The following is a 144,179-nucleotide window of genomic DNA, read 5'->3' as shown; positions in this document are numbered from 1 at the left end:
GCGAGGTGGATATTTGATTTCTATCATACAGTTAAGCTTTAGTTGCAAATAATGCCTAAGAAAACCTTTTCAAACCTCTTGAGCAAGGAAAAATCGAAATTTGAAGCTACGGTGGCAAAATTTCGAAGCCTGAATCTGTTCAAGAGGTTTCAAATGATAGTTTCGATGTGTTAGAGTTAGGGATTTGTAATAATAAATCCAGCACCAGCAGAGTAAGTGGAATAGGTTTGAGGATTTTTGTAATAGCGATAACGAAACCAATAGTAGTTTGGCTAAATGAGCCTTAGTCGCCTGCCCCACACCACACCTGCACCCATCATTAACACGCACACACTAAAACACTCACCACATCACTCCATGGAAAAAGGGTCCGCTTTCACACAAATCAGTTTCGATTCGATCGTCTTGGTCTCTACGTCGCTTGTCCGCCACCGCTACGCAACAATTTAGTATTCGCATCCTAAGTGAATTTAATTCAGCATTATATAAGAGTATTCGCATACTAAGTGCATTTCATGTAACATTATAAAAAGTGTTCGCATCCTAAGTGAATTTAATTCAACATTATATAAGCGTATTCACATACTAAGTGCATTTCATGTAACATTATAAAAAGTTGAAGTTATATTGTAAACAGAAAAGGAAACCCCCACTAATCGAGTGGTTCACTCTTATTGTGAAATTGAATATACCAGCAAGTGGCGCACAACGAAAGGTTTTTTTTTTTTTTTATTTCGAACACATAAAGCGGTAAGTAAAGCGGGCAGTGAACCTAACATTGGTCCTTCGAGCCGCAAAAAACGGCACTATTGAAAAAGAAAAACAAAGAAAATCAACTTCTGTGACATAAAACGTATTAAAAACTTGCAAATTTTGTGCACAAGTGGAAGGCGACATATATACACATATACAGTACTTGTCCAATAAATTACGAACGAGAGCAAAAAAACAAAAATATATATATATATAAGGCGACTAAATATAAATATAATAATTTAAGTTTAATGTATATAGCATATAAAAAATAATTTTTTTCTAAAATTAGCCAAATATTTATGTTTTTATTAATGATTAAAGTTAGAACTATTTTTCACTTCGTTCGTAATTTATTGGACAAATACTGTACAAATATACAAAAATTAAGTGCAATATACATATGTATATACAAAGTGTTTATTGCAAGTGAAATTAAAAAGAAGTGACAAACACATACATACATCCAAAAAAAAAAGAAGTTGAAAACGGAAAACACAAAACGGTTTCCTACCGTTACAAAAAAAATTAAAAAATTTTTAATCAAAATCAAAAAAAAAAAAAATAAAAATTTTATGCTAATACGAAAAATTTTAAAACGCGTTTGAGACATATAAATACATATTAATTTCCTACATACAACATTGTGCTGAACAACTAAACAAAAAAAGCCGGGCGCGTAAATTAATTTATTCTAAACGGGCGCGAAGTTTACAAACAAACAAGAAAGAAAAACAATAAACCCAAAGTGCAATAAATTTCAAACAAAAATAATAAATAATAAAATTACTACTGGTGGAAATAAAATACATCTGTACATACCAAACAACCACAGGAAGAGCTCAAAAGAAGAGGGATACAGCGACCAACCCTAACAACATCAACATCAGCAGCAACAGGAAACAAATAGGATACAACTGGGACAGCGACAAATGCAAACAACCCAAAACCCTCAAATACCGCATACTAAAGCCCTCAAATACCCTTGAAGCGGCTCAAAGTGAGTGTATCGACTCCATTTATTCATATAAAATTTTTATATAGTGGCATATATGTATGGTGAAAGTTACAGTTCATTTTTCTAACAACTGTATACTTTAATAAAACGGTTGCTACCAAACTGTTTGAACTTACGGTTTATTTCCGGGAAACCGAAAATAGTTTGGTACATTACATATGTACATACAATATATGTATGAACAGTATATAGTATAATATATAATTATATATATAACGGGTGATTTTTTTGAGGTTAGGATTTTCATGCATTAGTATTTGACAGATCACGTGGGATTTCAGACATGGTGTCAAAGAGAAAGATGCTCAGTATGCTTTGACATTTCATCATGAATAGACTTACTAACGAGCAACGCTTGCAAATCATTGAATTTTATTACCAAAATCAGTGTTCGGTTCGAAATGTGTTTCGCGCGCGTGTTTTGTTCAGCGATGAGGCTCATTTCTGGTTGAATGGCTACGTAAATAAGCAAAATTGCCGCATTTGGGGTGAAGAGCAACCAGAAGCCGTTCAAGAACTGCCCATGCATCCCGAAAAATGCACTGTTTGGTGTGGTTTGTACGCTGGTGGAATCATTGGACCGTATTTTTTCAAAGATGCTGTTGGACGCAACGTTACGGTGAATGGCGATCGCTATCGTTCGATGCTAACAAACTTTTTGTTGCCAAAAATGGAAGAACTGAACTTGGTTGACATGTGGTTTCAACAAGATGGCGCTACATGCCACACAGCTCGCGATTCTATGGCCATTTTGAGGGAAAACTTCGGACAACAATTCATCTCAAGAAATGGACCCGTAAGTTGGCCACCAAGATCATGCGATTTAACGCCTTTAGACAATTTTTTGTGGGGCTACGTCAAGTCTAAAGTCTACAGAAATAAGCCAGCAACTATTCCAGCTTTGGAAGACAACATTTCCGAAGAAATTCGGGCTATTCCGGCCGAAATGCTCGAAAAAGTTGCCCAAAATTGGACTTTCCGAATGGACCACCTAAGACGCAGCCGCGGTCAACATTTAAATGAAATTATCTTCAAAAAGTAAATGTCATGAACCAATCTAACGTTTCAAATAAAGAACCGATGAGATTTTGCAAATTTTATGCGTTTTTTTTTTAAAAAAAGTTATCAAGCTCTTAAAAAATCACCCTTTACTAGCATATACATATCTGTTAAAAGCCTAGTTATGCTTACACTTGTGTTCACAAGCACATAAAAAAAAAAAAACATTTTCAAGTATTCACTTGACAACATTTTCCGGCAATACCCCGTATACTCAAAACAGTATAAGCAGGATTGCGCTAAGTAAGCTAAGGCAATTTCGAAAATTAAAATAAAAGGAATAATATCAACCATACATATATGCACAATATTAGCAACGTATATACATATACATTGTATATATTACCACAATTGGCAACAAGATAAATTAGCATACACACATATGCTAGTAACAACAAAGTAAAAGTTATAACTTCCACAAATTTGCATTTGCGCTAAAAGAGCATACCTGCACTTTGCCATTTTCTCTTCCCGCGTTATTCGTACCGCAAAATAATATACACGCATACAATTTGCTTATGCCGATATAGATATATAACGTATGTACATAGGGTACATAATTAAATAAAATCTTAATTTACAATTTAAATATTTCGAAAAAAAATAAAAAAATTCGGTGCGGTAAATGCAACCGTTTAATAAGGATAAATTACATTCTGTCAATTAAAACAAAAAAAAAAATTTTTACAAATATATACGGCATATTAACATTTCATTTTATATTATAGTAGCTGACCCGGCAAACTTCGCCCCGCCCAATTTTTATTTTTTTTTTTTTTTGAAGTCATAGACTCGTATAACTTTACCACAAATAATATAAACTTCAAACAACGCATTTTCATTTAATGTTTTTAATGTTTGTAGCGCCATCTACTGTAACATACCGCACTCAATACCGCTGTTAGCGCCACCAACTGGTGGATAGCTCTTTGCTAATAATAAACAAATAATTTGCAATAAATAAATAATGCGACTATAAGGAGAGTTATAAACTATCCTATCTTTCAAGTTGGACCAAACTGCACACAGTGTTGAAAATTTCATTAAAATCGGTTCAGTAGTTTAGGAGTCCATCGCAAACAAACAACGTGACACGTGATTTTTATATATTAAGATATCCAAAGGCCAAATCGGCATATTTCAAGCAATACCTCTTGTTCCTGCTAAAGCACAAGCAAGCAGGATTGCAAACGGAAAAAATCTTTTATATACAAAGGTCATTAACCCTTTTCTCTTTCCTTATTATCGCCCGTATACGCAATTATAAACGAACGAGTGCGAAGCAATAAATAAAATCGAAAAAAATGAACAAACTAATAGCACAACTATTAGAAATACAAAGCAATAAATAAAATAGAAAGAAGACAAAACAAACTAATAGCACAACTATTAGGGATAACGAAAACGAAACACTCGCTCGTTAGTTCGGCCATTGCGTATACGGATACAACAAAAATACAATTTTATAATAAGGAAAACGAAACACTCGTTCGTTGGTTCCTACCTTGCGGATACAACAAAAATACAATTTTATAATAAGGAAAACGAAACACTCGTTCGTTGGTTCCTACCATGCGGATACAACAAAAATACAATTTTATAATAAGGAAAACGAAATACGCGTTCGTTATTAGATACTTGTGTATACAACAACCATACAAACCGCGTATCTTAAAGATTCAAACGTATTTATTACCACCATAAATACACTGAGAGAAGTTTTTTCTGTCTCATATTTTCAATTTTTACCTATTATCTAAATGAACGGAGATTCTAAGGAATCTAAATCGAAGCAAGGTGCTACAAAGCAAAAAAAAATTAAAGACATTTCATATACTAAGTTTATCGCTGAGAGTGACAGTTTAATTCGATACTGCACTCGATTTTCATCTTCACCGATTCAGGACAATTCTGAATCGGTACTAGAAATCAAAAAAGAAAATCTAGGCAATTTCTGGACACGTCTCCAAGCTACGTATGACGCAATTCTAGAATCTGACGAATCAGATCTTCCGGAAAATTTTAAATCCTCGGCTTGCTCCAAATACGAAAACTGTTTAGACCAGTACGAGGAAACGAGAGCTATGATCGCTGATCAATTGAGATAAATAAAAGCAACTGCACCTACTCCACAACCGAGAGTAGAGCTGCCTCCAATTCAAAGCCAAGAGGCGAGTTCCGGCATTCACCTTAAAGTGCCAGCATGCGATACAGAAATATTTCATGGAGGTTATGAACAATGGCCATCCTTCCGGGACATGTTTACGGCCGTGTACATAAACCATCCTAAATTATCTCAAGCGCAAAAATTGTATCACCTCCGATACAAAACAAAAGGCCAAGCAGGAGCAATAGTAAAACAGTTCGCTCTTAATGACGAAAATTTCAATTTAGCTTTGGAAGCTTTAAGACAAAGATACGAAAATGAAAGAATATTAGTTGACAAGCAAGTGACGATACTTATGAACTTGCCTAAAATTCAAAGAGAAACCAGTGAAGAGTTCATGAAACTAGAATCCACTGTTTCAAATTGTTTACCGGTGCTATCGACACAAAATATTCCCACACACAATTTCGATCCTATTCTGGTAAACATATGTACCGCCGCATTACCAGAAAAATCTTTGCTTCTGTGGGAGCAATCGCTCTCATCACGAAGAAAATGCCCAACGTGGCAACAAATGAAAGATTTCTTAACTACCCAATATGAAAATGCGGAAAGGGTAGATAAAAAAAAACGGTCAAAACAAAAAACGTTCAACACGACCTAAATCGAAGTTTTGTTAAACCCCAAGCTAGTAACCACCACAATTTAAACAGAAGCTTCTTTAAAAATCAATCGTTCACATCCAAACAATATAAACAAACGTCATGCGAACCGTGTAAAAGAGGGCACAAGCTGATAGCTTGCGAAAAGTTTAAAAAACTTAATATCAATGAAAGGAACAACTTTGTCAGAGCAAAAAGACTCTGTATAAACTGCTTGTCCCACTCACATAATCTCAATAATTGCGAAAGCAAATTCAATTGCGTATATTGCCACAAGAGGCATCATTCAATGTTGCATTTCAATAACTTTCCTAGCACACCCCAAAGTAGCGCTTTCTCCAAAAGAGCCACGGGTTTAGTTGCAACCGCAACTCCCGAAACACAAAATCCCGAAATTTGCCAACAGACACCATGCTGCTCAAAGGCTTTAAAAACACAAACGGTTCACAGCGAGAATCAAAGTAGGGTACTACTACCCACAGCAGTTATCTCCATCGAACACCGAGGAGAACTTTTCAAATTGAGAGCCCTAATAGACCAAGGATCACGACGATCATTCATAGCGTCTTGGGCACAAAATAGACTAAAACTACCAACAAAACATGCCAATTATAAAATTCCGGGAATGGGCGGAAGAGTAGTACAAAACTCAAATAAAATCTGTCCCATTACCCTAATTTCCCCCCAAGCGGATAAGCGCATTCAAGCAGAAGCTATAGTCTTACCGCAACTTTCGAACATGCTTCCAAGCTATCATATAAATAGCAAGCATTGGCAAAAGGTTACACACCTAAAGCTAGCAAAGCCACAACTACTAGATCAGGAAATGTTCGGTATTTCGTACGACTACCATTTAAACAACAATTTCCAGACCCACTCGCCATAGGTCACTCTCGCACCTCTGCAATACAGCAGTTTCTAAGTATGGAAAAAACCTACTTAGAAAAGGTGAGCTCAAACAACATTACGATGGTGTCTTAGAAGAATACCTCCATTTAGATCATATGGAGGAAGTAAGCCCATGCGAAAAAATTATAAAAGGCAAATATCACTCATTCTACTTGCCACACCATGCAGTAGTAAAGCCTGACAAAAAAACAACAAAAGTTAAAGTTGTCTTTAATGCCTCCAGATGCACTAGTTCGGGGAATTCCCTCAATGATATTCTATTCACGGGCCCCACACTCCAATCAGATTTAATGCTCCTCATATTAAATTGGCGTATATACAAATACATTTTCAATGGGGATGTTGAAAAAATGTATCGACAAATAGTCGTACATAAAGATGATCAAGATTTTCAACGAATTATTTTCCGAAAATCTCCCAATAGTCCATTACGCGACTTTAAATTAAAAACAGTTACCTTTGGCGTAAACTGTGCCCCATACCTCGCCATTCGTACACTCCACGAACTGGCAGAAGACACAAAGTCAGAGTTTCCTCTGGCAACACAAGTCTTAAAAACACATACGTATGTAGACGACATCCTGTCTGGGAGCCACAGCCTCTCACAAGCATACGAGTCCTTATTACAAGTGATAAAGGCCCTCAACACCGCAGGGTTTCCCCTAAAAAAGATCACAGCTAATCACCCAAGTATCTTAAAAAATATACCAAACGATAACAAATTGGATTCTAATTTCCTTATATTTGAAAAGGAAAGTATAACAAAAACACTGGGCATCCAATGGAATGCGATATCGGACCAGTTCTCATACACGACAGAGTCCATAACCGCATTATCCGCCGTAACAAAGAGGCAAATTTTATCCTCAATGGCAAAACTTTTTGACCCCGCAGGATGGCTTGCGCCAATTATGATACAAGCGAAAATCCTGATTCAAGAATTATGGCTAGACGGAACAGACTGGGACGAACAAGTGAAACCTCTTCGCTTAGAGAAGTGGTCCCGGTTTGCTAATAATCCAAAAGACATCTCGCAGATACAAATTCCACGGTGGGTAAATTATTCTCCCGAATAGAAAGTGGAACTACACGGCTTCTGCGATGCCTCTGAAAAGGCATATTGTGCCACGATCTATGTGCGCGCACAAAGCGACACCGCAACCACAAGCCACCTACTAGTGGCAAAAGCAAAAGTTGCGCCTCTAAAAACGATAAGTCTACCACGACTTGAACTCTGTGGCGCTCTGCTACTAGCCAAGCTGGTTTCCATAGTGCAGACCCACATGAACATGACCAAATGCAAATTATATCTATGGTCCGATTCCGAAATCGTTCTAGCCTGGTTAGAAAAGCCACCACACTCGTGGAAAACATATATTTCTAATCGAACGTCTCAAATTCTTGACCTAGTAGGAGCAGCCACATGGCGACACGTAGCCAGTGCCGACAATCCTGCTGATCTAGGTACAAGAGGGTGCAAACCCCTGGATCTTGCCACCAACACGCTCTGGTGGAATGGCCCCCGATGGTTAACTGAATCCACAGATTCTTGGCCACAATCGACAATGCGCAACATAATCGCCCCAGAAAGTCGAAAAATCGACACCTATCATACAGTAGTGGACGATAATGAAATCCTTGAACGATTTTCATCGTTCCCCCGAGCCCTCAGAGTTGTCGCATATATGCTCAAATTCATAGAGCAACTTAAACTTAAAGTTAAAGGAGTAACTTACACCCATTGCGATACATTGACGCACCAGGACTTACAAAAAGCAAAGGTCGCGCTTATCGCCTCAACGCAAACGCGCTACTTCAGTCGCGACATATCGTTACTAAGAGAATCGAAGCCAATTGACAAAAAGAGCTCACTCTTAGTACTAAACCCATTTCTTGACACGAAAGGTCTGCTTCGTGCCAATGGTCGGCTCGCTAATTCAAGCCTGACTTACAACGAACGCCACCCCATCATAATACTTGAGAAGTCTCCTTTTGCCACATTACTCCTGAATTACATCCATATATTAATGTTGCACGCAGAGCAGCGCCTCATGCAACATATGGTACGCCAAGAGTATTATATTCCCCGTCTTAAGCCCCAGATCAAGAAATGCATTTTCATGTGCAAGATCTGCACTATGCATAAGCAAAAAATGCGAACTCAGATTATGGCAGCACTTCCACCTGAACGCTGCAATTTCGCTCCGCCTTTCACGACCACCGGTGTCGATTTTGCTGGGCCTTTTCAAATAAAGGCGTCCATGCTAAGATCTCCCACTCTCATGAAAGGCTATGTGGCTGTCTTTGTATGTTTCACGACAAAGGCAGTACACCTTGAGCTGTGTACTAATCTGACGACGGAGGCTTTTCTAGCGGCATTTGCTCGTTTCGTCGCTCGACGTGGCGTCCCTCCAAAATCATGAGCGATAATGGCAAAACATTCATATTAGCCCAACGAGCCACAGAAAAACAGTTTGTGGATTTCTTAAAACAAGTGTCCTGATATCGTACAAAAGTACGCCCCTCAAGGTATCAAAGCCGTTCTCAACTCACGGCCGCTCACAGAATTATCGCAAGATCCCTCCGACTTCACAGCCCTAACTCCAGGGCATTTCTTAAAAGGAGCACCCATTCTGGCCACACCTGAGCCAGGCGTGGAGTCGCTTTCCTTATTAAATAGATGGGAAAGAATTAAAATTCTCCATCATAATTTCAGTACCCGATGGAAAGAAGACTATATAAAGGACCTCCACAAGAGGTACCGGTGGAAAAATACAGAAAATGCGCCAAAAGTTGGAGATTGTGTCCTGATTCACGACGATTGCCTGCTACCTACCGAATGGCGGCTGGGCCGCATAGAGAAGCTTTATCCAGGCTCCGACGGTCATATTCGCGTAGTCGATCTCCGTACGCAATCCGGAAAGCTAACAAGACCGCTCGTCAAACTATGCTTCTTACCGATCGCCAATAACCGCGAAACAAAAACCGATAAACCGCTTAAATAAACCGAATATAAAAACAAATAAAATAAAAATTTATATAAATACGTATACATATATGTATACTTAAAATACCACACAAATGTAGTCGATTAATCTAACGACCCACTCATGCCGCATAACGTGGCAGCCATGCTCATATGTCTTATATGCAACCAAATCCTAATTGAAATTACACTCTTTCAAACAGGTCAATATGGATGCAGACATGCCAGCAGCCCCGACACCAATCACTCGTTCGGCTGTCAATGTGCCACGCCAAGTGGCTGCCCCAGTTGCGGCTGCCCCAGTTGCAGCGCCCCGAACAACCACCCCAACGGCGCCTCGGAATGGAAGGGTGGCATTGCCGCCAACACCCGCGCTTGTCGTCGACCCACAACGCCGTAGATGTCCTCTATGTCGTCGACCCCACCGGCTGCCACAACGCGTCATCTTTAAGGGATTGCCACCTCCACAACGCCAGTTGGTCGTGCAGGCGCACGGCCATTGTCTGAATTGCCTGACTCCTGTCCACCAAACGCACGAGTGTACGTCGGGCAATCTGTGCCAAATTTGTATGCGGCCGCATCACACCATGTTGCACCGACTCACTCGGAATGACACCCGTCAACAACCTTCCGGCCGCAACCGCGGCGCGATACGACGACCTCCAGTAAGCCGGGATGCGCGGCCCCGTCGAACAAGTGGGCCATCATCATCCCGTGCCCGACGGCCACACAATGGGGCATCAACACGACGCCAGCAACCACGACCGCGTCCACGCCGCGCCTCAGGCCTTAGCAGCGTCGTAGCCACACTCCAGCAGCTTCAAAGCATTCTAGGCTGAAATATTCGCCTAGGGGGGCCGGGATGGCTAAATGAGCCTTAGTCGCCTGCCCCGTCACCTACACCCATCATTAACACGCACACTCACCTCGACATCACCACACTTCACATCAACACCACCCACACGCGCGAGCGCAGGATCCACACACTAAAACACACACCACATCACTCCATGGAAAAAGGGTCCGCTTTCACACAAATCAGTTTCGATTCGATCGTCTTGGTCTCTACGTCGCTTGTCCGCCACCGCTACGCAACAATTTAGTATTCGCATCCTAAGTGAATTTAATTCAGCATTATATAAGAGTATTCGCATACTAAGTGCATTTCATGTAACATTATAAAAAGTGTTCGCATCCTAAGTGAATTTAATTCAACATTATATAAGCGTATTCACATACTAAGTGCATTTCATGTAACATTATAAAAAGTTGAAGTTATATTGTAAACAGAAAAGGAAACCCCCACTAATCGAGTGGTTCACTCTTATTGTGAAATTGAATATACCAGCAAGTGGCGCACAACGAAAGGTTGTTTTTTTTTTTTTATTTCGAACACATAAAGCGCACATAAAGCGGTAAGTAAAGCGGGCAGTGAACCTAACATAGTTATTTGTTTGAAGAAGATTTTCAATGGCAATTAGAAATAATATTTCTCAAAATGCTCTCACTGACCTGCTTCAAACTTTAGATTAATTTGGTGTTAATGGCTTGCCATCATCATCGAAACCCTCCTCGGAACAATGCGAGAAAAAGTTTGCGTTGAAACCATACCAGGAGGAGAGTTTTTGTATTTTGGAAGAGAAGAAAACTTAAATTCTCAAGAATTTGAATTCTTAGAAAATTGCGAAAAAGTGGATATTGACGTTGTAATAGACGGACGGCAATTAACAAAGTCGTAAAAAAAATTGTCTCTCCTGTCATGGGTTCAATAGCCATTTATCCTCACGTTAGTCCGTTTTTAATTGCCTGCTTCTAAGGAAAAAGCAAACCAAATAACCCCTGAGAGATTTTTGAAATGAGGTAGGTCTTCTTAGAGCATATGGACTGAAATTAGATAGAAATCTGGTAATAAAACAGTTCGATATTAGGTTTTTTACCTGTGATTCACCCGCTCGCGCCTTTGTGACTGGAGTTATCTCTCATAACGGGAAAAATTGTTGTCCAAAATGTGTATGCTCAAATCGTTATCTGAAAGGGAGAGTTAGTTTTTCAACTAATGTGGGATCAGCGCGTACTAGTGAAAGTTTTAGAATTAGGAGAGATGGGGAACATCATAGATTAGAGTATAGGGAGATAGAAATTATATTAATATTTGCAAATTTTAATATTGTTTCACAGTTTCTTTTGGAAGCAATGCATTTAGTAGACTTAGGTGATTTATTTGGCATATGTGCCGTTCGAATTTTGTCGAATAGTGCGTGACTTTAATGAAATAAGCAATTGGAAATCAATTCCGATATTTTTTGTTAGATTTTTAAAAAAATAAGGATTTTTGTTATTCAGAGAAAACAGGGCCTATAAAACTCATTGGCGAAAAAATAGAGGGCGATGTTTTTATAGGCCTTCTTTTTTCTGAGACTTACGATTATTTTTAAGAGCTAGTTGCTTCTGCAGATTTAGGTATACTTGTAGGTAAAGTTTCAGAAAATGAGGTAATTTTAAGTAGGTTAGATATTAAATATAAGTAATTTTCCATACCTATAGATGATAAAATTCTTTTAGTTCCACTCATTTTTTATGATTTTTCAGAGAATGAATATCGATGACCTCGTGGAAGAAATGGATTTCGAAGTGGAATGCTCACAACCGTTGAGCCCCCATAGACGTTGTATTGAACATAAATATTTTGCATTTTTTAATAATATTTTTTTTTATAGATAAAGTATTTAAAAAAATATCTTGCAATCTCGTTTGCGTTCCTCCAGTAGAACCATCAAAAATTGTGATACCGTCACCATCGTCTGGCGGCCATGCAGGTATAATGTATTAAGCCATAATCGTTTTAAACAAATAAAAACATAAACTTAAGGCTGAATTTACATAAGTTTTCTTATTATTACTTATATATGTATATGTTTCAAGTTGTAAGTATTAGTTTTACGTTGTAAATATTAGTTTTAAGTTTTTTAAATTAGTTATATTATATATTGCACATATTAGTTTTAAGTTGAACTTAACTTTACTGCGAATTTTAGAAATATAATTTTTATACTGAAATAAAATTAATCCTGTGGTATTTTTCCCCGAATGTAATAATAATAAGCAAATTATTAGTTTAAGTAAATAAGTATGGGAATAAGGGATGGGCACATTTTTAGCCCGCAAAGTTAGCAAAGTGCGCACGGGGGCTAGATGAGGGGAATATAAGTTTACGGAGAGAAGGGCATAACAAGTTGAGAAAAATTGCGAAAAAAATGAATTACATTCCTCCGTAACTTGATGTTCATCGCAGAGTGGTTGCGGCAATACTGACATTGTACACAAATTTAAGGGTGGAAGTTTACTTCATATCGGAATTGTACAGTTGTGTGAACAAAAAGGGGTAAACATAATTTGCAGAGTTTACAGTTTTGCATTCAAATTTGTTTTTATTTACCTTTGCATGGTGGGAAATTTTAATCACTGTTAGGAAAAAATATATATATGTTATGTTATGTATCTAAAAACAATTTTATTTAATAAGATAACAGCATATTTTAAAACTTCACAACACCTTATGGTTGTTTCTATTTTGTTCACACCACTGTACATGTGATAGATCAGTCAATGGTGGTGGAAAATACGTTGCTCTCATTTGTAAATATGGAGTGGTAAAACGTTGCTCTCATTTCCCTCTTCATGTTTGCCCGCGATGATCCCCTCACCTAGCCCTCAAAATGTGCACTCGTGCCCGCACGGGCTAAATGCCACTGAGGGCTAATGTGCCCATCCCTGACTTAAACTATCTTAGAGCTCTTTCGTAGAAACATTTTTGGTTTTGCCATGAGTTGTTGTGTAGATAAAGAGAACTGAAGGCTTGCCAACACGTTGAACGGGGAATCACAGGCAATGTCTGATGAAAATCACCAGCCAACAGAATCAAAGCGCCACCAAATATCTGTTGATCATTACTACGCAAGCCTTACAATGTCCTGTCTAACGCTTCCACTGATTTCTTATGGGTCATTGTACATTCATCCCACACTATTAATTTGCATTGTTGCAGGACTTTGCCCATTCCCGATTTTTTGGAAACATTACAGGTGGGATTTTCATTTACATTCATATTCAGTGGTAATTTAAGTGCAAAATGGTCTGTCCGACCACCATCTAATAACGTCGCTGCTATTCCAGACGATGCAAGTGCCAATGCTATGTTACTCTGTGATCTTATAGTCGCTAATAGCAAGGAAATCAGAAATGTTTTGCCAGTTCCTCCTGGAGCGTCTAAAAAACATTCCTCCAGTTTCGTTTCGTACTGATTCCATTATGGTATCACATGCGTGTCTCTGTTCTGGATTCAATTTACGCAAATTCAAGTTTATAAATGTGGTCAACTCATTCAAATCATATTGTTTTTCAGGATTTATTTCTTGATTGGATGCATCATGCATTGGTCGATTTGGAGCTGCCAAACCCAATTGTGTCAATGCTTTATTTGCAATTACCAAACAAATATCTTCAATGATAATCAATGCCTCATTTAACATTTCAAGTGTAATAATTAAATAATTCTTTCCTGCAATTCGGCGCATTTGATGCAAAATGTCTTCGGACATAAAATCCTTAAAATTTTCCCATAATTGCAGTGGATCAGATGGAAAACATGTTGCAATAATAATAGCAAATAATGTTCGTATTTGATGAGGAGAACCTGTTGCTGATGCATCCCTTAGTGTCGCATCCCAGTGATCATCATCTTCCAGTAAATGCAATTCCTGACATGCTTGACGAAAAGTATGACACCGTTACCTCTTTTCAAACTCAAAAAAGATGTAGGCCCACGAACATGAATCAATAATAGACGCAAATAAAAACATTCAGCATGACTGGGATGCACTGATAAAGACGTCCAATGACATCACTTTCAAAAATGCCAGCATAACCTTGAACTGGTCTTCCTTGCTTCCATTTCTTTCCAGATGCGTTCCAAGTGTAATATGTTGGTACTTGTGAAAAAAGCAATGTTTTAGCAAATTGATCATTTTGACACAATTCGAAATAATTGATGGTGGTCGCTCTACAATTTGCTGTGCAGTATCAACTGTGAAATATACACGTTGTCCCTTTTGCAAATGTACTGACAAATGAATAACTGTCGGATTTCGATCATGAATTGGGAACGATAATATTCTCCAAACTGCCTCATTGCTACTGATATACCTTTCCATATCATATTGTGTTATTTCATCATTTCTCTGCAACACCAAACACAGCCATGTCGCTGCCTTCATTTACATACTTGCAGATATATTAAATCGATTTAGCAGAATTGTAATATTCTACATTGATATGAGATTTGAATGCTTTTGATAGTATTGGCGAAAAGGGGACAACCCACCTATTATGAACTGTAATATCTTGATTATTGACTCGTAGATTTATTGATTTGCCATTATCATCTGTTGAGCGTCGGCGCTACCATGGGTAACCATTTTTTCCATTAATTGTCTAGGAAATCAAATCTCTGGGATACCGGCCAATTAATATTTAGAACACCACATGGTCTATGAATCATACTTTTTGTATCAAATCGATTTCCTGATCAGCAATTTCTGCTGAGATGATGTCATCTATTTGATCGCTTGTTATTTTGTTGACTAACCATACCAAAATATGGGCATGTGGTAATCCTCTTTTGCCATTCCACCGAATACATCCAACATCGAATTCGCCGAAAACTTGATGTTTAACAATAAAATCCATCAATGACTTCAGCTTCTGTCAAATACTCGTCCAGTTATGTCATGACGGTCTGTAGAAGATTGCCCTTCATATAAATATTGCTTGATTTCGTCCCATTGTGGATTACGTGTATGTAAATGTAATAAACAAATCTGGTCGACCATACAAACGAACATAGCAAATGGCATCATGTGCATATTCATGCATGTGCCTTGGACTGCCTGTGTAACTTGCTGGTAAAATAACAACTTGTCCAACATCGTCAACATTTCCATCATTATTGATTGCATCGGGGAGATGTATATACTCTTCTGATCGCAACTTCCGTTGATTGAATTGAGTAAAGTTCAAACGCTCTGTTATCTTTGCATACATGTCTACGACATATTGATGAAAGAGTCTCCGACATTTCAAAATATGATTTTCCTGATTTTGTCGCATCATAATTTTAGGTGCATAACCACAAACTTATGCAAACTGTAATCAATTGCGTGATTATATCTAAATCCAGCACCAACAACAACAAACAACATTAACGTAGATTTGTGCGGCACGCCTTTGAACATTTTGATTAATACTTGTCGGCCTATGATCTGAACCCGATCTTGCAACACGTTCCCTTGTATTTGCAATCTCTAGTTCTTGTGATTGATTTTCCCTTTCGTTTGATCTAGTTTGCGTTTTACGCGACCGACGTCCAATGTCAGCTCTTGCTCTACGTGGCATTTTTAGAAGAAACTAAACTATGTATGTAAAGATAATAAGGAACTTCAGTAATAATGATGAAATCCAGCAAATTCTGGACTCGAAAAGCTGAAAATGTGTCAAATTTCAATTAAAAATTGGCCAAAAAATCGAAATAATTTTTGTCTTACCGTTTGGAAGCGAAAATGAAACGTTCGAGATCGTCTGCACTCGAAAAGCACCGAAAAGTGACGAAAAGACACGAAAATCTGCTGAAAATGTGACAAAATTCGATTAAAAATTGGCCAAAAAATCCAAGTAATTTTTAGCTCACTGATCGGACATTAACCCTTTCGCCCCTACTGGGACAATATGTCCCAGCAAACTTCAAACATGTGTAAACAGTGAAATCCATTATTTTTTATTAAAAGTTGATATTTCATTTTTTGTTCCTTTTGGTATTATTGGGACTTATGCGTCCCACCTATAAACGTTATTGGGATAATGTATCCCAGGATAACCGTAAGGATATCCGATTTTTCAGGTTTGCTGTCGTAACCCGCCTGATTTCGAAAAAAAACTCAGGGGTGAAAGGGTTAAACAAAAAAAATTCACTACATTTTTTAATTTTTTTCACAAAATATCAAATTTGTGATTATGTCACTTGTAACAATCAGAACACTTGTTTAGCAAAATAATCGATTTTTATCTCAGTAATCATTGTTTTTGTTTTAATTTTGTTTAACAAAATATTCAAATTAAGCGATGATTATAACGAAAATTAATTTATTTTTATCAAAATACTCACCAAAAAATGCGAAGAAATTAATATTTTCAAAAATCGATTATGATAAGATCAATCACCAATGACGTTCTAAGAGAAAAGAGAAATGATAACAAATTGCTATTTGCATCACTCCGTGCAATGGTCTCCAATACACAAACGACCAAAATGTATTCAATACTAATGAATGCTGTATGCGGTACAAAAAAAGTCTGCGGCAAAAACACACTCACTTCACATACGCATAGCAAGGAAATCAGAAATGTTTTGCCAGTTCCTCCTGGAGCGTCTAAAAAACATTCCTCCAGTTTCGTTTCGTACTGATTCCATTATGGTATCATATGCGTCTCTGTTCTGGATTCAATTTATGCAAATTAAAGTTTATAAATGTGGTCAACTCATTCAAATCATATTGTTTTTCGCGATTTATTTCTTGATTGAATGCATCATGCATTGGTAGATTTGGAGCTGGCAAATCCAGTTATGTCAATGCTTTATTTGCAATTAGCAAACAAATATCTTCAATGATAAGCAATGCCTAATTAAACATTTCAAGTGTAATCATTAAATCGTTATTTCTTGCAATTCACAATAGACACAAATAAGTACATTCAGCATGACTGGGATGCATTGCGTAGAGACGTCCAATGGCATCACTTTCAAAAATGCCAGCATAACCATTTTCCAAATGTACTGACAAAATGAATAACTGCCGGATTTCGATCATGAATTGGGAACGATAATATTCTCCAAACTGCCTCATTGCTACTGATATACTCGTACCTTCCCATTTGATATTGTGTTATTTCATCATTTCGGTTCTCTGCAACACCAAACACAGTCATGTCGCTGCCTTTTTTACATACTTGCAGATATGTTTAATCGATTTAACGTAATTGCAATATTCTACATTAATATGAGCTTTGAATGGTTTTGATAGTATTGGCGAATAGGGGACAACCCACCTATTATCAACTGTAATATCTTGATTATTGACTCGTAGATTGATTGATTGATTTGCCATTATCATCTGTTGAGCGTCGGCGATACAATGGGTAACTATCATTTCCATTAATTGTCTCGGAAATCAAATCTCTGGGATACCGCTTCGTGTATTTCCCATCTTTCATACATGGCGTATTAATATTTAGAACACCACATGGTCCATGAATCATCCTTTTTGTAACAACATCAAATAAACCTGGATCGATTTCCTGATCAGGAATTTCTGCTGAGATGATGTCATTTATTTGATCGCTTGTTATTTCGTTGACTAACCATACCAAAATATGGTGGTGGTGGTAATCCTCTCTTTTGCCATTCCACCGAATACATCCAACATCTAACTTCACCGAAAACTTGATGTTTAACAATAAAATCCATCAATGACTTCAGCTTCTGTCTAAATACTCGTGCTGTTATGTCGTGACGGTCTGTAGAAGATTGCCCTTCATATAAATATTGCTTGATTTCGTCCCATTGTGGATTACGTGTGTGTAAATGTAATAAACAAATCTGGTCGACCATACAAACGAACATAGCAAATAGCACCTTGTGTATATTCATGCATCCGCCTTGGACTGGAACAAAATTAGAAGAGTATATTAAACACAACAAACATTCACTTGGGTTTGCGGGATCTACCATTTTTAAATTAATAGAGTATACATCTTCACTCCGACAAAACAAAATTGGGTACTGTAGGGCATCGTAAGAGCGATGTGTTTCACAAACACGTTGTAATTGATTAGTTCTTTTACGCAATACAGCAACTTCATTATTTATAGGTGCATTAAATCTTCGTTCGTGTTCTCCGATTGGTGTTCTATCAGCACGAATCACGATTTTATGATCATCAGACGGAATCTGATCAAGTGCTGTCCGAAAAGTTTTAATCAAATCATGAAACAATGCTTGGCATTCACGTATTATTATTCTTCTGGCACCGCACACACATGCGTTATCGGATTTCAACCAAAATTCATATAAACCATATATGGACCACTGCCTACGTATTATGTAAGTTTGGCTGAAATCGCACGACGTGTTTATGATTAGTTCGGCGACGTACATATACGGACTTATTTATATATACAGTACCTGTCCAATAAATTACGAACGAGAGCAAAAAAACAAAAATATATATATATATATATGGCGACAAAATATTGAATATGATTCAATACAAAAATATAATAATTTAAGTTTAATGTATATAGCATATAAAAAATAATTTTTTTCTAAAATTAGCCAAATATTTATGTTTTTATTAATGATTAAAGTTAGAACTATTTTTTACTTCGTTCGTAATTTATTGGACAAGTACTGTATATATAGATAAAGCGAAATAATAAAAAAATGAATTTTATTTAAAAGAATTGAATTTGCTAGAAGTAACAAATGGGTAACAGATATGCTTATTCCTGCTAGCATGTTTATATCAGAGATAAACAGATGTCCAACTCGTCTTTCACTGGAAGTGAGAGAACAATTGCTAAACGTCAAAACCACTTAAACTTTGACATTTGACTGGATTGAGGAGGTTTTGACGTTTATGAATTGGAAACGAGCGATGGCCAGATTGAAATCTTACCAAAAAAATATGAAAACGGAGGGATTTGTAAAAAAGTTAAACAATGAAAATTAAATAAATTTATTAAATTTAACGTTTTGTAATGTGATGCATCATAGTATTATTTTCAACGGAAATTTATTAAAACCATTTATTGATTAAGAACTAAAAAGCTTAAATCCTTTTACCTTTTATTGGGTATTGAAAGTTCAAAAGTCCATTGTTCTAATATACTTTAAAAAGATTTAAATAGTTTCTCCATATAATAAATAACCACTATATAGTAATTTTTATTCGTACTAAATGTTGGGTGTTTTAATTTAAAATGCCCAAAAATTTTTATTTTGTTCGATCTGGCCATATCGAAAATGTTATCGAAAACGCTTATTTTGAGGCGCTCTCACACTGGAAAAAGTTGGGTATCCCATTATCCCTGATTTATATGATAAAGATAACAAACCGATAACAAAAATAATAACACTAACTGATATTCAGTTAACAAATACTTTTTGTTCTCCATAACACATAGGTAAACTTTGCTCTAACAAAATAATTTGTTACTCGTAACATACTGTTAAAAGATTTGCTAACAAATGTATGTATGTATTCTGTTAGAACAAGGCAGCATGCGATATTTGCCATTGGTTAGTGCGAGTTAACCATTGAACATTAAATAGCTATGTGTTACTTTTTTCCACTCTCTGAACAAAAGTAACAAATATTTTAACGAATGCAAAAGTGAACAATAACAAGTCGCTTACACTTTTGGGGTGGGCTTTAGTATACCGTCCCACGATTTCGGGCATTGTATAACCCTACAATGATTTCGAGAATATAGTGGGTATGGTCGGATAGGGGAGATTCTCCGGATAAAGAATATATATAGTTGTTTAAATGAGTTAAGCATCCACCCCCTCTAACCGGTAAAACTGGCGCATCTTAATACACCTGAGCAATTCACCACAGCTGATACCACTCAGCACAACTCAACACCCCTCCACATCAATCAACGTACATAACAAAAAGGGTGGAAAAAAGGATAGGGGACACATTCGTTTCTGATCCATATACGCATATACACACTGCGCCGCGTCGACACCTTTCGCCAGCACCGACAATCGACAACATTCGTTTCGATACACCTTCGAGTTGCAGGATCCATCCCTCGCGCAGCATCAGCGTCCGATTCTATACTGCGCCGCATCTACCTTTGATCTGATCGGCATCGTTCCCCCCGCGCCGCCATGTAGCATGGCGAAATATTGGACTGTCGTATCAATGCAATTTTATAATATACATATGTATATAATAATGACATGATTATAAGTATATTGTGCTTTTTATAAATACACTGGTTTTTCTTTTTGAACACTCGCGCGAATGTGAGTGTAAGTGGAATAATTTAAATTGAGTGGTTGGTATTTCCAAAGAAATTAATAAATTATTACATAATTGTTCATGGTCCTTCGAGCCTTAACGAAAGCACCTATAATAGACAAATGAAAAACATTAACAATCAACATAATAAAATTAATAATAAATAAATTTGGTGGCAATCGAAGTGCGAAAGTGAAATACTCGTACATAAGTGCCGTGGAGAAAACCAATACAAACCAATACCAAGTGCAGTGACTCAAACAGAACAAAAAAAAAATAAAAGAAAATAAAATAAACAAAAAAAGAAACCAAAGAAAGTGGAATGCAGTACTTTTAAAAAATATAAAAGGTGAACTGACAAGCACAAAAATAAATTACAAGGAAAATTAAAATATAAATAACAGCTCCAACAAAAAAACAAGAAAAAACAAGAGAGAGAATATTAGGCGCGAAACATAAATCGGGCACGAAATCTAAAAACACAATAAAACAATAAAATTCAACAAAAATCCACAAAAACGGAACAAACGGGCGGGAACAATTAAAATAAATATACAAATACCTACCAAAAAGTATCGAAAATTCTTCATTCGCCACCCCCCCTCTCAACTCCCGCTTACCTGGAATGTACCAACAAACAAAAGAACAGCGCAGTGTGGTAGCTGGAGCACAAAGAGGGACAAACGCAGAAGGCAGCACAAAGCCATACAAACAAAAACCCCTGCAGGAACTAAGTGAGCGTATTCAATACAATTTTCTATAATTTTTAATATGCATATATGTAAACAAAAAAAAAAACTACTGATTTACATACTATTAAAAATCGGTAATCAAAATCCGTTTTAATATCACTATTAAATGGTTGCCAAATTTATAAGGTCCAAGTTCAATCTACGGGAAAACCTATAAAAGTTTGATATAAAAATACATTTATCTAAATATTTACAAACTTAAATAAACAAATTTTCAATTGCCTATATGTTAAGCTTACCTTGGTGTTCAAACACAACCACTTAACAAAAACAAAACGCAGCCAATATTCAAGCATTCACATGCGAAAAATTTCCGGCAGCCCCTTATGCTTGATAAAGCAATAAGCACAAAAAGCAAAGGCTGAAATATTTGAAAACATAAAATAGAAGACAAAACCACAAACAAAACTAAAATAACTACATTTACCTACATATATGCATATACGAGGGCTGTCCGATAAATAACCGACCTCAACGTGAAGCTAGCGGCAAATCTGAAAAAAAAAGTTTTTACTTCAAATTGTGCATATTATAATAGCTACTCGCCAAAATTTCAGAAATTTATCTTGCGCAATTATCTGTTGACAGTCGTTTCTGTGTGTCTATTTCGGTGATTTCCCCAAAATGGAAAAAATTGAATATCGAACTGTAATTAAGTTTTTATTTTTGAAAGGCAATACGCCTTCACAAATCAAAGATGAGTTGGACTCTGTGTATGGTGACTCTGCACCATCGTTTACCACCGTAAAATTTTGGGCAGCTTAATTTACACGTGGTCGCAGGAGCTTGGAAGATGATGAACGTCCTGGGCGTCCAAAAACTGTAACCACTAACGATAACATCGCTAAAGTTCATCAATTGGTACTAGACGACCGCCGGATTAAAGTTAGGGAAATAGCTGAGATTATGAAGATGTCAAAAGAAACTGTTTGTCACATATTAAACCAAGATTCGGGCATGAGAAAGCTGTCCGCACGTTGGGTGCCGCGTTTCCTTACGCTAGACCACAAACGTGCGCGCATGAACATTTCCAGCGCTCTGTTGGCTCAGTTTAGAGGCAATAAGACCGAGTTTTGGCGCCGATTGATAACTGCAGACGAAACTTGGATTCATCATTATACGCCCGAAACAAAAAACCAATCTAAACAGTGGATTGAAAAGGGGGAACCAGCCCCAAAAAATTCTAAAGCTGTGTATTCGGCTGGGAAAGTGATGGCGAGTGTTTTTTGGGACAGCCATTGAATTATTTTTATCGACTATCTTGAAAAAGGAAAAACTATAACAGGAGCATACTACGCATCATTATTGGACAAGCTAAAGGAAGAAATTTCGAAAAATCGGCCACATTAGCAAAAAAAGAAAGTCTTGTTCCACCAAGACAACGCACCATCTCACACCTCAACAGTCGCCATGGCGAAAATCCACGAATTGCGTTTCGAACTGCTTGACCATCCACCTTATTCACCGGATCTAGCACCAAGCGACTTTTTTTTGTTTCCCGAACTCAAAACTGCGCTCGGCGGCCAGAGATTTTCGTCAAATGAGGAGGCAATCTCTTTCGTGAACTCGTATTTTGCAGACAAAGATGCCAAGTACATACTATTTGGAAGGGTTGCAGAGATAGGAGCATCGCTGGGAGAAATGTGTGGAGTTACAAGGAGACTATGTAGAAAAATAAAAAAAAAATTTGAAAAAGTCGCGTGCTTCATGGTTAGGTCGGTTATTTATCGGACAGCCCTCGTATAACTATTTAGTGGAAACAGATATTCATTATATTATTCAATATATATATATGTCATATATATGTTTATATAATTGCCAAGCGCAAAATCTATATATCTTAATATATAAAAATCACGTGTCACATTGTTTGTTTGCGATGGACTCTTAAACTACTGAACCGATTTTAATGAAATTTTTAACACTGTGTGCAGTTTGGTCCAACTTGAAAGATAGGATAGTTTATAACTCTCCTTATAGTCGCATTATTTATTTATTGCAAATTATTTGTTTATTATTAGCAAAGAGCTATCCACCAGTTGGTGGCGCTAAGAGCGGTATTGAGTGCGGTATGTTACAGTAGATGGCGCTACAAACATTAAAAACATTAAATGAAAATGCGTTGTTTGAAGTTTATATTATTTGTGGTAAAGTTATACGAGTCTATGACTTCCAAAAAAAAAATAAAAATTGGGCGGGGCGAAGTTCGCCGGGTCAGCTAGTATACATATATATTTACATACATATATCTAGACGACGATTCTAATAGACACTACGTAAAAGTGCATATTTACTTGCATATGAACATCTATGTACATACATAATTACATACGGGAAAATTACTTTTAATACCGTGTTCAGTCTCTCTCTCTCAAAAATAAATATTATAACATTTATTTACAAATATACATAAGAATCTACAAAGAATCTGCCTGTGACACTAAGTAAAGTCTAAAATATTACATATTAACACATATGTATATACAAAACAGATAAAAATTTTTTCAATTCCGTCTCCGCGCTCTCTCCTCAGAGTGAACATACATATATAAATATATTTGTACATACTTATAAATCATACGGCAAAACCTGCCTGTGACGCAAAACACAAAATCTCCAAGAAAACCAAAAAGTTCAAAGTCCACATTTGCAATTATCCAGCAATACCTCTTGTTCTTTGGCAAACAAAAACAAGCAGGATTGTGGACAAAAAGCTAATTGATCTCTCTAACGAGCTCTCAATTGCTTACGAACAAAGCATAACAAACAATTCGTGCATACTTAGGCACAAAGCGAATTGATCTCTATAACGAGCTCTCAATTGCTTAAGAACAGAAACATTATTATAAATACATAAAAACAAATTGTGCATACTTATGTAAATAGCGCATTGATCTCTTCAACGAGCTCTCAATCGCACAAAACATAAGTACCTTAATAAGCACATATATACATACATACAAGTCCGAGTATTAGGGTGTACCTAAATACAAAATTTCGGACATCAAATATTTTAATTAATAAAAAGCGCGGTTTTTTAATACAAATTCACAATTCAAATATATTTTCGAACTAAAATATAAATAGATAATATTATTTTGCAAAAATGGTTAACAACAAAAATAATCAAAATACACCTGCAGGAGCTACACGCCCAAAACAGGTTGCTAAATTTATTTCAGAAAGTGACAGTTTAACAAGATACTGCACTAGATTTGCCTCTTCACCGATTCAAGAAAACTCTGAATCGTTATTAGAAATAAAAAGCCAAAATCTTAAAAATTTCTGGTCTCGTCTCCAAGCGGCTCATGACGCCATAGTAGAATCTGACGATTCAAACGTACCACAAAATTTGAAACAATCGGCTTACGCAATATATGAAAACTGCTTAGACCAATATGAAGAAACAAAAGCTATGATCTCCGATCAATTAAAGCTAATAAAAGCAATTGCACCTACTCTACATCCGAGAGTAGAGCTGCCACAAATGCAACAATATCAAGAGGCAAGTTCAGGCATCCAACTCGAGTTGCCCGCTTGTGACACAGAAACCTTTTACGGAGGTTATGAAGAATGGCCGTCCTTCCGGGACATGTTCACGGCCGTGTACATAAACCATCCTCAATTATCACAACCGCAAAAATTGTATCACCTCAGATACAAAACAAAAGGTCAAGCAGGCGAAATAGTTAAACAGTTCGCATTAAATGACGACAATTTCAATTTGGCTTGGGGAGCTCTAAAAGCTAGATTTGAAAACGAAAGAATACTGGTCTACAAGCAAGTAACGACACTAATGAACTTGCCAAAAATTAAAAAAGAAACAAGTGTAGAATTCAGCAAACTAGAATCCACTGTTTCTAATTGTTTGTCGGTTCTATCGACACTTAATATTCCCACAGACAGCTGGGACCCAATTCTGGTAAGCATTTGCACCGCCGCATTACCAGAAAAGTCGTAACTTCTATGGGAGCAATCGCTCTCATCACGGAAAAAGTGCCCAACGTGGCAACAAATGAAAGATTTTCTCACCACCCAATATGAAATTGCGGAAAGGTTAGAAGAAAAAATAATAAAAAATAAGAACATTAAACACGACCTCAATGTAAGCTTTAATAGACCCCAAGCTAGAAGCAAAAGCAAATCAAATATAATTTTTAACAAAACACAAACGTTCACATCCGAACAGAGAAAACATACGTCGTGCGAACTATGTAAAAGAGGGCATAAATTTAAAACTTACGAGAAGTTTAAAAAATTAAACATTAACGAAAGGAACAACTTTGTCAGATCAAAAAGACTCTGTACAAACTGCTTGTCCCATACACATAATCTTAAAAATTGCAAAAGCAAATTTAACTGCCTATATTGTCATAAAAGACATCATACAATGCTGCATTACAGCACATATCCCTCACCTCAAAGGAGCGCATATACAAAAAGAAACACGGGTTTAATTACAAAAGCAAATACCGAAAGCCAAAATACTAAAAATTGCCAAGAGACACCATGCTGTTCAAAGGCACAAAAATCTCAAACGCTGCACAGCGAAACACAAAATGGACTAGTCACAGAACTAGTCACCACCATACCAACTCAAGTTGAGTATAATAAAAACAATTACCTTAATTCACAATTAAGTGAACTGCAAACGTTAAGACAAAATAAAACTATAAAAGATCAGTATTGTGAGCACTTCTCTAAAGCCACAACAACTCGATCAAATAATGGCCGGTACGTCGTACGACTACCACTAGAGCCACAATATTCCAACACTCCACAAAGTGGTATAAAAAATAAAGTTAGAGTTACCTCTGACAGTCCCTATATTAAAAGGACATACAAATTTTCGGCCCCGCAGGATGGCTTTCGCCAATAATGAAAAAAAAAAAAACATTTCTGAACAGATCCTAGAGCGGTGGCAGGCGAGTAAACGCCAAATTAGTGCATACATAAACACAGAAAATATAACACAGTTGTATCAAAAAGTCGCAAAATCGACATTTTTCGTAAATGTTCAAAATAAATAAAATCTTAAACAAACTTAAGTTTCAACGAGCACCAAATGCCCAACGCGATAGTGTGACGCACCTAGACTTACATAAGCGCTCCTCATAAGGGTAGTGGATGGGAATCTGTTATCAAATTTTGACATTCTACTTCAAAAAAGTAGCTAGAAATTACCACAATACATTTCGAAATGAAGCCGTTCGCAATTCACGGCCATTCTCTCGCAAGATCCCTCTATTGGCACAGCCCTAACTCCAGGGCTAGGGAGTACCCATTCTGGCCACATCTGAGCCAGGCGTGGAGTTACTATCCTTCATAAGCCAAGAATAAATTAAATGCAAACAATTTCCGATAAAACAGAAAAGGCAAATACTAAGCAATCGGCATACCAAAACGATAAAATAATAAATTGTAAATAACCGCTAGTAAAATAAATAAAATCAAAACAATTTTACAAATTTACGATAATAATAAGTCGTCAAAACACGCAAAAGGAAATTACTACCTCAACTGACATAAAATACAATTTTCTATTAAAACCAAATCGCTTCATACAGCTAATATTCTGCGCCCTCGGCTACTCCACCAACAGTAAGCCGAATTACCGGTCTCAGATTATATATATAAAACTAGGCAAAATATTCGCCTAGGGGGCCCAGGATGTTTAAATGAGTTAAGCATCCACCCCCTCTAACCGGTAAAACTGGCGCATCTTAATACACCTGAGCAATTCACCACAGCTGATACCACTCAGCACAACTCAACACCCCTCCACATCAATCAACGTACATAACAAAAAGGGTAGAAAAAAGGATAGGGGACACATTCGTTTCTGATCCATATACGCATATACACACTGCGCCGCGTCGACACCTTTCGCCAGCACCGACAATCGACAACATTCGTTTCGATACACCTTCGAGTTGCAGGATCCATCCCTCGCGCAGCATCAGCGTCCGATTCCATACTGCGCTGCATCTACCTTTGATCTGATCGGCATCGTTCCCCCCGCGCCGCCATGTAGCATGGCGAAATATTGGACTGTCGTATCAATGCAATTTTATAATATACATATGTATTAAAGGGCTGCATGAATACGCAAAAAACAAACTTTGAGTCACTGTCCAAAAATTTCAACTCGCACTCACTCATACAACGTAAAAATGAATTCTCATGTTTGGGTAAAATAAGGACCGAGTCTCATTAGTGAGAACAACAACGAGTTCGCTCAACTCATAGCACTCTCACAAGTAACGATCCACTCTCTGTAGAATTGGTCTACCAAAGCATTTCATTCTGTTGGTGTGAATTAATTCTGTGCAAGAAGGATGTTGGATGAGTGAATGATGTTCGTGTGAATTAACAACTGTTAACTCGAGTTATTGTAGTTGCACGACTAGAAAGAAGTATGTAAATACGCATATATAATTACATACGAATGTGAATAAAAAAATGTTTCCAATAATAAATTTTATTGCAATTTTCGTGAAGTTTATTTAGGCATTAATAGATTTAACAAAGTATTATAAAAAATAAAAATATTTTAGAACTAAAACCTTTCCTTTGGAACAATTGAAAAAAAAAACTCTTTTTAAATCACAAAATACATACAACTTTTAGTTCCAAAGTATCACATTTTTATTAGTTACATTCGCATTAATTTCCAGTCCAATTAACTCATGTGTAAATATACCTATGTATTATGCTGATAAACTGTCGATAAATCGTAAAAAAAACATTAGGGAAAACCAAAAAACATACGTAAACAGAGACACAGGTGTAAATTGTATTACTACATGGCAAATATTAGCAAACAATTCCACTGAATTTCGCGGTCAATTACTTAAGTACATCCATTATTTTTGATGAAAAATACGAAATATTAAAATAAAAATCTGACAAAACTATTTTACCCCCTTTTATCTCCCTATACACAAAACAAATGACGAATTTAAATATTTAATAAACTGTCTCGGTTAAGCGTCTACGATCAGTACAATGCAGGCAAACATGTTGTGTGGAAAACCCTTCCGTTTATCTTCTCTATTTGCTTGCTTAGTTTATGGTTTGTTTATGAGATGAATGAGCTGAGTCTACCTGCTAGCGATAAACAGCAACTCACAATGTCTTCTCTGTATCTGCATTCACATAATTCCAACTCAGCGTCGGCGCTTAACTCGAGTTATGAGATGAATTCATAAATTCTCTGTTGCATTCATAGCGTGAATTAATTCTTGCAACCCTTTAATATGTATATAATAATGACATAATTATAAATATACAGTAGAACTCCAATTATCCGAACTCCGACTATCCGAATCGCCGATTATCCGAATCACAAAAAATTGTCCAAAAAAAGTCTGAGTGCGCTATTATTCTGAATGCTGAAGATGAAGAATTGGTTTTGACAAATCATAGCAAAATAAATTTAAAGGACTTTTTACATGGTAGCGGAAGCTTGAAGTTTGGTTACGCCAGTGACGTTAAGACGTGCGTGGAATAAACTGAAAGGCCTACCGTCTGAGAAGAACAAAAAAAAAAGAATCTGAAGAAAATGAGAAACAAGAATATGGAGAGGATGATGATGATGAAGATGCGTTGTCACTAGAGGAAATAAGAAAAATGATTGTAAAAATTCCTGGTTGTACAGAAGTAAGTGCTGAAAATGTAGGAGAGTGGATGGCTTGTGACATGTCTGACCCTGGTTTTCAAATTCTCAATGACGATGAAATTGTTGTAAGTGTGAGAGAAGATGTTGAAGTGGAAGTGGAAGAAAAACTTTCTGCTGATGTTGAAGTAGACGCTGGACCATCAGCTAGTGAAGCATTTGCCGGCCTCGAGACTGCTTTGAAGTGGATGGAGCGTCAGCCCGAGTGTGACCACTTGCAACTGCTCACTGTCAAGCGAATGCGTGACCTGGCTGCCCGAAAACGGTTGAAGACCGCAAAACAGCTTACATTGAAGGAGATGTTTAAAAAACAATGATTTTTATTTCTAAACTTGTACATAAGTACATTTTATTCATATTTAAAACATGTGAAAACATGTTTCTTTCATTTAATTCAATAAAAAAATAGTGCAATATCAAAACGTAGCTCTTATTCTCTCCAATGGGTATTTAAAAAAAAAAATCCGATTATCCGAATATTTGATTATCCGAATGGGTCCCAGTCCCCATTAATTCGGATAATTGGAGTTCTACTGTATTGTGCTTTTTATAAATACACTGGTTTTTCTTTTTGAACACTCGCGCGAATGTGAGTGTAAGTGGAATAATTTAAATTGAGTGGTTGGTATTTCCAAAGAAATTAATAAATTATTACATAATTGTTCAAGAGTTACAGCCGCAGGAAGCTTATAACTTTCGAGATATTCGCGTTTAAAGTTGAAAATTACCACTATTTGAATGTGTATGTAAAAGAAGGCATAAATTTAAAACTTACGAGAAGTTTAAAAAATTAAACATTAACGAAAGGAACAACTTTGTCAGATCAAAAAGACTCTGTACAAACTGCTTGTCCCATACACATAATCTTAAAAATTGCAAAAGCAAATTTAACTGCCTATATTGTCATAAAAGACATCATACAATGCTGCATTACAGCACATATCCCTCACCTCAAAGGAGCGCATATACAAAAAGAAACACGGGTTTAATTACAAAAGCAAATACCGAAAGCCAAAATACTAAAAATTGCCAAGAGACACCATGCTGTTCAAAGGCACAAAAATCTCAAACGCTGCACAGCGAAACACAAAATGGACTAGTCACAGAACTAGTCACCACCATACCAACTCAAGTTGAGTATAATAAAAACAAATACCTTAATTCACAATTAAGTGAACTGCAAACGTTAAGAAAAAATAAAACTATAAAAGATCAGTATTGTGAGCACTTCTCTAAAGCCACAACAACTCGATCAAATAATGGCCGGTACGTCGTACGACTACCACTAGAGCCACAATATTCCAACACTCCACAAAGTGGTATAAAAAATAAAGTTAGAGTTACCTCTGACAGTCCCTATATTAAAAGGACATACAAATTTTCGGCCCCGCAGGATGGCTTTCGCCAATAATGAAAAAAAAAAAAACATTTCTGAACAGATCCTAGAGCGGTGGCAGGCGAGTAAACGCCAAATTAGTGCATACATAAACACAGAAAATATAACACAGTTGTATCAAAAAGTCGCAAAATCGACATTTTTCGTAAATGTTCAAAATAAATAAAATCTTAAACAAACTTAAGTTTCAACGAGCACCAAATGCCCAACGCGATAGTGTGACGCACCTAGACTTACAAAAACCAAAGGTCGTTCTTATCGTTCTTACATAAGCGCTCCTCATAAGGGTAGTGGATGGGAATCTGTTATCAAATTTTGACATTCTACTTCAAAAAAGTAGCTAGAAATTACCACAATACATTTCGAAATGAAGCCGTTCGCAATTCACGGCCATTCTCTCGCAAGATCCCTCTATTGGCACAGCCCTAACTCCAGGGCTAGGGAGTACCCATTCTGGCCACATCTGAGCCAGGCGTGGAGTTACTATCCTTCATAAGCCAAGAATAAATTAAATGCAAACAATTTCCGATAAAACAGAAAAGGCAAATACTAAGCAATCGGCATACCAAAACGATAAAATAATAAATTGTAAATAACCGCTAGTAAAATAAATAAAATCAAAACAATTTTACAAATTTACGATAATAATAAGTCGTCAAAACACGCAAAAGGAAATTACTACCTCAACTGACATAAAATACAATTTTCTATTAAAACCAAATCGCTTCATACAGCTAATATTCTGCGCCCTCGGCTACTCCACCAACAGTAAGCCGAATTACCGGTCTCAGATTATATATATAAAACTAGGCAAAATATTCGCCTAGGGGGCCCAGGATGTTTAAATGAGTTAAGCATCCACCCCCTCTAACCGGTAAAACTGGCGCATCTTAATACACCTGAGCAATTCACCACAGCTGATACCACTCAGCACAACTCAACACCCCTCCACATCAATCAACGTACATAACAAAAAGGGTAGAAAAAAGGATAGGGGACACATTCGTTTCTGATCCATATACGCATATACACACTGCGCCGCGTCGACACCTTTCGCCAGCACCGACAATCGACAACATTCGTTTCGATACACCTTCGAGTTGCAGGATCCATCCCTCGCGCAGCATCAGCGTCCGATTCCATACTGCGCTGCATCTACCTTTGATCTGATCGGCATCGTTCCCCCCGCGCCGCCATGTAGCATGGCGAAATATTGGACTGTCGTATCAATGCAATTTTATAATATACATATGTATTAAAGGGCTGCATGAATACGCAAAAAACAAACTTTGAGTCACTGTCCAAAAATTTCAACTCGCACTCACTCATACAACGTAAAAATGAATTCTCATGTTTGGGTAAAATAAGGACCGAGTCTCATTAGTGAGAACAACAACGAGTTCGCTCAACTCATAGCACTCTCACAAGTAACGATCCACTCTCTGTAGAATTGGTCTACCAAAGCATTTCATTCTGTTGGTGTGAATTAATTCTGTGCAAGAAGGATGTTGGATGAGTGAATGATGTTCGTGTGAATTAACAACTGTTAACTCGAGTTATTGTAGTTGCACGACTAGAAAGAAGTTTGTAAATACGCATATATAATTACATACGAATGTGAATAAAAAAATGTTTCCAATAATAAATTTTATTGCAATTTTCGTGAAGTTTATTTAGGCATTAATAGATTTAACAAAGTATTATAAAAAATAAAAATATTTTAGAACTAAAACCTTTCCTTTGGAACAATTGAAAAAAAAAACTCTTTTTAAATCACAAAATACATACAACTTTTAGTTCCAAAGTATCACATTTTTATTAGTTACATTCGCATTAATTTCCAGTCCAATTAACTCATGTGTAAATATACCTATGTATTATGCTGATAAACTGTCGATAAATCGTAAAAAAAACATTAGGGAAAACCAAAAAACATACGTAAACAGAGACACAGGTGTAAATTGTATTACTACATGGCAAATATTAGCAAACAATTCCACTGAATTTCGCGGTCAATTACTTAAGTACATCCATTATTTTTGATGAAAAATACGAAATATTAAAATAAAAATCTGACAAAACTATTTTACCCCCTTTTATCTCCCTATACACAAAACAAATGACGAATTTAAATATTTAATAAACTGTCTCGGTTAAGCGTCTACGATCAGTACAATGCAGGCAAACATGTTGTGTGGAAAACCCTTCCGTTTATCTTCTCTATTTGCTTGCTTAGCTGAACACTATGGGTGCACACTGTTCTGTTAAAAGAATGAGAGAAACAATGAATTCACATAACAATAAGTGACGATCACACACTATTCCACTACTAAGCGAACGCTAACGCTTTGCATTCACTGCTGGTTGATGATATGAGTGTGAGTTTGGTTTGTTTATGAGATGAATGAGCTGAGTCTACCTGCTAGCGATAAACAGCAACTCACAATGTCTTCTCTGTATCTGCATTCACATAATTCCAACTCAGCGTCGGCGCTTAACTCGAGTTATGAGATGAATTCATAAATTCTCTGTTGCATTCATAGCGTGAATTAATTCTTGCAACCCTTTAATATGTATATAATAATGACATAATTATAAATATACAGTAGAACTCCAATTATCCGAACTCCGACTATCCGAATCGCCGATTATCCGAATCACAAAAAATTGTCCAAAAAAAGTCTGAGTGCGCTATTATTCTGAATGCTGAAGATGAAGAATTGGTTTTGACAAATCATAGCAAAATAAATTTAAAGGACTTTTTACATGGTAGCGGAAGCTTGAAGTTTGGTTACGCCAGTGACGTTAAGACGTGCGTGGAATAAACTGAAAGGCCTACCGTCTGAGAAGAACAAAAAAAAAAGAATCTGAAGAAAATGAGAAACAAGAATATGGAGAGGATGATGATGATGAAGATGCGTTGTCACTAGAGGAAATAAGAAAAATGATTGTAAAAATTCCTGGTTGTACAGAAGTAAGTGCTGAAAATGTAGGAGAGTGGATGGCTTGTGACACGTCTGACCCTGGTTTTCAAATTCTCAATGACGATGAAATTGTTGTAAGTGTGAGAGAAGATGTTGAAGTGGAAGTGGAAGAAAAACTTTCTGCTGATGTTGAAGTAGACGCTGGACCATCAGCTAGTGAAGCATTTGCCGGCCTCGAGACTGCTTTGAAGTGGATGGAGCGTCAGCCCGAGTGTGACCACTTGCAACTGCTCACCGTCAAGCGAATGCGTGACCTGGCTGCCCGAAAACGGTTGAAGACTGCAAAACAGCTTACATTGACGGAGATGTTTAAAAAACAATGATTTTTATTTCTAAACTTGTACATAAGTACATTTTATTCATATTTAAAACATGTGAAAACATGTTTCTTTCATTTAATTCAATAAAAAAATAGTGCAATATCAAAACGTAGCTCTTATTCTCTCCAATGGGTATTTAAAAAAAAAAATCCGATTATCCGAATATTTGATTATCCGAATGGGTCCCAGTCCCCATTAATTCGGATAATTGGAGTTCTACTGTATTGTGCTTTTTATAAATACACTGGTTTTTCTTTTTGAACACTCGCGCGAATGTGAGTGTAAGTGGAATAATTTAAATTGAGTGGTTGGTATTTCCAAAGAAATTAATAAATTATTACATAATTGTTCAAGAGTTACAGCCGCAGGAAGCTTATAACTTTCGAGATATTCGCGTTTAAAGTTGAAAATTACCACTATTTGAAATACGTATTTTCTCAATATAAAATTAATTTTGCACTTATATTTTGCTCTTGTATATCCACTAGCAATACACTAATTCGTTTGTATACATTTATTTTATATAATATAGTGCAAAAATAGCTTTTGCTATACATTTAACTTATTTATTATTCTAATTATTTAAGAATTAAAAATGAGTTACACACTGTCAAATAATCAGTGTTACCAAACTAATATAAGCAAAAATAAGTTCAACGCGAAAAAAAATTTGATGTACCCCGGTGTTGGACCGACGAGGGCTTTTTTTGTTGAAGCGCGGCCGAAGGCCCCCCACGCAAAAAGAAGTTTAACGCGAAAAAAATTTGATACACCCCGGTGTTTGACCGACCCCTTCTTCTTCTTAATTAGCGTAGACACCGCTTACGCGGTTATAGCCGAGTTAACAACAGCGTGCCAGTCGTTTCTTCTTTTCGCTACGTGGCGCCAATTGGATATTCCAAGCGAAGCCAGGTCCTTCCAACGGAGTGGAGGTCTTCCCCTGATTCTTCCGGCAGGTACTGCGTCGAATACTTTCAGAGCTGGAGTGTTGTCGTCCATCCGGACAACATGACCTAGCCAGCGTAGCCGCTGTCTTTTAATTCGCTGAACTACATATGTCAACGTCGTCGTATATCTCGTACAGCTCATCGTTCCATCGAATGAGATATTCGCCGTGGCCAACGCGCAAAGGACCATAAATCTTTCGCAGAACTTTTCTCTCGAAAACTCGCAACGTCGACTCATTTATTATTGACATCGTCCAAGCCTCTGCACCATATAGCAGGACGGGAATTATGAGAGACTTATAGAGTTTGGTTTTTGTCTGTCGAGAGAGGACTTTGCTTCTCAATTGCCTGCTCAGTCCGAAGTAGCACCTGTTGGCAAGAGTTATCCTGCGTTGGATTTCTAGGCTGACATTGTTGGTGGTGTTTACGCTGGTTCCAAGATAGACGAAATTATCCACAACTTCAAAGTTATGACTGTCAACAGTGACGCGAGTGCCAAATTGCGAGTGCGACGACTGTTTGTTTGATGACAGGAGATATTTCGTCTTGCCCTCGTTCACTGCCAGACCCATTTGCTTTGCTTCTTTGTCCGAAGGCCGCCCACGCTAAAGGGAGTTGAACAAATGAGTTACAAGCTGTCAAATAATCAGTATTACCAAACTAATATAAGCAAAAAGGAGTACAACGCGAAAAAATCTGATACACCCCGGTGTTTATCCGACCAATGTTACTTTTTTTTGAAGTGCGGCCTAAGGTCGCCCACGCAAAAAGAAGTTCTTGGCGAAAATAATTTCATACATCCCGGTGTTTGTCCGACCAGGCCGAAGGGATTCTATGCGAAAAAATGTGATACACGCAAAAAAGAGCCATACGCGAAGAAGTAGCAATGCCATAGAGGGTATAACAACCTCTCCAACATCTGAACATATTTGACCGTTTGTAGTTCTTTCGTTATTGTTAGGTAAATAAATTTTAACAATAAGTTAAATATTGAATTAAAACTGTTTTTGTACTATGTAATGTTAAATAAATGTGTACAAACGAATTAGTGAAGTGCTAGTGGATATATAAATGCAAAAGTATAAGTACAAAATCATTTTTATATCGAGAAAATACGTACTTCAAATACTCGTAGTGGTAATTTTCAAATTTAAACGCGAATATCTCGAAAACTATAAGCTTCCTGCGGCTATAACTATATATATTCTTGATCTTGAGAATCTCCTTTATTCGACCATACCCTTTTTATTCCCGAAATCCTAGGTCGGTAAACTAAAGTTTTCCCCACCTAGCAGCTATCCGTCTTGTAGGGTATTTTGAATAAATACAAACGTGTATAGTATTCACTCGCGATCCATAATTCATCAGTATGGATCACGATTAAAATATCACAAGAAATATTGAGCGTGCGACTGTTCGTATTACACGTATACAAAATTATAAATTTTTGATGACTGGGAACGGCTGATTTTTGTTGACTCTACCAAGTGTTTTTTTGATATGGCAGAGGAATTAAGGAATAAATTGTACAAATATCGCTTTAAAAAACAAAGGCAAAAAGTAATTCAGATATTTAAGTCAAAACTCATAGAATTCTGGATGCTGGGTATGGGAGAGCCTAGTTTGAGTGAAGGAGAGCAAGTCGGGATTAATGTGGTTGTGAGTTTAGCTTTGCAGATAATATAAATTACTGTTTTTGCGTGTTTTGCATTACATACATATGTATGTATTTAAATAATTTCACTACCAATAGGAAAAAGATGTTGATTTGAACAAATTTCAAAACCAGGATTCAAATGCCAAATTTACTAAGAATGTGGAATACGAATTAGCGCAGAACTCTGATGATGAAGATGAACGGGAATCAGTATCTGAGGTAAAATCTTCATCAGATCTCTACAGATATGCCCTGAGTGTAGTGATTTTATTGTTTTGGATAACCGTTTATTTTATTGCTATTAAATTACAATTCGGAACGGTTTATTTAATGATCTCAGCGTTGATTGGAATTTATTTAAACACGAGGACTACCCCGAAGAATACGAATGAAATTAGCGCTTATAGTGTATTTAACAAAAATTGTAAAAGTATTGATGGAACGTTAAAAGCTGAGCAGTTTGAGCTAGAAATTAGATGCGGCTCTCTTAGAAAAAATTAACTGTACAATGCTGCATACGTAGCTCAGCTATAATTTTATAATTCGGACTACCATTCTAAATCTTTGCCCCACTATTTGACATAATAAAAAACAACTGAAAAATAAAAAAAAGTTCTCTTAACTAATTTTTCACAAAAGGATAAATAAATATATAGATAAGGGAAAACAATACCAAATTGGAGCACAATTCCGATTTCTTTGGCGCCGCGATCTGAATGTACCGTTGGAAAGAGGAAGTCCTGATTAAAAAATATATAGAGTTATAAGGTCCGCAAACGCTTAGTTTACGATATATTCGACTTCAAAGTTCAAAAATTCCCAAAATTCGAACATTTCAACAAACGGCTGGGATTTAGAATAGCATCCCCGGCTTTCGGGGATAAAATGGGTGTCGTTGGAAAGGTGACGTTCTCCAGATCACGAAAATATATACATTTAGTTGCCGCTGACTTATAGTTTTAAAGATATTTGCAATTAAATGTGAAAAATTGACAACTTTTACTTTGATATTTTGTTTATTGTGAATAACTTTTTCACTTATATTATGCACTTTTCACTTACTAACACTTCACTATAACGTTTTTGCATATTTATTTTATTAATATTTATTGAAAATAAAGCTTTATTTCAATTATTTTATTTTAGTTAAATTCACTTCATTTACACAAGAATAGGGTTGCATACTAGCAAAAAATTGGTATTGCCATATTGCGTAGTTGTCAACAAAAGAAAATAAGCAAAAACTTTATACCCCAAATAAATAAACGGAAAACGCGACAATCTTAAGCAATTTTTTATAAAAGAAAAAAGTTGCAGAATGGAGTTTTACGCGAAAAAACTCTGAGCAAAAATTGTATACCCCAAATACATAAACGGAAAACGCAACAATCTTAAGCAATTTTTTATAAAAGAAAAAAGTTGCAGAATGGAGTTTTACGCGAAAAAACTCTGAGCAAAAATTTTATACCCCAAATACATAAACGGAAAACGCAACAATCTTAAGCAATTTTTTATAAAAGAAAAAAAGTTGCAGAATGGAGTTTTACGCGAAAGAATTTTGAACAGGTTTATTTTTTTTGAAGCGCGGCCGAAGGCCGCCAGTACAGAAAGAAGTTCTACGCGAAAGAACTCTGAACACCCCGGTGTTGGATCGACCAGGGTTATTTTTTTGAAGCGCGGCCGAAGGCCGGCAGTACAGAAAGAAGTTCTACGCGAAAGAACTCTGAACACCCCGGTGTTGGATCGACCAGGGTTATTTTTTTGAAGCGCGGCCGAAGGCCGGCAGTACAGAAAGAAGTTCTACGCGAAAGAACTCTGAACACCCCGGTGTTGGATCGACCAGGGTTATTTTTTTGAAGCGCGGCCGAAGGCCGGCAGTTCGCGCCGCGCTTCAAAAAAATAACCCTGGTCGATCCAACACCGGGGATTCAAAAAAATAGAATAATTTTTTAAAGCTTGGATAAAAAATGTAATACCGTGAAGGGTATAACTCCCTTTTTAACACTTTATTTTCTTTAAAGGGAATAATTCTAGCAGCAATTGTACTGTTAGTTTTCAAACTAAGTACTTTTTTTTTTTTGTTTCGCAATTAGCAAGTTTAGCAAGTGTGGTTAGTGATTTTTAAATATTTTTAATTTTCTCAATTTGGTTTTTAATAAAAAGAAAAAAATTAAAAAATGTTTCCACAACGATCGGGGATTCAAAAAACTAGAATAATTTTTTAAAGCTTGGATAAAAAATGTAATACCGTGAAGGGTATAACTCCCTTTTTTTTCTTTAACGGGAATAATTCTAGCAGCAATTGTACTGTTAGTTTTCAAACTAAGTACTTTTTTTTTTTTGTTTCGCAATTAGCAAGTTTAGCAAGTGTGGTTAGTGATTTTTAAATATTTTTAATTTTCTCAATTTGGTTTTTAATAAAAAGAAAAAAATTAAAAAATGTTTCCACAACGATCAGGTATGTTATCAAATATTTCTAAATTTTTAAATTTTTAATTAAGTATTCTCTGTAGATTTCGAACAACCTTCCACCAGCCGCGGTGCCCGTAAAAGTGTTCTTACCGTTGCAGAACTTAAAAAAATGTGGAACATTACCAAAGTTGTAGCGACGTTTAGCACTAGGGAGGACTGCATTGCCTTTGCAGAAAAAGAGGGCTTAATTTTAGACAATAAATTGTGCCGCAAGCATAAGACACCCATGATCCCCACTCTATCGGGTAATAATACGGTAGGGTCTTTTAGATGCCGAAGAGGTAGTTGCCGTTCCCTGCCTGCTGTATCTAGGGCCAAAGGCACTTGGTTTGAGAATGCAAAGATACCATTGCCTCAGATATTTTATCTGATGTTCGCATATGCGTCTCATTGGTGCCAGACCGAAGTCAGAAAAAATAGCTTTATAGCTATTTTGTCAACAGCCACAATATGCGATTGGTACAGTTATTGCCGAGAGGCCGTTGTGTTGTACCAAATAGACCACGAAGAGGCTGTGGGGAAAATTGGCGGTCCCGGAAAAGTTGTACAAATCGATGAAAGCAAGTTTGGAAAACGAAAATACAACAAAGGTAATAACTCTTATATATATAAAATTTTACGTACTAACTTATTTTATCATATTTCAGGTAGGAGAGTTGAAGGTCATTGGGTACTGGGCATGGTAGAGGATGGGAGCGAGGATTTGAGATTGGCAGTGTGTCCCGAGAATGTACGATCTGCTGAGGTGCTCATACCTATTATCAAGAAGCACGTGGCGGAAGGGTCAATTATATGTACAGACTATTGGAGGGCATATAATTGCCTTTCCGATCATGGGTATGAGCACCGAAGGGTCAATCATAGTGATCCGGAAAATCCCTTTGTCGCCCCAGACGGGACACACTCAAAGAATTGAGTCACAGTGGCGTGTGATCAAGAGATTCTTTTTAAAGGACAATTTCTCAAACCAACAAAACTTTGCTGATTTGATAATTGAGTATCTGTGGCGTACAACCATAAGAAGAAACCGTGAAGACCCTTTTGAAAAGCTTTTACAAGCAATAAAGCATACATATAAACCTTAAATTTGTTTTTGCTTTTATTTATGACAATATATTTTTTATATTAAAATTTTTATAGGTATTTAGGGTATAATGATTTTGCTTATTTTCTTTTTCTGACAACTACGCAGATATGGCAATACCACTTTTTTGCTAGTATGCAACCCTATTCTTGTTGTGTAAATGAAGTGAATTTAACTAAAATAAAATAATTGAAATAAAGCTTTATTTTCAATAAATATTAATAAAATAAATATGCAAAAACGTTATAGTGAAGTGTTAGTAAGTGAAAAGTGCATAATATAAGTGAAAAAGTTATTCACAATAAACAAAATATCAAAGTAAAAGTTGTCAATTTTTCACATTTAAATGCAAATATCTTTAAAACTATAAGTCAGCGGCAACTAAATGTATATATTTTCGTGATCTGGAGAACGTCACCTTTCCAACGACACCCATTTTATCCCCGAAAGCCGGGGATGCTATTCTAAATTTTACCCCAACAAACTTTCCCCACATTAAACACACTTTCCTTACATTTTTTACTTTAAATTAATTAAATTAAGCTTTAAACATTTAAATACATCCACATTTTTCACTATTTGTAGGGTTTTTACCTAAGAAATCTTTATTTTAAAAATTACTTTTTACATTCGTAGTGAGCATCATATACATATGCGCGAACAATTATGAGGAAATGGAGCGCTGCCATTTTAGCAATTCGCTAATTTCTCTATTTTGATATAATTCCTCTTTCTTTATTTAGTAATCTTAGTTCTAATAAAAACAAGTGTGTCTATAAATCATATTTCAAATTAAAATGAGTATAAACAATTTTTCCTTGCATATGGATTTTTTCTTATTCAAATTTAATAAACAACTAGGTAATATTACATAATAATATTACGTATTAAAATAATAAAATGCTTAGGTTACCCCGGGTATTGGCTCGATCAGGATTATCTTTTTAAAGGAGTACTACGCGAAAGTACTTCAGTCACCCTGGGAATGGGCTCGACCAAAGTAATTTTTTTAGAGAAGAAAGGAGTACTACACGAAATTACTTCGGTCACCCCGGGTATTCGCTCGACCAGGGTTATTATTTTTAAGAGCGCGGCATAAATCGCATATTATACATATACATATGTATGTATGTATTATATACTCGTATGGAAAAAGTTTTCACAACTCGATATTATAACTTGAAAAATGTTGGAAAGTATTTTTTATTATAATTAATAGTATAGAAAAAAGAATCACACAAAGAAACAAACAAAGAAATATCGTTAAGAATCCTACAAATTTGGTGTATAAGGTGTAGCAACGCTTGTTTTCTTCTTAATTGTAAACAATCTAAACTTTGCAACGATGAATGTAATAAGTGATTTTTAAATTAATAAATTTAGGTAAAATATTACAAAATAAAAGTAAAATGTAAACTTATTTACACATTTAAATATACCAAGTGAAAAATGTAAAAAAATTAGTGAAAATTTGCACTAAAAACACATGGTATTTCTCTAAGTTTCACTATTTTTTTTTTTTACATTTTTCTCGGTATATTTAAATATACGGGGAAACTTTAGTACACCATCCCACGATTTCATGTTAAAAGTGGTATGGTTGGATAGAGCTGCTGCTCCAGATTAAGAAAATATATAAAAATCGAGATATTTGCATTTAAAGTTGAAAATTTTGCAAATTTTATCTTGCAATTTCTCGATTTCTAGTAATTATTTATTTCATGTTATGCACTTTTTATGCACTTATACTTTATTACATTGTTTCTACATATTTATTTTTTAGTAATTATTTAGTTATTTGCTTAAAATAAGCATTTTATATTTTACACAATTTTCATTCCATCCACAATAACAAAAGTATTCCGTGTTTACAGATATTAAGTGTTGCCATAATTACACATTTATCAAATGAATAAGAGTGGATATAAAAACTCAAACGCAGAAAACAAATACCATCTGCCCTATCACGCAATCCATCGTAGAGTGTTTTTTCGGGAAAGTTACGAAACTGCTATCATGCAATTCGAACAGTTCCGAAAGTAAGTTCGAAATTCGTAGAGTTGCGTTCACTGAATTTACTCGGAACGGAAAATTTTTAAGTTTAGCGGAATTTTTGTACGACAGGTTTGTGCTAACGGAGAAATAAATTTCCATATGTGAGAGTCATGATTGCTGCCAGGAAACTGAACATTCACATAACGTATTTTCATTTTATTTATTTATTTATTATTACAATAACGCCAATCGGCAATATACATTAAGAGAAACAAATAAAAAATGAAAAATGTAGGTAGAAGGTAAATGTGTATATGCAGAGTACTATGGTGATGGTTTCTGGTTTATTGTCACATATCTGCAAAATATTGATTAAGATGTTTGAAATGCGAATTTGTCACCAAACTTACAATCATGGCATTGATACTAAAGTATCCTTTGCGGTTATAATAGAGAAACTTATCTTTAGTTGGGGCAACGATTTTAATATGTGTCCCGTCTACACATAAAATCGCGCCTGGAAATCCATATTTCTGAAAAAAATCCTTTTTCGCTTCCCTTTTTTCAACATCACTTAAATCGAGGTTTATCCACTGAGGGCACAAATGAGACTGAAGCAATCCCAATACTTCTTTTAAGATGCAACAAAATGTTGACTGAGCCATTGGAATATCGAAATCTTTACTCACTCCATGCTGATAGCCTCCTTCAGCTAAAAACCGTAAAACTGAAGACAATCGATGAAGTAAAGATATAGACGATGATCTTGAAGAACTTGCATTCCTCTATAGAACATCGAGGACATACGTAGAATGAAATAGAATGATATTTGAGGTCCTGCACCGCGACCTAGGGTCTATTGTGCCCTCCCCTATATCACATGACCTCCCAGAGCCCCAGCAGCCTAAATAGTTCCAGTAGTTTGCCGGGTGCCAGTGAGGTGGTGTGATCCCTGCTGATTTATACTGAATCCAGGGCCTTGAGCCTTTTTCCACAGATTGCTGAGCAATCTAGGATTAAGTGTGCTGGTGTTTCCAGCTCCAAGTCGCAGAACCGGCAGGCAGCACAGGAGACCATGCCCATGTTGGACAGGTGCTTCCTGAGCTTACAGTGCCCTGTGTAGACTGCGACGAGGAGACGGAGTTTCTCACGGGGTAGGTTCATTAATTCTTTGAACCTGGAGAGGTTGTATCCTCCTAGGAGCAGCCTGGCCAGGGCATCCACAATGCAGTCCTGGAGAGCCGTCAGTTGTTCGGATCCCAGGGCCTCCGCCGGGTAGTTGCGGGGCAACACAGCCATCCGAATGCTGCTCATAGCCTCTGCATATTTGCGGCTTGCGGTTGGCTGCTGGTTGGGGTTGGAGCGTTTTCCACTGGCCTCTTGTAGTTTGTCCTCTTTTACCCTCTTTGGTCTTGGTGGCTCCTGAGGTGTTATTTGGCCACACTTTCTTTTATCCATTCTAGGTGCCTCTTGGGGCGCCGGTCTTGCTTCACTCCGTCCCTCTAGCGATGCAGCGTGAGCTCGGCGACGCCTTCGATTTCTGCGCCTGGTTGCCGCCGATCCACCGTTGGCGCCTGTGCGCTGTTCTTTGTTGGGAGAGCGGTTGTACCCACTGCTACTACTCAGAGCCCGCTTTTCAGCTGACTCTGGTGTCAAGCCGTCCTCCAGGAATCTTAGGTACCACTTAAGAGTGGCTCCGCTCATTCCTGCTCTGCCAGGATCGCCATGACCTCCTGGCTGTCCTGGCTCCGGGGTACGCGGAATGTTCCCTCGTTGCCTTCTCCGTTTTCGTTCACCCCTTGATTCCACTTTCGTGAAACCACCCTCCTCTCCGCAGTCGGTCCTGCTCGAGGGGGTTGCGGGGGCAGCATTTACGCGCTTTACCGTGGTCTTCACTGACTTACCACGCTGTGTACTGCTGCAGGAGGGCACATCGTCGTCGTCCCGTGCGTGCTCCTCAAAGAGTGCTCGCTCTTCGGGCGACAGAGCATCCAGGAAGCTAGACTTTTTTCTAGTTCCTGGGCCACTCTTGCTTGCAGTGCTACTGCTGCTGCTGCTTTTGTCCGTTGTACCAATTGTTGTTGTTGTTGTTGCGGTTGTCGATGTTGTTTTTGCCGTTGTCGTTGTTGTTGCCGTTGTATGTTTGTTGTTGTTAGTTGTTTTGTTGTTGTTGTTTTGTTGTTGTTGTTTTGTTGTTGTTCCATCTTTTCCTTACGACCGTTTGGCCCGTGTTGTAGGCCTCCCGGTCTAGTCTTCAAAAAGGGGAATCTAAAAGTCCGCTGCGCCAGAGCCCCTTGACGCAGTAAGGCCACCGTTACTTCCCAATGCGGCCCGGTATTGGGAAGGCTCCGTACGAATACAGCCGAATTGACCTCCTGGCTGCAAATCATCCAATGGGCACGGGTCGCATAACACCCTGGATTAGGAGGTGGTAGCTCTTGGTCGCCGCGCACGTGCGGCCTCTGCCACCCCCCAGGGGAGATGCTAAGCAGCATCATCCCTGGTGGATGGGCGATGCCGTGCTGTGCTGCGGTTTAAGCCTACCACCACCACGACAAGGTGCCTACCATTCGCAGAGGACATACGTAAAGGCCGCCTTATTTAAGCGATAGTTTTTAATAAACCTGTTTCAGAAAAATAATTTTAATAAAATTTAACAATGAATTTTTATGGATTTATGAACTGTACATTGTTTCGTCCACATCGAAAGGGTTACTCCTGTCCCTCAGTGATTTTCGGTGAATTTTTATATCACGCCGACTTCTCCCACGTTCTTCCTCAAGCAACATAAATGAAAACGTTAGCGAATACATGTTTTTTGTTCGTAAAATCAATTTGAATATAAACGTTTCCACTTTTATTAATCCTAATTTTTGTTTTTACTTCTACACAGCTGATTTGGAAATGTCAAAATTCAAAATTAAGTCTGGCAACAAAAGTTTCGAATTCACATGAATTCAATGATAGCAAATTGTTCGTATTCGTAGCGGACATTTGTATTCGTAGCTTTGCTACGATGGATTGCGTGATAGGGCTGATAATGATTATTTGCAATACAACAAAGGTAAAACAGGGTAAACATTAGTCCATTCGCGTCCCACTTATTTCTGCTTCGAAAAAAATAACCCTGTCCGATCCAACACCGGGGTATGTCAGGTTTTTTTGAGTAAAAGTCCTTATTGCGTTGGCGGCCTTCGGCCGCGCTTCAAAAAAAATATCCCTGGCCGATGCAACACCGGGGTGTGTGATGTTTTTTTTTGAGTAAAAGTCCTTCTTGCGTTGGCGGCCTTCGGCCGCGCTTCAAAAAAAATAACCCTGGCCGATCCAACACCGGGGTGTGTCAGGTATTTTTTTGAGTAAAACTCCTTTTTGGCGTTGGCGGCCTGCCCGATCAAATGTATGAAAAAAAGGGGCATTGATTTATATATTTGGGGTATAATCTTATTTTTTATTCATTTTGATTCATTTTTATTCGTTTGATAAATGTGTAATTTTGGTAACACTTATTATCTTATATATATATATATATTATTGTATTTAAAATATGAGTTTGCATAATAACCAAAAAATATACTTACTTTATATCTAAAACTCAAATTTTGTTTCAATATGAGTGCATGATAACCAAAAAATATAACCACTTTATATCCAATATTGAAACAAAATTTAAGTTTTCGTTATAAAATGGATAAATTTTGGTTATTATATCTTTCAGCGATTTCCATTTATTTTTAATGATACATTGGTTTGTATTTTAGGCGACGATATATATATTATATTTTTCGGTTATCATGCACTCATATTGGAACAAAATTTGAGTTTTCGTACTGTACTGTATACTTGACACTTTATTACGTAATATTATTATATAATATTACTAATACATGTATATAATATTACTTATTTGCTTAACCCTGGTCGAGACCAACGGTCTGATACACTTAGTCGAGACCAATGGTGCTTGGCTAGGCCCCTATGTGTTTACATACATTTGTATGGAAATATGTGTTGTATTTACGCTACATATATGTACAATATAGATACATTTTTGAAATTTCTTACCTCTCGATTTGATTGAAATCAAATTGACTGCCTTGTTCACGCTTGGCGTTGCAATAGCGTTCACAAAAAATGTAACATTTTGAGAAAAAATACATTTTTTCTTAACCTTTTAAAACGCTCTAGCGGCTAAAGTATTTGACCTAGATAAACATATAAACCAATTTGGACATGTAACGAACATGAAAACAGAAGTGATGGAAGCATACAAAATATATGGGGTCTAGCCAAGCACCATTGGTCTCGACTAAGGTGTAATATTATAATATCCTTTTTTCGTCCTTTTCGATACATGCCAGCGCTCCATTTCGTCGTAATTTTTGGTAAACAAATGAGGTACAAACGAGTGTAAAATGTAATTTTTAAAATAAAGATTTTTTAAGTAAAAAACCTGCTAAAAGTGTAAAATGTGGATTTATTCAAAAGATTATAGTAATTTAATTAATTTGAAGAAAAAATGTGAATAAAGTTTTTATCGTGGTGAAATAGCTTCTTAAAATGTTCGAATTTTGCGAATTTTTGATCTTTAAGGTCGAATATCTCGTAAACTGAGCGTTTGCGGACCCTATATATATTTTTTAATCAGGAGGACTTCCTCTTTCCAACGGTACCTTCAAATCGCGGCGCCAAAGAAATCGGAATTGTGCCATAATTAATATAAAATAAATATGTAAAAACATTGTAGTGAAGTGTAAGTGTATGAAAAGTGCAGGGCCGGCTTTAGTATACCATCCCACGATTTCAGGGTTAAGGATGGTCCAGAAATAAGAAATTATATAATTATAGCCGCCGCAAACTTATAGTTTTCGATATATTTGCGTTTAAAGTTAAAAATTTCGCAAATTTAATTTTGGAATTTTTCGATTTATAGTAACTTCTTCTTTCATAGTATGCATTTGGCAATATTACGGATGGAAAGAGGAGGTCCTCAGGATTAAAAAATGTTTCGAGATATTTCTGTTTAAAGTTCAAAAATTTGTAAAAACAATGCTCGTTATTTCACTATGTTTAAGACACTTTTCACACAATTTTTAAATAATATATATTTAATTACACTGTACACATTCTAATATATCAAAAATTTATACTACTTGTGTATTTTTTAAGAAAATAAATATACTTTAAAAACTATTTTGCACATGCAAACTTTCAAGAGATATGTGTGTTTACGTTTATAACTAATAGCAGTTTGCCATATTTTGTGTCCTGAAAATATATTCAAAAATCTGTTTCATATTTAGAGACATAAATGATTCAAAATGAAATATTGATTAATATATTTATATGGATTATATACCATAATAAATAGAAAAAACTTATTATTGAATGCAAAGTTTTTCAGTATGGATTAGTTCGTAAACGCAGTAATTTTGTGCAACCCTGCTGCATTCTTGCCGGCTGTGGTTGCTACTGCACAATCAGCTGATTCTACTGCCTTGCCATTGCGATTGTGCTGCGAAGAATTTTTTCGCATTTACGAACGTCAGAGAAATGGAATTTTTAATTAACGTAATTATTGATAACCAGAAAACTCAGAGTGAGAATATTTTATTGAATTACAAAAAAACAAAGGATTAAACAAGTAAAGAGAAGAAATCTTTTACTAAAAAGTGATTTAAAAAAGAAAAGGCGGTCCGTACCAAAAGTGAGCAATTACCTGAATTTAATAAAAACAACTATCTAGAGGATGTATTTCAATCGCATTTTCGGATGGCGCGATCAACTTTTACGGTAAACTTAACTTTTAGTTGTTGAATTTGATATGTATGTAATGTGCTACTTTGTGTTTTAGATATTGCGAAACTCTATCCAACCATATTGGACCAGATCATTGCGCGGCCGGTTGGGGCAATCCCTTGAAATGTGCCTTTATGTAACGCTGTGGAAATTGGGTAACAGCAACGTCACGTTTCGCGAGCTTAGTGACCGGTTTGGTGTTGCGAAGGGAACCACGTATAAAATATTTTTTAATGTTATTAAAATGGTTTCTTCATTAAAAAATGAAATAATATGGCCTTCTGCTGTTAAACAAAGGCAAGTAATGGAACATTTCGAAAGGAGCCGATGCAATCCTTTTCCATTTGTTGTGGGATGTGTAGATGGGACGCATTTCAACATCTCGCTTCCAAAAAATGATGCGATTAGTTACTACAACCGAAAAGGAAATCATACAATTATTTTGCAGATTTGTGTATTTAAGCTTCAGTTTTATCAACACAAAATTTCTGCTAACTCTTATGTTTAGGCCATATGTGACAGTAAATTTCGCTTTCTGGATGTATTTATTGGAAGTCCAGGCAGTTGCCATGATGCTCATGTTTGGAAAACTAGACCTATTTATAAAGGAATTATTTCCGGTGAAGTGGAACTTGCTGAAAATGCAGTCATTTTAGGAGATTCTGCCTATCCTTTATCAAAATTCCTGCTCACACCTTACAGAGATAATGGGCATTAAGATCGGAAGAAAGAAACTTTAATTACTGCTTAAGCTCAACTCGTGTTTTTATCGAGCAGTCGTATGGGATTTTGAAACAAAAGTTGAAAATACTAAATTATATAAACTTGAGGTCAGTCAAAAAAGTATCAATGATAATATTTGCCTGTACAATATTGCACAACTTTATTATAAATAGAGGAAACCCTTCGGAATATCTTGTTGGATTACCAGAAAATAATGTCATAAATGAAGAAAATGAAAATCCCCTTAGTACTTCACGCACCAAGTACCTCAAGAAAATGACGATTTAGATGGAATTGCTATAAGGCGCAATTTGACAACGTTGTTTTGTTCTTAAATAAATATAAGTAAAATACTTATGAGTGGAATCCATTGTGTTTTATTTGTGTACTAATTAACAACTTAAAATTATTTGTAAGTAAAAATAAAAAAAAACTCTAATTACTCTGTTTTACAGCCATATTCATATTTAAGACTAAATGCTATCATCTTATCTGTCTAAAAACTTTTGAAGCATATCTCTAAGGCTAGCCATGGTTTGTACACTCTCGCGCTCTGTTTGCATCTTTTCCCGTTCAAGCTCTATAATCTGATCGTGCCTTTCCTTTTCATTTTTAGCTTCTTCCTTAAGGAATTCCAGAGACTCATTGGCACTGGTTGTCCTACGCCTTCTGCCGAGATTGGTCGATGTTGTGTTGTTCGAGGTTCCTGGAGAGTCATTCGAAACCCCAATATCTTCCACCACATTGGAAGCATCCCTTGTACTTGGCAGTGACAAAGACGAATGCAAATTCTTAGGAGGCGTACTAATAGAATGTCTGGTTCCATACACATCGTCAAAAAACTCCCAAGCATTTGCAGCACGCCCAAGTCAGGGTGATGGCACTAGGTCAGTATAGTAAAACCCTTTTTTTTTTTTTTTAAACACCGATCCAAACGGGGTTAGATCGCCGAAAAAACAGCCCTTGGTCGGATAAAATCCGAGTCAATTTCGGTGCATAGAACCGTGGAATTCGTGTTCGTATGTGTCGGTTTGGCGTTCGTATGTGTCAGTTTTTTTTATGACGTTTTAAATTTTTTCCTTATCTTGATGTTTTTTCGCGAACCACTTGTCCGATTTTGATGAAACAAATTTGGAAAAATTAAGAATTACAATTTCCATTTGTTTTTATACAAAATAGTGTCATTTCCCTGGCTTGGAATTTCTCACCCCCCAGATTAGCTGATTAGATTATTTTTTTTGTTTTGCTTTTATCTACATATTTATTTCGTGCAGCAATTGTTTATATTTATAAATAATAATTTGTGAACACTGGTTTTTATTGATTGTTTGTTTTTATTTTATTATTAATGGTTGCTTTTTGCACAATGTAAATACACGGAGTGAGTTAAAAAACACGTTCGTACAACTTGAACGCCAAAAGAAATTCCCACACCGAACTTGCGCTCCTTTATATCGCCACTGTAGTAAATACCACAAGGATCTACTCGCCTCAGTCCTTGTATTGACCATCGAATTTCTTGGACGGGGGTGATGTTAGCTTTTATTTTCACGAGGAGATCAACCAGCTTGGCAGCGGCACCTTCCCAATTAAAGGATCGGACATTCCATGTGCATGCCCTCAAATCGCAATCCTTATTTCGTTTATCATGGTCGTCTTGAAAAGAGGGGTCTCTCATCCGAGGCTGTCGATTACTTTTCATTTTTAGTAAGAACACGTTTGGTTTTTCCGACTTGCGAAAAATGAATGTCGGATGTTTCTTCATATACATACAATTCATTTCTATTATACAATGGGTGGTTCAAATAACTTATAATTAACTTAATGTTTACAACTCGACCAACCTGACAAATTTGATTGGCCTCAATCAATAGTCTAGAAATAATTTATGAAGCAGTGTGGCCTATGCATGACAATGACTGAGGGGTCTCGTTGTCAGTACAAATTGGTGACAGCCATTTCCGAATTTTAATAGCCTCAATCACTCCGTCATAGGGCAGTTGAGTTAGCTGACAATTGTCAACGTCTCTTATTACGTACCGATCATTAGGCAACACTTTATGTATCACATAGGGGCCGCGGTATTTCTGGATTTGTTTCTTATTTCTCTCGACCGAAGTATCAACATGTCTAATTACTACGAATTCCCCGACTGAATATTTCTTTACAGGCATACGGTTTCTAAGGAAATATTGCAAACTGTATTCTTGGGACTTTTCTATTTTTCTTAGGGCATCCTCTCGTATTTTCTCTAAATCCTTAGGGGTATCCTGTAGTATCTTATCTTCTAAGAATTCAGTCAAACCATCTACTATGCAGCCCCGCTGGGTCACGCCGAAAAGTAACTCACTAGGTGTGTATCTAGTTGTACTACGAACCGTATTGTTTATGGCGTATTCTACTTGGGAGAGTTGGAGTGGCCAATCAGATTGTTCTCTCGAGTCGGTTAATTTACTTAACATGGCTTTCACAACACGGTTAACCCGTTCTACTTGACCATTGGCTTGTGGAGATGCTACTGCAACTTTTACATGGCTTATGTTTCTTTTAAAAAGGAATTTACTGAAATCAAGTGAAGTAAAACACGACCCTCTATCTGTAATAATTCGTCTTGGATGACTATAGTAACTGAAATATTTTTCTAGGGCACAGCAAACCTCTTTCGTACTTGTCGAATTCACTGGGTATAGTCTTACGAATTTGGTTAAGCATCAATGGTTACCAATATGTGTTTGCGCTTCGATCTAATAGCTGGCAGTAGGCCAAAGTGGTCGAGGTGAAGGGTATCGAAGGGGATTGGCTTCTTTGGAATGCTGAACAGGTTATGTTAATTTGAACGCGCCGGGGCTGAATATAGTATGCACTTGATGCAATTACGGGTAAATCGTTCAATTTTATCTCGCATATGTTCAAACCAATAGTGTTTACGTATTTGACTATAACATTTATCCACACTCAAATGTCCGATCTTTTCGTGCACCATACGAATAACGTTGTCTTGCATTTCGGCGGGCACGCATAATAAAGAGTCGTTACCTAGCCGGCGGAAAAGCAGCCCGTCTATCAGTTCGTAACCAACCACTTCACCCTTTTCTAATTCATCCAAAAGCTTTTTGAGTCTCGCGTCCCTACTCTGGGCAACTTAGATTTGAAAATCCAAATCGTCATGGTCGATGGCGGCAACTAGTTCGCAACTACTCCTAAGCCTACGCTCGCCTATTGTTAGCACTTCGGACAGATCTTGATAATCCTTCGAGTTACCTACAGACTTTAAAGGCACATCGGGTGCAAGTATATTAATATCATTCGCAGTATTTGGGGGCAAGGGGATTCGGCTTAATGCATCTACATGACCGAGGTTAACACCTTTTCGGTGCCGGATCGAATAGTTGAAATTTTCTAACTCTAGGGCCCATCGCGCTATTCGTGGATTTACATGTTTTTTGTTTAGCGCCATTGTAAGGGAGTTGCAGTCTGTAACAATGGTGAACGTTCTCCCTTCTAAGTAAATCCTAAATCTCCTGAGAGCATAGATAATGGAAAGCGTTTCCAACTCGAAGCTATGGTATCTTGACTCTGCCCCCGTAGTAGTTTTTGAAAAGTATGCAATGGGATGTAGCTTCTTATCATCCTGTCTCTGGAGCAGGACGGACCCGAACCCATGACTGCTGGCGTCACAATGAAGTTCTGTTTCCCGCGTATATACTACACAGGGGCTTTTACTAACTGGGATTTTAATTTCCTAAAAGCTTCTAGACACGATTCTGAAAAGTTGAATGTTGCTTCTTTACGTAAGAGATCTAAAAGTGGTTTAGCCGTTTTTGGAAATGACGGTACAAATTTCCGAAAATATGAAAATAGTCCAAGGCACGAGCGAAGTTCCTTGTGGTTCTGCGGGATTGGGTAATTAGCGATAGCACAGACATGAACATCAGATGGTTGTATTCCCAATGGACTAACGAGGCATCCTAAGTATTCTATTTCATGGTATCCAAACCTATACTTTTTCAGTTTAAGCTCTAATCCTCTTGTATATATTCTTTTCAAGACTTTCTCGACGGTACGGAGGTGACTTTCGAAATCGGCAGATGCGATAACGATATCGTCAATATACACGACAATTTCTCTTGCATCTATTAAATCGCGGAAGATATTGTAAACAAATCTCTGGAAATTTGCTGGTGCGTTCTTTAATCAGAACGGCATTCGAAGGTATTCAAATTGTCCTTGTGGTGTGACAAATGACGTTAATGGAATTTAATTCATGCTCAATTGGTTGAACCCGTCCTTTAGGTCTAACAACCACCTCTTACCCGTCATGTACTCTATACAACTTCTATCAAAGGCAATGGAAAGTTATCTCGGATTGTTTTTTTTTTAATTTATTAAGGGTCCTATAGTCAACGCACATTCTGGTATCACCGTTTTTTTCCTTTACCAGTACAATAGCTGAGGCATAAGGCGAATCGCTTGGCCGTATTATTTGTCTACTCAAAAGATCGTCGGTAATTCTTTGAACTATTGCTCGGTTCTGGAAACATACCCGCCTCGGCAAACAATAAAAGGGTGTATCATCAGTTAAGCGAATTTTCATTTTATAATCGTGGGGTTCCTTATTTATGTCTGCAGGTTTTATAAAAGAGCTAAATAAGACAGCTGTAATTGCGTCCCTTTTAACGTTATCTAACTTGGGTCCTAAGTCTACCTCCGGTTCGATTCCAACATCAATCGCATTTAGTTCCCTTACTATATTCATCGGCGTATTCACTGCTGCAAACACCAAAGTTCAAAATGTTATCATCGCATGCGTTCGACATGTTGACACTTTCCTCACCAACCCCGGCCGCCCTTCCGATTAAACAAATATCCCCTACGGTCACCGTTATGCAACTCAACTAACATCGAATCAGAAACACAGTGTTTTATATCAGAAAGAAAATCAACTTTGTTTAATTCAGTTTTAGATAACAAATTAGTTTGGAATTCATTCTTTTTTTCATATTAAATTGTTTGAAACGTATATTGAATATTTTAAGAAAATCTTGACCGAGTATTAGAGATGTTGTTATCGTATCATCGGGAACCACTATTATTTGTAAGTACCGAATTTTGCCTCTAAATTTTACTGCACACAACACTGTACCAAACGCATATATTCGGTGCCGAATATTTCGGGCCAACACCAATGAAATTTGTAAGATATTGATTGATTGCTAATTGAGCGCATTGCGGGGCGCTTGACCGTTGCATTAAACTAATGGGCCTGCCGGAATCAAGAAGAGAAAACATTTCTTTAAAACCTGTGCTTCCGATTCGATAATATCTGCATAAAGCCACACTTACCCATTGTTTAAACTCTACATGGTCATCATCATCAGCATCTCCTTCCAGCACAGCGGCTACTTGAACTGGTCGATTTTTCTTCCTATGGCAGTTGCTATGTTGGTGCCCCATTTGATGGCAGGTAAAGCATGATCCTGGCGATCTAGTTGGTTTTGGGCAGCTGCTCTGGTAGTGTCCAAATTGGGAGCAATTATAGCAGCGAATTCGCGTTGATTCTTCGGCGGTAGGAGCAGTAGACTTCGGGGCCCCGGCACGCATAGCAAATTGGGCGGGGGGCCTCGGTAATGGTTGCGTCGCTCGCCGCTGCTCGTAACGATCCATGCGCCTCACCAGCTCCTTAATGGAGTTAGCACCATATAGGATAGAAATGTTGCTGCTGTCGGGAATACCGTCGATGATGATGTCCACGAGTTTTTCTTCTTTTATGCTTATTCTGGAAGCGATGGACTGAATGGCCACCACATAAGCGATGCATGTTTCGGATGTATTGTAGCAAAGATTTTAAACTGTCATAATCGGCGTGGCAGTGATTAAGGGTACATTCTTTAGCACTTCCAGTCATACACCCCCGTAAGGCCAGGCACTCTGTCTCTCACCGAGGTTGTTCGCTTCGATATAATCCTCGGAATCATCAATGCGAGCAGCGGTCGTTTTTTCAGCGGTGGTGGCAGCAGTTACAGCAATGGTGGCGTCGGGAGCGCTAGTTTGAGCAGCGGTGGTGACAGCGGTTATGGCAGCGTTGGTGACAGCGGTTATGGCGGCGGTGGCTTCGGGAGCACCAGTTTGAGTAGCAGCAGTTAGGGCAGCGGTAGCGTCGGGAGCACCGATTCGGGCAGTAATATTTGTATTTGCGGCTTTGTTGCCCTTACTTGATCTCATTTTCTTTAATTATTTCTTTGGATGGCTGTGGATACAACCCCACACCTGAGATTTAGTAAGAACACGTTTGGTTTTTCTGACTTTCGAAAAATGAATGTCCGATCTTTCATTGACAAAATGGTTACCGGCTCTTTTTTGACAGGTCACCGGGTACTTCATATACATACAATTCATTTCTATTATACAATGGGTGGTTCGGATAACTTATAATTAACTTAATGTTTACACATTGGTAGTGTTTTTTCGTGACGAGTCCCAAACCCAGCGGGCAACCCTGTGGAGAGGAGGTTTCGCCTTCAAACGGATGTTTTCTGTTTTCTCAGAGAATACTTTGTCTTTGACCGGAAGTCGTGATCTGCTTGAGCCATCTTGAGTGATCTGCCACCCCCAAGTGAATGGCAATCAGAGAACTTTCCTCATTCCGTCCTCCCCAGACTAGAAAATATTTTACAGAAACTCGGCCAACACCAATGGTATTTAATCGATGAATTAGCTGTTCTATCATAATTTAATAGTGATGTATACTAAGGAGTTAAAATCAAAGTAGTTTAATATTCGAAAATTATCAGTTAACCCATGGGAAACGCATTTACGAAAGAACTTTCTGGTTCTTTGTTTCATTTCTGGTAAGTTTTATTATGTAATTAATATAGTTTCTTCCATATTCCATTTTTTAAATAAATGAATAGTTTTAGTTTCGGTACAACCAAACATTTTATCCTCTGGCAACTGTAAAACGTTAACCTAAGGATCGGAATCCAAGCATTTTTATAATTTTATACATATCGTCACATGAAATGCAAAATAACGTAACATCAAAAAATTCGAAATTGAGTGTCTTATTGATTACGCTTCACTGCTTCAAATTACATACATAATATTACATATGTTCAACATTTTCAGGTTCTGCGGTCAGATATAAACCAGTTTTAACTAATATTAGAATTTTGTTTCACTCATGTTCCATTTTATTAATTGTTTCATTCATGACAAATTTCCGAAAATGTTGTTATATTATTTTGCATTTCAGGTGGCGATATACTCGTACTCTACATAACTCATACACTGTCCGACAAATTCGGCATACGGTTTTTAGAAAAACATAAATCATATATTTAGTGTTTGAGAGCTGGGGTAGTATCGACCCGATTTTATCTATTAACTATTGTTACGAATTTACTCCTTGCTAGTTTTACTTTACTATGTTCGTATCTCTGGATTGACAAATAAAAGCGTTTTAATTCACTTCAACAAAATCTCTTTATTTTACAACTCGTCTACACTATATCAGTTTACTCTTAGCACTGGTTGATTACGTTGGCGCTGCCACGGCTTATATAGCCACGCACTTCTCGCTGATGCCGACGTGTCCTTCTAGAATATTGCGTCTGGAAATTACCAGAACATAATGCTATACGGCGCCAAATGCAGCTATTGCTTAGACAAGCATACAGCCGTGGCGTCAGACTCCTCAATTGTTTAAGTAGATAAGCAGACGGCTGCGGCGCCAGATGTCTATTGTTTCGACAAGCAGACTGCCGCGGCACCAGATGTCTACAACAAGACAAATGCTATTCCATATACCTACAGCTATTGTTCATAATAAGGGATGCATATAGCAATACAAATACAACTTAATACTACTTTTGTAACACTATTAACATACCACATACTAACAAAATGTTCCATTTCATTGAGGTATCTCACACACAATCATCAATCATATGGAGCACAGTCAGTCGGATGATTGAAAAACCTGGAAATATTTACATGGGGACTAGTTCAAGTTTTCGCCCAATTTTAGGCACAAAGATACGAGTACACTGTTGTGAGCAAAACACATTCTGTAATTCTCATTGCGAAAAGTCAAATATTAGCCGTGTTTTATTTGTTCATCATAAGCTAATAGCTAAACCATGGACAAATAAAACGCATTTAGCTTATTTCATATTTTCGCTTAAAAACGAAGCGTTTTGGCAACAACAGTCAGCTGATATTCAATTTGTTTCAAAACGTCTGATGTGGAGAAAAGGCGAGTTTGAATTCTTCAATTTGTAAACGTGATATTAAATTACTATAAAATATACATATTTATTTTGTTGATTTGATGATGACAAAAAAATTATAGCAGATGTTCATATTTGTTTTAATTTTAACTTAAACAAAACACAAAACACAAAATTTATAATTTTGGTTTTTTTATATTGTAATTTTCGATTAGTTTCCTCGCACTAACTGTTCGGAATTGCAAGAAAAAAAGGCAACACACAATTCCGCCAAAAATCTCACAAAATATATTTTATTGAACTTTATGTATACATATACTACAAATTAACTTTGATCGAATTGTAAAATTGGATGGAAAATTTCTCAAAATGTATTTCACTGAACTTTATGTACAATACAAATTAACTTTGATCGAATTGTAAAATAGGATGTTGGCACAGAATTAAAAGTTGGCACTCGGGGTGAACAGCACGGCTTACGTTAGCGGATCGCAAAAAAGAAGTGGCGAACTTGTTTCTCCGCCCCTTTTGTTCCCTTTTTGTTGTGGTGAAAAATGCAGTGCTATTGTAGTTATGTGTGATGTGGATTGTACGTGATGTCGAGATGAGTGTGGTGGATGAAGTGTGTTAGTGATGTATAATTTAATGCGGTGAGTGTAGAGTGTTCTGGATGCGGGATTATTGCTGTTCAGTGTTGGTTATATGTTGTGTGAGGCAGGAGACTGAGGCTCATTTAGCCAGCCCGGCCCCCCTAGACGAATATTTCAGCCTAGAAATCGTTGCAATTGCTGGAGTGTAGCTACAACGGTGCTTAGGCCTGAGGTGCGGCGCGGACGGGGCGTTTGTTGCTGGCGTCGTGTCGACGTCCCATTCTGTGGCCGCCGGATACCGGAAGACGATGTAGTTGGCTGTCGACGGGATCGTGCATTCCGGCTTATTAGCGGTCGTCGCACTGCGCCACGGTGGTGGCTACCAGAATGTTGACCAATATCGCGCCTGGTGGTTCGGTGCAGCATGGTGTGATGAGGCCACATACATTTCTGGCACAGGTTTCCCGAAGTACACTTCTGGGTAGTGTAGGTAGGTGCCAGACAATTAAGGCAGTGGCCGTGTGCCTGTACGACGCACAGTGGCATTTCGGCGGAAAAAATAGGATTTTTCCACTTTCCAATTTCAAAACTTTAATGTTTTTGGTTTGTAAAGAAATATTTGGATAAGAAAAATTCAACAAGGTTTTTTATAAAAAATGAAATTTTATAGTTAAAAAAAACTAACAGAAGTCGACGGAAAGTTATTCAATAAAATCAGATTAAAATTATTGTCCAAATAAAGAATTTTTTTTTGTGTGTAAGTTTATAGCTATGACTTTTCTTTTATTTTTTAGTGCAAATATAGCACCTACTTGTTTATAAAAAAAAGATTTATTGAAATTGGCAAAGGAAGCTAATTTTTATAATTTTTCAAAAATTATACTAAAAAATATCAACTTTTCATTTTTTGATGGAAAAAAACTTTATGTGCTTTGCCTTGCTTAGCCTTCTTACTATAAAAAAATGAAAGTTCCAAGTCTGTACTTTCAATTAAAAACAAAAAAACAACCGCCAATTACCGTCCCTTTTAGTAACATCGATTTTAATTTCAAAAGTCGCTTCCAATATTTCATACAAATGGTCAAAAAGCCAAACAAATTTAGTATACTTTCAGGCGCTTATGTAAAGGGCAAGGAAATTAATGCATTACACAAGCTCCTTTTTACGATGCTGGATGGTAAAACCGCTCAGATAGTGACACATACTACTGCAGCAGCAGTATGCTACATTTGTATGGCGAAACCTACTGAAATGAACAACTTAGAGTTTGTTTCCATGAAAACAATTAAACCTGAGGCATGTGAATTGGGAATTTCATCCTTACATGCTAGAATCAAGTTTATGGAATGTATTAAATTAAAATACAAAATAAATTGAAAATACAAGCGGCCTTTAAAGATAAAATGCGGTTGCGAGTTGATTTTGTTCAACAAGGTACAGGAACTTCTAACGACGGGAACACGTCAAGGCTTTTTTTTTAACCCACAAATGGTTGCGGATATTACTGGCGTCAATGAAGAACTTATCAGTCGATTCAGGATAATTCTTCAAATAATTACATGTGGCGAAAAAATTGATAGTGACAAATTTAAATTATATACGTCGGACACTGCGAAACTGTTCGTACAAAATTATAGTTGGTTTTATATACCTGTTACTGTGCACGAAGTACTAATGCATGGTAAGGATATAATGGATGCTGCCGTATTACCAATAGGAATGCTTTCAGAGGAAGCCGAGGAAGCCAGAAACAAAGACTACAGGAAGTATCGATTGATGTTTTCGAGAAAGTGTGATCGAATTTCCACAAATACTGATGTCTTCAACAGACTTCTTATAACTTCGGATCCTTACATAAGTAGCTTAAGGCGTCATTCGAACAAAATTTCCTTAGAACTAGATCCCATTGTTAAAGATATGGTGCTTGCATAATATTACAAATAAAATCTAACACAATTTTTCCCCTGTTACATATTCAATTAAAACATTGCATATTATATTGGATTTTTATCAAGGTAAAGGTATAAATAACGTCACTTTGCGTTTAAGTTTAATTTTTTTTCATCAGGAGAACTTTATTAAGAAGTGTCCCGAATTTCAAGTCCCTAGGTCCAAAAATAAAAATTTTGGCAATTGCAGTTGTATGGGAGGTGGGTGTGGCAGTGGGCGGTTTTCCAAGATTTTTTCAAAATTTCTTAATTTAGTCCAGAGAAGTGTTTCTGCAAAGTTTCATTGTGGTACGACCACTCCTTCTATTTTTTTCCAAGAAATGTATGGAGCGGTGCCACTGTGCGACGTGCAGCCTTTGCTCTGGTGGCAATCCTTTAAAAATGGCGCAGTGCATCAACCGGTGAGGTCGACGACATATTGGGCACCTAATGTGCTGCGGCTCTGCTGCTGATATGGGCGTTGACGGCAGTGCTCGCGTTCCACTACGAGGACCCGTTGATGTGGTGATTCGGGGAGCTGCGACTGGGCCAGCCGCAACTGGGGCTGCCACTTGGCGTGGCACGTGGATAGTCGAGCGAATGGTTGGCGTCGGAGCGAGTGGCATGTCTGCATCCATGTTCATCTGTATGGAAGAGTGTTATTTTAAATGCAAATTTGCTGCACAGAGGGGATATGGGTACGGCTGCCACGTTGTGGCATAAGTGGATCATCAAGTTGATCGACCATTAGGTTATTTTGTTTGTTATTTTATAAGATTTATTTTATCAGGCTTATTGGACGGTTTTATCGTTTACGTTTCGATCGGCGGTTGGTAAAAAGCATAGCTTAACGAATGGTCTTGTTAGATTTCCTGATTGCATACGGAGATCGACTACGCGAATATGACCGTCGGAGCCTTGGTAAAGCTTCTTTTTGCGGTCAAGCCGTCATTCGGTAGGGGGGAGACACTCGTCCTGTATCAGGACACAATCTCCAATCTTTGGCGCATTTTCTGTAATTTTCCATCGGTACCTCGTGTGGAGGTCCTTGATATATTCTTCTTTCCATCGGCGACTGAAATTATGATAGAGAATTTTAATTCTTTCCCATCTATTTAATAAGGACAGCGACTCCACGCCTGGCTCAGGTGTGGCCAGAATGGGTGCTCCTTTTAGAAAATGTCCTGGAGTTAGGGCTGTGAAATCGGAGGGACCTTGCAAGAGAACCGTGAGTTAAGAAAGGTTTCGATTTCGGTTAATAATGTAGTGAATTCTTCATAATTAAATTTGTAGCTGCCAGCTATCTTCTTGAAATGAGATTAGAAGCTCCTTACGCTTGGGGGTATAAATTGCCAATTGATACCTTGGGGAGCGTACTTTTGTACGATGTCAGGTGATACTTGTTTAAAGAAATCCACAAACTGTTTTTCTGTAGCACGTTGAGCTCCAATGAATGTTTTGCCATTATCGCTCATGATTTTTGATGGGAAGCCACGTCGAGCGACTAAGCGAGCAAATGCCGCGAGAAAAGCCTCTGCCGTCAGATTAGTGCATAGCTCAAGGTGTACTGCCTTTGTCGTGAAACATACAAAGAAGGCCACATAGCCTTTCTTGAGAGTGGGAGGCCTTAGCATGGACGCCTTTATTTGAAAATGCCCAGCAAAATCGACACCTGTGGTGGTGAAAGGTAGAGCGAAATTGCAGCGTTCAGGTGGAAGTGCTGCCATAATCTGCGTTCGCTAATACATAATGCAGATCTTGCACATGAAATTGCATTTCTTAATACTCTTGGCGTACCCTATGTTGCATGAGGCGATGTTCGGCGTGTAGCATTTATATGTGGATGTATTTCAGGAATAATATGGCAAATGGAGACTTCTAAGGTATGATTATGGGGTGAAGTCCGTTGTATATTAGGCTTGAGTTAACAAGCCGACCATTGCCACGAAGCAGACATTTCGTGTCTAGAAATGGGTGCAGAACTAAGAGTCAGCTCTTTTTGTCAATCGACTTCGATTCTCTTAGTAAAAACATGTCGCGGCTGAAGTAGCGCGTTGATACGATATGAACGACCTTAGCCTTTTGTAAGTCTTGATGCGTCAATGTATCGCATTGGGGGTAAGTTGCTCCTTTAACTTTAAGTTTAAGCCGCTCTAAGAACTTGAGCATATAGGCGACTACTCTGAGGGCTCGAGGAAACGATGAAAATCGTTCAAAGATGTCATTATCATCCAACATTGTGCGGTAGGTGTCGATTTTTCGACTTTCGGTGGCAATTATGCTGCGCATTGGCGATTGTGGCCAGGAATCGGGAGATTCTGTTAACCACCGGGGACCATTCCACCATAGGGTGGTGGTGGCGAGATGCAGTGGCTTGGACCTTCTTGTACCTAGATCAGCAGGATTGTCAGAACAGGCTACTTGTCGCCAAGTGGCTGATCCTACTAGGTCAAGTATTTGCGTCGTCGAATAGAAATATAGGTTTACCACGCGTGTGGTGGCTTTTCTAACCACGCTAGAACTATTTCGGAATCAGACCATAGATATAATTTGTATTTCGCCATGTCTAAGTGGGTCTGCACCATGGAAGCTAGTTTTGCTAGTAGCAGAGCTCCACAGAGTTCAAGTCGTGGGATACATAGCGTTTTTAGAGGCGCAATTTTTGCTTTTGCCACTAGTAGGTGGCTTGTAGTTGCGGTATAGGGTGGGTCGATTCCGGACTTTTTTCGATTCGGGATTTCTAATAGTGCGGAAAAGTTGCCTTAGTACTTCCTCATTCCAATGCAACTTTTTGTTTTGAGATCGGATTGCATCTTCAATCCCAACTCCGGCCTTGAAATTTCGGAAATTCGCCTAAAATCGTGAAATTGTCTACCTAGCGCCTGAAATACGCATCTCATGGCAAAATGTATAAAACAAGAGTTATTTGTCACGTAGTTTGCTACCGAAATGGTATATGTGATCATGGCCGTAGGACGAACCGCTCCCGAGATACGAGCGAAAAGGCGGCGCGCCACAGCGCAAGGTGAAAATTGTTGCAGCTCTCAGCTAACCTGTATTGGTCACCCAGAACCCACCGCGTTGAGGTGGCTGCTCTTCGGGTTCCTCCCAAGCCCAACCCAACCAACCAACCATATGTCAGGCTTGTCTTAGTCTGAATATGTGTCAAATTTATTGATAAAATCAGATTTTGTACTAAACTTTGGCACTTGTTGCCTAGATTTCAGTGTAGAGCGTACAAAACGATCATGAGATTGGGGACCAATAACTTTAGAAGATGCCTCTGTCACCAGTTTGACGGTTCTCTCGACTGCCACCGTGTGAAAGGGGAATTCACTAAATTTCCATACCTCTGCAGTGTCTCCCGACAGCCCTTTTATGAGTTCTTCGTTAGAAACTGAACAAAGAACTGGTGGAACAGTCAAGGTAATAGTCTTCCAGTTAATCATATCGTAATAATTATTAGCTTTGAAATTCAGCTTGGCACTTTATTACATCTAACCCTTCCATTTAAAGTGACAGACTCTGCTTCTCTGGCTGCCAGAAGACGTTCACGGGCCAACTTTCTGACTTCTATCCGTTCGTCAGTCATCATACTAAGGATAATGTTTTCTGGAGGAGCAAAGAAAGCATTCTGTTGAATGGATGAATCGACAAGCTTGCGCAGTTTAGCAGATAAGTATCTCGACCTTTGAATTGCAGCATAGAGATGGCGCGAGCCATCTTTGATTGAACTGTTGAATCTTATTGAGAACCAAAAGGTGAGTTAACTGTAAGTATGTACTTGACCAAAATCTTTATTTGCCTTGTTGGTTTGTCAGTAGAAATGTATAATCTCAGAATTCTATTTGCACAGGTGAGCCAGCGAAATTTGCACATGTTACCTGGATGCATCGACGCTAAATCTGAGGAACATTGATCGGAAATAACAGCTTCTGATATTTTATAGAGATAAGCTTGGTCTGTGCTAAGTTGGGTCGGATTAATAACCTCAGAGGGTAATTGGCAGGATGGAAAACTTTCAAATTTGACAACAGGCAACTTCTGACAATCAGGGAGCAGTTTACCTATGTCGCCAGAGAAGGTATTTGGACTCTTTGAGACACCATCTGTGTGTTCGAAAAGAGCACGAAATGGAAGTTCGTTGAAATGTAGAAGACAAACAACCCACTGTAATGGCCTACCTATTCTTTCTTCTAGTTTCCGAATGATTCCACCTTTCCAACCTGTGTTCGTATTGGTGCCATCAGCACCGACAACTTCTAGATGTTCCACATCAACTGAATTGTCTTGTAAATGTTGCCATATAGCTTGCGTCTCATTCTCAGCTGACCCGGAAGGAGAGGTGACGTGGCCAAAGTAATGACAACCAGGTTCCGATATAAGAGAAATATGTTCCTCTTTGACAGTGTCGCGGTAGTACTTTTCACCTTCGCTGATTTGTGTAAATGTATTGCTTTGCGGCCGTCAAAATACAGCCCATATACCGAGTCAATACTTTCGGTGTTTTGGAGCTTAACTCCAACACTTTTTTTTGCCCGACTAATCTTGCATTTGTCAGTGACAAAGCTAGCCTGATCCTCTGTTATCAAACCTGCTTTTTTGGCATCCAGAAAAGCAGATGAAACAATCAAGGCCGCTGCTCCATCACTTACTCCAAATCTTTGGGTAGCTAAAGCAGTGTGTTCTAATACTAGTATGTTTTGTTTGGTTTTAGAGGATGGAACTGAAAATTCATCGTCAGCATCGTTTTTGGAAGAATCCATGTGCGACGCACCTTCATTGTTGTCGTCTGTATGATAGTCTGTCTGATATGAATGGTCACGTGTTCTAGCTGATACTTTTCTGGTAAGTGTTGATGTTGAATGACGTTTTGAAAGCTTTTCTTTACGTTCATTTTTCTTTGTAATCTTTTTTGTTTCCGGTAGATCAACAATTCCCATGCGACCAATTCTTCTGGTTTTCTGGTCCAAGAGAAATGGTTGTTCATTGATAGGAACTTTCCTTTCCTTTGGACAAGTACAAGAAGAAAACTAAATGCATTTGCAAGCAGCGATGTTACAAAATTTTCCGGCAGAAGAGACAAAGTCGTCTCTTTTAGAGCTCAAACTATTGGGTTCCTTAAAAACATTTTGCAACTTTTTTTGCAACTCTTTACTCCTAAGTTCATAGTTGTCGCCCCAGAATCGCCCTATACGAAATCTTTCAAACTGATAACACAAAAGAACATCCTGGTAAGTAGGTAACTGGGACTCAGAGAGATTGTACGGATATATGCCAAACACAGGACATTTCTGTCTAAATTTAAATTCAGATACAGAAATTTTCAGTTCTGTGTTCTGTTGAGAGAATATAAGAAATCAACGACAAGAGTGACGGAACTCGATGAAAAAATATTTATGTGGAGACCAGTCTGAACATGTCGTAAGGCGCAGGGAAATGAATGTAAGTGATAGAACTCGGCGAAATCACCGACAAGAGTGAAGGAACTCGATGAAAAAATATTTACGTGGAGACCAGTCCGAACGTGTCGTATGGCGCAGGGAAATGAATGTAAAAGATAGAAGGGAAATGAATGTAAGTGATAGAGCTCGGTAGAATCGACCCACCCTATTGCGGTATCGTTTTGTGTGCGCACATATATAGTGGCGGTCAGATTATTAGCGAACTGTGACCATTTTTCTAAGCGAAGAGGTTTCACTTGCTCGTCGCAGTCAGTTCCGTCTAGCCATAATTCTTAGATCAGGATTATCGCTTGTATCATAATTGGCAAAAGCCATCCTGCGGGGTCGAAAAGTTTTGCCACCGGGGATAAAATTTGTTGCTTTGGCGGATAATGCGGATATGGACTCAGTTGTGTATGAAAACTGGTCCAATATCGCATTCCATTGAATGCCCAGAGTTTTTGTCGTAATTTCCATTTCGAATATAAGGAAATTAGTGTCCAACAAATTTTTTTTTGGTATGTTTTTTAATATATTTGGGGATTTACCGTAATCTTTTTTAATGGAAACCCTGCGGATTGGAGGGTTTGAATTACCTGTGATAGTGATTCGTATGCTTGTGGAAGACTGTGACTTCTAGACAGAATATCGTCTACATACGTTTGTGTTTGTTTGTTTCAGCCAATTCATGGAGTGTTCGAATGACTAAATAAGGTCACTGTCTTTAGCTTGAAGTCGCGTAGTGGACTATTGGCAGATTTTCGGAAAATAATTCGCTGAAAATCTTGATCATCTTTATGTACGACTACTTGTCGAAACATTTTTTTCGATATCCCCATTGAATACGTATTTGTATATAGGCCAGTTAAATATGAGGAGCATTAAATCTGGTTGGAGTGTGGGTCCCGAGGTAGTGGATCTCGAGGCATTAAAGACAACTCTAACCTTTGTTTTTTTCTTTTTTGTCAGGCTTTACTACTGCATGGTGTGGCAAGTCTTCTTCTTCTTTACTGGCGTAGACACCGCTTACGCGATTATAGCCGAGTCAACAACAGCGCGCCAGTCGTTTCTTCTCTTCGCTACGTGGCGCCAATTGGATATTCCAAGCGAAGCCAGGTCCTTCTCCACTTGGTCCTTCCAACGGAGTGGAGGTCTTCCTCTCCCTCTGCTTCCCCCGGCGGGTACTGCGTCGAATACTTTCAGAGCTGGAGTGTTTTCATCCATCCGGACAACATGACCTAGCCAGCGTAGCCGCTGTCTTTTAATTCGCTGAACTATGTCAATGTCGCCGTATATCTCGTACAGCTCATCGTTCCATCGAATGCGATATTCGCCGTGGCCAACGCGCAAAGGACCATAAATCTTTCGCAGAACTTTTCTCTCGAAAACTCTCAACGTCGACTCATCTGTTGTTGACATCGTCCAGGCCTCTGCACCATATAGCAGGACGGGAATTATGAGTGACTTATAGAGTTTGGTTTTTGTCTGTCGAGAGAGGACTTTGCTTCTCAATTGCCTACTCAGTCCGAAGTAGCACCTGTTGGCAAGAGTTATCCTGCGTTGGATTTCAAAGCTGACATTGTTGGTGGTGTTTACGCTGGTTCCAAGATAGACGAAATTATCTACAACTTCAAAGTTATGACTGTCAACAGTGACGTGAGTGCCAAGTCGCGAGTGCGACGACTGTTTGTTTGATGACAGGAGATATTTCGTCTTGCCCTCGTTCACTGCCAGACCCATTTGCGTTGCTTCCTTGTTTAGTCTGGAGAAAGCAGAACTAACGGCGCGGGTGTTGAGACCGATGATATCAATATCATCTGCATACGCCAGCAGCTGTGCACTCTTATAAAAGATTGTACCTGCTCGATTAAGTTCTGCAGCTCGAACTATTTTCTCCAGCAGCAGATTGAAGAAATCGCACGATAGGGAGTCGCCTTGTCTGAAACCTCGTTTGGTATCGAACGGCTCGGAGAGGTCCTTCCCGATCCTGACGGAGCTTTTGGTCCCGCTCAATGTCAGTTTACACAGCCGTATTAGTTTTGCGGGGATACCAAATTCAGACATTGCGGCATAAAGGCAGCTCCTTTTCGTACTGTCGAAAGCAGCTTTAAAATCGACGAAGAGGTGATGTGTGTCGATTCTCCTTTCACGGGTCTTTTCCAAGATTTGGCGCATGGTGAATATCTGGTCGGTTGTTGATTTACCAGGTCTGAAGCCACACTGATAAGGTCCAATCAGTTTGTTGACGGTGGGCTTTAATCTTTCACACAATACGCTCGATAGAACCTTATACGCGATATTAAGGAGGCTAATCCCACGGTAGTTGGCGCAGATTGTGGGGTCTCCTTTTTTATGGATTGGGCATAGCACACTTAAATTCCAATCGTTGGGCATGCTTTCGTCCGACCATATTTTACAAAGAAGCTGATGCATGCTCCTTATCAGTTCTTCGCCGCCGTGTTTGAATAGCTCGGCTGGCAATCCATCCGCCCCCGCCGCTTTGTTGTTCTTCAGGCGGGTAATTGCTATTCGAACTTCTTCTTGGTCGGGCAATGGAACGTCTTTTCCATCGTCATCGATTGGGGAATCGGGTTCGTCTTCTCCTGGCGTTGTGTGTTCACTGCCATTCAACAGGCTGGAGAAGTGTTCCCTCCATAATTTAAGTATGCTCTGGGCATCGGTGACTAGATCACCTTGGGGGGTTCTACATGAGTATGCTCCGGTCTTGAAACCTTCTGTAAGCCGCCGCATCTTTTGGTAGAGTTTTCGAGCATTACCCCTGTCGGCCAGCTTATCAAGCTCTTCGTACTCACGCATTTCGGCCTCTTTCTTTTTCTGTCTACAAATGCGTCTCGCTTCCCTCTTCAACTCTCGGTATCTATCCCATCCCGCACGTGTTGTGGTCGATCGTAACGTTGCGAGGTAGGCAGCCTGTTTTCTCTCCGCTGCGACACGGCACTCCTCGTCGTACCAGCTGTTCTTTTGCACCTTCCGAAAACCAATGGTTTCGGTTGCAGCTGTACGTAAGGAGTTTGAAATGCCGTCCCACAGTTCCCTTATACCGAGTTGTTGACGAGTGCTCTCAGAGAGCAGGAGTGCAAGCCGAGTAGAAAATCGTTCGGCTGTCTGTTGTGATTGCAGCTTCTCGACGTCGAACCTTCCTTGTGTTTGTTGGCGTGCGTTTTTTGCTGCACAGAGGCGGGTGCGAATCTTAGCTGCAACAAGATAGTGGTCCGAGTCGATGTTAGGACCTCGGAGCGCACGCACATCTAAAACACTGGAGACGTGTCTTCCGTCTATCACAACATGATCGATCTGGTTGGTAGTTTTTCAATCCGGAGACAGCCAGGTAGCTTGATGAATCTTCTTATGCTGGAATCTAGTACTACAGATAACCATATTTCGGGCCCCGGCGAAGTCGATCAGCCTCAACCCATTTGGGGATGTTTCCTCGTGGAGGCTGAATTTACCGACCGTAGTGCCAAAGATACCTTCTTTGCCCACCCTGGCGTTGAAGTCGCCAAGCACGATTTTGACATCGTGGCGGGGGCAGCTCTCATAAGCGAGCTCCAAGCGCTCATAAAAGTCATCTTTGGTCACATCGTCCTTCTCTTCCGTCGGGGCGTGGGCGCAAATCATCGAAATGTTGAAGAACCTCGCTTTGATGCGGATTGTGGCTAGACGTTCATTCACCGGAGTGAATGATAGTACTCGGCGACAGAGTCTCTCTCCCACCACGAATCCAACACCAAACTTGCGCTCCTTTATATGGCGACTGTAGTAAATGTCACAAGGACCTACTCGTCTTTTTCCTTGTCCCGTCCATCGCATTTCTTGGACGGCGGTGATGTCAGCCTTTATTTTCACGAGGACATCAACCAGCTGGGCAGCGGCACCTTCCCAATTAAGGGACCGGACATTCCAGGTGCATGCCCTCAATTCGTAGTCCTTATTTCGTTTTCCATGGTCGTCATCAAAAGGGGGGGTCTCTCATCCGAGGCTGGTTGTTGCTATTCGCTGGGGTTGTTTTTTTACGTGGCGGGTCCCAAGCCCAGCGCACAACCCTATGTAGGGGATATTTCGCCTTCTCACGTTAGCTCGCCTTCAAACGGATGTTCTTAGGCTACCCAGAGGATACTTGGTCAAAGACCGGAAGTCGTGAGCTGCTTGAGTCATATGTAAAAGAATCGTTTCTGGCCACTCCCAAGTGAATGGCGATCAGAGAACTTTCCTCACTTGCGTGAACTTCTACATATGACTCCATCCTCCAAGTGGCAAGTAGAATGAGTAATATTTGCCTTTTATGATTTTTCGCATGGGCTTACTTCCTCCATGTAGTCTAAATGGAGGTATTCTTCTAAGGCACCATCATAATCTTGTTTAAACTCACCTTTTCTAAGTAAGTTTGCTGTATTGCAGAGGTACGAGAGTGACCTAAGGCGAGTGTGACTGGAAATTGTTGTTTTCGAGGTAGTCGTACGACATACCGACCATTATCTGATCTATTAGTTGTGGCTTTGTAAAAGTCTTCACAATACTGATCTTCTGGTGTTGTAATTGAAATGGGGGGGAGTTCTTCTAACTCCCAAAACTTTCTCAATTGTGAATTAAGGTACTCGTTTGAGATTTCCTCAACTTGAGTTGTTGTTGTGAATGCTTCCGCAACTAGTCCACTTAGGACCCAACCAAAAATGGTATTTTGCGCCAGAAGTGTTTTCGAAATTTTTTCAACACCTTCTATTATAACTTGTGATATAAGGTCGCTGCCTAATAGAAGGTCTATTTGAGCGGGGGTGTTGCAGTTGGGATCTGCTAGCTTTTGGGTGTATAACCTTTTGCTAATGCTTGCTATTTATATGAAAGCTTGAAAGCATGTTCGTGAGTTGCGGTAAGATTATTGCATCTGTTTGAATGCGCTTATCCGCTTGGTGGGAAATTATGGTAATAGGGCAGATTTTATTGGAGTTTTGAACTACTCTTCCGCCCATTCCCGTAATTTCAAAATTGGCTAATTTTGTAGGCAGTTGTAGCCTATTTTGTGCCCTAGACGCAATAAATGATCTTTGTGATCCTTGTACCATTACGGCTCGGTGTTCGGTGGAGACGACTGCTGAACCTCGCTGTGCAGCGTTTGAGTTTTTAATGCCTTACAGCAGCATGGTGTCTCTTGGCAAACTTCGACATTTGATAATTCGGAAGTTGCAGTTGCAACAAAACCCGTGGCTCTTTTTGAGAAAGCACTACTTTTGGGTGTATTGGGGAAAATATTGAAGTGCAACATTGAATGATGCCTTTTGTGGCAATATACGCAGTTGAATTGGCTTTGGCAATTATTGAGATTGTGTGAGTGGGACAAGCAGTTTGTACAGATCCTTTTTGATCTGACAAAGTTTTTCCTTTCATTGGCATTAAGTTTTTTAAACTTTTCGCAAGATTTTAGCTTGTGCCCTCCTTTACACAGTTCGCACGATGTAATTTATTTTGTTCAGATGTGAACGCTTGTGTTTTAAAAAAGCTTCTGTTTAAGTGATTGTTGCTTCCGGCTTGGGGTCTATTGAAGCTTCGATTTAAGTCGTGTTGAACGTTTTAAGTTTTGACTATTTTTTTGTCTACCCTTTCCGCAATTTCGTATTGGGTAGTTAAGAAATCTTTCATCTGCTGCCACGTTGGGCATTTTCTTCTCGATGAGAGCGATTGCTCCCACAAACGCAACAATTTTTTTGGTAATGCCGCGGAGCATACATATGTTTACCAGTATGGGGTCCCAATTGTCTGTGGGAATATTCTGTGTCGCTAGAACCGACAAGCAATTTGAAACAGTGGATTGAAGTTTTATAAATTCTTCACTTGTTTCTTTCTGAATTTTTGGTAAATTCATTAATATGGTCACTTGTTTGTCGACCAATATTCTTTCATTCTCATATCGCTCTTTTAGAGCTTCCCAAGCCAAATTGAAATTATTGTTTAACTGTTTTACTATGACGCCTGCTTGATATTTTGTTCTGTATCGGAGGTGATACAATTTTTGCGCTTGTGATAATTTAGGATGGTTTATGTACACGGCCCTGAACATGTCCCGGAAGGACGGCCATTGTTCATAACCTCCATGAAAAATTTCTGTATCGCATGCTGGTACTTTAAGGTGAATGCCTGAACTCGCCTCTTGGCTTTGAATTTGTGGCAGCTCTACTATCCGTTGTGGAGTAGGTGCAATTGACTTTGTTAATTTTAATTGATCAGAGATCATGGCTTTTGTCTCTTCATATTGGTCAAGGCAATTTTCATATTTGACGTAAGCCGAGGATTTGAAATTTTCGGGTAGATCTGAGTCGTCAGTTTCTACTATCGCGTCATATGCAGATTGGAGCCGTGTCCAGAAATTGTCAATATTTTGATTCAGAGTTATCTTGAATCGGTGAAGATGAAAATTGAGTGCAGTATCTTATTAAGTTGTCACTCTCAGAAATGAATTTACCGTCAGAAATATCTTTCCCCCTTTTTTGCTTTGTAGCACCTTGTTACGAGCGTGTAGCTTCTGCAGGTGTACTTGGACTTTTGTCATCAGAAATCATTTTCGGAATTTTTAAAAATTGAGTAGATTTAGAATCTTTAGAGTCTGTGCTCATTTAGTAACACTAAATTAATAAAGGTGAAATATATTTTTCAGTACAAATTCAGATGAATGTAAAACCCCGAAAACTCTTTTACTACTACGCCCGTGTGCTCCAGTTTTCCTATTGTGTGTTGTTATTATGGTGTATTGATGCTTTTTTTGTTTTTTGTTTGACCGATCGCGCCCGAATTATGTTTAGAGTTAGATTTTTATAACGCGGCGCGCTCGTTTGATTTTGATTTCTTACTTTTTATGTATTATAATTTGTTTAAAAAACTTCATTTTTGTTTTATTATATTTTTACACTTGAACAAGTAATTATTATATATAGATATGTTCATATATATATATATGCATATATATATCTTAATATATAAAAATCACGTGTCACATTGTTTGTTTGCGATGGACTCTTAAACTACTGAACCGATTTTAATGAAATTTTTAACACTGTGTGCAGTTTGGTCCAATTTGAAAGATAGGATAGTTTATAACTCTCCTTATAGTCGCATTATTTATTTATTGCAAATTATTTGTTTATTATTAGCAAAGAGCTATCCACCAGTTGGTGGCGCTAAGAGCGGTATTGAGTGCGGTATGTTACAGTAGATGGCGCTACAAACATTAAAAACATTAAATGAAAATGCGTTGTTTGAAGTTTATATTATTTGTGGTAAAGTTATACGAGTCTATGACGTCCAAAAAAAAAATAAAAATTGGGCGGGGCGAAGTTCGCCGGGTCAGCTAGTATATATGTATATATATTATTGTTTTAAAAATGAACTTCGTTTCTGTATGTGTACATGTTAATATTTCTTTTTATCTCATTTTTGTCATAGCACTCCGCTTTACTTTTAACTTCGCTTTAATTTAGTTTTATTCTTTTTATTTCGCTTTTTATATGTTTTAATGTCACTGCACTCTTTATGTTTTTTCTTTTAATTTTAAATTTAATTTTTTTCCCATAGCGCCATTCTGTTGGCTCGAAGGACCCGGTAATTTTCGATTAGTTTCCTCGCACTAACTGTTCGGAATTGCAAAAAAAAAAGGCAATACACAATTCCGCCAAAAATCTCACAAAATGTATTTTATTGAACTTTATGTATACTACAAATTAACTTTGATCGAATTGTAAAATTGGATGGAAAATTTCTCAAAATGTATTTCACTGAACACTGTACAATACAAATTAACTTTGATCGAATTGTAAAATAGGATGTTGGCACAGAATTAAAAGTTGGCATTCGGGGTGAACAGCACGGCTTTCGTTAGCGGATCGCAAAAAAGAAGTGGCGAACTTGTTTCTCCGCCCCTTTTGTTCCCTTTTTGTTGTGGTGAAAAATGCAGTGCTATTGTAGTTATGTGTGATGTGGATTGTACGTGATGTCGAGATGCGTGTGGTGGATGAAGTGTGTTAGTGACGTACGAGTATATTTTAATGCGGTGAGTGTAGAGTCTTCTGGATGCGGGATTATTGCTGTTCAGTATTGATTATATGTTGTGGGGCAGGAGACTGAGGCTCATTTAGCCATATATTTTCATCTGTTAAAGTGAACTTTATCATTATTGCCAACTTCGTTTTTTTGGAAAAATCATAGTTATTGTGAATGAAAAAAGTGATGAACTGGCAAAGTCTCTAGTTTAATAATTACTATTGTCCAGAAAGATTCTGTCCGAATTTCAATTGAATACCTCACACTTTTACCAAAATTTTCTTTCAAAAGTTAGCTATATATACTAGAGCCCACATATTCGGTGAATATATGTTGAATAAGTACAAAATAATATCCCTTTGGTATTAATTACTTCTTGATTTTTGTGTACTGGAAAGTGAAAACATCAAATGAAATTTAAAATTGTGTTAAATAAGAAGTAGGCATGTTTGTAGTCTGATTTCTACCAATTTTTCTTCTGTGATATAGGAGTAGAAGGGGAATACCACGCACTATATGTTGTCGAAATCGGCCGGTCGGTCCCGAGATATGGGGATTCACCAAAAAGAGGGCGATGACGGCTTCTATAAAACCCTCTCATTTTTGAAGGTAAAATCTAACGTATCTGGCGTATTTATGGGTTGTGAGCGGGGTTATCATCCGATTTCATCCATTTTCACAGGGGCGGTAGAAGTTCTTATATTATTTGCATTAAGCGAATTTGGTTGTTGTAGCATTAGTTGTTTTGAGAGATGTTTACATTAAACTTATTAGAGAGAACGGCCTAGCCCACTTTTTAAAAAATGTTTTGCCCACAACTGCCCCCTGTTACTGTGATCCCCTTTATAAAATTAGAATTTTGTATCTTAATTTAGAGCTTAGGTAAAGCACTTTATACGGTTGCACTGTTTTCAAATTAAAAGCCTTTGTTTTGTGAAAGGAACACACAACTTTGGCAGCCCGGGCATAATTAATTTTGATTTACTTTATTCTAACAATTATTATACGCTGAACAGGGTATATTAAGTTTGCCACGAAGTTTGTAGCACCCAGAATGAAGCGTCGGAGATCCTATAAAGTATATATATAAATTACACTGTGGAACATTTTTGGGGGGTGAGCAATTCCAAGTCAGGGTGATGGTACTAGGTCAGTGTAGTAAAACCCTCAAAGGGCTTGGCGTTCGTATGTGTCAGTTTTTTTTTTATGACCTTTTAAATTTTCTCCTTATCTTGATGTTTTTTCGCTTAGTCGTAACAGTTCCCGATACTCACGGAGCTTTTCGTGTTGCTCAACGTCAGTTTACACAGCCGTATTAGTTTTGCGGGGATACCAAATTCAGACATCGCGGTATAAAGGCAGCTCCTTTTCGTGCTGTCGAAAGCAGCTTTGAAATCGACGAATAGGTGGTGAGTGTCGATTCTCCTTTCACGGGTCTTTTCCAAGATTTGGCGCATGGTGAATATCTGGTCGGTTGCTGATTTACCAGGTCTGAGGCCACACTGATAAGGTCCAATCAGTTTGTTGACGGTGGGCTTTAATCTTTCACACAATACGCTTGATAGAACCTTGTACGCGATGTTGAGGAGGCTTATCCCACGGTAGTTGGCGCAGATTGTGGGGTCTCCTTTTTTATGGATTGGGCATCCGATCGTTGGGCATGCTTTCGTCCGATCATATTTTGCAAAGAAGCTGATGCATGCACCTTATCAGCTCTTCGCCGCCGTGTTTGAATAGCTCGGCCGGCAATCCATCGGCTCCTGTCGCTTTGGCTAGATTACCTTGGGGCGTTCTACAAGAGTATGCTCCGGTCTTGAAACCTCCTGTAAGTCGCCGCATCGTTTCGTAGAATTTTCGAGCATTACCCCTGTCGGCCAGCTTATCAAGCTCTTCGTACTCACGCATTTCGGCCTCTTTCTTTTTCTGTCTGCAAATGCGTCTCGCTTCCCTCTTCAACTCTCGGTAACTATCCCATTCCGCACGTGTTGTGGTCGATCGTAACGTTGCAAGGTAGGCAGCCTGTTTTCTCTCCGCTGCGACTCGTCGTACCACTTTCTGAAAACCAATGGTTTCGGTTGCAGCTGTACGTAAGGAGTTAGAAATGCCGTCCCACAGTTCCCTTATACCGAGTTGTTGACGAGTGCTCTCAGAGAGCAGGAGTGCAAGCCGAGTAGAAAATCGTTTGGCTGTCTGTTGTGATTGCAGCTTCTCCACGTCGAACCTTCCTTGTGTTTGTTGGCGTGCGTTTTTTGCTGCACAGAGGCGGGTGCGAATTTTGGCTGCAACAATATAGTGGTCCGAGTCGATGTTAGGACCTCGGAGCGCACGCACATCTAAAACACTGGAGACGTGTCTTCCGTCTATCACAACATGATCGATCTGGTTGGTGGTTTTTCGATCCGGAGACAGCCAGGTAGCTTGATGTATCTTCTTATGCTGGAATCTAGTACTACAGATAACCATATTTCGGGCCCCGGCGAAGTCGATCAGCCTCAACCCATTTGGGGATGTTTCCTCGTGGAGGCTGAATTTACCGACCGTAGTGCCAAAGATACCTTCTTTGCCCACCCAGGCGTTGAAGTCGCCAAGCACGATTTTGACATCGTGGCGGGAGCATCTCTCATAAGTGCGCTCCAAGCACTCATAAAAAGCATCTTTGGTCACATCGTCCTTCTCTTCCGTCGGGGCGTGGGCGCAAATCAGCGATATGTTGAAGAACCTCGCTTTGATGCGGATTGTGGCTAGACGTTCATTCTCCGGAGTGAATGATAGTACTCGGCGACAGAGTCTCTCTCCCACCACGAATCCAACACCAAACTTGCGCTCCTTTATATGGCCACTGTAGTAAATGTCACAAGGACCTTCGCGTCTCTGTTCTTGTCCCGTCCATCGCATTTCTTGGACGGCGGTGATGTCAGCCTTTATCTTTACGAGGACATCTACCAGCTGGACAGCGGCACCTTCCCAATTAAGGGGACCGGACATTCCAGGTGCATGCCCTCAAATCATAGTCCTTATTTCGTTTGCCATGGTCGTCATCAAAAGGAGGGTCTCTCATCCGAGGCTGTTTTTTCTTTTCATTGGGGGTGTTTTTTACGTGGCGGGTCCCTAACCCAGCGCACAACCCTATGCAGGGGATGTTTCGCCTTCTCACTTTAGCTCGCCTTCAAACGGATGTTCTTAGGCTACCCAGAGGATACTTGGTCAAAGGCCGGAAGTCGTGAGCTGCTTGAGTCATATGTAAAAGAATCGTTTCTGGCCACTCCCAAGTGAATGGCGATCAGAGAACTTTCCTCACTTGCGTGAACTTCTACACATGACTCCATTCTCCACACAAATAGCAAGCATTGGAAAATGGTTTCGTACCTTAAGTTAGCAGATCTCTACTGCAACTGCAGTTTCCAAATCTTTTTCTTTAACAATAGCGCGAGTTGAGGAACGTTTTCCTTATAGTAGTAACAAACATCGAAAACACCTTGAGTTGGAACAATTGAAATGCACTATCACTACAACAAACAATCTTAAACAAACGAACATCAAACCTTGAGTTTGAATACCACAACAACCTTATCTTGAAACAAAGCAAATGTATCTAAGTTAACAAACCTAAACAAATAACATAATCTGTATTTAAACAAGCAATCAACTAGTAATAAATAAAATTACCAGTTAGTATAAATCGAAGTAAGAACCATGTAATAAGTAAGTATTAATATAGAGTACACATTTTGGTACAGCTCAAATATATATTCTTTTGACTCATTTTTACTTCTGGTAAAAATTTACTCGCGCCAGTCGTTTCTTCTTTTTGCAACGTGGCGCCAATTAGAAATTCCAAACGAAGCCAAGTCCTTTCTACCTGATCTTTCCAACGGAGTGGAGGTCTTCCTTTTCCTCTGCTTTTCCGGTGGGTATTGCGTCGAATACTTTCAGAACTGGAGTATTTTCGTCCACACGTACGATATGACTCAGCTAGCACAGCCGCTGTTTCTTTATTCGCTGAAATCTACTGTGCACAATAAATAAGGTGACATTTGTCGTCGAGGGATTTGCAGAATTATTAGTCACATTTATGTAAAATTTCATGTCAAAATATTCATTAGTGTTTGAGATACGTGTCGTTTTGTGAGCTGGTAAATGTGAGTTTTTCGTTTTTTGCGATGTCGAAATTTTTTTATACGATAGAGGAGATTCAAGCCGCAGCGAAGACGGACCAGAAGGCCATCCCGGAAAGTGACTACAGCCAGTGTTTAGAAGATTGGAAAATCCATTGGCATAAGTGCATTGCATCTAGAGGGGATTACTTTGAAGGGGATGAAATTGATTTGGAAGAATAAATAAAGAATTTTCAAAATAAATACAATGTCACCTTATTTTTTGGGCACAATATCTCATACATCGAATGCGATGTTCGTCGTACCCAAAGTGCAAAGGACCATAAATATTTCCCGGAGCCTTTCTCTCGAAAACTGATAATGTCGACTCATTAGATGTTGTCATCGTCCATGCCTCTGCACCATATAGCAGGACGGGAATAATGAGTGACTCATAAGTTTGGTTTTTGTTCGTCGAGAGAAGGTTTTACTTCTCAATTTCCTACTCATTCCAAAGTAGCACCTGTTGGCAAGAGTCATTCTGTGCTGACTTTCGAGGCTGACATTGCTGTTGCTGTTAATGCTGGCTCCAAGATAGACGAAATTATCTACGACTTCTTAGTTAGGAATGTTACGAAGTTAGAATGGCCTTAGTCGGACCCTTGGTAGGAGCGCTTGGGTGGTCATCACCCATGTTGGATTGCTGGAAGCAGTTACACCGATGACGCCGAAGCTTGTGGAGACCTGGTTGATTGTGGTCAGGAGTAAGGGGCCTACAACTTCCTATTCAAGAAGGTCGTTAAGGAGATGGGTCCCTCATTTGGAGTGCGGATCCATGAAGTCCGACCAATTAAGGGGGTACTCTCATGTGAGCGCATACATTTTACCAATTTTTAGGATTTTTTTTTTATGCGACAACAAAATTCAGTCATTTTAATTTTTTAATATATTTTTATTTGTATTTTCAAATGTACAAAAAAAAAAATTTCGTTTTTTACATTTTTAATATACATATATATTTTTTTTTAAATCAAATTAGTCGCCAATGAAAAAAAGTCTTTCACTGGTCATGGTGATAGCGGCTATTCATGTTGTCTGAAATAAAAAAAATCGAATGGATTATTATTCAGTAGTTCGGCGGCTATCGTCCCTACCAAATATAATCAATTTCATTTAAAAAAATGTCTGTTTAAATGAGTTAAGCATTCACCCCTTCTACCCGGTAAAACTGGCGCATCCTAATGAAACAGCGCAATTCACCACAGGATGCCACTACTAAACGACATTCAGCCAGTGGTCACCACACAACGACATCGCATGCCGCTAAACCAACAAAAAGGGATTTGAACAATTCGATCAACACTTCGTTAGATACGATGCGCTCATCAACATTCAACAAGACATTCGATCTTACGCAGCGCCACGTAAATAAACTCTTCGTTCGTTAACTCAGCGGTCCGGGATGCAATTTATATCCACAGCGCTCCATACATCTACCTACCATCGTCGTCCGTTAATTAATATAAGTCAATATAAATTTTACATTAATGTTTTTTATAAGAAATTAATAAAAATTATGTTAAATGATTGTACATTTTAAATTGAGCATTTTTATTAAAGAATCGTTGAAGTGGCTTGTACTTTGATTTGCAAATTTAAGCAGCAATTTATTCATGGTCCAAACTAAAACTAAAACAAAACAAAAATCAGTGCAGTGCAACAAAGTGCAGTGACCCAACCTGAACAAAACTCAAAAAAATAGCAACATCCCTATATAACATACATACATATATGTACATAATAAACAAAAACAAGCAGGATTGCTTGCAAAAAAGCGAATTGATCTCTCTAACGAGCTCTCAATTGCTTTAAGTATAACATAAAAACATAAGCATAAAGTCACACAAACAATTTGTGCTTACTTATGTAAATAGCGCATTGATCTCTTCAGCGAGCTCACAAAACATAAGTACCTTCATAAGCACATACATACATACATGCAAGTCCAAGTATTAGGGTGTACCTAAATACAAAATTTCGGACATCAAATATTTTAATTAATAAAAAGCGCGGTTTTTTAATACAAATTCACAATTCAAATATATTTTCGAACTAAAATATAAATAGATAATATTATTTTGCAAAAATGGTTAACAACAAAAATAATCAAAATACACCTGCAGGAGCTACACGCCCAAAACAGGTTGCTAAATTTATTTCAGAAAGTGACAGTTTAACAAGATACTGCACTAGATTTGCCTCTTCACCGATTCAAGAAAACTCTGAATCGTTATTAGAAATAAAAAGCCAAAATCTTAAAAATTTCTGGTCTCGTCTCCAAGCGGCTCATGACGCCATAGTAGAATCTGACGATTCAAACGTACCACAAAATTTGAAACAATCGGCTTACGCAATATATGAAAACTGCTTAGACCAATATGAAGAAACAAAAGCTATGATCTCCGATCAATTAAAGCTAATAAAAGCAATTGCACCTACTCTACATCCGAGAGTAGAGCTGCCACAAATGCAACAATATCAAGAGGCAAGTTCAGGCATCCAACTCGAGTTGCCCGCTTGTGACGCAGAAACCTTTTACGGAGGTTATGAAGAATGGCCGTCCTTCCGGGACATGTTCACGGCCGTGTACATAAACCATCCTCAATTATCACAACCGCAAAAATTGTATCACCTCAGATACAAAACAAAAGGTCAAGCAGGCGAAATAGTTAAACAGTTCGCATTAAATGACGACAATTTCAATTTGGCTTGGGGAGCTCTAAAAGCTAGATTTGAAAACGAAAGAATACTGGTCGACAAGCAAGTAACGACACTAATGAACTTGCCAAAAATTAAAAAAGAAACAAGTGTAGAATTCAGCAAACTAGAATCCACTGTTTCTAATTGTTTGTCGGTTCTATCGACACTTAATATTCCCACAGACAGCTGGGACCCAATTCGGGTAAGCATTTGCACCGCCGCATTACCAGAAAAGTCGTTAATTCTATGGGAGCAATCGCTCTCATCACGGAAAAAGTGCCCAACGTGGCAACAAATGAAAGATTTTCTCACCACCCAATATGAAATTGCGGAAAGGTTAGAAGAAAAAATAATAAAAAATAAGAACATTAAACACGACCTCAATGTAAGCTTTAATAGACCCCAAGCTAGAAGCAAAAGCAAATCAAATATAATTTTTAACAAAACACAAACGTTCACATCCGAACAGAGAAAACATACGTCGTGCGAACTATGTAAAAGAGGGCATACATTTAAAACTTGCGAGAAGTTTAAAAAATTAAACCTTAACGAAAGGAACAACTTTGTCAGATCAAAAAGACTCTGTACAAACTGCTTGTCCCACACACATAATCTTAAAAATTGCAAAAGCAAATTTAACTGCTTATATTGTCATAAAAGACATCACACAATGCTTCATTACAGCAGATATCCCATCTCACCCCAAAGAAGCGCATTTATAAAACAAACCAAGAGTTTAATTGCAAAAGCAAATCCGGAAACTGAAAATACTAACAGTTGCCAACAGACACCATGCTGCTCAAAGGCACAAAGATCTCAAACGCTGCACAGTCAAACACAAAGTGGACTAGTTGCAGAACCAGTTACCACCACACCAACTCAAGTTGAGAAAACACAAAATCAATACCTTAATTCACAATTAAGGAAATTTCGAAATATAGGGAAACTTCCTCCTATATTAAAAGCACATACAACTTTTCGGCCCCGCAGGATGGCTTTCGCCAATAATGAAAAAAAAAATCTGAACAGATCCTAGAGCGGTGGCGGCCTACTAAACGCCAAATTAGTACATACATAAAAACATAAAATAAAAATAAATAATAAACACAATAGTATCAAAAAATCGACATTTTCATACATTTTCAAAATACTTACAGTATCAAAAGGAAGTCAAGGGATCACCATACTCCCAATGCGATACAGTGACGCACCTAGACTTAACAAAAGCAAAGGTAGCTCTTATCGCACCTACATTAGCGCTTCTCGTAAGGGTAGTTGGTGAGAGTCTGTTGTACAACTTGAACATACCACTTAAAAAATTATTATTCTAATGAAGCCGTTCGCAATAACCGGCCACTCTCTCGCAAGAACCCTCTAATTCCTCAGCTCAAAACTCAAGGCTAAAGAGCACGCACTCTGGCCATATCTGAGTCAGACGTGGTGTCGCTATATTTCATAAATATAAAAATAAATGAAAACCATTTCAAAAAAAGCAAAGAATATGTAACCGATATAAGAAATTTTAAATAACCGCTATTAAAATAAATAAAAGCAAACAATTTTTTTTTACTAAAATAATAAGTCGTCAAAACACGCAAAAAGAAATTACTACCTCAAGCACCACTACTTACATACAATGCAAATTTATATTAAAATCAAAATAGTTTTTTACGTCTAATATTCTGCGCTCTCGGCTACTCCACCAATAGTAAGCCGAATTACCGATTTCAGATTATATACATATATAAAACTAGGCAAAATATTCGCCTAGGGGGCCCAGGATGTTTAAATGAGTTAAGCATTCACCCCTTCTACCCGGTAAAACTGGCGCATCCTAATGAAACAGCGCAATTCACCACAGGATGCCACTACAAAACGACATTCAGCCAGTGGTCACCACACAACGACATCGCATGCCGCTAAACCAACAAAAAGGGATTTGAACAATTCGATCAACACTTCGTTAGATACAATGCGCTCATCAACATTCAACAAGACATTCGATCTTACGCAGCGCCACGTAAATAAACTCTTCGTTCGTTAACTCAGCGGTCCGGGATGCAATTTATATCCACAGCGCTCCATACATCTACCTACCATCGTCGTCCGTTAATTAATATAAGTTAATATAAATTTTACATTAATGTTTTTTATAAGAAATTAATAAAAATTATGTTAAATGATTGTACATTTTAAAGTGAGCATTTTTATTAAAGAATCGTTGAAGTGGCTTGTACTTTGATTTGCAAATTTAAGCAGCAATTATTCAATGTCGAACTTCAAAAAAAGTCACGAAAATCTTGTTTTTTTTTGTTAAAAATCGTTTAAAAAAATATGAAAATATTTTCGAAAATAAAGAATTCTGGTAGGGACGATAACTATAAATGAGTAGAAGAACATATGTAAATGGATTGAATACTTTTTGGTTGAATAGAATCATAGAGTGGCTGAGTGTGAGACAAAATCAGATGTCTGTCCGAGGTGTTGTCAGGGAGGCCACAGAGTTGCCGGTTCCGTCAATGCACGCCATTGTCGCAACTGCTGGCTATTTTATGATGTCAGCTGTCTGCCCTATGTACTGCGCCATTGTAGAGCGTGCCCTCGCCAGACACCGATGGCTGAGATTGGCTACTTAAACTGCCAGGGCTCTTATGCCGTTATGCGTGAGATGGGGGGGTTGTATGATTCAGGGTGATGTGGTGTTGCCTTGCCCCAGGAGGGGGCTAATGCCACAATATTTGTGAGTTAACCCAACTACGATGGCGCGGTTGTGGATTCCTCACAAAAGTCGCTCGCGGGCTGAGCTAGAACAGGCGAGAGGACATATCTTAGAGATTGTGAATACTTTCGGTGCTGCTTAAGGGCAGATTGTCGCTGGTTCGTCCACCGATTGTCCGAGTCAATGGGGTCAGCATCAGATATGTGAGGCAAGTCAAATATCTAGGGCTGACTATGAGTGAGAGGATGTGTTTTACTTCACATCCTTTGAGTCCCAAAAACCCTTCTCAATTCAGCGTTGAATGATGCTTGCCTGTTTTCCTGTATGTCGCACCGTCTATGCCATGCATATTTTGTTAGATTCTCCCTCTTGACCTAATTGTCTTACAGAGGCGGATTGTGTGCGTCATTGCTGGGGAATGACTGGATTTCAGACGATGATATGGAGAAGGAGGGTCATTAAGGGAGCAGGAGCCTTCTAGATAATAGAGTTAGATGTAGGTGGCAAGAACGTTGACACAATAGTCCTAATAACCGAGTGACTTATGAGGGCATTCGGGACGTTAGGTTTGTTGAGGACAAGTCAGCCTTCAGATTTTGTCTGAGTCTAATTTTTCTGCGCACGGGGCAAGGGTCTCCGAATGCATTTCTGCATCAGAGGTACCTATCTGATAGGTCGAGTGGTTTTTGTGCGGCAGAGGTAGAGGATTGGATGAATGTATTGGCGAAATGCCGAATGAAATTAGAGATCTGGGTGGTATGGGAAACAGCTGGACTAATGGACGATTAGATGTTAGTGCTGTGATCTCTTCTAGGAAATCTGAACAGTTAGGGTCTTTTGCGCGTGAGCTGTTTTAGCCTCGAAGGCGTTAACTGGGAATTTGGGTTAACTTATGAGTGATGGCGAGGAGCGGTGGTCCTTGGAGTTCACTCCAACCTGCTCATGCGAACTGGCCCCTCATGGAGTATCGCAAGGATCTGGGTGGTATGGGGACTAGTGGACGATTAGATGCTAGTTGTGTGATCTCTTCTAGGAATACTGAACAGTTAGGGTCGTTTGCGCATAAGTGAATTTGGGTTAACTTTTGCATGAGTGGTGGCAGGGAGCGGGAGCTCTTGGAGTTCGCTCCAACCTGCTCCTGCGGACTGGCCCCTCAGGGAGTATGGTGGTGGTTGTGGGAAAACGCAAATGCGGATAGAACTTACACTTTGTTAGGTTAGGTTGGTTGGTCGAAGAGTGTCTGGCGTCACTGTCTCTGGCGGCGAGAGCTTTTAATATAAGACTTGAATGGGTGCCGGGCCACAGCGGAATCGTAGGTAACTGCAAAGCTGATGAGCTCGCCAGGAAAGGCACCCTAGAATCGCTATCGGTAGAATGGGAACGGGTAGGTGGTCCTGCCATTGTATAACCCTCCAAGTAACAAAAGAATCAGCTGTTTTCCAGGAATCTTTCACAGCTGAGATCACCTGATCGAAATCTGCCTTTTTTAGGCACTGAGATGTAATTAAAAGGATGTAGTTGATCAACTTTTTTGTGAAAAAATATTTGTAACGGAAAACATTAATGAAAACTTTCAAGAATATTTTTGAAACAAAAGTTTATTGGATATTTATTGCTCTTCCTCACCACCTCTGAGGTTGCAATGCAGGCGCGTTACCGATCTTTTTTGGGTGTTCGGTTCCCCAGGAGGCCTATTTTCACCCTTTTTATATATACAGTTTACAATCTACTTATTATAAAAAATATAACATTCACTTATTTATATTATGTACATATTTATATATGTACATACGATAATATTATGTACATAATTATATTATTTTTAAAATTGGAAACATTTAATAATATATTGATACAATAATTAATATTTTGGACAAAACTGATTAAATTTAATATTTAGGAATTTAAATAATCGAAAAATATTTGAATATTTAATAAAAATATTGTTAAAGTTATAAATTTTAAAACCGAACACGGCAACACACTATATCAGATTTGAGGCATTTGAACGTTTTAGTACTAGAATATTTAGGGGCAACCCGTACCAAGTGACTAATTAGTAGCGGAATACTTGGGGGCAACCCGAACCAAGTGCCTAATTCGTAGTAGAATATTTAGGGGCAACCCGTACCAAGTGCCCAAATTGTAGTATATTTTTGCGTATGTATTAGTGAAAAATGAAGGATTGGTTACTTGTAGGTTTATACAATGGGTCCTGCATCCTCTTGTGTTCTACTACTGGAGAGCTGGGCCTCGCGGCTGCTCGGTCTGCGATGGGCCAGCATTGGTGCCTGCGCGGTCGCTAAAGCCTTTTGGCGGAAGATAGATCGCAGGAGATCTATTGATCTCTTTGCCCTCAGTAAAGCTAGCCTCTCATTAAAAATGGCGCTCTTGACGGGCCACTGCCCTATTGGCATACATGCTGTAAGACTGGGAATCTTACCGGACGCCGCATGCAGAAGCTGCTTGGAAGAAGATGCAGTAGAAACTATTCAGCACTTCCTTCTTGACTGCCCTGCTTTTGGGAGATCAAGACTTAGGCTCTTGGGGGCACATACCTTCAGACATCCCTCCGATCATAGAAATTAAGCGCCTCTACAAATTTGTATTAGATACTAAACGGTTTGCCGATCTCTAAGTCCGAGCACGGGAGTTCGATTTTCAATGGCTTCACAAAGAACTACTTCTATTAGTCCATGTGTGATCTCTGATCAACCATCTAACCTAACCTAACCTACACTTCGTCAGTTGAATGTGAAGTTGCATTGCCACCAGATGCCGAACCCAAAGTACGGCAAAGATTTTAGATGGTCTTCGAACCATACTACGGTGGTTGGTGTATCCATTCACTACTGCCATTACCAATTGGCCTAGCATTTTCAGGGCGCTCGTTCACTGCAAGACACATTTGCTTGGCTTCCTTATTCAGTCAGGGTAAAGCAGAACTAACGGCGCGGTTGTTAATGATACGGATACGCCAGCAGCTGAACACTCTTTGCAATCTTCTATGATTGTACCTGTTAGATTATTAGCTTTGCATTAATATAATTAATTATGTCAAATACCACCTCAATGTTTTTTTTTGTGTAAATGGAAGGTATCATGTAAAAATTATAGTCTTTCAATTTCTTGGCATTCATTGTTTATCCAGTTTGTTTTTGCATTACGGATCATCTCCCTTATTTCTCTATTCAGTTGTCTATACATGTAAGTATTTTTATTTTTATATTTCCGGCGTTTACTTATTAATAAGTCATCTGTCATCCAATTATTTTTATTATTTTCTTTCTTTTCTATTCCAAGAGAGTTTTTTGCTGTAGTACAAATTATCTCTTTTAAGTTGCTCTATTGGAGGATGGAGTCATGTGTAGAAGTTCACGCAAGTGAGGAAAGTTCTCTGATCGCCATTCACTTGGGAGTGGAATGAAACGATTATTTTACATATGACTCAAGCAGCTCACAACTTCCGGTCTTTGACAAAGTATCCTCTGGCTAGCCTAAGAACATCAGTTTGAAGACGAGCTAAAGTGAGAAGACGAAACATAGGATTGTGCGCTGGGTTTGGGACACGCCAGGTAAAAAAACAAAACAATGAAAAGAAACAACCAGCCTAGGATGAGTGACTCCCGTTTTGATGACGATCATGGCAAACGAATTAAGGACTATGATTTGAGAGTATGCACCTGGAACGTCCGGTCCCTTAATTGGGAAGGTGCCGCTACCCATTTGGTTGATGTCCTCGTTAGAGTGAAGCCTGACATCACATCACCTCCGTCCAAGAAATGGGATAAACGGGACAAGAACTGAGACGACTTATGAGAGCTGCCCCCGCCACGATGTCAAAATCGTGCTTGGTGACTTTAACGCCTGGGTGGGCAAAGAAGGTGTCTTTGGCACTACATTCGGTAACTTCAGCCTTCACGACGAAACATCAACAAATGGGTTGAGGCTGATCGACTTCGCCGGGGCCCGAACTATGGTTATCTGTGGTACTAGATTCCAGCACAAGAAAATACATCAAGCTACCTGGCTGTCTCCGGATCAAAAAGCCACCAACCAGATCGATCATGTTGTGATAGACGGAAGACACGTCTCCAGTGTTTTAGATGTGCGTGCGCTCCGAGATCCTAACATCGACTCGGACCACTATCTTGTTGCAGCCAAGATTTGCACCTGCCTCTGTGCACCTGCCTCTGTGCAGCAAAACACGCACGTCAACAAACACAAAGAAGGTTCGACGTCGAGAAGCTGTAATCACAACAGACAGCCAAACGATTTTCTACTCGGCTTGCATTCCTGCTCTCTGAGAGCACTCGTCAACAACTCGGTATAAGGGAACTGTGGGACGGCATTTCAAACTCCTTACGTACAGCTGCAACCGAAACCATTGGTTTTCGGGAAAATGTAAAAGAACAGCTGGTACGACGAGGAGTGCCGTGTCGCAGCGGAAAGAAAACAGACTGCCTACCTCGCAACGTTACTATCGACCACAATACGTGCGGGGTGAGATAGATACCGACCGTTGAAGAGGGAAGCGAGGCGCATTTCCAGAGAGAGGTCGAAATGCGTTAATAGAAAGAGCTTGACAAGCTGGCCGACAAGGGTAATGCTCGAAAAATCTACGAAAAAATGTGGCGACTAACAGAAGATTTCAAGACCGGTGCATCATCTTGTAGAACCCCCAAAGGTGATATAATGACCGATGCCCAGAGTATACTAAAATTATGTGGGCAACACTTCTGCAGCCCAATTTATGGCTTCAATGCAAAATATGATTCAAGAGATAATCAAATCACAAACCAAATATTGCAAGCTTATTAAGTAAAAAACGAGTGTATTGAACATTTGTTTATGAAATGCTAACGGTGTTAACCAACATAAATTGGAACTTATTAGATTTCTGGATGAAAATAATATTAATGTAATGTTTTTGTCAGAAACTCATCTGTCTTAGCAACACCAAACAAAAGCTATAAGCCGCTTGGTTTCAGAAAAATCTCTAATAGAGAAATAGAAATGCTTGTAAATGAAAAAAGGCGTGCAAGACGTGATTGGCAGATAAATCGTTCCCCTTCCACTCAGCTTCAATTAAAATCTGCTGTACGTAAATTAAAAAAAAGTGCTTAAATGTGAGGAAGAATTCAACACCGAAATGTATATAAAGAAGCTGTGTCAAAATTCCAACAAGCAAAATCCCTTTGGAAAGCTCAAAAGTCCATGAAGCCTCCAACTAACTCAAACATGCCTATACGAGACTTGGGTGGAAATTGGGCTCGAAGTGAAGAGGAAAAGGCTAATGGTTTTGCAAAGCACCTAGAAAAGGTATTTTAACCCAATTTGCCTAAGAACAATTTTATGCTGTCAATCTTACCCAACACAGCTAAAGAGTCGCTCGAATCTCTGATAATATTTCCACAAAAATGGTAATTGAGTCTTATTTAAATAATAGACAATTTATGGTGAAAGTAGGATATTTCATATCTGATGAAAGATAGATAAGGGCTGGTGTACCACAGTGCAGCGTTTTAGGCCCAACTCTATACATCATACATACAGCAGACCTTCCAACAGATAACAATGTACTAACTTCAACTTTTCCAGATGACACAGCTATAGTGAGCCGTAACAAATGCCACATTTTAGCATCAAGAATATTATCGGAGCATTTAAGTTTTGTCGAAGAATGTCTGCGAACTGGCGCATAAATGTGAATGAACCGAAATGTAGGCATGTTATATTTTCGCTTAGACCAAAAATGTGCCCGCCAGTAAAATTAAACAATATTTGAGTACCCCAAGCGAACGAAGTAACATATCTTGGTATTCACCTAGATAGAAGGTTCACTTGGAGAAAACACATCTTTAGTAAAATAACATGTATGAAGATTAGAGCTGCAAATTTAAATTGGCTTTTAAATAAAAACTCCAAACTTAGCCTAGACCAAAAAGTGCTTTTATATAATGCGGTCATAAAGCCGATTTGGATGTATGGCATTCAACTGTGGTTCCAATCGAAAATGCTTCTAACAATTACGTGTTCACCATGGTACATGCGTAACAAAAATATCCATAAAGTCCTTGGTAAAGAAAGATGTAGAAGATAGCAGAATTAAATATATATCTAAACTTCGAGATCACCCAAACCGTTCGGTTAATGCTTTGGTACATTCCGGTGATCAAACACGCCTTAAAAGAAGAGATAAACCTGCATATTAAAGAGCAACGAATCACCCAAGCAGCTCTATCACTTGTTTGAGCCTGTCTAGTATTTAAATTAATTTAAGATTTTATAACTTATTGTTAGGTGTAAAAAAGCAGATCCAATAAATAAAATAATGAAAAATTATGGGCTATGGAACGTCTGCTCCATCGTCTACTCCGCGGGAATCGGGTTCGTCTTCTTCTGGCGTTATCCGTCACTGCCATTCAGCAGGCTGGAGAACTGTTCCCTTCATAATTTTTGTATTCTCTGGGCATCGGTTACTAGATCACTTCTGAGGGTTCTACAAGAATATGCTCCCATCTAGAAACCTTCTGTTAGTCGCCGCATTTTTTCGTAGAAATGATCTAGGGCCCATAATATGCTACAGCTGCTAATAAAATCTGCCCCATTACCCGCCAATTTATCCCCAAGCAGATAAGCGCATTCAAGCAGTAGCTATTGTTTTATCGCGCTTAACAAACATACTTCTAGGATTTTACACGAATAGCAGGTACTGGAAAAAGGTTTCGCACCTTAAGTTAGCAAATTCCTACTGCAACATCTCCGTTTAAATAGACATTATATTAGGCATCCTATACGGCAAATATTACTCGAAAGAGTTGAAAAAACTTCTTACGCACTTTTGGTTCAAAACACTATTTTTGTTTGGAAACTAAGTGGACAAATTAAAGAAATACTTTCCACATTATCAACTCAGGTTAAAGCAAATTCAAATAAATACCTTAACCCTAGACGGTCATCCGTCAAAATGACTACGAACTATTTTATTTTCATTGTAAATATGTTTTTAATTATTCGTGTTGATCTCCGCTTTCGTACAGCGATAGTCGGTTGTTTACTCTCTTTGAATGCACACATTCAGAAGAGCACGCAAATCGTAAGTAGATTTTTTTTCGGTTATGTTTTATGGCGTAATCAAATTGACGAAGGATGACGTTTATGTAACTTTCAGGTTTTTTCGGTATTATTTTCTTGATCGATTAGGGGTTTATTTCGTTGCCATGACTACTAAGCTACCGTTAAATGATGAGGAAATCGAGAAGTTTTTCTCCTTAATCGATGACAATGAGTTGGAAAGCGAAACTAGTGAACTAAGTATTGACACGGAAGAGGATCGTAATGCGACGTAAATGCGGAACGTCAATGTTTTGCTACGACAAAAATTTAACTCTATTATGATATAAACCAAAACCTAGCAAAATAGTATATCTTCTGTCATCTTGCAATGAAATACATAGGTACTATTAACCTCGTTTCAAATAAGCCAACCATGATTGAGTTTTACAACGGAACCAAAGGGGGAGTAGACACCCTGGATCAGATGTGCAGCGCAATGAGTTGAATTTTTCGGTATGCTGAACATTTCTTTTATAAATTCGTTTGTTATTTACACACACAATATGTTTAAAGTTGTACAGAAGCCTTTAAAACGGGTAGATTTTAGGAAAAACCTTTTTACTAGTCTTATAGATAGTCACTTAGATGACAGACTTAATATGCCAACAATTACCACTACGAAAGAATGACATAATAAATTTACGACCTGACCATCCTAAAAATGGATCAGAAAATATGATACGGGCATCAGAAGCTAAGAAACGGAAAATATGTGCCATGTGTCCTTCTTCCAAACGAAGAATGACGAAGGTGGTATGCGCAAAGTGCCATAAACACCTATGTGGAGAGCATAAAGTTGATGTTTGTGCCTCCTGTCTTATCTGAGGTTTGAACTTCAAAAGCTAATTTTTCTATTTAAGTTTAATTATTTAGTTTTAAGAAATTCAAAGACTTGTATCAGAATTCCTGCCACAAATTGTGATTTTTTATTATTAAAAGGTAATGCCTTAAAGTTGAAGCCAATTGATATAAGACTGTGAATTATTAATTTTAAGTTAAAAGAATATAAGTTTTCCTTTTTATTTTTGACTTGTATTTATTAATAATGAAATAAATAAATAAAAATAAACAAAACGCGTTCATTATTTCGACTCACACCCTACTGAAAATGGATTTGAAATAAGTCGTCGTCATATTGACGAAGGATGACGTTAAGGTACAAAAAAAAAGGACGACCGTCCAGGGTTAAATCACAATTAAGGAAATTTTGGGATATGGGGAAACTTCCCCTCATATTAAATAAAACTCTATAAAGTCAGTATTGTGAGGACTTCTTTAAAGTCGTAACTACTGGATAAATTACTGGCCGGTACCCTTAAAGTTACCATTTTGCAACACTCCACGAATTGGCATCAAAAACACAAATATATGTAACTTTTAAATTTTCGCCCCAGGATGGCTTTCGCCAAAAAGTAGCTGCAACTAACTTGATCAGCCGAATGAGAATCGGTCTTTGGCGGAGTCGTTTCGTTTTTTCGTTCACACATACATATGTACAATCAGTTTAATTGCTTTGAATAAACTAAATTTTAATATGTCCAAAATCAATCGCAATTTTACTTACGAGGGCTGTTCGATAAATAACCGACCTAACCATGATGCACGCGACTTTTTAAAATTTTTTTTTTTATTTTTCTACATAGTTTCCTTGTAACTCCACACACTTCTCCCAGCGATGCTCCCATCTCTGCAACCCTTCCAAATAGTACTTGGCGTATTTGCCTGCAAATTACGAGTTCACGAAAGAGATTGCCTCCTCATTTGACGAAAATCTCTGGCCGCCGAGCGCAGTTTTAAGTTGAGGAAACAAAAAAAAGTCGGTCGGTGTTAGATCCGGTGAATAAGGTGGATGGTCAAGCAGTTCGAATCGCAATTCGTGGATTTTCGCCATGGCGACTGTTGAGGTGTGAGATGGTGCGTTGCCTTGGTGGAACAAGACTTTCTTCTTTTGCAAATGTGGCCGATTTTTCGAAATTTCTTCCTTTAGCTTGTCCAATAATGATGCGTAGTATGCTCCTGTTATAGTTTTTCCTTTTTCAAGATAGTCGATAAAAATAATTCCATGGCTGTCCCAAAAAACACTCGCCATCACTTTCCCAGCCGAATACACAGCTTTAGGTTTTTTGGGGCTGGTTCCCCCTTTTCAATCCACTGTTTAGATTGGTTTTTTGTTTCGGGCGTAGAATGATGAATCCAAGTTTCGTCTACAGTTATCAATCGGCGCCAAAAACGGGTTTTATTGCCTCTAAACTGAGCCAACAGAGCGCTGGAAATGTTCATGCGCGCACGTTTGTGGTCTAGCGTAAGCAAACGCGGCACCCAACGCGCGGACAGCTTTCTTGGTTTCAAATCTTGGTTTAATATGTGACAAACAGTTTCTTTTGACATCTTCATAATCTCAGCTATTCCCCTAACTTTTATCCGGCGGTCGTCTAGTACCAATTGATGAACTTTAGCGATGTTATCGTTAGTGGTTACAGTTTTTGGACGCCCAGGACGTTCATCATCTTCCAAGCTCCTGCGACCACGTTCAAATTCAGCTGCCCAAAATTTTACGGTGGTAAACGATGGTGCAGAGTCACCATACACAGAGTCCAACTCATCTTTGATTTGTGAAGGCGTATTGCCTTTCAAAAATAAAAATTTAATTACAGCTCGATATTCAATTTTTGGGGAAATCACCGAAATAGACTCACAAAAACGATTGTCAACAGATAATTGCGCAAGATAAATTTCTGAAATTTTGGCGAGTAGCTATTATAATATGCACAATTTGAAGTAGAAACTTTTTTTTCAGATGTGCCGCTAGCTTCACGTTGAGGTCGGTTCTTTATCGGACAGCCCTCGTACATATGGTACTCAACGCGAGTGTGATTTATAACAAATTTAAATACTAATTGGGCATTCAATTAGACACTTTTCATAGACAGCAAATGATAAAGAGAAATGTTCAAAGCGAATTTTGAAAGTACCGCACATATTAATTAAGGTATTATTTTATGACATAATACAATTATATTTTTAAGTACATTATAAGAAATTAATCAAAAAACAGAAAATATCTTTATCGGTACTCTCTCAAAATTCATTTCACATTTCACCAAGATAAAATTTCCTATCAGTACACGCGAGCATTTTTATGTAAATATTTGATGTGACCACTTGTAGCGTCTCCTACGCATTGTAGCATCCGTGATGTCGTTGAGATTAGTTTTTTACGACATATTCGTTTGAAATCTTCTCCCACTCCTCTTTTTTTGTTTCAATATCTTTTTATTTATTGAATCTTCTTTTTGTTTTAAAAGCCTACAATAAGTTGTATATATGATGTATAGTGTTAGTCCTAAAACACTGCCCTGAGGTACACCAGCCCTTATCTGTCGTTCATCTGATATGAAGTCTCCCATTTTTACCGTAAATTTTATATTTTTTAAATAAGACTCCAATGTTTTATACAATTCTAAAGGTAGAATATTTTTAATCGTATATAAAAGGCCTTCATGCCACACATTATTGCCTTATCCTCATCACTACGTGCCCAATTTCCATTCAACTGTCTTATAGGCATGCTGGAATCTACTGGTGGCTTGAAAGACGTTTGGGCTTTCCAAAGAGAGTTTTGCTTGCTAGAATTTGGACACAGTTTCTTTATATAATTTTCAATGTTATGTTCTTTCTCGCGTTTAAGCGCTTTATTTAACTTCCGAACAGCAGATTTCAGTTGAAGCAGAGTGATCTTTGGTGATCTTTCTAAAACCAACTGGTTTATTATTTCTTTTTGGTATTGCCAATACAGCTGCATTAGTTATTACGCCATTAAATTACTTTATATTTTCATCAATGTCTCTTCCTGTATTTATTTTGCAATCAATATTGATGTGGATCCTGTTATACATACTTTTTATACTTCAACCAGTTAGATTTATGTGATGTTAGAGAATTTTTTGCCTCAAATATCATGGGCTGTTCGTGTAACTTTACTTTTTACTAGTACAGGAGAATGATCAGATGATAAGTCTGTGCATGTATCAGCTGTCATAGCGATCTATCTATATTTTTCACTACAGCAATATCTATTAAGTCTGGTGTTTTTTTCTATCACTGTGCAAGTATGTCGGCTTTACCAGGTGATATTATATCCAGCTTATTATGCTTATTCATAATAGTGTAGTACAGCTGTCGTCCTTTCCCAGTACGTGTGTTTTGCGTTGTAATCTCAATCTGCTAGAAATCTTTGACCTAGTGTTCCAAAAAAGTATTTAAATTTGCTTTGCTGTAATTGTAAAACGATGTGGACAGTATATAGCCGTATTTAGCGTAGCTTTTTACCAATTTAATGAAATTGAGTGCGGTCAACATCCAAGTGTGCTCCGCAATTGCGATAATTTGCAAATAAACCAATCTGTAATAATTCGTGGGTGTGTGCGCCGTGGGAGGCATTGATGTTGCCAACACGTTTCACATCGATTTCCTTGGATTGGTGGTAGCAATTGGTAAAAACTCATTCCAATCAAAACACATTTTTAATCGAAGTTTGTTTTTTTAAACAATAACAAATCAAATAATTAATTAAATCGCGGGGGAAAAAAGCGTATACTAAATCAGCTGTTCTGTTCTAACAGTTTCCAATTGCAATCAGCGATGCCATACTGGTCAATTAAAACACAAAAAAAAACTTCTTGTTCAAACTGCATTATCAACCAAACGACGGGTTTCTAATACCCAGTAGCGAAATCATTAGAAAATAAAAATGGCTGAACCTCTTCATGAGGTGACGCCGAGAAACAGTCTTAGCTCATTTAGAGTAAACAAAATAAGAGAATTAGAAAAAGGTAACTCACTTATAAATGAGAGGCTTAGAACTTTGGAAGCGATGTGCATTCAGTTACATAAAGATAACATAGAATTAAAAAGAGAAAACGCAGAACTAAAATTTAGTAAAGTAAGCAAGTAAGCTAGTAAGCAAGCATGTGAGTGTTGAAGCAAAACCTTCTAGTATGAATGTAGATCAAATATACGAAACCGATGAAGATGAGCTAGCTAAAGAAACTGAGTGGATACTCAAAAAGAAGCGCTCTTAAAAAAAAACGCAAAGCCGATACTTCTCCAACTATTGTCAGCCCTTCGAAAAATAAAGAGCAGGCGACCAACAATGATACCAAAACCCCCCGCCCACCTCCTATCATAATAAACGATATAAAGGATTTTAATAAATTACGTTCTAATATTATAGATCTAATAAATAACAACTTTTTAATAAAGCTTTTGAGCAACGGCGCCTACAAACTTAATGTCTTCGATGCAAACAATTATCGCACAATAACAAAATACTTATCTAATGAAAATATAACTTGGTTTAGCTACGAGAGTAAAAATAATATGCCAATAAAGGTAATGATACAAAATTTACACCACTTATGCGTTACATAATCCATTTTAAATGATCTAAAATCGCAACGTTTTAATGTCATAAATGCAATTAATAAGCTTAAATGGAAGACTAAAGAACCGCTAGATATGATTTTTAGTAGTATTTGATGCTACCGAAGACATTAAGAAAATTCACCAGATCAAAACCATTCTTAGTTCCGTTTTCAAAATTGAGCCTATTAAAGCATCTAAATTAATTCCACAGTGCAAAAACTGTCAAGCTTTTGGACATACAAAAAACTTTTGTGGTAAGCTATAGAGGTGTGTGAAATGAGAAAGCAAACATCCTACTATTGAATGTAGAAAAGCAGAAAAAGACCCTGCTAAATGTTGCAACTGCGGCGATTTTCACCCTGCAAGCTACTGTGGTTGTGTTGTCGTAAAAGAACTGCAAAAACTTAGAAATAAAAAGAATGGTAATTCAGTTGAGGAAAATGCCAATGCTCCAACGAACAACTCCGTTGTGAACACAGGAGAAGTAAAATCCCTTCCTTCCGTTTCTAAAGTTTCATTTGCGCAAATAGTTAAACAAGGCCATACAAATACAATTCAAAAAAGTAGTCCGTTATCCCAAATTTTGGTTAAACTAAATGAGCAAGAGAAACTGTTTAAGTCCTTTAATCAGCGGCTCAACGCTCTTGAGTACCATCTACAATTTATTGATGAACAGTAACTCTTTAAGAATAATGCTATGGAACGCTATTGGTCTTTCCAAAAGTAAAAATGAATTAGAAGTTATTCTACATGACAGAGATACTGATATATGTATGTCTATTATCTGAAACGCATTTTACGAACCAATCATTCTTTTAATTTAAAAATTATCAATTACTGTGAATCAATTAAGTTTACGTACAAAGGCATTTTCTCTATTAAACCTATAATTTCTTAATTAAACTTTGTAAAAACAAGTAAGGAAGGGCTAAGCTCGGGTGTCACCGAACATTTTATACTCTCGCATGAAAAAGTGATAATCGAGATTTAATTATCCGTCATTTACATATTTTTTTATTTTGCTGTGAAATTAATTAGAATTAAATTTTGAGAGATTTGCCTGAGCACTGAGTTCTTCGTGTTCGATATCAGGGACCTTGAAAAGTTATAGTCCGATCACGACAATTTTTCCACAAGGGATACCTCTGCTCAAATACCGTATTTGTGTAAAGTTTTATTCCGCTATCATCATTGGTTCCGAATGTATGTATATATTATAGAGCGAAGGCATCAGATGGAATTCAAAATAGCGTTATATTGGAAGAAAGCGTGGTTGTGAACCAATTTCGCCCATATATCAGGGTGTTAAGAAAATATTATATACCGAACTCAATTGAAATCGGTTGAGTAGTTCCTGAGATATGGTTTTTAGTCCATAAGTGGGCGAGGCCACGCCCATTTTAAATTTAAAAAAAAGCCTGGGTGCAGCTTCTTTCTGCCATTTCTTCCGTAAAATTTTGTGTTTCTGACGTTTTTTGTTAGTCGGTTAACGCACTTTTAGTGATTTTCAACATAACTTTTGTATGGGAGGTGGGCGTGGTTATTATCCGATTTCTTCCATTTTTGAGCTGTATATGGAAATGCCCGAAGGAAATGACTCTATAGAGTTTGGTTGACACAGCTATAGTAGTTTCCAAGATAGGTACAAAAAACTGAGTAGGGGGCGGGGCCACGCCCACTTGTCCGAAAAAAATTACGTTTAAATATGCCCCTCCCTAATGCGATCCTTTGTGCCAAATTTAACTTTAATATCTTTATTTATGGCTTAGTTATGACACTTTATAGGCTTCCGCCATTTTGTGGGCGTGGTAGTGGGCCGATGTTGCCCATCTTCGAACTTAACCTTTTTATGGAGCCAAGAAATACGTGTACCAAGTTTCATCATGATATCTCAATTTTTACTCAAGTTACAGCTTGCACGGACGGACAGACGGACAGACAGACATCCGGATTTCAACTCTACTCGTCACCCTGATCACTTTGGTATATATAACCCTATATCTGACTCTTTTAGTTTTAGGACTTACAAACAACCGTTTTGTGAACAAAACTATAATACTCTCCTTAGGAACTTTGTTGCGAGAGTATAAAAATAATATTTTTTTTGTCAATTCCAATAACGAACATATTTTAATGCATTTATTTTAAAATCAGTCACTTTTTTCTATAAACACAACAAAAACATAAATTCCATTGATTTAACGTCAATAAAGTTTTGGTAAAAAACGAAAAGAAATTAAAATATGATTTATACAAAAAAGACAATATAATTTTAATACTTTGTGGGACCTTCTTTAGCTTTAATTATTGCTTGTAAACGGCGATGCATGCTTTTTACTAGCACATTAGTGTCAGAGTTTGTAATTTTGGCCCATTCAATTCCTATAGCGGCTTTTAAGGTATCCTTAGACAAAATATTGTGTTTTTGAATTCTTTTTTCTATCAAATTCCATATGTGCTCTATAGGATTAATGTCGGGTGATTGTGGCGGCGTTTGGAGTTGCTTGCAGTTATATAGGAGCCATTCACGGACTAGATACGACGTGTGTTTAGGGTCGTTATCTTGTTGAAAAAGAAATTGGCTGCTGTCGAGACTCAGTTTTTGCACGCTTGGGCGCAAATTATTTTTCAGAATATCCAGATACATAAATTTTTTCATTTTATCTGTTATAAACTCCAAATTACCCACGCCTGATGCAACGTCCGGTGGTTTTACGTGGGTACCTGCTGACGACAACCTTACTCCACGGCGCTCAAAAGCACAGCGGATCAAATCAATGCGTTGATCAGCGCCCTGAGAATGCTAAGCATTTTCAGTACCAATTGGCAGTGTGAAATGGACACACTAACCACCGTGGTCGGGTTCGAGGCCCATCTAAAACCTCTGCCGTGGTTTGGGTTCGGCGCCCGGTTGCAATGCAACTCCACATTCAACTGACAAAATCAGTTCTTCCCGCGATTTGGGTTTCAACCACAACCACCACGATACTCCCCGAGGGACCAGTCCGCATGGGCAGTCCGAGTACATCGGACACTCCGCAATTAAATGTGACCAATTCTCTAACCCTGCCCCACAAAAACACCCTGTCGTATCTGATAGGTGCCTCTGATGCAAAAATGCATTCAGAGGCCCATTCCCCGTAAGCAGAAAACCCAGACTCAGACAAAATCTGAAGTCTGGGTTATCCTAAACGAACCCAACGTCCCGAATGTACTCGTACGTCACTCGGCCGTTAGGACTATTGTCCCAACGTTGTTGCCACCTACACCTAACCCTATCCGCTAGAAGCCTCTTGCTCCCTAGATATCCCTCCCTCTCCACATCATCGTCGGAAATCCAATCGTTCCGCAGCAATGACACACTCAAACCCCTTCTCAACCTGAATGCAACAGCACGCTGTATGACAATTAGGTCAAGAGGGGGTGCACCTAATAACACCTGCATCGCATTCGTTGAGACGGTACGACATACAGGCAAGCAAGCAAGCATCATACAACGCTGTATTGAGAGGAGTTTTTGGGACCCCAAGACAGTCGAGACTGCCACCCACCATACAGGGGCTCCATATGTGGCACAGGCCACAAACAAGCCACGATATATGGTGCGGACAGCACGACGTCCGAGACCCCAATCGCTCCTCAAAATACGTCGTATTTTGCCTACGGTTGCCTGCAGTCGCTCCTTCACATTCGCAAAGTGTGGAGTAAAACACATCCTTTCACTTATGGTCAACCCCAGATACTTGACTTGCGTCACATATCTGATGCTGACCCCGTTCACACGGACAATCGGTGGACGAAACGGCGACAATCTACCTTTCAGCAGCATTGCCATTGTTTTGTCCATCGATATGTCAACCCCCACACCTAAACCCCAAGAATTAACGATCTCTAAGAGATCTTTTCCCACCCGTTCTAACTCCAACCTCGAGCGACCTTCAACCATAAGAAGAAGGTCATCCGCATACGCGCAACATTTACAGAGTGGCTCGAGCTGCCCAAGCAGAGTGTCCATCATAAGGTTCCAAATATATGGACCACAGATGGAACCCTGCGTGCAGTCTCGAACAACTCCAATCTCCACACTCCCATCCATGCCGACAAGAGAGGCCTTTCTGTCCGAAAAATAACTCCGCCAAAGAGTAATTTCCGGACAGCCAAGCTCCTCGAGCCGTTGCAACACTCGATACCAGCTTAGGTAGTCAAATGCCCCCTTGAAGTCAACAAATATGCCAAGGACATACTTGTTGACATTCTCCCTAACGACATTCTGCACAAAAAACCACGGGTCCTCTATACTGCGTCCTTTCCTGAACCCAAACTGCCTATCCGACCACATACCCCGCGTTAGCTCCTGAAGCCGTTCCACCATGACTCTTTCCAGCACTTTTCCAAGTACCGGAAGGATACTGATGCCCCGATAAGATCGAGGATCTCTCCTGACCTTATCAGGGGATTTCAGGAGAGGAACAACACTAGCACTTTTCCACTCGCGTGGAAAGTATCTCTCCCAGACGCACTTATTATAAATGGCCTCCAGGTATTCCGGAATGAACTTCCATAAGCTTTTACACATCTCTCCGTTCAAACCATCAAAACCTGGGGACCGTTTAGACCTAACCAGGCCAAAGGCGTACCCCAACTCCCCATCATCTAATGGAGGGACAGGCACCTCTTGTGCTTGAGGTGAGGAAAGAACGCACCTAACAGACCCCCGCACACTCTCTCCACGACGATAACAGAGTGTCACCGACGCGAAGAGAGGTGATATCCTCCCTCCAACGACCCCTGCAGATCCTATAGACCTGACCCAAGGGGTCGTTCCTATCCTCTCTAACAAAACTCCTCCACTCTTCCTCTTTAACTTTAACTAACATCTCTTTATACTCCCTATCTGCACAACTAAATTCGTACCTAAGCTGGGGCAGCCTATCAGAATTGGACCGTCGGGCGCTTGGAAACTTTCGCCTCAAACGCCTGACAGTCCTCCTCTTCAAGTTTAACTCACGCGTCCACCATTTAATTTTGCTAATTTTACCCCCCAGACTACCCCGTATAGACGAGCAATTTGCTCGTCAACCCCCAACTCCTCAAACACACTAAGCGGTATATCGGATACCGCTCCCTAACCAAGATTCCATATTGGTTCCAGTCAGTACCAGTGGTACGCCATCGCCGCAATGGCCTCTCATAAGGTGAGGGAGCAAATTATGGTCACTCAATCTCCACTATCCCCTAACCTCCCAACTAACACTAAAAGCCCTACTTGCTGCCTCGTTCATAAGCGTCACGTCAATGTCGCTCACGCCCCCAGGCCCATCGAATGTATACCATTCGCTCGGCTCATTCAAAAAGTGGAGGCTATTAGCCACCACCCATTCGCTTAATGCCTCGCCTCGACTTTGGTATCCAAACGAATGCCGGGATACCTTACTAAACCACATCGAGGACGAGGCATTCGCATCCAACCCTAGGATAAATGGGCTACTACTCGCAAGTAGTAGTAGCTTATCCAGGTAGCCCAGGTAGGGCTCTAGGGGCTCGCTATGTTTGCAATATAAACTAGCGACAATCATCCTACCGCACACCGTTTCTACCGCTACACATATACCCAGTTGTGAAGAATCCACCACTACGCAATCGTACCGTGGATTATTCACAACTATTGCCGCGTTAGCTCTAAGGTCAGTGAAGACCCTAAGACCCCCAGGAAGACCCCGAACCACACCATTGGTGGCGTAGGGCTCCTGGAGTAGAGCAATACCGCACCCACCCTCTACCATTCAACCCCCCAACTCACACATCACGGCATAGGAGCCCTGACAGTTAAGCAGGATGATCCCACCCATCAATGTCTGGCGAGGCGCGCTCAGCAATGCCACAATATATAGGGCAGACAGCTGGCATCATTAGATGCCCAGCTGGCGTACCCTTAAACTCACACGACAATGCGGCGCTTTGACGCAACTGGCAGCTTTGTGGCCTTCTTGACCGCACCTCCGGCAGACATCTGATCTAGCCCTACACTCAGCAACCCTATGATCAAATCCCATACAGCGGAAGCATCCAGCGACGGGGCTGTCCGGTCGCACCCTGAAGGAAAACCACTTTATGTAGCACCGACCTGCCTCCAAGAGGGCGGACATCAATTTGTCCGTACCCTCAAGGACGACATTGGTGCTACCGTCAGCGGCCACCTTCCAGGGACGACTGACCATCCTCACGTCAGTCCTCTGGGATGCCGGGCTGAAGTCCTGGAGGTTCAGCCGGAGTAGTTCCTCCATGAATTCTTCATGGGGATCTCCGTATGGACCCCCTGGACCACCACCCGACGACCCAACTTCCGGTTGACAGAGACGTCCAACCCCACCTCCCCGAATTTTTTGTTATTCGCCACTCTCTCCCTCTCTAGCACGGAGGGAGTGCGAATAACCGCCCCACCACCCTTGATAGGCCTAACCTGGTGGACCCACCTCCTTCACCACCTTTTGGATTACCTCTTTAGAGGAAGTTGCAGGCCCCTTACTCCTCACAACAACCGACCAAGTCTCCACAGGCTTCGACTTGACCGCGAAGATGGGCATTCTCGGTAATAACCGTCATCAAGAGCGCCTCATACTTTGAGGCAAGCTCCAACAGCACCTTTACCGTCCCTACCTCAAAATTCGTAGCCTCGAATACTAGCTCATTGAGTTCCCTCGTAATCCGTTTTGCAGCCGCAACATGGCTGACTGCCCCAACCCCAACAACAACTGCCCCCCGCGAACACTCCCGCTTTTTTGCGGCCTCTTTGGCACGCCCTACAACCGTTTCTTTGCCAACCGTCTTTGACGGTTGGGCAACCGTTTTCACAGTGGTAGCCACGCTGGCTCTTCCACCACGACTTCCGCTACCTCCCTCGACTTCCCCCCCACGCGCTACCGCTTTCTCGGTGGAGGCCACGATGGCACTCCCGCTTCCTCCCTCCTTCCCCCCTACGTTACGCGGCGACCCCGCACGCGTAACCGCCTTCTCAGCGGAGGCCACATTGGCACTCCCGCCACAACTGCCGCTCCCTCCCTCGCTTACGTCCTCTTTACGCGGCGACCCCAACCGCGCCTTGCTCCTCGGTGGAGACCTTACTACCGTCGCTCCCGCTACTTCGCTCTCGCCGCCCGACTTGGAATCATCCACACTGTTGAAGCGGCGGATTCTCCGCTTCCAGCGAGGGCCTTCGTCCTCCTCTTCCGTCCCGGAGGCATCCTACTTCCCGACTAACCCTCAGTCGACGTACCACTAGCGTAGAAGGCTCACGGACAAAAAGACTCTGGAGCAGCTGCTCTCCAGATGCGTGCGTCTGAACGCGCTGAAAAATGCGACCCACGCAAAGGCCCGCTCAATAGCAGCGACCACCCAAACGGTCAATTATAGCGTGCCCGCAGTGGCAGAGCCCACAACCCCAACCAGTGGTCGGGTTAAGGCCACTCAATTGGCCGCCGGCAGGACAATGTCCCCGAAACGTCCGAGAGTCGACCGATGTGGCGCTGAGCCGAATCGCACAGTGGGCTAAACGGTTCGCTGGTATGACCGTTGGTCCTCACAGGAGTCGCAATCTCCAACACTGGACAGACGCTAGCATCCTTTGGGCAAACCTGTCCAGATCCTCCTGACACTGAGCCAACTAAGCGCCAGACGCTCAGCACAGAACTACTCGCGGGCAGTCCAGTCATCAAGAGTGCCAACAACACGGAGCTAAACTGGAACCGTGCGAAGCTTCCGCCAATAACAACAACGTGGATGACCACGTTGTCCGTATATATGGTAATAATTAAAAATATTACTCACCCGTTATTTAGTACACAAAAATGCACAAAATTGCACAAAAAATATGTACTCCCACAAAATCACTCGCGGTCACTAACCCACGATCGCACAAACAATTCTACCGAAAACCGCTATGCACACGCGCCAGGCAATAACGGTGCCAACTAAATCGCGTAAACAAATGAATCGAAAAATCACCGAAAAATACACTACCAAATCGCAACGATGCACACGCACGTCTATCCGCGTCCACAGTCAACTAACGAATGGCCACGCCTGATGCAGCCATACATCCCCATACCATGATTTGTAATCTTTACTGCTGAAATACGAGGATTTCGCTTGACAGCAGTGATGGCATTACGTTCTTCGCAGGGCGTTAAAACTTTAAGTCTGCCGGACCTATGTTTTATATTTAGATCTCCGTTAGTAACAAATTACTAAAAAAAATTAACCAAACGCAACAAAAACCAAAACAATATGACACGATGAATGAAGTGTACCTAAACTATTTTGAGTACTTTCTGGCTGCTTTTTTAATTCACAGCGTCTAAGTGGCGCCACAAGACAGATAACGGCATACCATTCACTCAGTAACGTTGAGCATAATGCAGTTCTTGGAATGTACATAACGGTGTTTTTAAAACTTTTGTTGAAATTAGTTGTTTCAACGATTTTAGCTCTAAATTGTTACTGTACCTAAACTTTATTGATTCACTGTATATCACACACCACACCCGGCAAACTCAGCACGAGGAGGGAACGCTACAATTATCAAAAGCAATATTGACCACTGCGAGGAAGATCCGATTAAGACGGAAGAAATTCAAGCTACAACAATTTCAGTTATATTGCACAATCACCCATTGTATCTTATTGCTCTGTATAGTCCACCTAGACATAACATTAAAATAGAAGCGTATATGAATTTATTAAAGAAGTATGACGGAAGGGACATCATTGGTGGCGACTTTAACGTAAAACACACTCATTGGGGATCTCGTTTGACTACAACCAAAGGTCGAGAACTTCTCAAAGCTATACAAGCAGTTGGATGCAATTTTGTTTCTACAGGAAGACCCACTTATTGGTCTACAGATAGTCAGAAATTGCCAGACCTTCTCAATATAATCAATAGAATACCGAAACTCAATTTATGTATAAAAGATTGCTCAGACCTAAGCTCTGACCTTTCTCCAGGGCTGCTAACTCTGTATGAAAAGCCAATTATTTCGGCCGCCAAGCCAACGTTATGTAATAAATACACTAATTGGTAGAAATTTAAAAATATGTTGAATAAAGTCGACTCAAAGCTTAAGCACATATCGACTGGTATTGAGTTGGACTGTGAGGTTGAAGATTTCACAAAAATAATTCAAAATGCTGCGTGGAAGAGTACACCAAATACCCGCGTGGATTTAAGTAGTGCTAAATACCCAAAACACATCTTAGAAAGTATTCATAAAAAGCGCAAGCTTCGACGGAGATGGCACCAAACTGGGTCCTCTGCTGAGCTTAATAAATGTACAGCGAAACTAAGAGCACAAATTAAAGAGTTTACAAATTTTTCCTTCAAAACTTGTATGGCTAAGCTCACAGCTGATAAATCCACCGACTATTCGCTCTGGAAAGCTGCAAGAAATATAAAATAATAAACAAATAAAACATGTAGCACCGTTAAAACTAAACGAAACTGCATGGACCAAAACGAATGAACAGGAAGTTGCCGTATTTGCAAATCATTTGAGAAACACATTTACGCCTAACGATGGGTATTAGATAAACTGTGAAAATAGTTGGATGGATCCACACATCAGTATTTCTCCTGTTGCTATTAAATAAATTAAAAATCTTATCGGGAACACAAGCACCTGGGTACGATTTAATAACTGGAGAAATATTACGCAATTTACCAAAGAATTGTATAAAAAAATTGTAAACATTATAAACAGTGCTTTACGCCTAAGATACGTGCCATTGCTTTGGAAAGTATCTGAAGTCATAATGATACCCAACCCGGGTAAGCCAGTACACGCTGTTACATCATATAGACCAATTTCGCTGCTGCCAGCCTTGTCTAAAATCTTTGAGAATGTACTCATGATGGTTTTTATATATGGATCGATTATTTTAGTTTTATTTTTAATAAAAGATCTCGGTTTTAATACTATAAAGTTGTGTTTCAAAAATCATTCTTATTGTCAGGTGGAGCCCGCAGAGTTAACTTGAGACCTAAGCGCCGTTGTATGTTACCTACTGCGCTCAGGTTTCAAGTTGCTGGTTATAGTAAAAGTTACGTTTAGAATTCTCCGTTAATATACAAATTATTTTTAGGCACTAGTGCGCTTTGTTCAGGCACATTTTTACTCTTAAGTCTAAGCCTAAACCGTCCTCACTGCCGCTGCCGTCGTCGCTGTCGTTGCTATGTTTTGTCAGCGAATCCCACGATTACGCTGACTTGCGTGTAGTGTTTGTTTGCGCTGTATTTGTGCTGCGTCAGGGGATCCCACGGCTACGGTAGCTTGTGAGTATCGTTTGTTGTTGCTTGTTGTTGGATCATAACTCGGCCCGTTGGTCATGGATTGGGGTGGTGTTAATGTTCAGCATTGCCGGATGTTAGGCAGACAATGCTGACTTGGTATTTTGGTGGTTTGCGTTTCGAGTTAACTCTTCCTTTCCTAAGTGGGAATCTTCCACGATTCTCTCGGTGACCTCTCTTACTAAGACATTCATTGCCTTTTTCGCGGTGTGTTTTTTACATATATCTGCTTAGAGCAAGTCGCAAGATTACTATCGTTACTATAAAAAGCAATGTTGTTGAGTTGACTTCTCCTCGAAGAGCGCCAATATGGTTGATATTTTCCGCATTCATTTCATGAAGATAGTTCAAACTCAATGTCTCTAGATGTCCTAAAAGATTGACTCTTTGAGCTGTTGGAGTGCCAGGAGTACGAGTAGGAGTATGATTTCGATTGTGATACTCGGTCCCATTTACCTTTACTGACTGATCGAAAGTCAAAAGGTAAGTAACGCTGACGGTTCTGCTATCTTCTTTTTCAACCTCTATCGTTGCTGTGGCATTGTTGATAATGACAATGCCGTCATCGATTTCTTTGATGCCCTTATCATGATTGGTAGTAGTTGAACAATTTGCTACAGCACCTGTGAATAGTTGCTGACAACAAGTAGGGGTTGTTTGCTTCTTGCAAAAAGTTTATTTTTCACATTTAACAGCATACGCTTCGTTTCCGCACTTAGCGACGGTATTAGTATCCCCAAAGTGTAGGACTCGTCCTTCGTGAGGCACGGCGAATAAACTATATTTTTTACAAACAATTTGAGGGATTGCATACTTAACTACAAAGTACAAATTATTCTTATTTTGTAAAGCCTTAATGCTAGACATTCCTATTATTTCTATTATGGTTATGTTAGTCGAGTGCTCATTGATAATATTATTGATATCACTATTATCTAATATTATTGGGTTCACTAGGTTCAACTTAGCTAGGGCTATTGAGATTGTGATTGAATGCAGTTCGAGGATTATTACTCTATTTCTTGCAAGTATTGTTTTGTAAAGTGTCTATTGCTTCCTTTCTTGTTGAGTTTATAATTGTGTTTATTGTTTGCGTGATTTCCAAGGTTTTTTGCTGAATATGCGTATTAATTTTGTACTGTCTGTTATTAGAGTCAATGATAATATCCTGTCTTAGTCGTAGTTTTTGGAAATCGTCAAAGTCAGGGGTGCCGGCGACGACTTTTAGTGCAGTACCTAAAAAGTTTAAGCTTCGTGCCTGTCGATGGTGCATGTCAACGGTTTGAAGTAAAGTCTCGATGTATTTTGTGTCTGCTTCTACTATTTTCTTCATGTGTGTCAATGGGAAAAGGTCCATAAATCCTGCCGTCTCGTCGTTCAATGTTGCATATAGTGTCAAGTTTGTAAAGTGCGTCAAATAACTGTAATGTTCCCATACTGTTGCGTTTCCGTCCAAACTTGGGATGTAGTTAGAGTTGGTGTAGTCCGTTAACTTTTGTGTTAAAGTGGTCGTCAATAGGAATGTCGATATTATCCTGTAATTTAAAATACGAGACTTAAAGTAATAAAGTGATTAATTAAGGTGGACGAAGGTTGTCTTTGTGGACCTTCCTCCTCTTTATAAGAACGGTGGTGCCTAGGTCCTGTTCGACTACTTCTTCTGTAAATAGTGTTGAGAGTTTATTGCCTAGCCTTCGATTAACTTTCACTAGGACCTTGTTGTCAACGTTATACGTCACATTCTGACGACCCTTATTATGGTATTCGCGATCACTGGCCTGTGCTTTTTCGATACGATTTCGAACTAGTTCCGTAATGTTAGCTGAGCTGGGATGAAGGATGTCTATTGGTTTTTCGTGGGTTATTGAATGAATTGTCTTATTATATTCTATGGTGGCAAGCAAAATCAAGTCAACAGTGTCATCGAGGTTTCTTTCTAGTTTTAGACACCTAGCTATTTCAGTTAAGGTACTGTGAAAACGTTCCACTTGCCCGTTTGAGATGATATGCAGTGGAGAGGCGTTTGCGATTTTCACATTGTTGTAATTTAGCAAAGTTGATTTTATAGCATTTGAGTTAAGTGACTTTTCGTTGTCACAGTATATAGTTTTAACGTTTGGAAAAATGTTTATTAGCTGTAGTATAGGTGGTTTTACGTCTATGATGGTTCTAGCCGCGATTTTCTGCACTATAGCAAATTAGAAAACTTATCGATACAAATTAGAAAATATTTCTGGTCTGTGGAGAAAATATCGACGTGTAATATTTCACCGGGATTACATGGAACCGGTGTTGGCGCAATAGCATGCTTCCTTGGATGTCTAATATATTTAGACTTTGAACATATTCGGCAATTTGCTACTACTTCCCTTGCTTTTTTATTCATCTTCGGGAAAAAATAGTCAGCCAAGATCTGCTTTACATTTTCTTGCGCTGCCCTATGAGCTCTGTTGTGTTCAGCAAATATAATTTCTTGTTGTTGGTATTGGTTGGCTCTCTGTGATGGTTCCCTACGCCAATTTACATTTTGTCTTAGTCTTGAAACCGATGGGCCAACGTCCATGGGGGTCACTAGTTCTTGCTTGTTAGTCCTAGTATTATTTGTTCTGTGCTGTTTATTTGCAAAATGCGGATTTTTTTGTTGCTGTTGCATCTTTTTCTCCGAATTATTGTTTATTCCTAGTTTATATTGGTCTTCAATAGACGTTGCGAAATTTGAAGCAAATAAGTACCTTTCCCTATTTGACTCCACCTCCTGGGCTAATGCCAAAGCGCTAGGTAGGTCTTTAGGGCGAGAGGCAAATAGTATGTCACATAAAGGTCTTTTAAGGCCTGATATAAAAACTCTTAAAGCGTCCGCTCTATATTTTTCGCAAATTGATTCTGATACCTGACCCTCATGGGCCATTATGGTTTTATTCGTGAGGAGAGTTAATATTTTCTCAACCTCGTCGAAATATCGAAGCATAGATAGGTTACCCTGTCGTAAGGTGGATAATTGTTGTTCGATTAAATATATCGGTCGTTTGTCTGCGTACGTAAAGTCTAGCCTCGCGATTATTGCGTCGAAATTTAAAACAGTTTCGAAGGATGCCAAAATGGCATCAGCAGAAGCTTTTACTTTATTTCTAATTATACCAACTGCTTGGTAGTGTCTAGAACTTCCCTGGTAACTTCTGAAAACTTTCTAAGATGTATGGGCAGCTTGTCGCCAAAAAACATATGTACTGATTTGCCCGTCAAATTCTGGTAATGATTTTACCAGATCAAGGGGTTCGTCACACTTTACGTCCCGTAATATTTTTACCGGTTGGTATATTTTTGGCGTTTGACAAGTGGTCAATGTAGTCATTTGCTCCGTTAATCGTTGGAGCTTAACCTCGAAAGTCTGTCTTTGTTGTTCAAGAGCGCTTGAGACGGCTGCTTGAACCATTGCGGTTAACTGATTTGAATCCATTTTACTGGTCACCTGAAGTTTACTAATTCTTTCTAAGAGGTTTTCTAATTCTGAGTCACTCATAGACTTGGAAATTAAAATTGAATAGAACTTGTAACCGTTCCTATAGTCGAATCAATCAATCACACTCTTTTCTTGACGTGGCTAGATAATTTCAGTTATTTATTACAATTTTCTTCACAAATTCTGTTTCTAAAGACAATGTTTTTGGGAAAAGACTACAGTGTTTCTTTTTCATTAAACTCTGGAAAATTTGTTTCACAAAATTTTTTGATTAGCTCCTTATATTTCTAAATTTCTATTTTGAAAACTTAGTTTTAATTCAAAAGAAATTATAATGTTTTTATTTTAATAAGCACTCTACCTACAATACTCGAAACATGTTTTTTATTATAAACTGCTTTCTGATGAATCCTCGGATCCTTGGAGTCCTTGTAGGATACGTTTTTAAAGATTGTAGCGATTCTCTGTGAGTCCTTGTAGGATACGTTTTTAAAGATTGTAGCGATTCTTTGTGAGTCCTTGGGTCCTTTGAAGTCATTAAAGGCACTCCACCGCAAAATACCTTGGTGATTTTTACTTTCTGGAGAATCCTTCGTATCTTCTTTACCCGGTTGGGCGCCAATTATTTTTAGGCACTATTGCGCTTTATTCAGGCTCGATCAGAACTAAACTCTAAAACATTCTTACTCTTAAGTCTAAGCCTAAGCCGTCCTCACTGCCGCTGCCGTCGTCGCTGTCGTTGCTATGTTTTGTCAGATGCAATGTCAGCGAATCCCACGATTACGCTGACTTGCGTGTAGTGTTTGTTTGCGCTATATTTGTGCTGTGCCAGCCAGCGGATCCCACGGCTATGGTAGCTTGTGAGTATCGTTTGTTGTTGCTTGTTGTTAGATCATAACTCGGGCCGTTGGTCATGGATTGGGGTGGTGTTAATGTTCAGCATTGCCGGATGTTAGGCAGACAATGCTGACTTGGTATTTTGGTGGTTTGCGTTTCAAGTTAACTTACATATATAGGTCACAATAATTAATTTAAACTTATAGCGGTTTCTAATAGGTGAAAAAAGGGGGCGCTAAAAAAGTATTTATTCTCAAAATGGGCGGTAGACAAAATTAGTTTGAGAACCACTGACCTAGATAGAAGACTTATGTGGAGAAAACATATATCTAGTAAAATAACTTGCATGAAGATAAGAGATGCAAATTTAAATTGGCTATTAAATAAAAACTCCAAACTTAGCCTAGACAATAAAGTGCTTTTATATAATGCCGTCATAAAGCCGATTTGGATGTATGGCATTCAACTGTGAGGTACGCGACCTGTGCAGCTAATATAGACATAATGCAAAGGTTCCAATCAAAAATGCTTAGATCAATCACGTGTTCACCATGGTACATGCGTACTGAAAATATCCATAAAGACCTTGGTACTTCTATGGTAAGGAAAGAAGTAGAAGACAGCAGAATTAAATGTATATCTAAACTCCGTGATCACCCAAACCCTTTGTCTAATGCTTTGGTACATTCCTGTGATCAAACACGCCTTAAAAGAAGAGATATGCCCGCGTACTGAGGAGCAATGTATCATTAAAACAGCTCAATCACTTGCTTAAGCGTGTCTAGGTTTTAAATAGGTTTAAGATTTTATTACTTATTGTTAGGCTTTCAAAACAAAAAGCAGATTCAATAAATAAAAAAAGATATTGAAAATAAAAAATTAAATCTTGGATAATGTTTTGCATGCTAGACATAAATTGTGTCATACAGTGTGTAAGATTTATAATCATAGTTTCAAAACCTCCATTTGGAGAATTTTGCGGCAGCTGCATTTGCACAGTGGTGCCTTTCACCACAGTTGCATAGCTTCCTTGCATATTATTATTGTTAGAAGTAATAGGATTTGAACTTTTATCTGAGATATAATTTCATTACGGCGTGTTTGTAACATTTGGTTACGAGGTGCTTGAATGCCCTCTTATAACTTCGATTTCAAATCTTTATAGACGGGACAAGCCCTGTAGTTAGCAGTGTGATTTCCTCTACAATTTTTGAATTTTTTATTTAATTCGACTTTCCCAAGGGTGCACTTCGAAGTGGAATGTAAATCACCATTATTAGTTGATACTAATAATAATTCTTTTTTTATCTGATTAAAATTTAACGATTTCCATAAAACTTTTTCCATTGTGGGACTGAATTTTTGTTTCGTCTATATGGCCTTTTTTCAAAGGCACTATATGATAATTTTTAGTGCCTACAATTTCACTTAATTTCGCAACAAGTGTTTACTGCTACGTTCGCGCAAATATACTGGATTAACGACTGAGAAGTACTCGTACCCTTCGCATCGTCGTCCGAACCATTGCTTAGTATGGCAAATCTGTTGCCATTGAAAACTCCGTTTTATTTTTATTTGATGTGCCGCCTTTAAACCTTTTTAGGATTGACCGCTGATTTTGAAGGACTAAATTTCTTTTTAACGTAGCGGTCAATGCCAGTTTGTACACTTTTTTATTGTACCTGCAGACTGGTTGCTGTCAGCGCATTTGTTGTTGCCCGACTGATCGCCGCGATGACTCATCATCTCCGTTATACCCTTTATTGGCAGTAGTTGTTGTTGTTGTTGTTGGGTCGAAAAAGCTGCACATTTAAGGAATGCCTACAGCCTTGCTTAGAAGTTATACTTCTTATACGAGTTCGGAAAAGGTTGCGTTAAATGCATATTGCGCAACCTTTTCTGCGAAGATGTTCGAGTAGCAAGGGAAGCGGTGACAATCGGCGATCGTTTGTTAGTTTCTTTCGGCACAGCTCGGATTTTCTACCAGCACCACAATGTTGCCATGCTTATGCTATTGTGTTTCATTTCTGCGAGTTCTCAACTATTTTGTGTGACTTTTGGTTGAAATACTCTGCGTTGGCCCTTGAAAAGTTGAGACTATACTTCACTGGATCATTTCTGTAGTCAGTCTTCATTTACTTTCTTTGCAAATCGACCCGCAATGACGAGGTATATCATTTTATTTGACAGTATGAGGTTTATCAACTTCATTTCTTATTTTGTCTTGTGGAATATTAGAAATGATGTTTCTTCGAAAATCGCTCGCTTACACCGGATAAAATGACTTCTGAGTGGTGATTTTAATGAATAAATTCCAAGGTTTTACGCAAAAATAATGCAGTCAATAAGTACAGTACACATATGTATGTTTGTATGCTTGCGCAATATTTTTCTTTCGTTTCTGTTTCATGTCTGCGAATTCTCAACTATTTTGTGTGACTTTTTTTTCTTTCGTTTCTGTTTCATTTCTGTGAATTTTCAACTATTTTGTGTGACTTTTGGTTGAAATACTCTGCGTTGGTCGTTGAAAAGTTTGGACTATTCTCCACAGGATCATTTCAGTAGTCAGTCTTGTGGGTTGACAATTCACAAGTCACAAGGAGGAACTTTCAATGAAATTGTTTATTATTATGAAAAAGTTCAATCTCAATAGTTAATTTATGTCGCACTGTCAAGAGCTGTTGCCGTAAAAGGAGTTTACGTTATCCCAGTAAACAAACAGAAAAAATTTTATCATAGCATTTACATTTATGAACGACAACGAGCCTCCTGTATCCGTACCAAATTTTGATTTCGTTGTAAGATTTCAACGAAATGAAAAAAGAAATTCAGGCGTTGCTATTTATCACAATGAGCAAGACAAATGTCATATTCTTTACATAGATATAAAGGCTCCGTACGCGAGTGATGCTGATGTGACGATATCAACATCAACAAGAATGGGCGATTTGTGTGCGGTAGAATGCAAAATTAACCCTAGCGATAATCATAATAGAAAAAAATTTAATTTAATTGCCATTTATACATATATCACCAAATTCATCGATGAGAGATATAAAATTGTTCATCGGTAAAGCTTTATTACTATTGTAAACTGCAGGTTCGCAAGCTTTTACAGATATTATCGGAAAACCAGTAGAGTATAGCGAACAACCGGTACTCCTTGCGGGAGATTTCAATGTAAATTTCTCATTCCCAGAAGTTGAACCATTACTGGCAAATGAGAGAGAAATTTTCATTAGAAATGATCAATGGAAGAAACGATCCTACGACAAAGGGAGGTACGACTATTAATGCGGTATTCGCGAGAAATATAGATAAAATAGATGTAAGACATTTCATATCGTATTTTAGTTATCATAATCCAATTGTTAATATTATAGATATCAATCCGTCAGAACCCAGAAATGATAATTGAATTAGACTTTGCATAATAAATTTATAAAATGTGAACTTAAGAAAGTATTGGTCACTCCACCATTTTTTTATCCTTTCCCTCTCGCTAGTTTTCTTTCATACAAAATGATATGCATTTCTTGGAATATCACAAAGAACCTTTTTTGTTCTTTACTTGTTCGTACGTTCACTATTTGCTTATGTTTATTATTATTAATTTGTGTGCACTGTTCTACATGTTTACAATTTATTAAAATTTTTTTGTTTTATTTCTGCTTGATTATTATTTATTTTTTTTTTTAAGTGAAACTTCTTTAGAATCGTTGTGATTTCAAACCGGATGCAACGGAAAAACGACAGGTAAGAGACACAAATACGAAAATGTGTAGGATGAAACCAGGAAAGAATGAGACAGAAATATATATACTATTTTATATTATAGGCATATAAATACATATACGAGTACATATTATTTCTTTGGCAAATTTGTCTGTATGGTTACGAAAGCAAATGCAAGCCACATACATATGTACATACATTCATAATAACAAGTGTTAAAGAGTCAATCTGTCGAAGCACTGACGGGACGACAAAGCGCCACAACGTTGTGTTGTTGGTGGAAAATCCGAGCTGTTCCGAAAGAAACTAACAAACGATCGCCGATTGTTACCGCTTCCCTTGCTGCTCGAACAGCTTCGCCAACAAGCTAGCGTATATATGTAAGTTTTTGTATGAGCTTGCATACATATCGACGCTGATTTTTGCAGTCATGGAAAAATATCTTAAATTTAGTACGCAGCTCTCAAGAAACGTAAAAACTTCATATAAAAAACGCTTAAGAAACGGTCCAGAAACGTTCCTGCGATAAATTTACTTGTGCTAGTACGCAGCTCTCAAGAAATCTAGTACTAATTTTTGATACTTTTTTTCAATAAAATGCGAATATGGCAATCCTGGTTTTGCGATGAAACATCAAATCAACAATTGTTTCTTGAAGGAAAGTGACATTTGCGTACGAATAAAGTGAAGTTTATAACTATTTATATTGTTTGAAATTTAAAAAAAATGGATGCCAATTAAAAAATGATGGCTCATTGAAACGCAAAAATCGCATGCTGAATTTCACAACATTAGAGAAGTGCCAACTTGTGAATTGCGTTAAGGAGTGGCACAGGATCTGGGATATTAGCAACACATTGCATTGCAACAAGAATGCAGTAAATCAATCCTGGCTCCACATAAGCAATGCCCTTAATAAAAGTGGTGAGTTAATTTATGTTTTGTATTCAGTGTTTTGTTGTTTCTAATAAAATTTATGTTTTAGTGGATGAGTGCAAATCAGCGTGGATAAGTATGCGCGAAAGCTATCGCTACCATGCTAGGGTAGCTCATAAGAACAAAAGTGGCAGCGATGGTGGGGAAGTTTTGGAAACTCCATCTTTTTCAGAAAACGTTGATTGGGTTTTTGCGGAGGAAATGTCATTTTTGATGAATGTATCCCACAAACGGAAGTAAGTCTGCATAATTTGAACGCTCGCCAAACAATTAATTTTTTTCTGTAGGACTTTCACAACTCCAGTATCTTTCGGAGAAGATTCGCATGCATCACCAATACATATCGGCGAGGATTCCAATGTGTCACAAACAAGTGCAACCGACTCACAGCACTCATACGATTATGTGAGTACATATATACATACATATTAGGCCGGGTCGATTTGTGGGGAGGCAAAAAATCGCCCATTGCTCTATGAAAATCATATTCTAGGGATCAAAATAAGAAACTTTGCCGAAGGAACCATACCTCTGAAACGAATTCTGATGTCCCCCGATTACCTCTGAAAGTGAGGAGAACTAAACCAATAACCACTATGGTATTCCAAAAAAAATAATAAGTGAAGTGACCATTCCAAATCAAAAAGTTTACAATGAATCCACCATCTTCTACACCGCAAGATAAAGCAACTACATCAACAACTATCGAAAACCCAATGAGTCATATACCCAAGCATGATGTTACTGTTTTTGGTGTGTCTACTGATTTGACTGATCTTCATTTACCAACCCATCTAGATATCTTGAGAAATTATTTTTACTTAAGCGAACGTGCTAAAACAGAACAAAAAAAGTTTTCCCATAAATCATTCACTATTCAAGTACAAGATAAGTTGATTGGAATTTGGGAATAACTTGGTATGGAAATAATGCTGGAAAAGTATCAAGAGCAAATCAAGAGAAGAAACAACACCCAACATTTTACAGAATATGTAAAATCTCTGGAAACAATTTTTTACATTGGAACATGGAAATGCGATTTGAAGACAGCTCCATGTGCATGCGGCTGGGTTCCCGAACGCCTTAAAGAGTTCATGCACGATCATCATAATCGGAGGAGACTAACAATGAATGCATTTATGATGGAAACTGAAGAGCAAGGAGCAACGTCTATGTCATCAATGCCAACATACCAAGATCCCGATGATTCAACATACGCAACGCCACCGGTTCAATAAGATATGGATAGAAGTACAAGTTCACAATACACAGAGATATACGATTGTTTTAACTTTGCCTTGGTATGTGACAGATTTGGTGTGCCTGACAGAGTAGCATCAGCATTGGGAACCGCTCTATTGCAAGATTTTAAAATTAAAGATAAGCATGGGAAACCTCTCATCATGGATAAATCGAAAGTTCGCAGAGAAAAAGAGAAATGCAGACAAGAAGTGCTTCGCAAACGGTTAGATGATACCAATTTGTTAGCGTTTTCATTCGGTGGCAGAAAAGATGATACTTTAAGGATGGTAAAAGAACCTCATCTTGTTATTTTGAGAGAACCCAACTCTGAATTGATTGGTTACGTAAGACTGGAACATGAAACCGCTGAATACAAAACAACCAAATTAAATGGTTTTTTCAACGATAAAAATATATCACTGGATACATTAATTGGAATATGCACTGACGGTGAGCCAACAAACACTGGCCCACACGGTGAAATTATACGACGATTCGAATTGCTGTTAAAAAGACCATTGCATTGGTTTGTTTGCCTTCTACACTTCAACGAACTTCCGTTTCGGCATTTGTTTGAAGCTTTGGATAAATCAACCAGCACTGGACCAAGATCGGCAACCGGAAAACTGAGACGTCAAATCGAAACTTGTGAAACTCTTCCGGTAAGTTATCACTCATTTATTATAATTGTCAACCATTTTTAATTATTTTATTATTATATATTTTTAGGTGGTGGACGGCTTCCAGAAAATTGAGTTGCAAAATATGTCGCCTGCTCCAGAAAAAAAAGAATTTTCCACCGATTCGAAGTACTTATACGACATGGCCCATGCAATTTCTAGCGGCGTGGTTCCGGTGGGAAAATTGTACATTCTCGGTGGCTCACCAAGGCCGCTAGATTATTGCGATTATATGTGACAACGGAAAATCCAGATGCAAATTTAAGAATTCTGGTTGAATTTATAATTAAATGTTATGTGCCAATGTACTTCAATATCAAGTATTAGAGCTCTGTCGTGTACGGCAGTGCATTATTTTTCAAGTTCATTGGTTGGTCACGATTTCTAGAACCTCGTTTACGCAAAATTGTCAATCAAGTAATTAAAGATAATTCATATTATGCGCATTCGGAAAATATCTTGTTATCAATGTTGTTTGATGATAGGAAAGAAAAGCGCGACTGTGCCATCAAGAAAATTCTACGCTATCGAACCGATGTTGACGAGCCAATGGAACTTAGAGTTTATAAAAAACCAGATATAAACTTTAATTGCACAAGTTATACGGAAATGATCAATTTGAACCACCATTCACGCGAAGCATTCCGTACGATACATTGAAAGAATATTTAAATCAAGATGATCCACCGTTTAATGATCCAAAAATTCCATCACACATACAAGGAACGGATCGACATGTTTAATTGCTAGCTAGCGTTTCCAAAAGGTTATACCGGAAAAATGTAGAGGCTGTTATGGCGACGACATTAGAGAGCCGTGCGAAATTACACAGACTTGAAAGTAAAAAAGACTTCAAACAATAATTTTTTTTAGTTTCTTTTCTATAACTCACTTAAATTAATTTTTTCATTTACATATGTTCTGACTAAATAAATTTCTTAAGAGAAAAAAAAGATATTATTAGAGATAAATAAATAAAAATAAAGAAAAAACATAGCCGTTTAGCTGATTTTTTCATGTAAAGGCCAAAAATGGTGATTTTTTGAAATTATTGTATTGGGAACCCCCCAGGGGGTGTGTCACTGGCAAGGGTGGATCGGCCGTCTAAAGTTAGTGGGGGTCGGTCATACATTTGGACTCGATTGGAGCACTCTAAATGGGTCAAAGTGGGATTTTTCCAAATTTGCCCCTACCCAAAAGTTCGACCCAAATTGGGGGACATCAAAATTCGTTTTAGAGGTATGGTTCCTTCGGCAAAGTTTCTTATTTTGATCCCTAGAATACGATTTTCACAGAACAATGAGCGATTTTTAAATCGACCCGTCCTATTATCTGTACTTAAATAAAAACTAATCAGCAAAATTGTTTTGCAAATTGTATCGATTCTACATTAGCCGAAGGAACTTTGTTCCTAACTGGTGTCCCACGACACCACATTTCTTTTTTTTTTATACTTTTATTTGTAAAATAACGTCAAGTTTGTAAGAGCTGTGCATAATTTTACATTTTACATATTAGTGGCATCACCACTCTTCCTCATCTCTCTATCTTCCATTCTTCTATCAACTCTACTGTCGTCCTACTGTCGTTGGCAAATATAGGAGTATATTGAAGTTAGCGAGAACGACAACCGTCGGCCTGCAGTCGTGTAGTCGTGCAGCTGTCAGAATAACAGTGTCCATAAGAACGTGTGTATTTTAATAAAAGATTAAAGAAAAACAAGTAAACATTACTAGAACAAAAGAAACAAGTAGAGATAAAAAACAAAAGAAAATAATGCAAATGCATACAAACATGTTTTGGTCTTTATGTTTGACTGTAAGGAAAACTCAGACATTATCGGGTAAACCACACAATCATGTTTGTTTGCATTCTATAGAAAAGGAGATTATGTTTAACAAATATTGCATTTCCTCCAATAATACGAAAATAGAAAAACAAAGAAATATACTAAGAAAATTGTAACGACTTTAGTAGGTATATAAGCAGAAAATTATTTGAATAATACAAAGAGAATAAAATATAATGTCATAGAAATAATATCGTCGGCATTTTTATTTTCTCCTCCGCTCGAAGAACCAAAACTGGCGCAGTCGGTAAAAACAAACTGCAAAGTTAAGCGATACTGAAAACTTCAGTTTTTAGTAGTTTCGTAAGCTTTAACAACGGGAAGCAAATCCTAAGGTTAGTTCCCATTTTAAAGATCTCGATTATATATAAATTAAAGATGACCTAGTCGTTTTAATGCAGATTTTATTTTGAGCTTTAATAAATTACTCCACGATCAACCCAATATTTTACCAGATACACCGATTGCCGCATTGCGGGTTGAGTGTTATTCGCAATGCTATACAACAACTATTTCCCACTTCCCTTAGTGCTGTATTACGGTTTGAGTTTTTACCGACTGTCGCATTGCGTCTTGAGCGTAATTAGTGGAGTTTGGCAATAATTATTCCTCGTTTTCCTAAGAGCCGCATTTCGGGTTTAGCTCTTAATCCATTATCCGCTCGTGGAGCGCAATGTATTGGTACTTCATTGGAGCACGTTGTTGTTGTTGTTGTTGTGATAACGCATGCGTTGAGTGATAATGGTGCTCATTATTGAGTAAAAGATCAAGCCGCTCACTGCAGCCAAAGAAATTGTAGATGTAGCTACACTTGCTGTCTTAACTACCCTCCTTATCAAGTCCGAAACGTCCCCGTTGCTGTAATCCATCAAGCTTACGCGGTGGAATTCAAGAAATGTCGTGTGTTGCTTCAAGTACTTCATAATATTGTTAAAAAGATATTGTGATTGGTATTGTAAAGTATTGGCAGAGAACGTTTAATATAGAGAAGGTTCACGTCGCGAATAACGTAAAAATATTTTTGGCTAACTCGGCAGAGATGGAAGAGTCTCACCACAGACAAATTATGAGCGTGTTTCACCACATTTAACAGCGATTGAGGGGTTTTTAGAGTGTATGAGAAATAACATGTAAATGTAAATAAGAGAGCCAATGCAGGGCAATATACATACATGTGATAATATGATTTGAATTCGCGAAAGCGAACATAAACACATATGGTTATGATACATGTGCATATATGTAAGTTTTGAATGATAAAATTTACGATTAATGTACATTTGTCACAATTGTAATATATTTCATTTTTTTAATAATATTATGATAGTTTGTTATATACATACATATGTATGTTATGAAGTATACATATAAGTATGATTTGATATATTCAAAAAATAATTATAAAATAGGCTTTATTTTCACATTAACAAAGATAGAGTGTTTCTGTTCGCTTTCGCGAATTCAAATCATATAATCACTTATCAATAATAACATGTGCGCGCTGCTCATATGTACATACATAAATATGTGCGTATGACATTGGCACACATACAACATATGTACATACTTACATATATGCGTTCACCCGCAAAAACTACAAACATTGCTTACAAAAACAACAATCGTTTGAAATAGCATCAGCAGCGTCACAAGTCAATATGGCAGCCAAATACATACATATGTAGTCGCACGCATCTTTCGCATCTCCCTTGTAAAGATCAACCAATGGCCGAAACTGGCGTTTTGTCAAAGAATCAAGTGCTGAACACATTGAGTGCGACAGACTGTTCTGTCAAATATTAAAATATACACGTTCTTATGGACACAGTTATGTAGTTGTGCAGCTGCCTCAATAACTGTGTCCCTAAGAACGTGTGTATTCTAATATTTGACAGAACAGTCTGTCGCACTCAATGTGTTCAGCACTTGTGTGATGATAGAAAATCCAAGCTGTGCCGAAAAAAATAAACGAATGGCCGCCTATTGACCGCTTCCCTTGCCGCTGTAACAGCTTCGTCTACAAACTAGCGTAAATATGTATGCATATGTATGAGCTTGCATACATATCGACGCAGATTTTTGCGAGTCACGGAAAAATATTTTAGACAAATATTATAAATCGACAACTCCTATGTTGCCACTTTTCTCACTTCTTTCTGTGAAGAATCATCAGAAAGTTGTTCAATTTATGATTTTTAGCTTTTGCCATCGTCGCGAAAAGACGCTTGTGGGCAAAGGCATGCTCGGGGAGATGTTACGGCGTCTGTTTTTAAGAATGAAGCGAGGTCGTTTGTGGAATATGCGCCTGCGGTTATGAATGAAATCGTTTTTGTTGTAAAATTTACTACATTTGGGCTTCGCCAATTCGGCTGCCATATTGACTTGTGATGCTTCTGCTATTTAGACAATTGTTTTTGTAGAACAATGCTTCAATTTTTTGTGGTGACGTATTCACTTGTGTACGCATATGTATGTTTGTATGCTTGTGCATTATTTGTTCGGAAGTGTATACAAATATACATATAAGTATATATGAATATATGAACATGCAATGCGCGCACATGTAATATATTGATAAGTGATAAAATCATGATATGAATTTCTGAACGCGTAAATGCATCATAAGAAGCATGCATACATATATTTATGTCTCTTATGTGGTGACATTCCGTGTCGCAATTTTAAAAAATATTCGCTGTCGAATGTTTTAAGTTCTCTGGTTCAACACATCAATCTTATTCAATCCTAAATGATTTTTACTATCAATTAAAGACCAGTTTATTCTTTTCAGATGAAATATGCTAATTTTATTGATTTTTTCTATTATTTATTGGAAACTTAACAATTTTAATAAAATGAAATAATATGTTTACAAAAATTAAATATGTGATGCCGAATTACAAAATTGTCCATTTAAAATGGAAATTTTTCTCACGACTTATTGGTTAAAATTAGTCATTTAATTTCACCTGCTTTTTTAAACACAATTTAATCCATCTAGATTAAGTGCAATATTTGTGTTTAAAAAAGCTAGGCTCAGTTGGCATGCTATTGAAAAAGAAAAAGAAAAAAAATTATCCTGAAAATATAATAATAAAAGAAAACTGAAAGTAGAGAAAAAAACTGCAAGTAGAAAAACCTGGAAATGATAGAATGCAAAACATTATAAAATGTAAATATTTATTTCATTAATTCATTACTAACCCGAAAGTAAGATGTTCTTATTCAAGCATTCTGGCTTGCAACTTACTTAAGTTTTTTTAATTTAGCATCGCGCTTCCGATGTCGTTCCCTATTTATCTCTTGCTTTTCAAACCATTTTGAATTTTTGTATAGCAGAACAGTCACTAAATACTCTAATAGTTTCATTTTATGGGCGAAACATGCATTGGTTGTATCAAACCATTGAGGAAAAACATTTTCCGTTTTTTGTTTTATGGCGGACAACATCAGACTACGAACATTTAAATAGTGAGCATATTTGTTGAAGAGCTGGACGTACCACATCATCTGCAGTCGACACACTTCGAAGACCCTATCACTAGGATTGACTAGCCTTAAGTCGCCGTCATCCTTATAGTTCTTAGCTCTGATTAGGGCCTCCGAATAAAGCGTTAAATCGCTTTGTGTCTTCGTCATTGCTTTGGTGCATTCTTCGCAATGGATTTTACACAGAATTTTTTGGTAAATACCATAGCCAGTGTAATACCGCTTGATCTGGACGTCAGTTTTGTCGTCCTCTTCAACAAAATTTTCGTCTGGAATAGTGAAAGATTCCAGGTCGAGCTGCTCAGATTCCTGTTCGTTTCCCTGTATATCTAGATGACGATCTTCGGGGCCTAAGTTCCAATCTAAATTTATGTCGTCATCATCCTCACAATTAGCCCCCTTATCTTGAAAATTTTGCCTTAAAATTTTCATCGAAATTAATCTACCTACAATATATTGAATCTCATTGGCTGAGGGATGGGTATTGATACCCTGACTAGCTCGGATTCTATAAAAAAAATTCTCCAACGCATCTTGATTAATTTTCCCTAGGAATATAAACCTCAATTCCTCTTGATCCCTAAATAGATCTTCGCTCAACTGAATCATTCCACTTATTGTGGAACAAAACCCACTAATACATTTAACCTGACTAGAAACTGGAAGCTTGATTGTTTTAAAATATTTTATGTAATCATAGAGGCGTTGGACCTTCCCGGAGTCATTCTTCAATAACGGATATTTCAGCGGATTTTTGGAAACAAAATTCTTACAGTCTAGATCATCGAAAAGATCATTCATTTTTTTAATAAATAGCTGCGTAGGCTGTGCACATTTTAATAAATATTCGTCGGAGCCGAATAGACTTTGGCTATATGCCATTTCAATGCCAGCAGCAACCGAATTGCTCAGAACTTGAGTTGCACGTTTCACGGACATTTTTTCAAATATGCTGGGATAAACATGGGCCTCTGTAAGTTTTGGGCATATTTTGAAGTGCATATTGCTCTGATCGATAGAGTAAAGTTTTTTTATAACCTTGAAGCTGGCTATTCCATTTGGGGTTGAAATATCGTATTTCATAAATGTATTACGGACGGACTTAAAAAGGTGGCAATAGTCATATAAACAAAATATTTTTAAACCTTCGTGCATATAAAAGGGGTTTTCTTCAGTAATTTTTAACAAATTGAAAAGTGAAGTATTTGAGGGCCCTTGATCGCAGACTAAAGCCTTTACATTGAGATCTATTGACTTTAGTGATGCGATGTTTTTGCTCAAAATGTCTTTCAATTCAGACGGAGCAAGTCCCGTCTTGGAAATGTAGTACGAAAACACATATTTCCAATTGGAACATAACCCTTTTATCATAAAAAACAACACTTACTACCTATAATCATCTCACGTTGTCCTTCCCCATGATCCACAAACCCATCAATAACATCCCTAACTCTATTATAAGTTAGGTCGGACTTTATTGATATTTCGTCAAATAACAAAACGCAATTTCGTTCTAAAGCGGACATTTTTTTGGAAATTTTTTGTAAATTTCCCAAGACATTGGCATGGATACCAGGGACAACATACCTAATGGGGCGCCAACGCAAAAGAGAACTCTTGCTTGGTAAAGCGAAACCTAAATCGTCACGCATGAAACTATATGATTTGGTGGACATATAGTTAATGTTTTGTGCCAATGTCCTTTCATTGTCACTAAAAACATTGTGCTTGGTAACGATCATCCTAGCGAATGTTATAGCGTCAGAGCTTGAAGATACATCCGCAACTATTGCACGTTGTTCTAGGTCTTCATATTTTTTTTCTAAATCTTTAATTACCCCCTCTAACTCTTCGATCTTTTTATTTAATCTAAGCGCATTACTTTGGTAATACCGTGCCGATCGAGCAAATCGTTCGCGACTGTCTAAAGCAGAGCCTACGTCGTTATTTTGGGGTCCTAATCCTAATCTACTTTCCTCTAATATGGAATATTGTTCAAACTCTTTCAATGTTATGTCGTCCTCTTCTACTCCTACAGCTACTTTAGGACGTTCATAAGTCACAGTGACGGGTGGGCACACCCAATTAGAGTCAGCACTAGATGAGCTACGACTTAGTGCTGGCTCTAATCGTAAACATGGAAAAGCCCCAGGCAAAAGTTTGTATTTAGCGACAAACTGCGAGTCAAAATGATTTCGGCAAATAAAAAGGGTATCGGAAGGCGACACAACTAAGTTGCAAGCCTTTGCCCAACTCTGCCGAACATCTTCTTTTTTTGGGAACTCGAAAATCGTTGCCCCTCTGGAAGCACAACTGCGAATGCAGCACCTTCTCCGTGGCAGTGGACCCGTCCACAAATGTGGAGGTGCTTCTTCGTATCCTAATTACATATAGAAAAAGATTTGTTAAGTTTTCGTTATAAAATGGATAAATTTTGGTTATTATATCTGTCAGCGATTTCCATTTATATTTGATGATGCATTGGGTTGTATTTTAGGTGACAATATACATATATATTATTATATTTAAAATATGAGTTTGAGTGCTTAATAACCAAAATATATAACTACTTTCGTACTGTACTGTATACTTTACACTTTATTACGTAATATTATTATATAATATTACTAATACATGTATATAATATTACTTATTTGCTTAATAAATTTAAAAAAGAAATCCATATGCATAAATAGAGGAATCTTTGCGAAAAAGAGGAATTTCAGCGAATTGCCTTATCATCACATGGCAGCGCTCCATTTCGTCGTAATTTTTGGTAAACAAATGAGGTTCAAACAAGTGTAAAATGTGATTTTTAAAATAAAGATTTTTTAGGTAAAAAACCTGCTAAAACAATAAAATGTAGATTTATTTAAAAGATTATAGTGCAATTTAATTAATTTGAAGTGAAAATGTGAAAAAAGTGTGTTTAATGTGGTGAAATAGCTCCTTGAAATGGTCCAATTTTGCGAATTTTTGAACTTTAAGGCCGAATATATCCTAAACTAAGCGTTTGCGGACCCTATAATCCTATATGTTTTTTAATTAGGAGGACTTCTTCCAACGGTACCTTCAAATCGCGGTGCCAAAGAAATCGGAATTGTGCCCTTATTACTACAAAAAATATTTTGGCAGATTTTATTGTTAGTAATGTGTAAATATTTGGTTGATAATATTGACACATCCTAATACTGCCCACTACACCTAGAAACATTCAAACGTACTCTGCACAATACGCAACACACACACACACTTCACTTGACTTCGCTCTGCCCGCGCATCGCTCATGCATACTTATTTTAAATATTTGCATACTTATGTATGTATTAATGTATGTACTGACGTTATTGTTTACACTTTCATACATATGTATAATACATGCACAAAGTACTCACCAAGATTAAGGGTGGGCACAGCTCCTGCCTTCAATTTTTTCGCACCCACTGCACTTCGTTCGAAGTGCTTAATGCAAACAAATGCATTGTAGGTGGGTATATCCTGCGTTGGTGGGATCCGTAAATTTTCCACCCACTTCTGCAACTCTTCCTGCTTCCTAGGGAATAAAAAGAATCTCCCGGGAGATTCTGATGTGCACTCCCGAACGCGACACTTTTTTAAACTTTTGTTGCTCATTTTTTTAATTAAAACTATTTAAAAATCGTACAAAATCGAATTGGCGATCTTTCCGCGACAAAATTCATTTAGAACTAAAATTCCGTTGACGATTTCTTCTTCAACTTTCATTTTTGGCGCAATTTCCCCAGTAAAATATATATTATTATATATTATATATATGTATATACTATATGTATATTAGACTTAGAAAATATCTAACTACTTTTATATAGTATACAAAAACTTTTCCAATCAGAAAGCAGAATCCCCTCTTTATCTTTCATTTTGGCGCAATTTTCCCGTAAAACATACATATACATATACGTTAGCTTTAGAAAAAGTCATATGTAGCATACAGGAACTTTTCCGCCAACCAAAAATCACCTGCATATATGTAAATACACATGTATGTATATTGCCCTGCATTGGCTCTCTTATTTACATTTACATGTTATTCTCATACACTCTAAAAACCCCTCAATCGCTGTTAAATGTGGTGAAACACGCTCATAATTTGTCTGTGGTGAGACTCTTCCATCTCTGCCGAGTTAGCCAAAAATATTTTTACGTTATTCGCGACGTGAACCTTCTCTATATTAAACGTTCTCTGTCTTAAACTAACGGCTGGTAATATACATAAGTATATGTTACAAAAGGGGTAAGTACTTATCTTTCGTGTAACATTGTACTAGCTTATGTTAAGATAAGTATTAAGGTAAGTAATAGATTAATATTAAGAATGCATCATTAAGGTAAGTAATTTACGTAATAGAATTTCATAATTAAATTTTTATAATTCAATATTCTTAATTTTAGGTTTAAATATAACGGGTGATTTTTTTGAGGTTAGGATTTTCATGCATTAGTATTTGACAGATCACGTGGGATTTCAGACATGGTGTCAAAGAGAAAGATGCTCAGTATGCTTTGACATTTCATCATGAATAGACTTACTAACGAGCAACGCTTGCAAATCATTGAATTTTATTACCAAAATCAGTGTTCGGTTCGAAATGTGTTTCCGCTTTTTTATCGACAAATTTTGTTCAGCGATGAGGCTCATTTCTGGTTGAATGGCTACGTAAATAAGCAAAATTGCCGCATTTGGGGTGAAGAGCAACCAGAAGCCGTTCAAGAACTGCCCATGCATCCCGAAAAATGCACTGTTTGGTGTGGTTTGTACGCTGGTGGAATCATTGGACCGTATTTTTTCAAAGATGCTGTTGGACGCAACGTTACGGTGAATGGCGATCGCTATCGTTCGATGCTAACAAACTTTTTGTTGCCAAAAATGGAAGAACTGAACTTGGTTGACATGTGGTTTCAACAAGATGGCGCTACATGCCACACAGCTCGCGATTCTATGGCCATTTTGAGGGAAAACTTCGGACAACAATTCATCTCAAGAAATGGACCCGTAAGTTGGCCACCAAGATCATGCGATTTAACGCTTTTAGACTATTTTTTGTGGGGCTACGTCAAGTCTAAAGTCTACAGAAATAAGCCAGCAACTATTCCAGCTTTGGAAGACAACATTTCCGAAGAAATTCGGGCTATTCCGGCCGAAATGCTCGAAAAAGTTGCCCAAAATTGGACTTTCCGAATGGACCACCTAAGATGCAGCCGCGGTCAACATTTAAATGAAATTATCTTCAAAAAGTAAATGTCATGAACCAATCTAACGTTTCAAATAAAGAACCGATGAGATTTTGCAAATTTTATGCGTTTTTTTTTTTTAAAAAGTTATCAAGCTCTTAAAAAATCACCCTTTACATATATATTGTCGCTTGACGCAACGGTCATGGAATGAAAAGCTTTTTCATTATCTGAAATAATTGTTTTCGTGTTTTTAAATATCAATAATATTTCGAGCAGTGGTTCTTTAATATCTATCATGGATCGTGAAGAAATAGGTTTAACAACCGCGTATTTGGAAAATTTGTCGATACATGTTAGGAAGTGTTGCTTATCAGTAAAAAAAATGTCGACGTGCAAGATCTCGCCTGGCATGGAGGGGATAGGAGTTTTGCCGATTTCGAGGTTGGACGCTGATATTTATTTTCTAAACAAATTTTGCAATTCGAAATTATGGATTTGAACATTTTTTTCATATCGGGGAAAAAATAATCGCGCATTATTTGTTTGAAAATTTCTTGTAAGCAGCGATGTGCTCGGTTATGTTCTGTAACGAGGGTTTCCAGTTGATCGGTTTTGCTGATTAAGTCAATAACAAATGTTTCGGTATGTCGAAATTTTATATCAGGAAAAATAGACACGAGAATGTTTTGTAATTCCCCTAGGATTGTCAGATTACAGTGAATTGCATTAGTGGTATTGGGATTAATTACATTTTTTAAACATTGTATTAAATTTTCAGGCTTACGAGTATCATAACAGATTGTATGACGAACGAATTTTTGGAATACAATTTTTGTACTTTTGTGTAAAGATGGACCCTTTGTAAATATTATTCGATTTTTAAATCGATTTACGGGATACTCTATTGTTTGAATGAAGTTGGTAAACGACTCGTCGGTATGCGCTGTATCCATTGATTCGCTTAAGTTATTAATAAACTGCCTGGACAGAGCATCAGCTACCTTATTCTCCTTCCCTGGTTTATAATGAAATGAATTTTTTTCTGAAATGGAGAATATAAGGGGCTGAAGATCTGTAAAAATATGAATATTTTTAACACCATAAAGGTAATGCCGAAGAGTCTTAAGCGCCCACCCTACGGCAAGCAATTCGCCCTCATATGTTGCGTAATTTCGCTCGGTTTTAGAAAGCGTGCGTGAAATCATCGTGATTGGCCTTTTATTTTGAGATAATACAGCTCTTAACGCATTTGATGAAGCATCAGTTGTCAACTCAAAGGGCCTAGGATAGTTTTAATTTTTTTGAAAGCATGCTTTGCATCCGAATCAAGTATTATCTGAACGTGTTTTGATTTACTATTTGCGACGTGCCCATTTTCACCTTGCAAATACTTAGTTAGTGGCTTAACTATATGGATCGTCCCCGAGCATAATACATGCAACCTATTCAATCGCAAAACGAAGAGTCCCTAACAAATCTACGATAATACCCTGCAAGGCCTAGAAAAGACCGTAAAGAGCGTAAGGTTTCTGAAATTTTATAGTTAATGATATCCTGAATTTTGTTAGGGCATGTTTTAATACCATTTTGCGAAACTAAAAATCCCCAAAACTCCACCTCTGTCTGAAAAAATTTGGATTTTTCTGGTGAAACTCGCATACCTGCTGCCTCTAATTTCATTAAAATGTGATTTATATGATTCAAATGCGATTCTTCATCGCGCGAAAAGATGATGATGTCATTATTGTAAGCGTGGCAAGTTTTACCTATTTCATCGCGAAGAATATCATCGATGGCGCGCTGAAAAATGCTTGGCGCATTTTTTAAGCCAAACGGCAAGCGACAAAACTCATATTTGCCGTTGTTGATATTAAATGCTGTTTATGGTCTATCTTCATCTCGCAAATTAATTTGGTGAAACCCCGATTTTAGATCTAGAGTGGTAAAATATAATGACTTGCCCAGAATGACAGATATATCAGGAATGGGGTACCGATCGGGAATAGTTTCTTTGTTAATTTTCCTAAAATCTATGACCATGCGTAGCATTTGCTTTCCGTTTTCGTTCAGAGCCTTTTTAGTCACGACATGCACCGGTGCACGACTGACGAATTATGCCATCCTTCAGAAGGGATTCGATTTCTGCGTTGACAAACTCCGCTGCTGAAATTGGATAAGGGTAACTTTTCCCTGCTTCGATATCAATTTTAGCATTAATCTCTTTAAGGAAATCATAGCCGATTATACCGTCGAACGTAGTTATATTTGTAAGCAAATAAAACGTCGACGTATGATTAAAGACATTGATCAAACACTTTTTATTTATAAGATTGACCCCATTTATCGATTTTAATGTAAATGGGTTTTCCATTACCTTAATTCCCTTAAGGAATGGAAGATTTTTGATAAAATTTTTCGAAGTTCCTGTATCGATTAGTAATTTCAGCTTCTGACCACTCGTTATTTTAGTTATGACGAATGGTAGGAGTTTAAATGATTAGTTTCGGTTTCTAAATGTTCAATGGAAGCGCGTGTTTTACTTGAGTTGTCGCGGTGGCAACTATCAATATGCGAATGAAGACTGTAATGGTCATCGCAAATATCGGGTTCGTCAAAATCTGAACTTACTTCTTCTGGCATATAGTTTACTTTTTGAACCTTGGGATGTGATTTTTGAAAAGAACCAGACTGGTCCCGAGAGCATTTAAATACTACTTGGTGAGGTTGTATGTGTGGCTGCTGTGGGAACATAACGTTAGGCTGGGATTGGTAGTTGTTTGGGTTATGGAATGACAGGTTATTCTGACGCGCTGGTTGATTTCGGTAAACGGAAGAACCGGGACCAACGTCCATCGCAGTTGGTCTATTATTTATATTCGGTGGGAGAGTCTTACGATAGGGCTGGGAAAATGTGTACCGGGGCATTGCTGGTCTTACGAAGTTGCCCATAGCAAATGTTTGCGCAAAATCGTAACGCTTTTGATTAGTCTCGAGCTCCTGGACAGCAGCTAATGCAGAAGGCAAGTCTTTCGGACCTGAAGAAATCAAAATATGGTAAAGGGGGCGACGAAGACCCGAAATAAAAATGCGTAGTGCATTCTCCCTTGCACGCTCGTTGAGAGCCATAATGACCTCGGCGTTCCCGCTGTGTGCCATCATTTGCTTATTTATGATAAGTGTTAAGTGCCTATCTACCATATCGTAGTATTCTGAAATCGGTAAATTCCCTTGCCTTAGAATACTTAATTCGTTTTCCAAGACATGAATTGGTCTTTTATCTGCGTAAGTTTGATCAAGCCTGGCAATTATTGCCTTGAAATTTAAAACAGTGTTAAAGGACGATAAAGTCGTATTAACTGACACAATAATTTTATTTCTAAAAATGCCCATTGCTCATAGCACCGTTCCGAACCTTCGGGGTAATAATTAATTTCAAAATTTGCCGCGGAGCGCCAAGCTGGGTAGGAGGAATTTTCCCCGTTAAATTCAGGCAAAGATTTTATTAAATCAATACTGAAATTTCCCGAGTCTATTGTTGGGTTAATCGAAACTGGTAAGTAAGCCTCGACACGCGGTGGCTCAAGCCGCCTCAGAGCTGAAGTAAGGTTATTAATTTGTGTCGTTAGTTCCAACATAGTTTCTTGATTAGCTGATCTTATTGCCTGTAGCACTTGATCCATAGTAACCTCCATTTTGTATTTTATGTAAACCTTTTAATTGCACGTTTTTTAACTAGGTTAACTTTCACCCTCACTGCCAATGCCGTTTACACGGAAATTCTACTGTATTTCTAGGAAAAGCCAAACTTACGCCTTCACTAATTTTTATGATAAATTTTTTTAATTGTATGTGAGTTTAAGAAACAATTTTATTTAAACCTTTCACCATGACAAATACAATATAGTTTCAATTAGTATATCTAATTTCTCTATGAAAAGGGGATTTTCGTGTTCACAATTGATTTTAAATAATAAATTCTGATCATCAATATTTTAATTTTTTAATTTATTTAATTTTATTTCTTTTAAAATTTTTTTATTTTAATTTTATTTAGTAAAATTTTACTAATTTTAACTCATAAAATGAAATCAAAAACCTAAGTTCAATATAAACTTTTAATATTCAACACTTTATCACCTTTGATTTTTTACTTACAAATTTGCTGTAACTTAAATATTCTTCGATGTCACGGGTGTTAATATCTTAAGATATAAATATATGGAGGATATTCCATCGATGTCACGGATTTCTTTGAAGTCCTGTCCACTTGCACCTTTATATGGCAGTTCTGCTTGCCGAGTTCTTCCGATTTAAATTAAAGTTGATTGCTAAGTCGCAGGCCCCACGTTGGCCGCCAGTTAAAGATGACCTAGTCGTTTTAATGCAGATTTTATTCTGAGCTTTAATAAATTACTCCACGATCAACCAACCCAATATTTTACCAGTGTGTTATTCGCAAGGCTATGCAACAACTATTTCCCATTTCCCTTAGTGCTGTATTACGGTTTGAGTCTCTACCGATTCTCGCATTGCGTCTTGAGCGTAATTAGTAGTTTGGCAATAATTATTCCTCGTTTTCCTAAGTGCCGCATTTCGGTTTGAGCTCTTAATCCATTATCCGCTCGTGGAGCGCAATGTATTGGTACTTCATTGGAGCACGACATCGTTGTTTCTATGCTCGAGTATGAAATGGAGCAGCGCACACCCGAGAAGCTGTTCTTGTTGTCGCAATTCCGGAATTTGTCGCAATTCCGGAAAAACATTAGCAATGAAATCCACATCACTTTCTACTAAATTACAAAATTCTCTTGACAGTAATATGTAGCCTTCAACGTCAACATCTAAACAACCATCACCAATTTTCAACAACATTTCTGCGTAAAGTCCTGAATCCACGTCATTATGAAGACACACTCTCACATTCGTTTTCAGGCGGAGTTTTTCAACTGTCGACCATAAGCGTGATGATTTAATTCGCGCTTGAATTTCATCTGCTGGTGTCCCCCTCTCAATCAGTGGGAGGGTTTGACGGAAATCACCAGTCAATAAAACTGCCAATTTGGATATACCAGATTTCCGCTTCCGTGGCATTTTCTAAGAAAAGCAGAGTAAGAATTAACATCTGCGAGTAAGATCTAAAATAATAAAATGACTGCTAACCACAAATATTACGGATTACCTCAAAAATTTGAATAGTTTTATACTGCATGTAACGACAGAAGAAAATAACAATAAATATAGAAAAATTAATATTATTATGTTAATACAACTCTAACAAATAATTTCGACCAAATTAGTTATCACAAAAACGGTACTCACGGACTTTTTTTAGATCATTAAAAGTGAAATAATTCTTTCATACATAACTTTTGTGTATCTTGAACCGCTTTCGCAGCGCAAGGAACGGAAGCCCTCAATGATAAATAATTTCCCCCGTTTTTTACACATTTATCACACATTTCTTCGCTCCTATTGGTCGCAGCGTAGCCTATAGCCTTCCTCGATAAATGGACTATCCAACACAAAAAGAATTATTCAATTCGAACCAGTAGTTTCGGAGATTAGCGCGTTGAAACAAACAAACTCTTCAGCTTTATAATATGTATTAGTATAGATTTTAATAACATCCTCCCTTAGCAATGGAATGTTGATATCTTTTGCTTCATTATTATTTAATTTATACATTTCAACAAGTTACTTAGAAATTTCAACATTATTTATTTTTAAATTATTATTAGCATTTGCTTCATTTATTTTTTTATCTGTAGTATCATTTTTTATTTTATTTTTGCATGACAAACATTTTTCAATGATTGCTGTCATTGGCGGGTGCTTACGGATTTTATTGGCCCAAGGGGTTCAATATAATTAAATCATTGAGAAAATTTATTTTCTTTGTTTTATTATCCCCATAAGCCAATTTTTTTATTTGGAATATCAATTGTCGCTTCGATTTTATTAAGGAAGTTAAATCCAATTTAAAGATTGCTCTCTAAACTGTCAATTTCATTAAAACGTTCCTGTATACCCAACATGAATATTATGAAAATGTTTTATTGTGGTCGAACCATGAAAGGTTTTAACCCTTTTCTTAATTACTCAATTGTTTTCATCATTATAAATTCCAGCCCGTATCTATGATAATTCTAAACATTTGTCCAGCTTTTGTATCGGTTTTAATAACATACGCCAAATCAGAGTTTACCCTAAAAAATGGTTTTCACCAACATTATTAATTCGTTGAATTTTTGGTTGAGGTTGTGTGCTTATTTGTGCACTTTCAATTGATCTTTTTGGCTGATAATTGGTCTGCCAATTATACCTGTTACTCTTAACATGTCGTTGGTTTCTTTGCGCATGACTGGGTTTATTTATTAGTTGGATTGATTGATGCAGTTCCATGGGTTCTTGATGATTGGAAACCATTTGATATGAATTACTCATTTGAGAGTACCTTAAGCCTTAAGCCTTAAGGTATTCTGAATTTCGAATATCTTCGGTTAGCTTGAAGCTGGTTTCGTAAACCATGACGGTTTTTTTTTTATTAAATTGCAAAGCAAATTGTGATAGTATTTGAATTGAATGAAGTTACTGTGCTTCAGCAAGAGCATTTGGCAAATCGGTAGGTGTTAATGTAAATATTATTTGGTTTAGAGGGTAATTTAAACCAGTTATGAATGTTCTAAGCGCGGTTTCTCGATTTTTGATGTGTAATTGTTTTGTTATTTCGGAATTTGTTTCGTGTGTCATTATAGTTTTACAAATTGACAATGTCAATTTCTTACTGAATTCATTGTAATAATCTATTAAGGGTTGCGATCCTTGTCTGAGTATGCTCATTTCTTGGTCAATTACGTGTATTGGCCTTCTATCCACATACGCCGAATCTAACCTGGAAAATAAAGCCTCTAAATTTAGAACTGTGCCATGGCTTGCCAAAATGTCGTTAGCATTGCCAACACTCTTGCTTCTGAGTGTTGTAAGGGCTCTAAAATATGTCCTACTTCCCTCCAGCTGCCATTTGAGCTTCCCGAGTTTTCCGGTAAATATTTTACAATTTCTAAAATTTTATTACATATAATCGAGTCGTTAATTGTCTGCGCTTCATATTCTGTCACTTGCGTACTTAGCAGTTGTTATGTTTTTTATCTGGATATTTAGCTGAGCTATTTCAGCTCTTAAGAGGCTATACCAGTGCGATCCTTTCCCAAAATTTTTTTTTTTCGATAGTTTATATCACCCAAAAATATCCTGTAAAATCGGCAAGGTCGTATCTTGAACAGTTTTTGGGTGGCACCGTTCTAAATAGCGGCCGCTCGCAGCTACAAACATATATGTATAAGTGAAACGTCAAACGCGTTTTTTTTAAATTTGCTGACATCATTACTCAACGAGAAATTAACCGATCAACTTCAAATTAAAACTAAATATTGTTGAATAAATTTACTATACAATGACCTACGATCTTTCTGATTGGTTGAATACACAGTACAACAGCTAATGTGGGGGGTGAGAAATTCCAATTCAGGGTGAAGGTACCTTTCAGTATAGTAAAACCCTCAAAGGGTTTAGTGTTCGTATGTGTGAGTTTTTTTATGACCTTTTAAATTTTTTCCTTATCTTGATGTTTTTTCGCAAACCACTTGTCCGATTTTGATGAAACAACTTTAGAAAAATTAAGAATTAAAATTTCTATTTGTTTTTATTCAAAAAAGTGTCATTTATCGCCTTTTTTTTATAAATTGTCCCCAATAACTCCATTTTGATGAAACAACTTTAGAAAAATTAAGAATTAAAATTTCTATTTGTTTTTATTCAAAAAAGTGTCATTTATCGCCTTTTTTTTATAAATTTTCCCCAATAACTCCAGGCTTCTGGCTATAAACTACTAAAAAAATAAAGTGAACATTTTTATAATTTTTTATTTTTATTTTATTTATTTATTTTTATTTATTTTAATAAATATTGCCTAAAAAAATTTTTATAAAAAATGCGATAAATGACACTTTTTTGAATAAAAACAAATAGAAATTGTAATTCTTAATTTTTATAAATTTGTTTCATCAAAATCGAAAAAGTGTTTCGTGAAAGGTAAGGAAAAAATTTAAAAGGTCATAAAAAAAACTGACACATACGAACGCCAAACCCTATGAGGGTTTTACTATACTGACCTAATACCATCACCCTGACTTGGAATTTCTCACCCCCCAGACAATAATCCCAAAAGTGTTCCACAGTGTAATAAAAACAACCATCAAATGAAAGTTGGCAGCGTTGGTGACCAAGCAGCGATTTTAAAAAGAAACATTTGCATCTACGCGAATTACAATTCGTCTTTACATCTAGTGAATTATGGTCGATTATGAATGGTGTGGAAGTTGATATTTAAACTTAAAAAAAAAAACAAATAAATGTAATTTGACTAATAATGAGCCGCTATTAAAAATTAAGGAATTTGAGTTGTATTTTTAATTGGGCCGAACAAGTTATTATCGATTTGAATAATTTCAAACGGAATATATTTCGAACAATCATTTATTTTTAAAATACTATGCCAGTACTGAGCATGGCAAAGTAGTGTTGCGTAAGCTAATTTAAACTACTTTTTACTACTATATAGATATTGCAAATTCAAAAAATAATTTCTTTAAGAATTCTTTTTATTTAAAAACTTAGCTTAGAACTAAAAAAGAATGTGGTAAATCTGTTAGGATAATCAAACACTCCATTTAGGAACGAGTAGGATTCCTGATCACCGGCGTATAGCTAAATTGTGACATATAAAACGTGTATGTAGTTTGCGATTACAAAAATTTATACTTAAAATATAGGAAACATGGCTATTATAATTATCTCTTGATTTATCTTACAATAAAAAAATGTGTTTTACTGTTCAGACGAATATTTATGGTATGTAATATCAAACTTTTTCACAATAGTTATCTCTTATGGTCTACCCATTATCAAATATAATTTCCAATTTGTCCATGAATAAGTTAACTAAAACGCTTAAAAATATATAGCATATTTATCTATATCAGGTATAATTAATTTTTTTGATAACAGCTAAAAACTTTTCTCTATAACAAAAATTGAAAATAGTATTTATAAATGTACAAATATAGTACTATAAATTTATAATTTAATATTATAGCATTTTCGCTTTCTGCAACCCGTTTTAACCTCTCGCCACCCATATTCACCAGAGGTGGCCATGATGTTTTTATTGTGAAAGTACACATGAGGGGTAGGTTAAGAACTGTGAATGGCTCTTTTTCTATAGTGAATGGGACTCTCCCTACTCCTCTATACCATGGCTAATAGCACGTTCACATATAAGCAGGTTATGGTTAACAAAAATTAACCTCGAAGCTAACTATCTTGCGTTCACATATAGCAAAGATAACCCAATTATATGAGAGAAATTGACAGCTGTATCCATTTGTGTTTTTTTGTTTACATATTTTCTTCTTGTAAAAAATAAGTTAATAAATGAGTGATGGATTCAAAATTGAAAAAATGTTCACTTTTGTTTGCTACAAACCAAGAAGAAAGCAATAAATATCTAGCTGCATTAAATTCCTGTAGCCGAGAATATAAAGCTGCTATCCAACAAAGTGAGCAGGAATTACGGATACGAAGAGCTCGAGTAATATCGATTTATTATGAAATATTAATGTTGACAACAATACCTCTTTGTAAGGAAATAAACCCAAGAAGTATTTGGGCATACGTAAGTAAAAAAGCACAATAAATTATAAACACATTTAAATACATATACTTTAGAAGCGACATGGGAACTTCTGGGAAAAGGATGTTCCATCAATGAACGACCGCGTTTTTAAGGAAACCTTTCGCATGAGCAGGGCAACCTTTGAAATATTGTGTGATTATGTCAAAGGTATTACCAAACAGGATTCATGCTATAGGAAGTGCATCCCATTGCAGAAAAGTGTAGCTGTTGCCGTCTACACATTAAAATCTTCGGCGGAGTATGAAACTGTTGCACGACTATTCGGTGTTTCGAAGGCAATCGTCAGCGAAATACTTCTTGCTTTTTGCCAAGAAGTGTGGCAATCATTGCGTCCCATTTATTTGACAGAACAATTAAGGAACAGTGAAAAAGTGGATGAGTGTGTTCATGGGTTTGAGAAGCTTGGCTTTCCGCAATGTCTTGGTGCCATAGACGGTTGCCACATTAAAGTTCGGCCACCTGGGAAGGATTGCACGGACTATTACAATTATAAGGGGTGGTACTCCACAGTTTTATTTGCTCTTGTAGATTATAGGTTAGAGGTATAATGAATTTTCACTTGATATTTTCATTAATTTCTTTTTTATCCAGATATCGCTTCCTCTACATTAATGTTGGCTGCCCAGGTCGATGCAATAACTCAAAAATTTTTCAATGTAGCAAACTAGATACTGCATTGAAGGACCCAATCTTCACTGCAAAAAGCAAAACTATTAATGGCGTGAATGTTCCTGTGGGCGTTGTGGGTGATTCGGCTTTCCGATTTGCCAACAATCTAATGAAGCCCTATCCATTCCAAGTACATCCTCCAGAGCATGAAAAAATTTTTAATTACCAATTGTCCAAATGCCGAAGAGTGGTGGAAAATACGTTTGGACGCCTAAAGGCTCGTTTTAGGAGAATAGGGAAAGGAGTCGACAACCACATCAAAAATGTTCCTCTTATAATTAAAGCAGCCTGTACACTGCATAACTTTTTAAATTGTCATAATGATGTCATCAACCACAAATGGATAGAAGAACAAACCACTTCTGAAAGTAGTGTACGCCTGGAACAGCCCAAGCACACAGATGCTGTAGCAGATTTTGAAGCAGAAACTGAAACAATTAGAAGAGCGATTGCGAATTCATTTTTTTAAGTTTGTTCTACATTTGTAATTATTTTTATTTTTCATTTAACAAATTAATAAAGTCTTTATTAAAATTTTTCGTATTTTCACTCATTTCTTTTAAAATATCATTCCGTTTCTCTTCCGAAAGAACTGCTTTTTCGGTTAGTTCCACCATTCTTTCTTGCACCCCTCTCATAGACTCCATTTCTTTCTCAAACATATCTGAAGTTTTTTTCAAATTCTCTACTAAACGCTCATGGGTTAATTTCCTTCTTTTTGCAGACTCCGGAGTCGTCGAAAGTCCTGTAAGCTCATCGCTTGAAATGAATTGGGATTGGGTGCTCGTCGAAGGGTAGATGGCAGCGCAACCAATGTTGTCTTCTGGTTCCACATCTGGAATTAAAATAAAATAATAAATAAAAGAGCAAACAAAAATTTCATTTTTATATTACCTATACTCTCTTGCATGAGTTCTTTGAAATTTACTGCCTTATTACCACTGAGTATTTCTTCCACCTCCTTGTAGTGGATCCAAGAGGAAGGCGAACCACCAGTCATACCCACCGCATTCTTTTCTAATCTATAAAATAAAATACATATTATAATGCTGTGAGTATGCAGCAAAATATACTTTTTTAATTTTAAATGTACTTGTATCGATTGGTAAAGTTATGCACTTTTTCCTTTATTTCAGCTGCACTGTAGTTCATCTGCCTTTTTGAAAATTCCTTTTCCAAACGCGCAAAGATATGAAAATTTTTTTTCACGCTTCGTAATTCTTCTACACTATCTGCCCAGTGCAATAGCAGCAATTTCTCTGCATCTACTGTCCATCTAACACGGGTTTTCCTTTTCCTAATTACAATTTAATAAAATTATTATATATAAGTATACTTGTATGCATAAAAAATAAAAATATATAAATTCAAATTTATACTTACCGGTTTATTTGATCCATTTTTTTAAATTCCTGCGAATTTTTTGTCAGTTGCTGTCAAATTTAAGCAAAAATATTCACAATAGATACTGAAGTGTCGCAATTTCGAGTATATTTCGACTGCTTTCCAATGCAACAATGCATATTTTAGTAGGTTATAAAATAACCGCGTAGGTTACAGAGCAGACCGAGGTTATCTTTTCATACAAATTATATGGCTAAACTCGCATTTTATGGGTAGGTTACAAGATAACCTAGTTAACCTGGCTAACCTGCTTATATGTGAATATAGTATACTCGTAAGGCTATACTGTGGCTCCCGACAAAGTGAGAGCGGTAGCAAGAGTAAAATGAAATGCTCCGGGAGTAGCGTAGTTTTTCAAAGAAAATGCGAAATTTAAATATATTGCATGAAACGTTTGCAAATTTGATGCATAGTATAACTAAGTTTCAATTACAAATTATTAAAAACATTTATTAATTGAGAACTAACAAGCTTAATTCATCGTATTAAGTATTGAAAGATCAAAAGTCAGTTGTTTTAATATACCATAAAGTCATAAAAAAGAATTTAAGTAGTTTCACCATATATTAAAAGTCCAATATACATAAGTATGTATAATAATTTTCAATCGTAGTAAATGTTGGGTGTTTTAATTTAAATGCCCAAAAGCTCTTATTTTGTTCGATCTGGCCATAATGGAAAATGTTATACAAAACGCTAATTTTAATATGCTCTCACACTGGAATAAGTTGGACATCCCTTTATTCCTGGTACAACGGTACGCGATTAGTCATTCGAAAATTGATGAAAAACGTTATCGAAGCCAGCATTTTAAATGTTCAAAGGTGAAAACATATTAATACCTCAGATTCCTATCATATTTACAGATATGCCAATTCAATTCAAACGAATTTAATTTCCGATTGGATTTGCATTTGCAATGACAATCAATAAATCCCAAGACCAAACGATGTCTATTTGTGAATTAGATTTGAATACACCATGTTTTTGTACGTAGCATGCTCTCGATTGAGTAAACCATCCAGTTTGTTTGTGCTCGCAAAAGTTGGGATGACAAAAAATATTGTTCACGCTATAGCATTAAAAGATTGATGTGGTTTGTTAGTATTCTTCTTCTTCTTAATTGGCGTAGGCACCGCTTACGCGATTATAGCCGAGTTATCAACCGCGCGCCAGTCGTTTCTTCTTTTCGCAACGTGGCGCCAATTGCATATTCCAAGCGAGGCCAGGTCCTTCTCCACTTGGTCCTTCCAACGGAGTGGAGGTCTTCCTCTTCCTCTGCTTCCCCCGGCGGGTACTGCGTCGAATACTTTCAGAGCTGGAGTGTTTTCATCCATCCGGACAACATGACCTAGCCAGCGTAGCCGCTGTCTTTTAATTCGCTGAACTATGTCAATGTCGTCGTATATCTCGTACAGCTCATCGTTCCATCGTATGCGATATTCGCCGTGGTCAACGCGCAAAGGACCATAAATCTTTCGCAGAATTTTTCTCTCGAAAACTCGCAACGTCGACTCATCCGCTGTTGACGTCGTCCAAGCCTCTGCACCATATAGCAGGACGGGAATTATGAGTGACTTATAGAGTTTGGTTTTTGTCTGTCGAGAGAGGACGTTGCTTCTCAATTGCCTACTCAGTCCGAAGTAGCACCTGTTGGCAAGAGTTATCCTGCGTTGGATTTCTAGGCTGACATTGTTGGTGGTGTTTACGCTGGTTTCAACATAGACGAAATTATCTACAACTTCAAAGTTATGACTGTCAACAGTGACGTGAGTGCCAAGTCGCGAGTGCGACGACTGTTTGTTTGATGACAGGAGATATTTCGTCTTGCCCTCGTTCACTGCCAGACCCATTCGTTTTGCTTCCTTGTCCAGTCTGGAGAAAGCAGAACTAACGGCGCGGATGTTGAGGCCGATGATATCAATATCATCGGCATACGCCAGCAGTTGTACACTCTTATAAAATATTGTACCTGCTCGATTAAGTTATGCAGCTCGAACTATTTTCTCCAGCAGCAGATTGAAAAAGTCGCACGATAGGGAGTCGCCTTGTCTGAAGCCTCGTTTGGTATCGAACGGCTCGGAGATGTCCTTCCCGATCCTGACGGAGCTTTTGGAGTTGGTAAACTAAAAAACTGCCGCAAACCTTAAATTACGAAACCACAATCAACCAACAAATGCTTCACGCACGCTTAAGCACAAAATATAATAAGTCAGGAAAGGCTAAGTTCGGATGCGCCCGAACATTTTATACTCTTGCAACTTTCAAGAATCAAAGCCAGGGAAATTATTTATGGTGTAAAACATCAACTCCATGTTCGAAATCCAACCAATGTTATATATACATACACTATATATAACTCCTAAACTAACAGACACATAATGAAAGCATGCCCAACGATTGGAATTTAAGCGTGCTGTGCCCAATCCATAAAAAAGGAGACGTCACAATCTGCGCCAACTACCATGGGATAAGCCTCCTCAACATCGCGTACATGGTTCTATCAAGCGTATTGTGTGAAAGATTAAAGCCCACCGTCAACAAACTGATTGGACCTTATCAGTGTGGCTTCAGACCTGGTAAATCAACAACCGACCAGATATTCACCATGCGCCAAATCTTGGAAAAGACCCGTGAAAGGAGAATCGACACTCACCACCTATTCGTCGATTTCAAAGCTGCTTTCGACAGCACGAAAAGGAGCTGCCTTTATGCCGCGATGTCTGAATTTGGTATCCCCGCAAAACCAATACGGCTGTGTAAACTGACGTTGAGCAGCACGAAAAGCTCCGTCAGGATCGGGAAGGACCTCTCCGAGCCGTTCGATACCAAACGAGGTTTCAGACAAGGCGATTCCCTATCGTGCGACTTTTTCAACCTGCTTCTGGAGAAAATAGTTCGAGCTGGAGAACTCAATAGAGAAGGTACCATCTTCTATAAGAGTGTACAACTGCTGGCGTATGCCGATGATATTGATATCATCGGCCTCAACACCCGCGCCGTTAGTTCTGCTTTCTCCAGACTGGACAAGGAAGCAAAAGAAATGGGTCTGGGAATAAACCATATATAAGGTTCTGTCGAGCGTATTGTGTGAAAGGTTAAAGCTCACCGTCAACAATCTGATTGGACCTTATCAGTGTGGCTTTACACCTGGTAAATCAACAACCGACTAGATATTCACCATGCGCCAAATCTTGGAAAAGACCTGTGAAAGGAGAATCGACACACACCACCTCTTCGTCGATTTCAAAGCTGCTTTCGACAGCACGAAAAGGAGCTGCCTTTATGCCGCGATGTCTGAATTTGGTATCCCCACAAAACTAATACGGCTGTGTAAACTGACGTTGAGCAGTACCAAAAGCTCCGTCAGTATCGGGAAATACCTATCCGAGCGACTTCTTCAATCTGCTGCTAGAGAAAATTATTCGAGCTGCAAAACTTAAACGAGCTGGTACAATCTTTTATAAGAGTGTACAGCTGCTGGCGTATGCCGATGATATTGATCATCGGCCTCAACACCCGCGCCGTTAGTTCTGCTTTCTTCAGACTGAACAAAGAAGCAACGCAAATGGGTCTGGCAGTGAACGAGGGCAAGACGAAATATCTCCTGTCATGAAACAAACAGTCGTCGCACTCGCGACTTGACACTCACGTCACTGTTGACAGTCATAACTTTGAAGTTGTAGATAATTTCGTCTATCTTGGAACCAGCGTAAACACCACCAACAATGTCCGCCTAGAAATCCAACGCAGGATAACTCTTGCCAACAGGTGCTACTTCGGACTAAGTATGCAACTGAGAAGCAAAGTCCTCTCTCGACAAACAAAAACCAAACTCTATAAGTCACTCATAATTCCCGTCCTGCTATATGGTGCAGAGGCCTGGACGATGTCAACAACAGATGAGTCGACGTTGCGAGTTTTCGAGAGAAAAGTTCTGCGAAAGATTTATGGTCCTTTGCGCGTTGGCCACGGCGAATATCGCATTCGATGGAGCGATGAGCTGTACGAGATATACGACGACATTGACATAGTTCAGCGAATTAAAAGACAGCGGCTACGCTGGCTAGGTCATGTTGTCCGGATGGACGAAAACACTCCAGCTCTGAAAGTATTCGACGCAGTACCCGCCGCGGGAAGCAGAAGAAGAGGAAGACCTCCACTCCGTTGGAAGGACCAAGTGGAGAAGGACCTGGCTTCGCTTGGAATATCCAATTGGCGCCACGTTGCGAAAAGAAGAAACGACTGGCGCGCGGTTGTTAACTCGGCTATAATCGCATAAGCGGTGTCTATGCCAATTAAGAAGAAGAAGAACTTGTCTTATCTCAATGAAAATGAGATAGCAACAGTTTATGTGAGGTACTTTAGTGAAACACTGGGAGCATTTTCATTAGTCTGTGGTTAATTGTAGTATTGGCAAAATAGATAAAATCGAGTCAATACCACCCAACTCGCATTGATGTATTACTCCTTTGCACCATTTTTATACTCTTAAAATTTGCTATTGAGTATAATAGTTTTGTTCACCTAACGGTTGTACGCATCACCTAGATAAAGCGTGTTAGATATAGGGTTATATTGAAATAAATGATCAGGATGACGAGAAAAGTTCCAGCTGAATTTTTGTCCATCCGTCCACCCGTGCAAGCTGTAACTTAGTAAAATTACCTCTTTGAAGTTGGTCGCCTTGCCGTGGCGAAGGGGCTTAAGTAAGAGTAAAGTGTGCATCCCAAAGGAAACGCACTCTAATCTTACGAACTAAGAGGGACACTTCATAATTTCCCACAATAGTGATATGGTTGAATAAACCCTAGGTTTTACGCCCATCTCCTATTGTGGAATTGTGAGGATACCCGAACCAACACCACCCTAAGCCAAGGTGTCGAGGTACCCGTGCCAAGGGCTGAATGGTCAGCGGGGGGTAATAAATAGCTGATCGCGAACGGTCCCCTCCGATGCCCGGGCGAGGTCGGAGGTATAATTCGCCTTCTCTCCGTATACCGGCTCTGCGGACGAGTGACCAACCCTTTCCGGATTACTCGTGGGACCAAAACATGAACGTAACCAATAATATAACAACAACTACAACTACAAACATGACGACGACAACAGCGACGACTACGGACATGAGTTACAGGAATCCTATAACGGAATCCGAAGAGGACGAACTGCTTGCCTCCAGCCAGGAGACAAGTAAGAGTACTACCGGACGTACTAATCAAAGTACACCGGTAGATACAGCAGACAAAACAACAGCTATAAGGGAGGAGGCGTCCACCTCCAAGGCTGCCATGAGCACCAACCAAAGTGCACTGGCGGCTAAAGGAGAGAGCAAAAAGAAGCGCAAAAAATCCCAGAATCAGCTGAGGAAAAACCGGTACCAGAGGGCGGTCTTCATACTAGGGAAGATAGCCAAAGACCAGGCAGCCGGTACCCCAGTTGATGAGGCTGAAACAAAGCGCCTCAAATCTATCGTAGAGGAATATGAAAGCTACCTGAAAAGGAAGCAATCACAACCTCAAGAACAGAGCAAAAAAGAGAGCACTTCTCAGAAGAGAAATCGCTCCACAACAGAAATACCCGGAACTCAGCCCAAAAAACCGAGGAGGAGCGAAGGAGAACACAGCAGCACAACAACGCCAAGGCATTTCTGCGATGTAGCCAGAGATAGCCTGCAGGTGGCCATTATAGATGGGAAATCCTCCTCTCCGAGCACTATACTGGAGAGATGGGTGGAGATCGACGTCAGATTGTCGAGTATGGTGCTAAGCTATGTA

The 144,179-nt window shown here is 38.2% G+C and overlaps 5 protein-coding genes and 2 pseudogenes across 13 annotated transcripts; 6 read left to right on the top strand and 1 right to left on the bottom strand.

Annotated features, from left to right (window-relative positions):
* The first annotated feature begins 36,141 nt into the window (after window positions 1–36,141).
* Window positions 36,142–85,690, top strand: LOC125776740 (SAYSvFN domain-containing protein 1). Of its 5 annotated transcripts, none has more exons than XM_049450292.1 (3): window positions 36,142–36,371; window positions 36,466–36,588; window positions 85,589–85,690. In XM_049450292.1, exons 1-3 carry the CDS (start codon window positions 36,213–36,215, stop codon window positions 85,673–85,675), a joined length of 369 nt encoding a protein of 122 aa, XP_049306249.1. In that variant the 5' UTR covers window positions 36,142–36,212; the 3' UTR covers window positions 85,676–85,690. The 5 variants fall into 5 exon arrangements, with proteins under 5 accessions (XP_049306249.1, XP_049306250.1, XP_049306252.1 ...); XM_049450293.1 differs by lacking the exon at window positions 85,589–85,690 and adding an exon at window positions 48,895–48,954; XM_049450295.1 differs by lacking the exon at window positions 85,589–85,690 and adding an exon at window positions 81,239–81,257 and having other exon boundaries at window positions 36,143–36,371.
* On the top strand, window positions 38,307–45,179 carry LOC125776691 (uncharacterized; annotated as a pseudogene).
* On the top strand, window positions 67,780–81,220 carry LOC125776620 (uncharacterized). The gene is made up of 2 exons (XM_049450024.1): window positions 67,780–67,978; window positions 75,089–81,220. The coding sequence occupies exon 2, from the start codon at window positions 78,916–78,918 to the stop codon at window positions 80,563–80,565; it is 1,650 nt and encodes a 549-aa protein (XP_049305981.1). The 5' UTR covers window positions 67,780–67,978; window positions 75,089–78,915; the 3' UTR covers window positions 80,566–81,220.
* Window positions 85,691–111,523: 25,833 nt separating the features above from the next.
* Window positions 111,524–111,726, top strand: LOC125776965 (small nucleolar RNA U3; annotated as a pseudogene).
* Window positions 111,727–113,127: 1,401 nt separating this feature from the next.
* Window positions 113,128–138,370, top strand: LOC125776696 (uncharacterized). 3 transcript variants are annotated; one of them, XM_049450229.1, is made up of 6 exons: window positions 113,128–113,186; window positions 113,269–114,089; window positions 114,151–114,337; window positions 114,389–114,506; window positions 137,723–138,049; window positions 138,135–138,370. In XM_049450229.1, the coding sequence occupies exons 2-5, from the start codon at window positions 113,939–113,941 to the stop codon at window positions 137,747–137,749; spliced, it is 483 nt and encodes a 160-aa protein (XP_049306186.1). In that variant the 5' UTR covers window positions 113,128–113,186; window positions 113,269–113,938; the 3' UTR covers window positions 137,750–138,049; window positions 138,135–138,370. The 3 variants fall into 3 exon arrangements, with proteins under 3 accessions (XP_049306186.1, XP_049306185.1, XP_049306184.1); XM_049450228.1 differs by lacking the exons at window positions 137,723–138,049; window positions 138,135–138,370 and adding an exon at window positions 117,542–118,464; XM_049450227.1 differs by lacking the exons at window positions 137,723–138,049; window positions 138,135–138,370 and adding an exon at window positions 116,073–117,526 and having other exon boundaries at window positions 114,389–116,005.
* LOC109580001 (uncharacterized) lies at window positions 119,520–125,595 on the bottom strand. 3 transcript variants are annotated; one of them, XM_049450029.1, is made up of 3 exons: window positions 124,757–125,584; window positions 121,077–123,741; window positions 119,520–121,011 (listed from the first exon to the last, which is right to left on the bottom strand). In XM_049450029.1, the coding sequence occupies exon 2, from the start codon at window positions 122,730–122,732 to the stop codon at window positions 121,119–121,121; it is 1,614 nt and encodes a 537-aa protein (XP_049305986.1). In that variant the 5' UTR covers window positions 122,733–123,741; window positions 124,757–125,584; the 3' UTR covers window positions 119,520–121,011; window positions 121,077–121,118. The 3 variants fall into 3 exon arrangements, with proteins under 3 accessions (XP_049305986.1, XP_049305985.1, XP_049305987.1); XM_049450028.1 differs by having other exon boundaries at window positions 119,520–123,741; XM_049450030.1 differs by having other exon boundaries at window positions 119,526–123,741; window positions 124,757–125,595.
* LOC125776640 (uncharacterized) lies at window positions 135,582–137,711 on the top strand. The gene is made up of 3 exons (XM_049450092.1): window positions 135,582–136,308; window positions 136,362–136,864; window positions 136,921–137,711. Exons 1-3 carry the CDS (start codon window positions 136,075–136,077, stop codon window positions 137,465–137,467), a joined length of 1,284 nt encoding a protein of 427 aa, XP_049306049.1. The 5' UTR covers window positions 135,582–136,074; the 3' UTR covers window positions 137,468–137,711.
* Window positions 138,371–144,179: the final 5,809 nt, after the last annotated feature.

This window comes from Bactrocera dorsalis, chromosome 2, assembly GCF_023373825.1.
Source record: "Bactrocera dorsalis isolate Fly_Bdor chromosome 2, ASM2337382v1, whole genome shotgun sequence".
Lineage (NCBI taxonomy): Eukaryota > Metazoa > Arthropoda > Insecta > Diptera > Tephritidae > Bactrocera > Bactrocera dorsalis.
Note: the sequence above shows the minus strand (reverse complement) of the source record. Positions and strands in the feature narration are given on the sequence as shown.

What these genes read in the sequence shown, in the direction of transcription:
- LOC125776640 (XM_049450092.1), top strand. Translation starts at nt 136,075, where the DNA reads ATGGATTCAAAATTGAAAAAATGTTCACTTTTGTTTGCTACAAACCAA. An exon ending in CAAGAAGTATTTGGGCATAC is followed by an intron (nt 136,309 to 136,361) that starts GTAAGTAAAAAA and finishes CATATACTTTAG; the next exon opens with AAGCGACATGGGAACTTCTG. An exon ending in TTTGCTCTTGTAGATTATAG is followed by an intron (nt 136,865 to 136,920) that starts GTTAGAGGTATA and finishes TTTTTTATCCAG; the next exon opens with ATATCGCTTCCTCTACATTA.
- LOC125776620 (XM_049450024.1), top strand. Translation starts at nt 78,916, where the DNA reads ATGGTTAACAACAAAAATAATCAAAATACACCTGCAGGAGCTACACGC.
- LOC125776696 (XM_049450227.1), top strand. Translation starts at nt 115,343, where the DNA reads ATGGATAGAAGTACAAGTTCACAATACACAGAGATATACGATTGTTTT. An exon ending in AAACTTGTGAAACTCTTCCG is followed by an intron (nt 116,006 to 116,072) that starts GTAAGTTATCAC and finishes ATATATTTTTAG; the next exon opens with GTGGTGGACGGCTTCCAGAA.
- LOC109580001 (XM_049450028.1), bottom strand. Translation starts at nt 122,732, where the DNA reads ATGATAAAAGGGTTATGTTCCAATTGGAAATATGTGTTTTCGTACTAC.
- LOC125776740 (XM_049450291.1), top strand. Translation starts at nt 36,213, where the DNA reads ATGGCAGAGGAATTAAGGAATAAATTGTACAAATATCGCTTTAAAAAA. An exon ending in AAGTCGGGATTAATGTGGTT is followed by an intron (nt 36,372 to 36,465) that starts GTGAGTTTAGCT and finishes CACTACCAATAG; the next exon opens with GAAAAAGATGTTGATTTGAA.